This window comes from Brachyhypopomus gauderio, chromosome 8 (assembly GCF_052324685.1).
Source record: "Brachyhypopomus gauderio isolate BG-103 chromosome 8, BGAUD_0.2, whole genome shotgun sequence".
Classification (NCBI taxonomy): Eukaryota; Metazoa; Chordata; class Actinopteri; order Gymnotiformes; family Hypopomidae; genus Brachyhypopomus; species Brachyhypopomus gauderio.
Genome location: NC_135218.1, coordinates 6,609,273 through 6,753,451, shown reverse-complemented (window position 1 = coordinate 6,753,451; position 144,179 = coordinate 6,609,273). Strand labels below are relative to the sequence as shown.

The 144,179-nt window shown below is 45.1% G+C and overlaps 2 protein-coding genes across 11 annotated transcripts in view; one reads left to right on the top strand and one right to left on the bottom strand.

Annotated features, from left to right (window-relative positions):
- cntn3b (contactin 3b) overlaps positions 1-25,179 on the bottom strand; it is a 54,036-nt gene extending 28,857 nt beyond the window's left edge. Inside the window, exons 1-6 of one of the 4 annotated variants that reach the window (XM_077014078.1) lie at positions 25,038-25,179; positions 24,234-24,722; positions 18,094-18,231; positions 15,433-15,568; positions 5,693-5,868; positions 2,033-2,128 (exon numbers count right to left, since the gene is read on the bottom strand). In XM_077014078.1, coding sequence (XP_076870193.1) covers positions 2,033-2,128; positions 5,693-5,868; positions 15,433-15,568; positions 18,094-18,184 — 499 coding nt within the window. In that variant the 5' untranslated portion in view covers positions 18,185-18,231; positions 24,234-24,722; positions 25,038-25,179. The other 3 variants (XM_077014077.1, XM_077014076.1, XM_077014079.1) reach the window with 3 other exon arrangements.
- A 48,278-nt stretch (positions 25,180-73,457) lies between these two features.
- On the top strand, positions 73,458-137,978 carry chl1b (cell adhesion molecule L1-like b). 7 transcript variants are annotated; one of them, XM_077014068.1, is made up of 28 exons: positions 73,458-73,678; positions 110,695-110,895; positions 111,341-111,358; positions 112,204-112,312; positions 112,513-112,703; positions 113,306-113,428; positions 113,868-114,038; positions 115,228-115,266; positions 115,595-115,706; positions 115,994-116,175; positions 116,364-116,495; positions 116,857-116,997; positions 120,051-120,162; positions 120,509-120,675; positions 121,027-121,186; positions 121,279-121,403; positions 121,717-121,818; positions 122,160-122,357; positions 122,568-122,638; positions 123,597-123,819; positions 124,707-124,822; positions 126,162-126,366; positions 126,465-126,587; positions 128,503-128,682; positions 133,794-133,925; positions 134,763-134,835; positions 134,989-135,071; positions 137,223-137,363. In XM_077014068.1, the coding sequence occupies exons 2-27, from the start codon at positions 110,796-110,798 to the stop codon at positions 135,056-135,058; spliced, it is 3,375 nt and encodes a 1,124-aa protein (XP_076870183.1). In that variant the 5' UTR covers positions 73,458-73,678; positions 110,695-110,795; the 3' UTR covers positions 135,059-135,071; positions 137,223-137,363. The 7 variants fall into 7 exon arrangements, with proteins under 7 accessions (XP_076870183.1, XP_076870177.1, XP_076870181.1 ...); XM_077014062.1 differs by lacking the exon at positions 134,989-135,071 and having other exon boundaries at positions 137,223-137,978; XM_077014064.1 differs by lacking the exons at positions 73,458-73,678; positions 134,989-135,071 and adding an exon at positions 102,495-102,663 and having other exon boundaries at positions 137,223-137,978.
- The last annotated feature ends 6,201 nt before the right edge of the window (positions 137,979-144,179 follow it).

The following is a 144,179-nucleotide window of genomic DNA, read 5'->3' as shown; positions in this document are numbered from 1 at the left end:
TCTTTCCGAGGGAGTCACGAGCGCCGAGGTGCGCGTCTCGCTTATCGCTCATGCCACGCTCGCCGGCGGGGCCACCCCCAGACCTCCGGCTCCACGTGCGCTAGCGCCAAAAGCGGTTCGCCGCGATTAGGACAGCCAGCTGGCCGCCTCCGCCTCGAAGTAAAGTCAGCATTCGCCGACCGCCGCGGAAGCCGATGGAGTCAGAGGGAGGAAGAGCAAAGGAAATATCTCAGCAGAGACCACCTTGGCTGAAAAGGGCTCGTATTACACAACAGAAAAAGGAAGCCGAACACATCACTCTGACACATGTAATTGCATACCAGAACCAAACAAGGCACAAATGGCGAACGGCTGAGACACTTAGGTAGAGTTCTTACAAAGCGTTCGCGGTCTGCGTACCATGATTTACAACATGGCCCCTGATATAATAATCAGGTAATTGTGTAATGCCATCACCATTTCATCACCTTCAAACAAGGGCTGGAAGTACGGCCGACAGCGTACGAGTTTCCATGGGCACAGCACAGCCACAGTTATATATGACATGCATGACTTTGGAAGTGAGGAACAGAACTGGTCTTGCAAATCCCACCTACATGCAGGCAATGATTAAAATAAAACACTGTGACCCTCCACAATAATAATAATAAGAGAACAAATATAATATCCTACAAAACATAATATCCTATACATATTCTACAAAGTGTTGCTTAGGTCCATTTTGGTGGCAGAACAAGTGGTACCAGATGTCTAATATGACTATTGTTGACCATTATTAACTATCGCTGTTAGACTAGTTTACATGTCAACTACCCATATGGCAATTAAGTTTCGTTTTTCTTTTTTTTTAACAATCGATTAGATCAACCGTCTAAATCCTTGAAAGACATGTTTCATTCTGACATTCTGAGTTTTACAGCCTTGAAGAGTGAACTAGAAAGTTTTCTCCTGGCTAAGAAGGAAACCAAGCTGCCCAGAATGTGTCCAACTAAGCATTCTCCATTGCATTTTAGACATGATAATCTCACTATCGATTGCTTGCTTGAAACAGCAAATGCATTCTGCTGAGAAATATAATGCTTTCCGATTGGGTTGAAACTCCAATTCGTGAAATACATTTCCATTTGCCAAGCAGATTTGAGTCTAATTGAAAACAAAGTGACTCAAATGTAACAATAAATGAAGGCCAGGCAGGTAGTTACAGGCAGGATTTGAAGAAAAAAAATAATAAGGAGGTTTGCAGTTTTTTCTTTTTAAAAGGAATTATAGATTGTCTCCGAAATACAGTGCAGACCAATGATATAATAATTGGCAGTGCAATAAATAGTGTGTCATTTCTGCCTCACTGTTATGGTTAGTCAGTGCAAGCTTTTCTAAAGGTGACAACATGAAAACGTTCTATCAGGGGTTTTCAGTACCAACTGGGCTTCATGTCCTTTAACTAGTCAAATGATTAATCACACATTAATTATCTTCACAAATCATAATTGTCGGCTTATGAAACAAATCCCATGACTTCCAGTGTCTCATCTGTTTCTGTAACCATTGCGGCCTTGAATTGAAATGGATGTTTCACACCGTCAGTCCCTCTCACTTCACTTTGGGCCGTTGTGCCTCTCTAATTACAAAGGGTTGAAGAACAGCCCCAGTTTACGAGTTGTGGCAGCAGGCCACAGAAATCCAGGGAGACGCTGAACATTCAGAACAGAATAACTGTGCCTCAGTATTTGATGGAGCACAGCTTATGCACTGACATAAATAAAACTACATTTTTTCTGTCACTTAGGATCAGTAAAATCATGTTGTGGTTTCTCAAGCTCCCATTGGGGAACTTCTAGTACATCAGACTTCAAATTCATCCGAAGAAGCATTTTTCTTACTGGGAAATGATACACAGCTGTAATGACATGTTACTAAATAGCAGTTACCATATTGCTAAGTGGTGGCTTTGCCCTTCTCACACTCTTCTGTTCTGAAAAGCATAAGAAAATTGGTTTCTAACACAACAGCTGATTCTTGAGAGCAGGCTTACCTCCAGAATGCATAGGTGTCCCACACAGGAGAACAACGCCCTGGCCTTCCCTCACATTCACAGCACTTCTTGTCTGGGTTTTAAAGTTTTCTAGATCTACAAAGCAACATACATACACATATACATGAGACACTGCGAAACACTATAATAGTCATATTTTAACACTTGACCATGCTGGAGGCGAAGAAACTAGTGTTGTTATCAAATGAGCCCTAATCTTTGACTTGTAAACACATCACCCTCCATGTCAGTGTAGTTCACGCATTATCTTCAGGATAGGAGGAGAAGAGAAGCAGGCAGCCTGCTGGTGAAAAGCCTCCTCTCTGCTCCAGGGCCTAGGAGCTGGTAACGGGCCAACATTGCCAGTTTCCTGTCCTTAAGCGAACAGCCCACTACTGAACTCCCCAAGTGAAACATAACAAGGTCAACATGACTGTTAAGACGAGCTGGAAAGGGCAGGATGGGGTAAAGTGAGGAAGCAGCAGGACTGTGTGGAGGAGGTTGGAGCACTTGGGTGGGCTTCACCCAATGACAAACTCCCTGCTGGAGCAGAGAAACATCCCAGGTCGTCGTGAGCTTATGTCCGTTGAGCAGGACATGGTCAACCTACCGTTATGGGACGAAAGATTTAGAATCAGAGAGGCCAGGTCCTCAAGGTTGATTAATGAGCCCATGGGTGAGAATCTATATGATTTGAGGAGGAGTCAGGCCCTTCTATAGCGGCAGTTCATGTGCAAGCGTTTTGTAATGAAGGACATTAATATCAGTCCAGGAATGGAGGTGAAGGAGGTGACGTCAGGAACTGAAAGCTGGAGCCATGGGATCCTATCTGTGTGTCTTATATTGATTTCTTATGAAGGAATTAAGCGGCAGTTGAAACCAGCACATTCAGCTCTTCCATTAAAATGTACACATTATTAGTTATCTACGGTTGATCATAATGAGGTATGAGGTGAAATGAGGTAGACGGCTTGAACTGGGACAATCGGATAGTCCTCGGTCTATATGCCTCACCAGCAAAGTGCAGTTTTGATTCCTATACAATATTGATTCCTAAACAAACTGTTATAGCTTGCATGTAAAACATATCGGCTCTTTGACAAGGCTGCTGATTTATTCAACGTTGCTTAAAATAACAAAGTCTCACCTTCACAACAGGTAGTGAAAGCTGGCAGCAACAGGACCCTATTAAACCAACACTCCTCTTCCACTACCCAATGATCAATAAAGGAAATAAATGTCAAGCTAGTCCTTTTAACCATTCCCCCAAAGTGAAATTCATTATCTTACCCGTGAGGATAGTGGCAGCGTGTCTCCTAAGAGAGTCAGATGCTCTCTTTGGACAGAGAGCCAATCAATTTTAAGTCAGCACGATGTGGAGAAAGAAAGGACAGAGGACCTCAAACCATACAAGACTCTTATCTTGTCTACGAGTTGAGGTCAGGAGGAGAAGCATTAGCAAAAGTCCTGGCATGAAAAGTCATGTAGGTCCAGTCTCAAGCTGGGTCTGACGGCACTCGCCTTAATTTTCATTACTTTACCATTACAGTAATATACACTACTCACAAAAAAATTAGGGATTTGTTTAGCTTTTGGGTGAAAATTCGGGATGAACCCAAAATGCACTCTAACCTGTCCAAGTGTTCAATGTTTTTGTATACTTGCTGATCTCTAACAAAGAGCTTAATGTCAAAATTCACAACAGGTGTGAATCCATGAATCAACCAATAAATTGACCAATACATTTCCTACCTAATTTAAATTGGCATTTAAAGTCCTCCTCATCATGCTGTTCACATATTGACATCATGATACCAAGATGACATCTAACAACTGATCAACAGTACCTCAAACAGTGCCTTCAAACTGCATGTTCTCAAAGGGAAGTGGCCACTTAGATTGTCACAGAGTGTCATCAGCAGGTTGAAACAGAGATACAGAGAGACTGGAAGAGTCACAGAATGTCGTAGAAGTGAACGTCCTTTGACCGCATGCCACACAGATGACCGCTTCATTGTGAACAGTGCCCTGCAGAACCAGATGATGAATGCCACACAACTCCAGGCACATTTAAGGGAACTGAGAAGCTCCCAAGTGTCATGTCAGACCATTTGTTTACATCTGAGTGGTCTGCATGCTACCCAACAACAAGGCACATGCATCATTGTAAGGGCCTGGGAGCATTTATGCTGGACTAGGAAGAAGTGGCCCTCAGTTATGAAAATGTATGGGATCAGATGAGTTGCCATGTAAAGGCTCATAACTCTGTACCCCAGAACCTCAATGACATGAGGTCTCTTCAAGAAGAGCGGGATACCATGACTCAGGAGGCAATATGTCAACCTGTGAACAGCATGAGGTGTCATTGTTAAGCTGTATTTAATGCTCAAGGGTACATGACATGTAATTGAGACATGGACATTGTTTGCTGGGGAATACCCACCACTGTTGTCGGCATTTATTTCAACATATTGTGTGTGTGATTTCAAAATCACCTTTGCATGATTCTACTAAAATTCCATACATTCATGATTTACATGAATGAACTTTTTACATTTTCCATAAATTTCTACCAAAAGCCAAATATCCCTAACTGTGAGTAGTGTAGATTCTGAAATGTAACCTCCATCCTTGTACCTGTCATTCAATTACCCATCATGCCTATCATTCTTTACTTCTTCTGTTCAGTTCCTGTAGTCGTAGACCCAGTCTGTAATCTTAGTGTTTCCACTCTTTCTAAAGTTGACGCTCTGTAATTGGATAGTCAGTTGTAATCCATATATGATGTTACTAAAATACCTTCAAATGACTTGTATGGCATATTTTTATACCATTATTTTTGTCTGGTTCGTCAGTGAGAAGGTGAGTCTTTACACCCATTTTTAAGACACTTCATTTTACATATTCATTAAAGAAATACTGACGTGATGACCCCAGTGTCCATGATATCTTCAATGATATAGACATTAACCATAAAATGTAAGGAATAAGTATGACTAATGCATTAAGTCAAGTTGAACAAGTGTTAGACCCTTAAAGATCCTTAACTTCTGATGCAAACTGCCCTTAGGATGGAAAGGTACTGGGTCTGACAGTTGCACCAAAGAAACAAAGCATAAGCCTGCTAACCACTGTGTCTTTTTGGCACACCAATGGGTGATGGCTCCGGTAGCCGGGGGAAGCAGCACTTCTGGTCTATGACAGCATGAGTCAATACACTGTGTTCAGAGGGTCCATTAAAGCCGGAGAGTGATGGGAATTGAAGACAGAATGGGAATGAGAAATGAGATGCCAATCAAACACAGCTCCTCCCCCGTCAGCTTGCTGCATCTGACATCCACCTCAATTTTGGCTTTCTTCTGCTGACCTGAGAAATCGGATCCACTGACTTGTAGTCAGAGCAGTCCCAGAAGATGAGTGAGGAACACACAGAAGGGGCATGGGCCTCTCTCACATGCACACCTCACCTCACCTCACACACTGATCTAGAACAGCACATCCTGTGCCAGCACTCAAGTGTATCCCTGACGTGTGTGGCTTAGTACCTTGGCTATGTAGATTTGTTAATTGGCTGATGACTTGACTCTAGTGTGTTTGAGCCTGGATGAACACCAAGCAATGGGAGGGTGTAGGAATGCAATAACTGCTGCATTAACTCACAGGCAAACTGCAGACTGGCTTTGTGACTGAGGACGGTTCCATGGGCGTTGGAAGCAGAGCACTGGTAGATGCCGGCGTCCTGATCCCGGTCCAGCCCCTTAATGATCAGGCTCCCTCCTGACACACGGCGCCTCGCATCGGCACGCTGATCAATGGGCGTCCCGTTTAGAGACCATCTGCAGAGACACAAACACAATCAGACCTGGAGTCACAGGAGAGCTGCGTTCAGGAGTAATCATCACACACATCGATCTGATCAATTCACCTTTATTATGCACAGCAAATCAAAGAATGAACCTCACGCATTACACTACACAATTGTGGGAGTTTTTGTGTTTCTTTTGACATATTACAAGTAGAAACTGATGAAGAAGCAAACCAATATACCATCTTTAATAAATGGTAAATGTTTTGAAAATCGTTCCCCAATTTTTCAATAAAACAGTAGTATATAGCAATAAAATTACAAAGAATTTTTAATAATATTTTGCTGTGTGGTATTAAATGTACTTTTTCAATGACACAATAACCAAAATAATGTTTTTAAAGTTTTTATTCCATTTTTTCAATCAAATATTCAACAATGTTTTTCCACAGAGTTGGTTTAATTGAACTCAAAGGAGTGCGTTCATTCACCATGTTCATTAGTTCTTGGGGCTTGGATAACTGTGTGTTTGGAATAAGGCTTCACTTTAAGAGCAGGATTTGTTCTTGGCCTCTGACAGCACGAAGACCAAAGAGGTGTGAATGCAAGTAAAGCAGACCATTAGGCTGAAAATGAGCTAAATCAAGCAGGGATGCAGCCAGAGCACGCATGCCAGGGCTGGCACTTTGGTATGTTATTAATGCCCTAAATTCAATTACCAGCACAAATTACAAACACAAACAAAACACCATCACATTCAGCAATGCTGAAAGGTTATCCCAGATATATATATACATTTGGTGTTATCGTGAAAACAATTTTGTAGGCATGATACCGAAAAGGAAACAAAAAAATAAAAGAATTAACCTTAAAGTCTGAGTACTTCCTAGGACTGAGAAAAGCATGGGGACTGAAAAGTCCTGTCAGCTGTGTGAAGAAAAACCTCTCTTAGATGGACTGCCATTTCTAGTATTTAGAAAACTGTTGAAGTGGTCAGTACTTGCGCAAACTAAAAGAACGCAAGGGAAGCTGGAGACCACGAGTAGGTCTCAGACACAAAAGCGGACTTGTAACAGATGGTTGGAAAATGGAAAGAGTGGAGAGTGGGAGAGACTAATGGCTAAAGCTAATGGACCAGACCGCACTGCTTCATCTATGAAATATGGAAAAAAAGATAAGTTAAGGTTATCCATTATGCAAACCCCATACTGTTTCATTTCAGATTAATGCACATTACAACAAATAAACCAACAAACATGGGGGGGGGGGGGGGGGGGGTGTAAAAAAAAATAAAAAATGGAATTCATTGGTTGGCTTGTGAATGATAACTTGCAAGAAGCTGACACTGATTGGTTTTGACAGGTGTCAGGCTGAGTTTAGAACAAACCAGCATTTCTGATTGAAGGTGTCAATGTATTTTCTATGTAGGCAGCACACCACACTGTCAGGAAAGCCCTGATGATTGATGAGGGAGATACCAATCCATCATTCACCTTCCTGCCTGACACTACATATGGTTACAATCAGCTGTGACTATATATATATATATATATATATATATATATATATATATATGCAGTGATGTCAGTAATGCATTACTCTAATCTTACCACTTTTTTCAGTAACGAGTAATATAACGAGTTACTATTTATATTTTCACTTCCTTCTTGGCTCAGTTATAGTTTTGCGTCTGACCGTAGCGCTCAAACCTGTGTGTTTCAGGTTTAAAAAGTGCTAAAGTAGCCTACTTTAAAATGCTTGAAATTGTAATGGTATTTTGTTTCACAACAAGTAGCTGTCTGACTGAATAGTTCGCTTGTATTACATTTACAAATATATTTACAAATAATACCGCGCAGCGACACAAACGTAATGTCAGGAGATACATTATTTAAATGTCAGGAGATTCCATGTTTACTGTTAAAAATGCACTTCCAATAAAGTGAGTATTGGAAAAACTAATTTTGCTGCTGAATGTAACTACTAAAGTAACTTGTAACTTCTAACATAGTTACTTTTAAAATCAAGCAGGGGTGGAAAGTAACTAATTACTGTCACGGTGACGGCTCCGGACCCTTCCCTGTGGGTGTGTCGTTACGTTGTCTGCGTGTTGTTAGGTCCATGTTTGTACTTCCGTGGGCGTGGGTCGTCTGTGAGCGTGTTCATTTGTTACACCTGTGCCTTGTCTCGAGATCACGAGGGTGTGTGTTAGTCCGCTATATAATGTGCGTTCGCGCGATGTCGTGTGCTCGTCTTTGTCTTGGTTTGCACGTCGTGTGTGTGTTTATGTTACTCGTACAAATAAAAGCAAGTAACGTTGGCTACTGCAGACTGGATCCGTGTCTCATCCTTCCGCCCACTCCCAGCGTTACAATTACATTTACTCACATTACTGTAATTGAGTACTTTTTATGAGTAATTTGTAATTTTCTGAGTAGTTTTTGAAATATGTAATTTGTACTTTTACTTGAGTACATTTTGACCCAAGTAGTTTTACTTCACTACATTTGAACGCCCTCACATTACTGAGTAAAAAAATATTGATGGTGAAAAATTAAATGCGGGCACAAATTTAAACTTCTGAGTCCCAGAACTGAAGGCCAATTGCGTATCCTTGCCTTGCGCACGCCCTTTCCATTGTCTCATAATCAGGTCGTAATCTGGTGCACTTTTTTTCAAAAGGATGAGATTGTTCTATCTTTAAATCGAATAAATCAGGTTCTGTGGGATCCTGTTGTAGGGGTTATAGTTATGAGATATAACTAACCTACCTGCTTGCCTACAACCAAGGACGGAAATAGGTGCAGAAGAAGGATTTACGTGCATAAAACTTAAATATCTGACTCCAAATTATAGTTGGTAAGAATCTAAAAGAACTCACTGCCCAAATAGACCAGTACAGGTTATACAATATACCTAACCAACTTTATAAAGTACCTTTCTATAAACAATAGCCTGCTTTGTCAAAGGTTTATCATAAACATGTGTAGCAGATGGGATACTTTAGAGGGAATTGGTATTAGCATTGATTTACCTTTTAACTGATACTAATAATGAGCTCATCTGGCCCAGTATAGCTATAATCAAGGAAGACCGTGGCTACACAATTAACCAGATTTATTCAATAACCAACAAAATATAAAACAATAACATAACCATACTAGATTAAAGTAACAATAATACCTAATGGAAACAGAGATACCGACCGGTGCAGGCTGCCTCACGGAGAAGAACCCAGAAGAGGATGAGAGAGAGAGAGAAAGTCAAGAGCAAGAGCCCAAGAGAGCAAGAGCAAGAGCCCCCTGCACCCACAAACTTCTCCTTTTATATCCCCCCAGCATCTCAAAGGGACACCAGTCACAAAAACCAGGTTAACCAATGGGAATCAGGTTGCTGGTAAAGACAACAGAGTACATTTGCATACAGAGTGCATTCCATACAGGACTGCCACATTTGGGGTGAAGTCTACAAACCTTCTCAGGGAGTGATGGAACTCTTACCCTGTTAGCATAATCTCTCTCAGCACACAACAAGCTGCAAAATGAGACTAAACATGCCACACAAACACACTGATATAACTAAAATACAAATGGTCAGTTTTATCCCATTTCTATGGGAACATCTTGAGGTAACCCAACATTTGTTGCCCCCCATGGTTTTATGAACACCAAATCCTGCATCCCCCACAGGAACACATCCGGGCACTCCTACACTGTGGACATTTTATTGTGAAAAGTGGAATCCTGTGGGCACTGTATTTTGAATAGCTGGATCCTGTGAGCGTTTTAAATAGTGGAATCCTGTGCGCATGTTGTTTTATTTTGAGATGTGGGATCCTGTGGTCATTTTATATTTTATTTTGAGTTGTGGCAACCTGTGGGCATTTTATTGTGAATAGTGGGATCCGGTGGGCACTGTATTTTGAATAGTAGGATCCTGTGAGTACTTACTTTTAAATTGTGGGATACTATGAGCATTTTTTAATTTTTGATGTGGGATCCTGTGGGCATTTTATTGTGAGTAGTGTTGCATTTTAGTTTGATTTGTGGCATCTTGTGGGCACTTAATTTTGTGTGCATTTTGTTTTTTGAATAATTTGTAATTGAAATTTTTAAATTTCTTTATTCTTATCATAGTGTTGTGCGTTGGACAATAGGACTGAAAATTGTTTGCACTTTATGGTACAGGTTGTGACTGTCCTTGTGCTGTAAGGAAGTATGTTCCTGAGCCCAGCTGATCTTTTTGCAAGTGTGGATGTGCACTTAAATACGCTTTGAAATCGATTAAAACAGCTTGTGCTGTATTTGGTTCATGATTCATCCATGCATTAAATAACTGAAAGTAACTAAGTAACTTTTACTCAAATTACATTTTAAATGAAGTAATTTTGTACTTTTACTCGAGTAAATTTTGAGATGGGTAATTTTACTTTTACTCTGAGTAGATTTTAGGCAAAGTAATGATACTTTTACTCAATTACAAATTTTCAGTACTCTTTCCACCTCTGAAATCAGTAATCAGTAATCAGTAACATATATATTTAAGTACATATATATATTTAAGTATATATATATAGTACATGTATATGTATGTATGAATGTAGAGAGAGGAGTTCTTGACAACATCAGTGCAGACATCTGTCAAACACTGGCCTGAAATCCTCAAGAGCCACAAAGGAAATGTTGAATCACTCTGCACGCGCTTGCGTAAGGCCTCAGAAGCATTGTGGGTGTTAATAATCCCTCTCTTTAGAATTCAAGAAATCACAAAGACTGGGTTTTAGCATGGTGCTGTTGGAGTTACAGCTCAGAGAAAGTGAAGTGCTCATTTCAGATGGCAAAAGAAAGAAAGAAAGAACAAGCAAGAAGGGGAAAAAAATCAATATTATTCTCAATATTTTCCCTATGCCGTGGAAATCTAATGGGTGGGGAAGACGGCGTTTCTTTCTCACCCAAAGCAGCACGACTGTCGTGAGACTGAGCTCCGCCTACAAAGGGAGGGCTGTAGCTGTCTCTCACACTGATTCTCACCTCGTTATTATTTATTTTCTGTGGAGCCAATCTTGCTTCTTTAGTCGCAATTTGAGAGACAGCTGTTAAATTCACTTTAATTGGTTTAACTTAATTGAGACGTGTGCTTCCCAACCTTCGTCTGAACTCTCAGAGGAGGCTGAGTGAAGTATGGGTCTCGCACACCCTCACGCAGGCCTGAAACTGCATTAGCCTTGTCTCATTTTCAAGTGTCCTATTTTAGTTGTGCATAATTTTCTTTATGAAATCATCAAACACTGACAATTCTCAAGCATTTTTTTAAATGGAACATTTTATTAACTATTAACGCACGCGCGTGTATGTGTGTTTGTCTGTGTGTGTGTGTGTGTGTGTGTGTGTACAATTGTTTTTCTGAAACCTTGTGTATCACTGTAAACTGTTCACTTCACTGCTATAAAACTTCCCGTGTCATTCCTCCAATGGGTGGCTGTATCCTCAAACCTGGACCTTCTGCTGGAGGTTGTTGGAGTTGAGGGTGTGGTCCAGTTTTTTATGCTGGTCCTGCGATTGTGCCCTTCTGCGCTGAGATTGATGTTGTCATTGCTGGGATCTGTTGAAGCCAGCTTAAGGGTCACAGCCCCAAGTGCCTCTGTTACCACAGGACAACCTTGGTGTTGTGTGTGTGTGTGTGTGTGTGTGTGTATGTGTGTGTGTGTGTATAGACACACTGGCAGCAGAGACAAGAAGAATATTTCTATGTTGCATTTCTAAACCATTTTATAACCACTTGCTCAACTGCATGTATAACTGTCACCAGGCATAACTGTGACTACTGTATATTCAAAATGTATTACAGCCTCCCGTGCATGTTACTTTCGAACCAGCAGAGGTGATTTATCATCTGTAGAGACTGTTTGTGGTCTGTGCGGAGTTGCAGCTCCGTACGCCTGTGAGCGGTGAGAGGTAGAGCACTGGACCTTTACTGAACATAATACAGAGGGACAGGAAGCAGGCTGGGCGGGGGGGATGGGGGGATGCTCTTTTCAGCCTGAGAAAGCTTCAGTTCAGTAGAACTCTCCCTCACACACACACACACACACACACACACGCACACACACACACACACACACACACACACACACATGCAAGTGCGGCCGAACACTGCCACAGCCGAATCACTTTCTCAACAGTCAGGAGTCTGCAATATTTCGACTGGTGAATGATGGTTCACTCGTTTATTTGTTCTTTGACTTGCATTCATCTATTCATTCATTCATTCATTCATTCTTTCCTTCGTTCATGTATTTGATCACTGAAGCTTGAAGGGAGTAGAGGATGTTGCTTGAACAATGGAGAGGCCTATTTACAAGTGGTAAAAAGCTGGGCAGAAATTAACCAAAAAGCCTGAGCTATTTTCAGGTAGTACATACCGGGACAAGATGTAATCTTCAGATAATGAGTAATGGGCCTAGATGTAAATGTCCTTAGTGACGTAATCTTTTTCCAAGTAATCTCTCAAAGAAGATGCAGGATTGTTTAACTCAGTCCTCCCGTCTTTGGGTTTCAACATTATCATAAATATCAAATATCATCATGTTGATAGCCAGTGTGGCCCCACCATTGCTCACATGTCCAAAATCCAAATTGTTGCAGTGCATACGCTTCCTAATTAGCCAGCTGCACAGACAGTGCTTCGGCCAAATATAAAAAAAACAGGATGTGTTGTACAAAAGCAGCCCCAATTATCTTTCCAAAAAATGTTCGGTGACGGCCAGGGAGGGTGAACCTGTGTGCCAGGAGGGCGAACTATGTTGGGGAAGATCGTTGCGGAGCAAAGCTAACGAGCACCGGCACAAACACACACTGGGCTCGCCACACCACTTCTCTGCATTTTAAGCTGCCCCACGTCAGCCTTCTCTCGGGTGACTCTCTGATCCGCAGCCCCCTCACGCGTGGTCCGTGCCTCATTCCCGACCACTCCTGAGGTTAAAAAGCATCTTCGATTGACTCTGTTGAACTTTTGAAGTCGCCCCTCCAGCGTGAAGATAAATGGGAAAAGGGTCTTCTCTTTAACTTCCGTTTTATTGTTGACGTGTTTATTTTTTTTGGCATATGGGTGTGCTGACTGGACCAGGGATGGTACCTATCCTTTTATAAACAGCTCAGCCTCAGGGGATCGGGGGGAGTGGCATGGCGGGGGGACCGAAGCTTCGGGTTTACTCCGTACGAACCGGCCGACCTTCTGGACCATATCAATGTTGCATGAGGCTTGCCCTCTACCTCTCCTTCTTCTAGCAGGTGCCGTCATCGTGACCTGCCCTGACTGCCGGGCTGTTTCCCCCCTGAGGACTCACTCTACGGTCCGACAGTCGCTAGCCAACTTTAGCTCCAGCCCGACAAGGAGAACTGCTGACCGGACTCAGAACACACAGGACATCAAAGACAGGAATCTGCTAGCAGGACAGCCATAATTCAGTGGTCTTCAGTTGGCAGGACCAAACTGTGTTAATTAACAATCAATTACATGAATCAATTATGTGCACCATCAGTGCTGAATAAACAAGGAACTGGCTTTTGCCGTGGGATGCAGAATGAATGTTTTATGAATCAGTCTTTTATAGCCAAGGCGCCTGTCCATCACTCAACCCTGTGCTCACAGCTCTGGAGGACTTGGAAGCCATGGAAGAAACACCACCAGCAGCAGAAACAACAAAAACAGAGGGCTGGCATGGCATAACTCACTTTGAACAACTTATGCCAGCTCCGCTTGGTCTCCACCGGGCTCTGAAACTGCTCGGAGGAGAAAGTCGCAGAGAACCCTTCGGGGACTGAGCTGATTTTTTTTTGCACAGGGCTGCAAGCGGACATGTGGGTCTGAACCAGACGCCCGTCTGTGTCGGTGGGCTGCACCGAGGGTTGGGGCACTAATGCGTGGAGGGCTCGCCTGTTGCGCTGTTCAGTTTCACCACAGATGGATGATGCGTAGGGTGGTCTCAAGCCTGGCCATTCTCTAAAAATGGCAGACCTTGTTAAAAAAGGAGACAATTCTTGACACGATTGCAATGATTGTCACTTTTTATATTTCGGTGTCTGGATACTTGCTCAACCTAGTGTCAGAGTCACAGCTGGCACGGTATTGTAGGTGTAAGGCATTTCGTTTAAATCAAAAGGGATTACAGATCTTCAGAAATGAATCCTTTCAAACATTTGCTGACTTCAAAGTAAGGCATGTTGTGACATATTTCCCCTGATCCCCTTTTTATCTTCCTTTTAACTCTCAAATGAATCCTGGCTCGACCCGATGCTGGAGCTATCAGTGTTAACGCCACATCTTCAGAATGTCATAGCAAAGACAGAGCTGCATTGTATTAGATGCGTACCAGTCTAGCGACAATGTTGGAAGAGAATGACAGCGCATAACAAACAGGTCTGAGTGTTAAGTGCCATGAGCTGCAGGCTGGTCCGTAATCACCTGTTCCATGAACTAAATGCGCACCGCTAACTGCATTCTCTTCAATCTCTGCATCTTCATAAATAAACTAAAGGCTGAGAGTTCTGATTAGAGTGCAAGACTCAAGTCGCTTTACCTGTCTGAGGAGCAGCGGGATGGCTTGTTTTTTTGTTGCCCCATGTTGTTAGTGTGCTGGTTTTTAGCACCACCCCCTCCACCCAACAACCCCCCCCCCCCCACACACACACACACACACACACACACACTCCACTCCGACCAACCAACCAACCAACCCCCCCCCACCTCCATCCGCGCACACAACACACATAATGATACACCCCACTGCAGAGGCAGGGCTGGCGAAGAAAGGAAAATGCATGCGTTTAACGGAATGTCACCCACAAGGTTATTGCCCCTCCCACCCCGTAGCCCAAGCGCTTGCACGAGGATTTGCATGATGCTGACCCAAGCTCCGAAACACAATCTACCACAGAGCCAGCGCCGGCTGCTATTTCAGGCCCCACGCACCTCCGGGGACCGGGCGGGAGAGCGCCTTGGAATCCTGGACACAAATTATGCTTTCACATCCTTCCCATATTCAAAGTCATTTCTCTCCACCGTTCCTATCGCAATGGAAATGTGCAGTTCTCCCAGGGAAAGGCTAATGAATTAAGCTCGCTAATACCCCCGCCTCATGCAGAGACCTACACACACTGGGAAAAAAAGAGTCAGTCTCTTGCTCGAGCACCACTCCTGTATTTAAACTGGCAGTTTTGTAATATTGGGATTAAGCTATTTAGTGTGCACAGCAGACATGCAATAAAAAAATACAAAAAAAAAAAAAAAACGCACATCCAGGAGAACTCGTGAAAAGGCTCCAAAATTCTGGGGGAGAGCGTGACAGTACAGGAGGCTGGAGCCTTTCTACAACGGTAAACTGTTGGGACAAACAAACCGGCTTCCCCTTGGAAAATCAATGACAATCAGCAATATTAGTCTCCCATTCGATCCCCTCGAGGCAAACACTGACAATTTGCCAAGGCCAAACGCTCAGCTGGAGCACAGAAGCATGGAACAGTCACAAATGGTTTGGAAGGAGGTGTTAGCGGAGGGGGACGGGGGGGGGGGGGGGGGGGGGGGGGGGGACTCTTGCCTGTACTGGGGAGAAGGCACTCCAGACGCCTCGCACTGCAGAGCAGCGTCCTGACTCGAAGAACGAATGGGTAGAATCAGGTCAGTAGGCTCCGTCCTCCAGCTCGGTCCGTGAAAGAGGGCGTCCTCTGCATACGCTGGCAAGAACAGAGGAGGGAAAGTTTACTGCAACTACCAGGACAAATCAAGAATGTAAAAACATTATATATATATATAAACTCCAAGATCAGAGAGTCAGCTTCAATCCTGCACTCATACATCCAAAAAAAAAGTCCCAAGGGTTTTAGTTCAGTTGCTGCAAAACACATGTTTCTGTGTATCAGGAATGTTTTCAGAGGCGATCGTAATTGCTAGAATACAGCTACGTAAATGGACAAGTCGGGCTTCTCTGCCTGTGGTGATGGCAAGCCTGCTTTTAGAGTACAATTTAATGTGCTGTCTTAGAAGTTGGTTACCAAAAATAAAGTTGGGCAATAATGCACTGAATGTACTTTCTTAAAAGACCATGTTCAGTGCGCAAAGGTTTTTGACCCAACTTTCTAGATACCCCTTTTAGTGTCAGATATAATGTCAGCTGTCGGATTCTCAGAAGAACCGAGAGATCACATTTTCTAACCATTTTCTAAGCCTACCAGTATGCAATAAAACAGACCAAATTCTATAGCACCTGACAGAGAGAGTTTCAACAGCTAACCTGTGAAAAGCATCAAAAAGGCACAGATCCTCTGACTGGAAGCACAAAACATCAAACCAACTTCAAGCAAACCTATACTTCCAAAAATAAAGATTCCTCTGACTGTGAACTGCTGTTTGTATTCAGGTACATCTTGTGTCTTTTATTAAGCAGTAAACAGACAGCTTATTGGACATACATCCTTCCATAAGTGAAAGCGATTTCTACTAATTCATTCCTCACAGGTATTGGTCCCGGTGGATTACTCTGCTCCATGTCCACAATACAACCGAGACTGTGAATTACAGCGGCGAAGCAGCACAGCTAGGTCCGGGTTCGGGTCTTGTTTTTCCCCCTTAACACCAATCGAATATCATTGACGGGCTCTGGGACGGCGTCTTTCTAAGGCCAGTGTGGTGGATTTCGGGGGGGCTCATGGAGAGGCAGAGCACAGAGATGGCGTGCTGAGGTGACGTGCCTCACTGGAAAGGACAACGGCAGCGGTGGGAAGAGTCTTGAACCGGCTGCTCTATTGTTCAAGATTAGCATATCGCCTGTGAACAAGGAGGCACAATCCTCTACACCTGAACACCTGAATGGACGTTCAGTACATTACTGGGCTACATGGTGACATGTAAGATGCAGCTGCCACTCCAAGAGTAGTAATTAATGACTGGGAGCAGTGTGGAAAACGGTGACCCAGCCAAATATCAGCCAGTCTTCATCCAGACTTCATCCAGACTTCACCCAGACTTCAGCCGGTGGCAAAATCAGCTCAGAGTGTTTCTTTTCTTCAACTTCCCCGTAAGGTCTGTAAAAATCAGCGGGTCTCGCTCACACTGCACACACTCAGTACAGCAGCGCCCTGATCGTCACCAGCACTGTTCGGCAGCGTGACATCCGCTGACAAGATCTGCCGTCGTAGTTGTCAAGTCACATCTTCGAGCGTCTTTGGCTCCGCGCCGCCTTGCTGGAGTGATGTGATCGTCGTACGCTTTTGTGCCCCCCCCCCGCTTCCTCTGCCTTATGTGAGTCTGGTGAAGTTGGCAAAAACAAATTCTCAGGTTTAAATGGGCTAAATAGTGTCTGCTGGTGCGGTCCGGGCGGAGGAGAGTTGTCTCTTCGGTGCAGTCACAGCCCGGTTCCATTCAGATCGCGTTCAACACTTCTCTTTCATCACAGGGCGCAGCCAGTGCAAGAAAAAAATCAAAAGAGAAAATGATATTCACTGTAAATCCCAGGAGAGTGCCGCGGGGCATGTAGAGGTAGTGGTTTCGGTGCAGATGGTGCACAATGTTCCATCTCGTGGTTCCCGATAATCATCTCTGACAGGTTCCTAGCCATGGATGAGACTCTAGTCCTGGAGGAGCTTCAGGACCCTTTATGTAAAAGGCCCCAACACAAGCAGTTGAAGGGCAGAGGGCGTGGTTCACACACCACGTACAGCTGTACCAGAACCAGGGGGCCCATCATGAAAGCTCCAGGTGTATCACACTGGAGCAATCACACACTGCGAGTTATGATATTATCTGGGATGGCAAACAGAATAAGGGTTCTAATTTGATTTAAAGCTGACAATATTAAACAGGACTCTAAAACATGATCAGGGATCATGACTAATATTAGCTGCCTCGTTTCTGTCCCACGCTAAATATTCTTGAAAATCAGCAATATTGCTGAAAAAACATTATTTGCATATATATTTATTTTGCTATCACGGATTTTATCACAATATTATTATTGCAAACGTTGTATTATTCAATTCAAACATATTCCACTATACAAGCGAATCCAGTGACAGTCTTCATTTCAAAGGTGCAAGTGTCTTCAGAAGTAGTCCACACGTTCAGATAACTCTTCGTCTTTCTCTTACTATTAGAGGAAATGATATCTTCCATGATCGTTAGTGTCCATTTAACCTAAACTGCAAATGAAAAGCAAAGAAAACAAGTGCCAGTTTAGAATAAAATGACGAGTAAGATGTTTTACCTGCAAAGCAGCTTGTGATTGATAGCAGCACCAGCCGTTTCCATAGTAACGTCATCTTCAGTTGCCAAGGGCAAATATGACTCTCATCCATTTGCTTGTGAATGGAATTATTTTTCGCTTGAATGCAAGATGTATAATCTGTGGGAAAAGTAATTACAGAAATAATTAAAATAAGACATTTTGAACCAATTGCAACAGGTTTTTTTTTTTTTTTTTTGCTTTAAAAAACGTCAATGATTACACTTTTGTTGAAGACCACCCCTTCACTCCAGAGACTAAAGATGTTAAAAGCCACAGAAAAAACCCTCTGCTGGTACATCAGTGCAGTCGAGATTCTTTTTTTCTGCTGAAAGAGAAGGTCTCAGTTCTTCAAAAGACTTAAAGTACATTCTACTTTTCACAAAGTCAGAAAGCGCCAATTGTAATAGCAAGATGACATTTTAATTATGAACCACAGGCAGGAGCTCAAGCAGCTTTCTGGAAAGTGTTCCATAATTGGAACCTTTAACCTCTGCTGCTCAGAAATTATACACGGCACAGCCTGGAATAAGCAACGGCCGAGAAAATCGGCACCATCAAATGGTGTGGCCCTGGTCGACATGGGAAAACAAACCCAAACAAACAAGAACTTCCTTCAAAACTAGATTCACAGAGTTTGCAAATGCTGACCTGAAAGGCTGCTTCCCCTCACCTATTAATAGGAACAGCCTAGATATCTCCAAGTGTCCCCGTGTCCCCCTGTGTCCAGCTGTGTCCCCCTGTGTCCAGCTGTGGTCCCCTGTGTCCCCCTGTGTCCCATGGGCTTTCAGGTGTTATATTATGACAGGATCTTTGAGTGGATGTATAGTTGCTGGCCAGCTATGGCATGGTTTAAGAACATATAGGTGGCAAAAAGACATTATGAAGGTATTATATTGCATTATAATTTTATTTATGTTTAATTACATACATTTATAGCACACAGCACTCCATCTTTGGCATACACAACACTGGAAATAGTTTTCACTATACTAACACCGACATATTAACCTCTTGTGACTTTGGAAGACTTTGAACTTTATAGATAGAAAAAAAATACTTTTCCTTAGTGTACTAAAATTTTTTTTGTTGTTTTCCTCTTTCCTTTGTGAACTAATAATTGTCACTGCTCCAGCGCTGTGTACACCATCTTTACACGAGATGAACGGTCCTGATGTGTTTAAGATGTCAACCTCCAGGTTCAGAACTATTTGTATACACGCTCTGTTCATGGGCTGATTCGAGCAAAATTACCTCTTGCGCTCCGCGACCTCTTCTTCTCGATGCTGTAAACAGAGATTTCGAGCAGGGGTGATCCGTTATCCTTTAGACAGGTTTGCATAATCTTCAAAACAGGCCTTGACTTAGAGTGCCAGTCCTGGTGTTAGTAATTTGTGCACGTTTGTTGTAATTGAGAGGGATGGTAGATTTATCCGCCGCCTCGTATTCCACAGACATTCTTCCAGTGGACATTCTGTCGCGTTGCATTAAAAGACGTTGCATTCATTACCTACAGAAAGAACAGCCCAATCTTCCTCCCGATGGTAATGTCATTCCCAGACACCTTTTCATTTGATCTCCTATTCCTCCGCCGCTCAGGTGCGCGCGTGGCCACACCAGTCCATATTCCAAGTTTTCAGCCGGGATCCAAACGATGATCAACTTACAAAGCAGGGAGCTTCCTACCTTAAACGATCGTGGCACCCTCTAAAAGGTCCAGGCCTGTCTAAAAAGATGCCGGCGTGCATTTTAATTACAGCCGGTCTCTCATGTGTCCCGTCAGGATGGTGTGCTATTATTATCCATTGACTGTGAGGAGCAGAACTCTAAACTCAATATTGCCTTGCCAAGCATAATGAGGCCGCACAGCCTCACAGCCATGGAACGCCGCGTAATGAAATCCTGTGGAGTCCACTGACCAATCGCATTTCTCCCACAAATGATGGGACGTCTTGGTTAGCCTGGAAGTTGTTCTGGCACCTGCCCGGGGCAACAGAAGATACCCGAGGGTTCTTATAACAGCCAAATGTCTCAAGACAGAAGAAGAAAGAGGGGCACAGGATCCTTCTGTACAGGAGATGGCACCCGCACCGGTGTGTCTCGTTAAAACTGCACACCACTGCAATCAGAGACAGTAATAAAATATATAGAGAAGGCACTATTGCTGTGCTAAATGATATCATGCAACAGAATTTTAAAAATGCGTATTCTGTCCCAAGCCACATATGATGGGGCGATTTTTTATAGCTGTAATTTTCTGATGCAGGTAACAGACCACATTTTAATCCATGAAGATTAATGGCCAGATAAAAGCCTGGTGGAATATCTGCACTCATGATCCTCAGGCCAGTGAGATTTATCCAAACATTTGAATCCTTAATGTGCAGCTTTAAGCTCCAATGTCATGATAAAGGTTGTTTGTACTCTGATTTGACTGCCGTGTTTAAGAGTATGTGGTTCTTCGTAGGTCTAAGTAATAAAAGAATGAACTCATAGCTTAAAAATTGGCACTATCAATATCTTATTAGTAATAGTGGTCAACACTAAATGCTCACTGTCATGTTCGCAGTGCATTTCAAACTCTCATAATTGATTCTTTGCTTGTGTCAGGTGGTTTTGTGATGCAGCGAAGCATCATTGTAATTATTGTTTAAGTAATTGATCATCTATCATGCTCCATGGATGATCAATTGATCATGGCACATGCAGACAGGAGGACACACACACACACACACACACACTCACACACAACACTGCTAAACATGATATGAAACTTCTAGAGATCTATAATGTCAAGAAAATGGAAAATGACAAACCCACCCTATCTGTCAGATGGCAAGCAGAATACAAGTAGTGATGCCGGGGTTGAAATATCTACCCAGACGAAGACAGAACCTGTTTGGAAAGGTGCTGGTGTGCAGTACGTATTATAACTACGCCTCCAAACAAGCAAGAACAAAATAATCACCTACTCAGAACCGCAATTGAAAACATGCGAATAAAAATGTTGATTATTATTATCATTAACAACGTATCAGACACCTGTCTTAACTTAGACGCACCTGTCAGCTCCAGAGGGTCTCACTAGCTGCCAGGGAGACCATGAAGCAGGCGCATATCTCCATATAGAACACGCACAGGCGGGGGCACCAGGAATTTACAGCAAATCCACTCTGCATGCATCTGACACTCGGCCGTGATCGTGTGCCAGTGCTCTTAAAAAAAGAAGAATTGGAAGCTGTCTATAGAACGTGGCACAGATGTCCCCAGAAATCCACAGGCTGCTGAGTAAAGTGAGACAGTCTCAGCATCTATGTGCGTAATCCTGTTTTTTTTTCTTCTTGCTCTTCATCCTCTCCCGTGGTACTAAAGGTTTGTCATAAATGAATGTCGCCTGTAGAAGAAGTTCCTGTTCTTTGCACGTTGCAACACGGAATAGTTTTTTTTTTAAATCTTCTGGCAGAGGGTTGAAATGGTCCCCAGCGAGGGTTGGTCCTGTGCGGCGACCCCCACACACCTACGCTAAGACCACACTCATTCGCCACAGAGGAAAAGCCGCAGAGCACGTTCGGCATGTGAACAAAGCTGCTTCAGATGGTGATATGTCGATAACGTTTAACTGGCTGGCAAATTATAAGTTATTTATGTCCCTTGGCAGGACGAATGCCAAATCTAAAGCAAACAGCAACAGATTGCAGAGTCTTTGCCAAGATGCTTTGACAAAAGACTGCATACGATCAAAACAATCTCCACTGAAATGGTATGTCTTCCATCACTTTTGATTTTTTCCCCCACTCTATAATACATTTCACCCAAAAAAAGCTTGAACAAAACCCCAAATGAATCCAAAATGCAGAATAACAACAGATCACTTACTTTGTCCCGCGAGTCTCACACAGGAACGTGATCAAACTGCATCCTCCGCGTAATTCAACCTCTTACTAGTTTAGTGTTTTGTTTTATGTTTTTTTTATCCATACACAGCACTTCAGAGATGGCACTGCGGAAAGGAGAACGAGGGAACTTCCTGGAGGCTTACTCACTTTTGAGCACGCACAAAATGTTAGGGTGAACCACGGAGATAAGTGGTGAGGCCAGTGGAGTAAGTGCACTTAACGGAGGGGAGAAGCAGCGGCCAGCGATCGGCTCCGCAAACCCATCATCACACTGCCCATTATCCCCCAGACCTTCATACAGGTTCTAGTCATGGAGGAGGAGGGGGGAGAGGGAGAGAGAGAGGGGGGGAGAGAGAGGGAGAGAGAGAGAGAGAGAGAGAGAGAGAGAGAGAGAGGAAGAGAGAGGGAGGGAGATGGAGAGAAAGAGAGAGAGGAAGAGGGGAGAGAGAGAGAGAGAGAGAGAGAGAGGGAGGGAGAGAGAGATGGAGAGAGAGGGAGAGAGAGAGAGGGGGGGGGGGCTGTAGATTGACAAAACGGTATAGAAAGATTTGAAGGGGGAGTGAACAGAGACTCAAAAGCAGAAGCAAATTTAAATTATGCCTGAGAGACAGAGTGAAATTGACAGACAGTGGCCTTAGATCCATAAACACGCTTAATCACATAATCAAATTTTCTCTTCATCTGATGAATTCAGCCTCTGCGTTCCGCATATTTAGCAGGAGCGATGGGAGACACAGGCCTGAAGAGACCCGTCAGCTGAGAGCACCGTGTCGCTGTGCTGAAACACACTGAAAGCAGGATGCTGCTTACCGGTGTCCTCACCTCTCATTTGGCCGAGCTCGGTATCTACAGTGACTCGGGCCAAGCCTCGCAGATGCGCCTATAAATAAACATAAAGACAAGAAAGACGAACCCCTTCCCTCCTAAATAGTGCATCATGGGGGGTGCGCTGTGCGGAGAACTGAGCTCTCCAGTAGTGTCTCCCATACTTCCCTCACCATCTATCTCTCTGGTTCGCCCAGTTTCTTCTCACTGTCTCTCTCTGTTCTCATAACTCTGTGAAGCGAAGTTCACAGGAGACTCGCGCAGCTCGGCAGACGTTAAAGAAACGGCGATGACTTGTGGTGGTTTGTCTCTACCTAAACTTTCCCTTTCTTTCTTTCTTTCTTTCTTTCTTTCTTTCTTTCTTTCCTTCTTCAGCATGTTTATCATTGCTCTTTCATCTTCTATCCTTTGTCATTCTTGTCGGTTTTCTGTGCCGATTGTGCGCTAAATCAGGAGAATTATAGCACAAACACTTCATATCCAAGTTGGACATACTGAAACAACAGGGTGTCATTTTTACCGTGTGAGTCACATATATGTAGGAATGTGCGGTAAGGTGTGGGTGAAGTGTAGTGTGCGGTAAGGAGTGGGTGAAGTGTAGTGTGCAGTAAGGTGTGGGTGAAGTGTAGTGTGCGGTAAGGAGTGGGTGAAGTGTAGTGTGCAGTTAGGTGTGGGTGAAGTGTAGTGTGCGGTAAGGTATGGGTGAAGTGTAGTGTGCGGTAAGGAGTGGGTGAAGTGTAGTGTGCGGTAAAGAGTGGGTGAAGTGTAGTGTGCGGTAAGGTGTGGGTGAAGTGTTGTGTGCGGTAAGGTGTGGGTGAAGTGTGCGGTAAGGTGTGGGTGAAGTGTAGTGTGCGGTAAGGAGTGGGTGAAGTGTTGTGTGCGATAAGGAGTGGGTGAAGTGTAGTGTGCGGTAAGGTGTGGGTGAAGTGTAGAGTGCAGTAAGGAGTGGGTGAAATGTAGTGTGCGGTAAGAGAGGTGTGCGGTGTCTGCATGTCCTGGTCCGCCCAGGAGCGTGTTCAGCAGAACCGAGACATCAGGGCGTTTATACACCACACGCATCCTGCTCTCAATACTTGTCCATGCATAATAAAACGTATTCATCACCAGTACAAGCAAACGCTGAAATTAAGTTTAACGCGGCAAATAATAAATAGGGCTGGCCCACATAATTGATATTTTACAAATTCTGTGCCATATTGTATCACACTGAATCGCTCATCAATGGCACGAATTAAGACATCAATGAACCTCGACTGGGGTAAGACGCAGTTATTCACAGTAGGGAACTTATTACTGGGGTTATACGGATTATACGGGTTATAGATATGGGTTATACTGGTACTGCTTGGGCAGACGCAGGCATTATTCCGCGCTCCGAAGAAAGCCCATTTAAATACATACCGGGTTTATTAGCGGGGTCTAGGGTTTTTTCCTCTTCATCAACTTAATGAAAGCCGTAGTTGTTTTATTCCAATATCCGTGTGGGACGGATCCCGCTCGCAGGTGTCTTCTAGCGCCCAAGAGTTTTTAACACCATTTCTCCAAGGTTGTTGGAGCGCGTATTTGAAGGACTCGAGTACTGAACCACACAATCCCGAACCTGCACACAGTCCTGAGACGCAGGAAGGAGACGCGTGTATCCTTATATTCACATGGAGGTCTTGTTCCTTGCGTTATTCGAAGAGTTCCGCGATTATTCGGTGAATTACGCTAATCCGGATCCGCACGCTCCTGTCCTGCGGGCGCCGTCGTCTTGGACCAGTCACACAGGGTGAAGTGTGATCCACACGGAGTGAAGAACAGGACGAGGACCTCCCATCTAGGACTCAGATCACTCCCTTCCGTCTCTACACCATCGATGGGTGTGTGTGCGCCAGTGGACTGAAGACGCTTCGACACACACACACACACACACACACACACACACACACACACACACACACACAGGACCAAATGCGGGTTTGATGATGTGCGCACGTCCCAGTTCGGGAGTAGTTCAGTCTGATGGTGATGGTGCCCAATACCCTGGTCCTTCCTCAAGATCCACCAGGCGCCACCTTACTTAGATTCTAGACATGCACCGAATATTTCAAAACTGAGGACATTATAAAATTAATTTCGCCTATATTTGCAAATATTCGAACACAACGTTGGGACATATTCGTGAAACTAGCAGGAAACGTTCAGTATTAGTTATTTACATACCAGCTTTAGAAAACATGAGCTGCAGCGGTTATTTGATCGGTAGGCTCTTCCTCTGAATTCTTCCTCTTCCCTACGCGTTAGGACGTATCTGAGGCTAACGAGCCATAACATGCACTGAGAGGAATTAGGGGACAGTCGAAAGGATAAAGCCATTTCGTGCCATCTCAAATCCCCGCGTTACAAAACAGCACACCCTACTGGCGAATGTGAAATCTATCACATTGTTACACAATTCATCCGCCTGATCTTTAATAAAGTTATTTATTATAGGCCAGTGATCCCATATTTATCCCATATTTGGAGTACCTCTTCGGTGTATAATAATACCGCTAACCTCAAGATTTAAGAACTATCTCCTTTCTCAATCACAAAACTTTAATGAACTATTACCACTATCATGGGAAAAGTACAAGGTTTTTTTCATATCTATTTTAACATTGTGACTATTATAATACTTGTTACTGGGAATATGACTCACCACTATTGTTGAATTAGTGGAGACTGTTTTCCATTTCGAATATACAGAAATGTGTGATGGCAGCTACATAAAATGTGAGAGTTCTTTTGAGCAAGAATATTGCTTTTCCTTGTAAGAATTGTAATTGGCCTCCCTCTGTGACCCCCCCCCTCACTCCGACAGACAGACAGACACACACACACACACACACACACACACACACACACACACACACACACACACACACACACACACACACACACACACTTCATTCTAGTTATTGCTTCAACTGCTTGTTCATTCCACAAATTTCTCCACAACAGTTCCTCCATTACAATTCCCAGTCCTATCATGACTGTGCATAACAACACATAACCCAGGCACTGCCCCCCCTGAGGGGCTTCTCCAAGAACCTTTGGACAGAAGAACGTTTAAAGGTGAACAGCAAGCACGAGGATTTGTAAACGCACAGGGAATGAACGTCCAGGCGAAACCCACAACGCAGGCTCTTTGGCCTCGGTGTTCCAGGCCTCTCTGACCTCGTGTCAGAACACAGTGTACTCTGACAAACAGGGCCAAAGGTGAGGAGAGAAAGGAATGCACGGAGGAACCGGCTGAAGAAGCTTGTGATGAACAGTTCCTTACGCTTTGCCGCCTTAGCAGTGTTTACGGTGTGTCCTGAGGTAGTCATCCTTAATCTGTGGAAGATATAATTTTCCAGGTCAATGGCATGGTTGCCATCCCTGTTAATACTAAACGTACTGAAACGCTTTAGCTGGATGGTTAATGTTATCAACTGTTCCATATAGCGGGAAAGTGACTTACCTAATCTTCTGATATTTGGTTTAACGTTAAAATAGAAAAACACACAAAGACTGCAAGACCAAAATTGGGTCTATGCATAAAAAAGAAGATTATTATAATGTTTCTTTACCATGGAAATATGGATAGAAAAAAAACAACCAGTAATTAAAGAAATTATAGCTTATTTTCAGTCTATGGAAGCTGAGTCTGTGGACGGTACACGCAACACTTATACTTTGCAGATTTGAAGAAAATGTCCCCAGTTTCCTCAACACTCCTCATTATGAAACACAGCCAGATGTCTGCATCCTAGGAGGTGTGAAGGGGGGACACCTCGGTTAGCCGGTGCGGGGGGGACACCTCGGTTAGCCGGTGCGGGGGGACACCTCGGTTAGCCGGTGCGGGGGGACACCTCGGTTAGCCGGTGCGTGGGACACCTCGGTTAGCCGGTGCGGGGGGACACCGCGGTTAGCCGGTGCGGGGGGACACCTCGGTTAGCCGGTGCGTGGGACACCTCGGTTAGCCGGTGCGGGGGGACACCTCGGTTAGCCGGTGCGTGGGACACCTCGGTTAGCCGGTGCGGGGGACACCTCGGTTAGCCGGTGCGGGGGGACACCTCGGTTAGCCGGTGCGGGGGGACACCTCGGTTAGCCGGTGCGTGGGACACCTCGGTTAGCCGGTGCGGGGGGGACACCTCGGTTAGCCGGTGCGGGGGGACACCTCGGTTAGCCGGTGCGGGGGGACACCTCGGTTAGCCGGTGCGTGGGACACCTCGGTTAGCCGGTGCGGGGGGGACACCTCGGTTAGCCGGTGCGGGGGGGACACCTCGGTTAGCCGGTGCGGGGGGAACACCTCGGTTAGCCGGTGCGGGGGGACACCTCGGTTAGCCGGTGCGTGGGACACCTCGGTTAGCCGGTGCGTGGGACACCTCGGTTAGCCGGTGCGGGGGGACACCTCGGTTAGCCGGTGCGGGGGGACACCTCGGTTAGCCGGTGCGTGGGACACCTCGGTTAGCCGGTGCGGGGGGACACCTCGGTTAGCCGGTGCGGGGGGACACCTCGGTTAGCCGGTGCGGGGGGACACCTCGGTTAGCCGGTGCGGGGGGGACACCTCGGTTAGCCGGTGCGGGGGGACACCTCGGTTAGCCTCAGAGTCGCCGTAGCATTGTGGTGAGGAAGAATAGAGAATGGCATCAAATGGAACCTGATAGCTCTGGAACTACAATAGGGAGTCAGGTGAAGGAGAGATCTGTGGATCTGTATATTCAGGAGGTCAAAGGAACAGTAAGGACATCTCTTACATTTCACTTGCTGTTGTATTTCAGGTCTCTAATACCATGGCCTGTATGGATCCATGGACCTTCATAAGGTCTGTGTAAAATTTAACATGGAATTCCTGGTTGGTGGTTTTTGTTTTATCCATGGTGAGTATATGGCAGTATATGGTACTACACTTCACAACTATCCATTTTCCAATTGCACTAATATCTTTTGTGTAGTGAAGAGGTGGGAAGTCTTACCCACAGAGGGCCAGTGTACCTACAGGTTTTCAGACACAATAGTAGTTGTAGGACTTGGACCAAATATTAGACCAGTGATTAAAGAAAAGAAAATGGTGGAGCTCCTGTTTAGCTGGAAGAAAACATGACACTGTGAGCTGCCCACAACTGAACAGTGATACGACCTGTAGTCCTGACTGTTAAATACATGCTAAATGCTGAAACATCTCAGAGTACGAGAACTGAACTGCGTCTGACTAGAACTAGACATTTAACTGAACATAAATTAGTGGTTCGTAAAAAGATGAACATAAATTAGTGGTCCTATTGTCAGATGCCTTATTCTGATCTTCCGTACTGCATTTAAAATAATACATTTGTTTTGCTTACTTATTAAATGACTGTCATTGGCTAGTTTAGCCCTGACTATTTAAGGCACAGAAAGACTATTAGTTATGCAAGAATCTGAGTGCATTGCAAGCATAACAAATATATATATATTTATATATATATATATATATATATATATATATATATATATATATATATATATATTCATGACACTACGCTGTTGTGAACTCTTCATATTCTCCAAAAGAAGCAGAGCTGTTTGTTTATAATAGGCATATAATAATAATATAATAATAATATAATAATAATATAATAATAATAATAATATAATAATAATATAATACCGCAGTATAACATGAGACAGGATGAACTTGCACAAAGGGAACATTAGCAATGCACAAATCACACGAGTTTGACAAGATTTCATCCCACGCTGAATTTCGGTTAACATTTATAAATAGAACTTAAGTAGTTTGTGAGGGGTGACCTCCAGCTGATTACGCACGGTACTATAAAAAGCAATTTCACATCCTTTAAAATGTTTGTTTCTACAGTAATACTAAATCATCACCGTTCCTATATTACCTTGCATTATTCTATGATCATGTCTATCAACAACCTTTTGACATCGCATATGACAAAGAGATTAAATTATCTTCTTATTAACATGTGATGGAGAGTAGCTGGATGTTCACAGGATGTAGAATATTTATAGAATATCCGTGATATGGACATATGACAACTATTTTCACAACTCACTGAGCTCACAAGAACGCCGTGGGAATTAACTAAGCACTGCCGATTGTTACTGCGTTCAACCACACAAGCACTGCACGTAGAGTTTGAGATGCTGAGGGTGCCAGGAAGCAGCACAAACAGCAGAAGATGCCAATTGCCTCCTTTTCAGTCAGCGAGTGGCAGGCCTGAGTGAACGCTTCCTCTTACGGGGCTCCTCGTCCGGCCGCCACGCTCGGCCCACTGGTACTAATTAAGAAGAGGAAGATCAGCACTGACCCTCTTGCCAATTAGCTGCACTCCCGAGTCACAGTCTCGAAGGTTTTTCTAAGCAACAGATTTCCATGAGATGACACGGGGCTGTAGGTAGGCTCGTGTCTCCGGGTTCTGTGGATGGTGCTTCTTAAGATTATGTTTGTCAGTTAACCTTGTGCTAACCATTGAGTCTCACTACGTCTTGAGATAAATGGCTGTTGAATTTAACATGAAAATTTAATCCAAATAGCTTATGTGTTTTTACATTCTTCTGCAGTGGTCTCTTTGTAAAAGCTACAATGTCTGAGTATGGTAGCATATATCTCAGAAACGGTTAAAGCTATGATATTGCATGATATACGTGATTATCATCAAAGCCATTATGCAGAGGACAGTCTAATACACTTATATTTTTCACTAATGATTTCATCGTTTGTTGTCAAACATGCAGATTTCAGCAAGTTTCCAAAACAGGCAATGTTTATAGATATATAAAGTTTAATTGTGAAATATTCCTGTTCCAGATTCGGTTTGATTTCATGACACTTGCTTGTTTATAGTGTATTTATAGTGTGAATAATGTAGCTCGGGATGCCTAATTCCTCAAGGGGATCTCCATATCTAGTTCATATCCCTAGAGAGTCCTAGCAGCCTGCACTGACAGCCAAAGGGTCACTATTTATACTCTCAGTGATGAACCGTGTGTGTACACATCGCCAAAGCAACACTGAAAGGCTGTGGAGTTTGAGTTTATCATCTCAGCCAGGTTCTGTGGAAGAGTGGAGTAATGGTAACTCGTTCTGATGTTCAGGGTGTAGTAACGTTTGGGTTGAAATGGCAGGAGACGGACAAACTCCTGAGGTTCTGCATCTTCATCTTCTTTTTCCCATAATTCTGCCCTGCAGCCACTGAATCTTGAAGCTTCTAGAGCGAAATCTGAGAGAATTTTAGCCGCCGAAACATGAGCTAGTGCACACCGATCATGAGCGTCCTCAGCAGCACGTTGGAAAGAATCAACGGTTAATGTCTGCATACACAGCAAATTCCCAGCGTTGACTGAATTCTTGTAGTGTTTGGTTGTGTACAGCTGGACTGCGTCCAGCAGGAATCACCACAGTGTTAGTTCAGCGCTGGGGATTTGACTGCATCTGTGTTTTTGTTTGGCCTCTTTTCTGCCTTGCTGCTGGAGTGCACTGCTTGCTGGACTAACCTTAAAAACACAAGAACCATGGGGAAGTTTGAGCTCTCTGTCAGTTACGTCCTCACTCATGCTGACAGCTCTAATTACAGCTCGTGTTTGGCACCTTTTTGATACGTCTTCCTCAGCAGGCAGGGGCACTCGCTGGCAGACCTAACTCATCCAGTGCGGTTTGTTTCCCACACGTGCAGCCTTAAAACATCGATTTAGCCATTAGCGCCGGTTGCTTTCTGCTCGACACCGACCCCCTAACAGTCTGGGGCCCCTTAATCCATTGAAGCCTCCCACCGGCAGCGTGTCACGTCTGCAGCGTCATCGAGCGACGTGCTGTCTGCACCATTGCTACCTGCTGCTGAAGCTGATGCGAAGCTTCCCACCTCTGACATCACATGGGCATGTGGCCACGCGGCATTGGCTGCACCGCAAAATAAATATCGGAGCGACCAGCATGCAATCAGTGGAGACACCCTCCAGTCAGTGGAAACACCCTCCAGTTATCAGAGACACCCTCCAGTTAGCAGTGACACCCTCCAGTTAATGGTGACACCCTCCAGTCAGCAGTGACACCCTCCAGTCAGCAGTGACACCCTCCAGTCAGCAGTGACACCCTCCAGTTGGCAGTGACACCGTCCAGTCAATGGAGACACCCTCCAGTCAGCAGTGACACCCTCCAGTTAGCAGTGACACCCTCCAGTCAGCGGGGACACCCTTCAGTCAGCAGTGACATCCTCCAGTTAGCAGTGACACCCTCCAGTCAGCAGTGACACCCTTCAGTCAGCAGTGATACTCTCCAGTCAGCAGTGACACCCTCCAGTTAGCAGTGATACCCTCCAGTCAGAAGTGATACCCTCCAGTTAGCAGTGACACCCTCCAGTCAGCAGTGACACCCTCCAGTCAGCAGTGACACCCTCCAGTCAGTGGAGAAACCCTCCAGTTAGCAGTGACACCCTCCAGTCAGCAGTGACACCCTCCAGTTAGCAGTGACACCCTCCAGTTAGCAGTGACACCCTCCAGTCAGTGGAGACACCCTCCAGTCAGCAGTGATACCCTCCAGTCAGCAGTGACACCCTCCAGTTAGCAGTGACACCCTCCAGTCAGCAATGACACCCACCAGTTAGCACTGACACCCTCCAGTCAGTGGAGACACCCTCCAGTCAGCAGTGACACCCTCCAGTCAGCAGTGACACCCTCCAGTCAGTGGAGACACCCTCCAGTTAGCAATGACACCCTCCAGTCAGCAGTGACACCCTCCAGTCAGTGGAGAAACCCTCCAGTTAGCAGTGACACCCTCCAGTTGGCAGTGACACCCTCCAGTCAATGGAGACACCCTCCAGTCAGCAGTGACACCCTCCAGTTAGCAGTGACACCCTCCAGTCAGCGGGGACACCCTTCAGTCAGCAGTGACATCCTCCAGTTAGCAGTGACACCCTCCAGTCAGCAGTGACACCCTCCAGTCAGCAGTGATACTCTCCAGTCAGCAGTGACACCCTTCAGTTAGCAGTGATACCCTCCAGTCAGAAGTGATACCCTCCAGTTAGCAGTGACACCCTCCAGTCAGCAGTGACACCCTCCAGTCAGCAGTGACACCCTCCAGTCAGTGGAGAAACCCTCCAGTTAGCAGTGACACCCTCCAGTCAGCAGTGACACCCTCCAGTTAGCATTGACACCCTCCAGTCAGCAGTGACACCCTCCAGTTAGCAGTGACACCCTCCAGTCAGTGGAGACACCCTCCAGTCAGCAGTGATACCCTCCAGTCAGCAGTGACACCCTCCAGTTAGCAGTGACACCCTCCAGTCGGCAATGACACCCACCAGTTAGCACTGACACCCTCCAGTCAGTGGAGACACCCTCCAGTCAGCAGTGACACCCTCCAGTCAGCAGTGACACCCTCCAGTCAGTGGAGACACCCTCCAGTCAGCAGTGACACCCTCCAGTTAGCACTGACACCCTCCAGTCAGTGGAGACACCCTCCAGTCAGCAGTGACACCCTCCAGTCAGCAGTGACACCCTCCAGTCAGTGGAGACACCCTCCAGTTAGCAATGACACCCTCCAGTCAGCAGTGACACCCTCCAGTCAGTGGAGAAACCCTCCAGTTAGCAGTGACACCCTCCAGTCAGCAGTGACACCCTCCAGTTAGCGGTGACACCCTCCAGTCAGCAGTGACACCCTCCAGTTAGCAGACACCCTCCAGTCAGTGGAGACACCCTCCAGTTAGCAGTGACACCCTCCAGTCAACAGTGACACCCTCCAGTCAGCAGTGACACCCTCCAGTCAGTGGACACACCCTCCAGTTAGCAGTGACACCCTCCAGTCAGTGGAGAAACCCTCCAGTCAGCAGACACCCTCCAGTTAGTGCAGACACTCTCCAGTCAGCAGATGCACCCTCCTATCAACACAAACAACCCCTAGTCAAAGGAGACGTCATCCAGTCAGCAGAGACACCCTCCAGTCAGCATTGACAACATCCAGTCAGCAGTGTTATGGCTCTGTGTCCAGCACTGCACATTAGTATTTATTTATTTATCAACCCCCCCATTCCCCCACTTTTCTGGCACATGGGGTATAGTCACTCGCCTATTTATTTAAACAGCATCAATATTTCAATTGCAGGCGTGTTGCCGGAGATCACACATGTGCTCACAAAGGGACCCTCGGCTGAATATGCGGGCCTCTGATAAATATTTCAAGTGCTCCATTGCACCAACACGCCCACTGGCCTGCCATGTGTGTCTGAGCTGATCCATGCAAGAATTAAACATGTTTGCTTGCAGTATTTATTCTGTTATGAAAAAAAGCCCTGCAGACAGGACATTACATCGGGGTGATTGGTAGACAGCAGCATGCCAGAAAGCTTATTTATCCCATCTGTGATTACGGTTTTATAATTAAGAAATACACATGCGCAGACACACACAGGCCCACAAAAACGCACTCAAGTGCACACTCACACAATATGCACACAAACGTGTCCTCACACAAACTCTCTCTATCTCTCTCTCTCTCTCTCTCTCTACACACACACACACACACACACACACACACACACACAGTTCGGTACCCTTAACTCATTTAATACATGTAATCCTCCTATTCATGTACATAATCTCCTCACTACAGCTCCATGCCACACTTCCCCTCATCACAAATTCAGCGCAATTATCCATTAACACTTCAGTACTACGAATACTTTACAGTAAAACCTGAATTATCCATTAACACTTCAGTACTACGAATACTTTACAGTAAAACCTGAATTATCCATTAACACTTCAGTGCTACTAATATTTTACAGTAAAACCTGAATTATCAATTAACACTTCAGTACTACTAATACTTTACAGTAAAACCTGAATTATCCATTAACACTTCAGTACTACTAATACTTTACAGTAAAACCTGAAGCCACTGCTCAACAAAACTACCACACTCTCAATACTTTTCCAGCACATGTGTGAATTTTCTTATATTTCTTTATAAAGAGTTATAAAGAGCTTATTTATGTATGAATTACTGTTGTGTCTAAAAATAAATCTAAAATTTATCTTAGTGTTTATTTGTGATTGCACATTCTAAAGTGTTTTTAATAAATATCAATGACTGTTATTGTTAAATGGTATTTTTTAGTTCTTCAAAAATTGTAAATTGTAAAATTATATACATTGTGAGGGAAAAGGAGGTGGGGGGAAAACGGTTGAAGGAAAAGGAGTCGGACACAAATACTGAGGAGAGCAAGATTTATTAAATGGCAGTTCATACTCAGGGTCATAGAGGCAGTACAGGGTCAAATTCAATAAAGACAAAACTAAAACATAGAACAAACACAGAAACATAGAACAAACCAAATAAACTTAAGCAGACTCACGCACAACAGGGCTGTACAACAAACAAAGATCAGACAAGACTTGACAAAACACAAGGTTTAAATATACAACTAAACAGGGAAACCACCAAGACACACGTGGGACTGCTAGCGACGGGGGCGGAGTTACAGATTACTAGGAGGGGACGTAGAAAACGCCAACGCACAGAGGACAGAACTGCAACGTTCTGCAAACCTCCAAACATCATGTGGTCCTCAGATTACCCCAAGAACACAGAGTTGCTCAGAATGGCTCTACATGGCTGAGTAGCTGCATCCCAGCCTAACATCACCAAGCTCAATGCAAAGTGTGATAAAGCAGTGGTGTACAGCACCGCCACTGGTGGACCGCAGAGCTGTGGATACAGGTTCTCTGGAGAGACCAATCACACTTCTCCGTCTGGCTATAGGACTGCGAGTCTGGCTTTAGCGGTTGCCAGGAGAACGATATTTGTCTGACTGCATTATGCCAAGAGTAAAATTTGATGGAGGAAGGATGTGGGGTTGTTTAGTTTGGTGGAGGGGGGTTATGGTGTGGGGTTGTTTAGTTTGGTGGAGGGGGGTTATGGTGTAGTGGTGTTTAGTTTGGTGGAGGGGGGTTATGGTGTGGGGTTGTTTAGTTTGGTGGAGGGGGGTTATGGTGTGGGGTTGTTTAGTTTGGTGGAGGGGGGTTATGGTGTGGGGTTGTTTAGTTTGGTGGAGGGGGGGTTATGGTGTGGGGTTGTTTAGTTTGGTGGAGGGGGGGTTATGGTGTAGTGGTGTTTAGTTTGGTGGAGGGGGGGTTATGGTGTGGGGTTGTTTAGTTTGGTGGAGGGGGGGTTATGGTGTAGTGGTGTTTAGTTTGGTGGAGGGGGGGTTATGGTGTGGGGTTGTTTAATTTGGTGGAGGGGGGTTATGGTGTGGGGTTGTTTAGTTTGGTGGAGGGGGGTTATGGTGTGGGGTTGTTTAGTTTGGTGGAGGGGGGTTATGGTGTGGGGTTGTTTAGTTTGGTGGAGGGGGGGTAATGGTGTGGGGGTGTTTAGTTTGGTGGAGGGGGGTTATGGTGTGGGGTTGTTTAGTTTGGTGGAGGGGGGTTATGGTGTGGGGTTGTTTAGTTTGGTGGAGGGGGGGTTATGGTGTGGGGTTGTTTAATTTGGTGGAGGGGGGTTATGGTGTGGGGTTGTTTAGTTTGGTGGAGGGGGGTTATGGTGTAGTGGTGTTTAGTTTGGTGGAGGGGGGTTATGGTGTGGGGTTGTTTAATTTGGTGGAGGGGGGTTATGGTGTGGGGTTGTTTAGTTTGGTGGAGGGGGGTTATGGTGTAGTGGTGTTTAGTTTGGTGGAGGGGGGTTATGGTGTGGGGTTGTTTAGTTTGGTGGAGGGGGGTTATGGTGTGGGGTTGTTTAGTTTGGTGGAGGGGGGGTTATGGTGTGGGGGTGTTTAGTTTGGTGGAGGGGGGGTTATGGTGTGGGGTTGTTTCGTTTGGTGGAGGGGGGTTATGGTGTGGGGTTGTTTAGTTTGGTGGAGGGGGGGTTATGGTGTGGGGTTGTTTAATTTGGTGGAGGGGGGTTATGGTGTGGGGTTGTTTCGTTTGGTGGAGGGGGGTTATGGTGTAGTGGTGTTTAGTTTGGTGGAGGGGGTTATGGTGTGGGGTTGTTTCGTTTGGTGGAGGGGGGTTATGGTGTGGGGTTGTTTAGTTTGGTGGAGGGGGGTTATGGTGTGGGGTTGTTTAGTTTGGTGGAGGGGGGTTATGGTGTAGTGGTGTTTAGTTTGGTGGAGGGGGGATTATGGTGTGGGGTTGTTTAGTTTGGTGGAGGGGGGTTATGGTGTGGGGTTGTTTAGTTTGGTGGAGGGGGGTTATGGTGTGGGGTTGTTTAGTTTGGTGGGGGGGGGTTATGGTGTGGGGTTGTTTAGTTTGGTGGAGGGGGGTTATGGTGTGGGGTTGTTTAGTTTGGTGGAGGGGGGTTATGGTGTGGGGTTGTTTAGTTTGGTGGAGAGGGGTTATGGTGTGGGGTTGTTTAGTTTGGTGGAGGGGGGTTATGGTGTGGGGTTGTTTAGTTTGGTGGAGGGGGGGTTATGGTGTGGGGTTGTTTAGTTTGGTGGAGGGGGGTTATGGTGTGGGGTTATCTTTCAGGAGTTGGGCTTGGCCCCTTAATTCCAGTGAAATTAATGCTTTAGCATATCAAGAGGACAATTTCATGTTGCCAACTTTGGGTAACAATTTGGGCATGGTCCCTTCATGTTCCAACATAACTGCACACCAGTGCACAAAGCAAGGTCCATAAAGACATGGATGAGTGAGTCTGGTGTGGATGAACTTGACTGGCCTGCAGAGTCCTGACCTCAACCCAACAGAACACCTTTAGGATGAATTAGAGCGGAAACTGAGAGCCAGGCCTGCTTGTATGACCTCACAAATGCACTTCTTGAAGAATGGTTAAAAATTCCTATAAACACACTCCTAAACCTTGTGAACATCCTTCCCAGAAGTACTGAACAACATCATATTAAACTCTATAGATTACGAATGAAATGTCACTCAAGTTTATATGAGTGCGAATGCAGACGAATTAATACTTCTGACAATATAGTGTGTGTGTGTGTGAGTGTGTGTGAGTGTGTGTGCGTGCGTGCGTGTGTGTGCGTGTGTGTGTGTGTATGTGCATTTGTGTGTGCGTGTGTGTGTGTGTGTGTATGATTGACAGCTGTGTTTTAATACAGAACGCACCTGAGGCAGCTGAATACCTGTATTCTGTCTACTAATACACACAATCTGGATTAGTCTCTTTATTATGAGTGAATCTGGCCCACTGGCAGACTGGACCAGGGTAGCTACGCCACACAAGACACTCAGACATTCAGAGCTGCTGCAGCACTCCACACCCTCCACCCACTACACCCTCACACCCTCCACCCACTACACCACATACCTTCCACCCAATACACACTCATACCCTCCACCCACTATACACTCATACCCTCCACCCACTCATACCCTCCACCCACTACACACTCATACCCTCCACCCACTACACCCTCATACCCTCCACCCACTACACACTCATACCCTCCACCCACTATACACTCATACCCTCCACCCACTCATACCCTCCACCCACTACACCCTCATACCCTCCACCCACTACACCCTCATACCCTCCACCCACTACACACTCATACCTTCCACCCACTACACCCTCATACCCTCCACCCACTACACACTCATACCCTCCACCCACTACACACTCATACCCTCCACCCACTACACCCTCATACCCTCCACCCACTATACACTCATACCCTCCACCCACTACACCCTCATACCCTCCACCCACTACACACTCATACCCTCCACCCACTATACACTCATACCCTCCACCCACTCATACCCTCCACCCACTACACCCTCATACCCTCCACCCACTACACCCTCATACCCTCCACCCACTACACACTCATACCTTCCACCCACTACACCCTCATACCCTCCACCCACTACACACTCATACCCTCCACCCACTACACACTCATACCCTCCACCCACTACACACTCATACCCTCCACCCACTACACACTCATACCCTCCACCCACTATACACTCATACCCTCCACCCACTACACACTCATACCCTCCACCCACTACACACTCATACCCTCCACCCACTATACACTCATACCCTCCACCCACTACACACTCATACCCTCCACCCACTCATACCCTCCACCCACTACACCCTCATACCCTCCACCCACTACACCCTCATACCCTCCACCCACTACACACTCATACCCTCCACCCACTACACACTCATACCCTCCACCCACTACACACTCATACCCTCCACCCACTACACCCTCATACCCTCCACCCACTACACACTCATACCCTCCACCCACTACACACTCATACCCTCCACCCACTACACACTCATACCCTCCACCCACTACACCCTCATACCCTCCACCCACTACACACTCATACCCTCCACCCACTACACACTCATACCCTCCACCCACTACACACTCATACCCTCCACCCACTACACACTCATACCCTCCACCCACTACACACTCATACCCTCCACCCACTACACACTCATACCCTCCACCCACTACACACTCATACCCTCCACCCACTATACACTCATACCCTCCACCCACTACACACTCATACCCTCCACCCACTCATACCCTCCACCCACTACACCCTCATACCCTCCACCCACTACACCCTCATACCCTCCACCCACTACACACTCATACCCTCCACCCACTACACACTCATACCCTCCACCCACTACACACTCATACCCTCCACCCACTACACACTCATACCCTCCACCCGGTACTGACAGGTCCACTACTTCTCTTCTTCTTCCTCCATCGTTCAGTGTCTCAGGTGCATCAAGCTGTATAATCATTATTTAACTTGTCTCCTCTCCAGACTGGGCTAGATTTTACAGTTGAAATTCAATTAAAATTTATAGGTGAAATCAATCATATTAACATTCGGATAGATTAGGTTTCGACTGGGTATGTCAGTGGAACAGGCATCTATAAAGACACTGAGTGAATATTTCATGGTTTAGTTGGAGTTCGACTAGTGAACTTGTAAACAACGTTTCACATTCAGTAGATCTCTTGGCCACATGCAAAATTACATTTTTGTTCTGAAACATTAATACTTGGAAGAACTTGGAAGAAATTGCTAAATATTTTACCAGTCATATCACATATCGGTAGCCATATTCATGGTGGGGATTAAATTCTTTTATCCATGGCTATTTTTCTTTTCATGCCATGACTGGCCCCAAAGTGAGACTTTGTCTTGAACCAAAACTGACAAAACAAGGCCAATCAAAACCAATACGAGAAAGCTAAGAGACCAGGAAACAACAAAACGTGAAAGCCCCAACTGCACAAGAAAGACAACAAATGCAAAAAAAGACAGCAGCTATAAGACTCAGCTGGTGTTGTATCACAGTCTTGATGTGCAGTGTTTAATTGAGTGAACTGAACAGAAACAGGCAAAAACAGTTGAGGAATGTGGTTTGGATTACCACAGCTGTGAAGGGGAATGTTGGGAAATGAACTTCAGGGAGTGTGGAGGAGTGTCACTCGCCAGTGGTGTGCAGGTTTTATCTATGTATGTTCGGGGTTTGATGACAGCAGAGCCTTGTGGTAGTCTTGTCAAAGATACTTGTTATGACAGTGGGATTTTAGCATTTATCACTGAGCATAGAGCATTTGTTGTCCTTCATCTTCAAGTCTTCACAGATCTTTTTTCTCCTCCTGAAAACATACTTTAAAATGCTATTCGATCCTTTTTTCAGGTAGATTCATTCCATATTCATGTATTTTAAACTTTGCTGTGAAAAAAAAATAGAATTACCTTAAGAAATGCTTAGATTTCACCTTTAGTTCGACTTAAAATCCAATCCACAAAGATATCTTTCTGTCTTATGTATGTAATTACTCAGCAAACAGTCCTTGTGATTGTGTGAATTCACAAAGATCACCAGCATCAGCAGTAGACTCACAAGACCACCATGGATACAGCGATCCACATTATCATTATCATGTGATCAACAAAGGCAGGAGCTTCTGTGCATTACCCTTCTCTCAACGTTCATCTGTCAGTGGAACACCTGAACACCTGAACACCTGCGCTCCCCAGAAGAGCTCAGCTTCAGTACGCAGAAGTTCATGATGGGAGGAAGAAGAAATGCCTGAGTGGCTAGATGATAGAGAAAGAGAGAGAGAGAGAGAGAGAGAGAGAGAGGGCAGGAGAAAGGGAAGGTTGGGGGGGGATCCTCAGGCAGATGGAGCCAGAGTCTTGAGCAATAACACAATCACTCAGGTCTGGTGGCCATCAAGCCCAATATTAGCATGTCCACCCCCCCCTATGTTCTCTGTCTTCTCGCTGTAACATCAGGATATTGGACGCGAGTGACAGGACACAGGCTGTTCATCAAAGGAGTAATTGCTTGTAGATATATAATATCAAGGGTCATGGGTAGCCTTCGAAGAGTGGAGCAGACATGGACAGGTGGCACAGTCAGACAACGGCTTCCCACTTACTGACAATTGTCTGGATGATTAGGGATATATATATATATATATATATATATATATATATATATATATATATATATATATATCTGTTAGCTCCCTAAAGTCTTCCATTCCCTGGTCCTCTGTCCACATATTGCCATTCACCACAACAGTAGCAGCGGTGTCATCTGAATGAGATCCCCAGCTCTGTTGTCCTCTTTACCAGAGCACACGGCCTGTAAGTTTGGGCTTAATTAAGCTTGATCGCTGTGGAGGTCCCTGTGCGCTAGTCAACAGGGTGTGGAGATCTCTCCCTGTGCACAGCGTTCACGCATGGGAGACCTTGCAGAGGGTGATATAGCCTCTGGCATGCTAACGGCAAGCGCTTGGCGCCTCACAATCATTATGCCACCCACGTGCCCCCGCTGGCTGGTGTGGAGATGAGCTTTGCCCCTGCTGCGGCTGCTAACCGCTAGGGCAAGGGCAGGAAACTCACAGCAACAGCGGGGAACAGATATGAGTCGCTGCAGCTACAGAGGGAAAAAGCTTCGCTTCTGTGTTCCACAAGTGTAAACACTGTGAGCCGGTGTTGCAGGTACAAATGAAGCCCAGTGGAGCGTCGTCAATGGGGCGTCTTCATTATAACATATATTACATTCCTGAAATAGGGTGATGAAAACTGATGCAGTATATTACAATTACCCTGACATTTTAATGTATTGTAAATATATTTCAAATTCAATATTGATTTGAATTTTTTTCCGTAAGGCTAGACTTAATCAGGGTCTGGAAAATACATAAACCGTACATCTGATGCAATACATTGAAAGTACACTGACATTTTTATACATCGTAAATACATTTCTAAGTCGATATTAATTTGAATTTTTTTCATGAGGCTTGTCGTTATCAGTGTCTGGGAAAGACATAAACCTTCCATTAAGATTAGCCTCATTAACCAATAGGAAGAGCTTTTGGTCCTTTTGTGGATCCAGTAGTCAAATAAGTCATAACTTATGTTATCCTTTTATTTCTCCACAAAAAAGATGAAAACAAAACTCATACATACAGCAAGATGCACACACACACACACACACACACACACACACACAGTTTATAGTGCTTAATGATCGTTACAAAGCCTTTCAAAGTTTGATTGCTTTTGCAAAGTAATGTTATTTAGTATTCTGCACCCACCATGCAACAACGATCTGTGCAGAAGAGCGAGAGTCTCTGTGTCGCATCTGCTCTATACTAAGATCTACCTTAGGGGTCATTGCTTCTATAAAACCAATAGTGAGAGTTATGATTAGCTTCACTCCATCAGAACCAATGATCAAGTTTAAGTTAGTAGCAAGCTAATGTTACATTCTATAGTAATCATGTGAGTCTCATGTCCAAACTGCACCCATATTCCTTACATTACTGACCTACTCCATCCTTATAAATACTCCACCCCTATACCCTAACCCTACACCCTAACCCGTACCCTAACCCATACATCTAGCCCACCTGCAGCTGCAAGCTCCGGCTACCTTGAATGAGGCTTTTAGTGTAACAGCCTCTAAATTCTGGATCTCTCTCCCTCAAACTCTACAGGATCTCACCACTATTTTGGCCTCACAGCCACCACTTCCCTGAGTGCAGTTCTCCTCCTACAGTGTGAGATTTTCACTCTGTTTCTGAATGTAATGTGTGAATATTAGGTTCTGATTTTCTTTTTCGCTTTCCTTTTTCGTAGTGTCTCTTTGCACAGGTATTTTGTAAAGCAATCTTCAGTTTTAAGAAGGCACTGTATAAACACACGCACACACACAGACATACACACACCATATATATATATATATATATATATATATATATATATATATATATATATATATGTAACGTTCTGCGCGGGGCAGAACAGGGAGGCGGACTCAAACGCTGAGGAGAGTGAGATTTATTCAAGGAGATTCCAAAAGCAGTGTTAAACGGACAGGCATGGGTCAAACCGGGAGGGCAGCCAGAACAAGAAAGGACAACAGGCATATTCAGACAAGAAACTAACGACGAGGGGGAAAACACGGAACAGGCAGATGTAAACGGATAACAAAACGCAAAGCTCAAACTACGAACAGGTGTGACGGGTTTAAACAAAAGACCGATACGGACATGGGAGACACAGGGACTTTTATACACAGAACTAAACTAGGGACAGGTGATGACAATGACACAGGGGCGTGGTAACAAACGAGGAATCATCAAAACCAACGAGCAGGGCGGGACAAACAGGCAGGGAACACGGACATGAGGGAACCCAGAGTGACAGCTACGAGAGGGGGCGTTGCCCTACGTGACAATATGAATGATTTGATTGTACTGACACCTCAGTTGGAGCAAATAACTGACCACATTTGCAAAAATGCACCCCCCCCCCCCCAAAAAAAAAAAAAAACACAAAAAACAAGGATGTATTGTGCATATAAACTATTTAAACTATTACCAATTGAACAGTTGAATTACTGGCAAATATCAAAGGCAAATATGAAGTCAGAAGCCACAGTCAGAAGACACAGTCTGTCCCTGTCACCACACTGGACACAGTCTGTCCCTGTTATCACGCTGGACACAGTCTGTCCCTGTCACCACACTGGACACAGTCTGTCCCTGTTATCACGCTGGACACAGTCTGTCCTTGTCACCATGCTGGACACAGTCTGTCCCTGTCACCACGCTGGTCACAGTCTGTCCCTGTTATCACGCTGGACACAGTCTGTCCCTGTCACCACACTGGACACAGTCTGTCCCTGTTATCACGCTGGACACAGTCTGTCCCTGTCACCATGCTGGACACAGTCTGTCCCTGTCACCACGCTGGTCACAGTCTGTCCCTGTTATCACGCTGGACACAGTCTGTCCCTGTCACCACACTGGACACAGTCTGTCCCTGTTATCACGCTGGACACAGTCTGTCCCTGTTACCACGCTGGACACAGTCTGTCCTTGTCACCACACTGGACACAGTCTGTCCCTGTCACCATGCTGGACACAGTCTGTCCCTGTTATCACGCTGGACACAGTCTGTCCCTGTCACCACGCTGGACACAGTCTGTCCCTGTCACCATGCTGGTCACAGTCTGTCCCTGTTACCACGCTGGACACAGTCTGTCCCTGTCACCACACTGGACACAGTCTGTCCCTGTTACCACGCTGGACACAGTCTGTCCCTGTCACCACGCTGGTCACAGTCTGTCCCTGCCACCACGCAGGACACAGTCTGTCCCTGTCACCACGCTGGACACAGTCTGTCCCTGTTATCACACTGGACACAGTCTGTCACTGTCACCACGCTGGTCACAGTCTGTCCCTGTTACCACGCTGGACACAGTCTGTCCCTGTCACCACGCTGGTCACAGTCTGTCCCTGCCACCACGCAGGACACAGTCTGTCCCTGCCACCACGCAGGACACAGTCTGTCCCTGTTATCACGCTGGACACAGTCTGTCCCTGTCACCACGCTGGTCACAGTCTGTCCCTGCCACCACGCTGGACACAGTCTGTCCCTGTCACCACGCTGGTCACAGTCTGTCCCTGCCACCACGCTGGTCACAGTCTGTCCCTGCCACCACGCTGGACACAGTCTGTCCCTGCCACCACGCAGGACACAGTATGTCCCTGCCATCATCCTCATGATATTCAACTAACACCAAAGCCTAACAAAGAGAAACCATATTACTCAAAGTAGGTGTCTGGGATGCTCACGAAGGCCAATAGGAGAAGAGGAGATAGGACAATCCGTTTGTTCTATCCATTTTTAGCTATATATACTGTGGGCTTTCTCACAGTGCCTAATGACTTTGTCAAGTGCAGAAAGTCAAGTGCTACTTTGTGTTACCTAGTTTACAAGTGTTAAGAAGGCTCAAGGAATCATTATCAGTGAACATTAATTTATCCCAGCAGGTAATATAAAACATATTTGGTGACAGTCTATTTCCATAGTCCACTGGTCATAAGTAGCAGCTCCCATGTCATCAAAATGTAATTGGGCGTATTCTAGCTGGCTTCAACCCTTGACTGCTTATCCACCCTTCATTTTTTTTCTTGCAGAAGCATTGACCCTCTACATGTTTGTGGCTTGCATCTTTTTGTTTGCGACTGACTACCAAAACAAAGCACAGGGTATAAAGTTTATATTTTAGAACTAGGGCACCCACCAACTTTTCCTACGCTCCTCAATACTTTGGTGATGCACCTCTGTCTGTAAGTCAGTGAAGGGCTTGCCTGCTGCTTTTCCAGTCATTTCCTGTCAGTTCAGCCACCAAATGAGGACGGGGACAGTCAATTTGGCAAAGCCCTCCACAAAATGCTTGTAGCAGCTGACAAAGCCAATAAAGGAATGCAGTTCTGAGCCATTTCCAGGGGCTTCCAATTAACAGAAACCATTTTACTTGGGTTTGTAGCCACTCCTTCTGTGGAGAAGCCATGTGCCAGACAGGTTCCTCTCTGGGGGAGACAGGAGCACTTTTCCATCAGAGGCTTTGAACCTTCTCATGAAGGCCTCACCAAGACTGCTTCCATTGTTCACCTACAGTGGAAGAGAACATAACATACAATATGCAAATATACCATTCAAATCCACATAAATCATCCAAATATAGTAACAGGAAGTTAAGGAACTGTTCCCCAAATATTTGCTCTCCGTTAGCTGCTGCAAGATGCCAGGTGCAGTTCAAAGTACAAACAGAATCAGATTCCATTCAAACCGTCCAAAAGAGATAAAACAGTTTTTAGCTCGCCTCCCTCAACGATTGTAGGCAGTAGCTAGATCCACAGTTGAAAATCTGATGTTTAATAGGGGCATGAAAGGATTCTTCATTGTGAGGCAAGGAAAACGCATCTTTATGCATCTTGCTATTCATCTTGCTATTCAGCCACCAGGAAACTCCACCACTCCACATAGCTGGTGAATACTGGCTTTTATTCCTTGATGCTCCTCAGAAGAAATAATTGTGAACCACTGCATAACTGGAACATCATCATTTGAACAACCTAAATCACCCCCATGATTTTAAAATAGAGGAGCACATATTAGCATATAGACCTCGCCAGCACTGTTCTTGCTAAGACAACAGGAGAAAGTTGAGAGTCTAGTGAATGAGACTAATGATCACCTGAATTGGCTAAAGGTAAAATGTCAGTCGCAACCAGATAATTACAGATTCCTATACAGTGTCTCCAGTCACCTTCACCATGGTACGAACTACTGACCACACGAGCAAGACGTTCAGAATTAGCTAAATATTGATGACAGCATCATTACTTTTACTAACTTTGTGGTGCCACTAAATATATGAGGACGTCTATTCCTCTGAATCCACTTTAGAAAAATTTTAAAGAAGAAGATCAAGATGAATGATCCAGAAGAGTGATCCAGAAGATTTGAGATCTGGGTTTCACAAAGCAATGCTCCTGTGCTTCTTCTCATGAATGCACATTTGTAAGTTAGGAAATACAGGACATTCCAGCACAGAAAGGCCTTCTTCCCCCTCAAAATGTGTGGTTTAACTGTATGGTTCAAACTAGATTTGATTATACTGACCATGACAAAGGTCCTCACCTCTGGTGCTACTTCAACAGTTTGGGTCAAAACACTAATTCAGAAAGGGACAAGAAGTGAGCAATCAGGAACCATCTCACACGAAGGAGACCAAAAAACGTTATTATGATAGGGACTGACCTCAGTGGGCGATTAGAAACAGAGAACCAAGATTCTTTCAGCTTGAATCAACTGCCTTACTACAAGATCCTTCAAAACACTTAATATTTTAAAACTATTGTTTAAAGTGCAGCTCATGCTTAAAGCACCTGGGACCACAGCTTTAGAATCATGACATTTTAAACAACCAACACTCCTTTCTTTGAAATAACCTTGCCACTCACCTCTGCATGTAGCTCCATGTAACCAAAATACGTGAACCACTGGGCTAAGGACGACTGGCAATGACACGAGCGCATTAAGCTACAGGCTGGGAAGTAGAACCTACACACTGAGTAACCATAGAAACAGAGCCAATAACACCCTCTTCTGAACTGTCATTTCGTAGGTCAGGGGGGTGTTAGTGTGCTGAAGATGAGTTAGTGGGTTGAGACCAGCTTTCTTTAACATTTCCTACTCTTAGTCTCTCTCCACTGCGTTCACAGTCAAAATGACCAAGACGTTTGGAGACGTCTGAACATAACAGAACGTAACAGCATATATGAATTGTAGCTTTTTAAGTAACTTCCTTCCCATTTCTGAATGGGCTGTTGAAATCCCCTTAACTCCAGAGCTTACCAAGAAGCAGAAGGTATTTTAAAATCCGCTACTTTTCTCACACCCTTCCATGGCCTTATTGACATCCCAACTCACGGCTATTCTCATACATCTCCAATAAAACGGCACTGGCATAGCACCACAATAACTGCTGATGTTTTGTTCCAGCAAATCTTACTGTTACTTTTCTCAACTGACCATTTAATAAAACCTCAGCACCCAGGTTTACCAAAGTATCTGTTAAAATCGCTATTGGAGTATATCTTCACATATCTCCCTGGATCAATAGTTAATATAATCTAAAGTCTCACCTTCTAAATTATCATAAAGATAATTTCTTTCGTGGTAAGTGCATAATGGTTAGGAGTCTTGTGAGATAGAGCACTGTCACTTTCCCCTCTAAAGGCAGGGCAGGTCTTATCTCTAGGAACATAAACACAACTTATCATTAACACAAGGAGAACACCTTCACACATCTGGATCGGTCTCTCTCAGAGCAGGGCAGTCATTCCTGGCTCAGCAACTTGCATGAGGTGCTTTTTAATTTCTTATTATACAATAACTATGTAGAGAACATTTGTGGAGAACATGACCAACATTTCATCTAACTTTGTTATGGTTAAAGAATGATTAAGATTCAGACATATCCCAGCTGCAGTTAGGAGTGTGGTACTGATTAATATATGAGGAACATTTCCTGTGAGGAAAGAGATCTTGATGAGGGTATTGAAACGCAATGGCAGTAAAGGACGGAAATCAAAATTTTTTATGACTTGCAATAGTTCTTGATGTTTACAGCATTCTATGCAGGAAATGACTAAAGATCTTTGCCTAAAATACATCCCCTAAAAATCACCCACTAAGATTCCTAAAATGTAACCCCACTCATGCAATGTGGTTTTAACTTAGAAAAAGCTGCACCCAACGCAAATTAGAAGAGCAAAGACATTTCTTGTTCCAGCTTCACTGCCTTCATGATTTCCAACACACAGGCGTGAATTACTGATCACCCATGAGACAAGCAGAATGTTTTCATCATGCATCATCATCATCATCATCATCATCATCATCATCAAATTCTACCTATTGACAACTACCCATGTGAACAGTTAAGAGTTTAGCATGCCTGTATGAGAGGTAACCGCCCCTTCCTCTTCAGCCATACAAATGAGTGAATAAGTGAATGTGAATGAATATAATAAATCTCTTACCCTGGACTTTGGAGTAAATGCCCATGTCCTCGGTGTATATAATGAGGAAGGGGACCTTGATCCCCCTGTTGCAATTAGCCAGATCATTTTGCAGTCTAATTTGGCTTAGCTTGGAAGGGCAGGGAGAGATTCTTTCATAAAGGTCAGGGCCATTTTGTCCCCAGACACAGAAACCCTTTGATGACAATGGCTGAGTAATTCTCAGTGTGACGTTCACCATCTTGAGGCATTGCATCTTAACCTCGGTGCTGTAGCAACAGCCACAGAGGACCTAGGGATGCTTTAAGACGCATAAACAGTGTCCAAGCGTACAGGAGTGCCTTAGAATATTCATAAGCTTAACGGCGTTCAAAACTGATTCCACTGCAGGGGTCCTAACTGTGTGTCACTCTGTAATGTATATCAGCCCTCAGGCACACAAAATGAAACCTCAAGAAATCCCAGGGACCGGTTGAATGTTTAGAATATAATTCCACAGCTAAAGGAAGAAAGACCCAATGAAAATATACACTGGTAATGTGCAAAAATAGCAGAGTTTCATTTAAAATGCTCAGGAAATTGGTTCCAGTAGGAACAAGGCATTCCAAACGCACAGAACAGTGTTCCAGACTGAGCTCATTGGCTTGTGTAATCCTGTACAGAGGAAACGCGGGTTGTCTTCAGTGCTTCACTGATGCCTGGCCCGCCATAAGCCTCTTGTAAGTACAATTTCAGGACAAAACCAGGGGATTTCGTCAAGCACTTGGAGCGAAGTCTGTTGCTGCTGTCTGTGTGAGCAGGGCTGGCATTGACTCTGCCCATTGGCCAAATAATACCACTCTCAAATAGTCACGTCTGGGCCCCCATGATGGAAGATTCACAGACAAAAACCGCAAATATTTAGTGCTGGTGAACTTAAAGGAAGCGGACGCTGTTCTGAGCATGGGAATGGGGTTTGATTAGGCTGAATTTCAAGGAGCTAGCCAACGAAATGATCCTGTGTAGTTTAGTATGTGTGAAAGTCTGAAAAAAAGAGATGTGAAATAACATGCAATAAACAACAACAGCAGTCTGCTTGCAATGTACAGATAGAGCCATATGCCTGGAAATGGTAAGCCCAAAGTTTATATTATTAAAGGCATACAAACCTATTCATTTTTGCTCTTTTCATTTTCAATATTACACCTTTGGTTGATGTGAAATCAAAGCTGTTATGAATGAGTCAGAGAGGTAGGAGGAGTGTGCTGGATTCTTTCCTGAGCGAGAACAATACACTCATCAGCCCAGAGCCAAACAAACTATTAAACAGCCCAGACCAGCACGGCAGGACGCTGCGTTACACCCAGACGAGCCCAGATCTCAGGCTCTCAACTCACACCGGGGCCACAAGCTAGCGCTGGAGTGTGGGTCGTGGGTGCTACGGACTCCGTAACGGGCGGGAGGTGTCAGTGACGAAGAGGAAGATGTGTCGAGGTGGAGCCTGCGGGCGGGTGGAGATGAACCCCGGTGACCTCGGCAGCGGGTGGGCCGGGCATCGCCGTGGTGAAGGCGGTCCTGTCGAAACCTCTATGTAAACACAGAGGTATTAGCCGCTCACACAATAACATTTTCCACATTCAGGTAGGCAAACGCAGGCGTCTGATGAGGTGCCGCTTGCTTTATTTGTTCTACTGCTGCCTGTGGCAGTGAAGTCCATCACTAGCACTGAACTCAGCATGGGGAAAAACTGAACACCTGCTTCTCTTACATAATAACGGCAGTTTGGCATAGATTCAGTGAAGGTCTGCAGTGCCTCAGAGGCTTATATGATACTTAGTTTTTTTTTAAATGCTTATATATCTGTTGAGATATTTTTATTGACTTTTTTAATAATTCAAAGCATTACGTTGTTTACGTAACATCAGAAAATGGATTTGCCCTGAGAGTTTTGGCATACGCATTAGATTATAGCCTATTTCAGTAATGTTGGGGTGAACGTTTCTTAATTTTTAAATGATTTTAAAAATGATTTGTGAAGATTGCCCCGCATGATCAGTGGGTTGGTCATAGGGTCATAGCTCCTCATGTCATATGAGTGGATGACAAGGAGTTTTGATTGATTAATGGTTAAGTGGTCAATCTCTTGGTGATCACTTGGCTAAGTGATCGATTCACATCGATCATGTGAAAGTGCTCAGTCTGAAAGATCTGATTCTACCAGGCTGAGCTCAAATATTCCTTGTGAGACTGGTCTGTTGGTGGACTGCTGAATAGCCAAATGAGAAATAATTAATTATTCTGGTATTTATTGTGTAGGAGTGCATGTGTTTACTAGTATATGCATGTGTGATCATGTACACAGAAGATGGTTTGAGTATGTGTGTGTGTGTGTGTGTGTGTGTGTGTGTGTGTGTGTGTGTGTGTGTGTGTGTGTGTGTGTGTGAGTGTGCGTGTGCGTGTGCGTGTGCGTGTGAGTATGTGTGTGTGTGTGTGTGTGTGTGTGTGTGTGTGTGTGTGTGTGTTAAATAGGTTTATGGTGTTATAAAAGAAGAAAGAGGTAAAGTCCTTCTCGTGATTCATCCTCTCAGCCAAGCTCCACATCATTACATCCTGCACAATGGACTGTCTTCTATTTTCACAGCTCTTTTCTTTGAAAGACTCACCCGGTTTGGCCAAGTAACCATGCCTCTGCAACCTTAACAAGAGGGAACTCAAGGTTGTCCACCGTAGAAATTAAAAACAAATTACAAGAACACAACACAAGAAAGACAAGATTTCCTCTATTTTCTTATGCCAATAGATGTCATCGGACATCTTTGTTTAGACTACAGAGAATAACTCAAAGACAATTACCAAGGTAAAAGTTTCCCACATCGACTTCTTTTTTTGAAATTGTAGCCATATGAGTGACTAATTGGACTCTGTGCTTATGCTATGTTTATTTTTTGTGACATATTGATAGAGAGCTTCAACTGGCAAAAGAGAGCAAAGCTATAACCTCTACTGACTGTGAGAAAGACTCCCGCATGGTGGTTCAGTCAGTGGGAAGAGATGTACAGTAATGACAAAATTAATACTGCAGTCATTTTTATCATCATTATTATTAGTAGTGGTTATTACTAATATTACTTCACTGCCTCTACCGTTACCATTATTACTAATAAGTTTTTCAGGCGGTGGGGTCAGTTGATGCCTCTGTCACATTGATGAAGAAGGATGGATCTCAACAGCCTTTAATAGGGTGGGTGGATTAGCAGTGAAGACTTTATCTTTGGGTTGAAATGACACTGATACAGCATGCATAATGCAGTGTTGAGAGAAGTCCTGCAGCTGTTGAACATCACCCAGGACACAGAGACGTGGCACCAAATTAATATGAAATATGCCTTCTATTATGAATGAGACCAGGTGTGCCTCGTTAAAACTGGGCCCGCTGTCAGGAACATGGTGAGCACACACACAGACACACACACACCGCATAAGTAGCTCTTGATCAGAAGTGTGCCATCACACACTCTCCATGAGCTGGTGGTGACAGGCATTAGAGGTGACTGGAAGACCTGGGTGTGTGTGTGTGTGTGTGTGTGTGTGTGTGTGTATGTGTGTGTGTGTGTGTGTGTGTGTGTGTGTGTGCACGCATGCATATGTGGGCTCTTTTTCAGAAAGTATTTCACCCTCTCTGTTGCTGTTCAAACATCTTAAGGCCAAACACTATTTTTTTCCTGCTCTCTTCCAAAGCATCTGTCCGATTTGTTTGTTTTGACCGCCGGGCATATGTCCATCATCCCACTTCTTCTGAGTCCTGCCAGTCAATCAGCCTCGGGTTCAGATGATCGTGAAACCTCCTTCTGCTCTGCTGGAGAAGCTTGGACCAAGCCCTGTCCAGGCTGGACCTGGTGCTCCCCAACCCGATCTGGAGGTGCCAGTTTGACCTGCTACTGGGTTCCTGCCAGGTCCTTCTGCAGGGAGCCGAGGCTGAAAATAACCCTCTAATTCATCATAGGGAGCACCAGCTGGGCACAATGTGTGTGTGTGTGTGTGTGTGTGTGTGTGTGTGTGTGTGTGTGTGTGTGTGTGTGTGTGTGTGTGTGTGTGTTTGTGTGTGTGTGTCTGTGTGTGTGTCTGTGTGCACTGTGCCTTATTGGTAGCTATTTCTGACAGACCGTGAGGCTTGCTTTCACAAGCAGTCTTGAAGTCAGTAATTTAGATCATAAAGAGGACATGCCTTTATCACATACATACATGTTCTGACACTTCAAAAGACAGGAGTGTTCCAGTCTCTCGTGTGGTGTCTACAATAGCAGGAGCTCACATCGCTAGTGTTCGAGAAGTGCTGCTTTGTTATTCCCCACAAAAACAACAAAAAATGCCAATAGGAAACTAATTTTTCCCGAGAGACTACCCGCCTTTTAAATCAGGAGGAGACCTCACCTCTTCAACACAGCTTGGCTTACTTATGAGGAATAATGATTTGGCAGCTGAAAGCAAGCTGAGGTGTGTAAAGGCTAAACAGCTGTCAGTGTAGCTCCTCACACAGGGAGGAAGTTAAAACAGATAAACGAGAATATACAACTCTGTGTGTGTGTGTTTGTGGTAAGGATGGAATATAGAACCACAGTAATGGTTATTTTTGGTCCTATATTATGTCTCAGGGGTTCTTGACTGGGGTCCCAGGGAGCCACTGCCCTGCAGTTTCATATATCCCCCTGCCTCCATGCACCTGATTCAAGTCACGAAGCGCCTGATAATTAGCTTCTGAATTATGTCTTACATCTGCTGGAGCAGAGAAAATATGAAATCACAAGGCTGTGTGCCTGCAGGAACACAGCACACAGCCCCTGTGCCAGACCCATAAAGATAGCAGACCCCAGAGTAGTTTCTTCCATGTCAGATACAACCAGTTATACAACACAGAAGGGATTGATGGAGGAAAATGTGTTTTCATTCTTCTCAGGACAGCTGGGAACAACCTTAAATAGACTTTTCCTGATGAAAACACACTTGGGAGCATGAATCCCCCCCTGACATTTAGGCTTTTGTAAAGTTTCATCTCGATTTGTTAGGCATAGATGGATGCAGTTATTGCACATTGCACACAGCAAAAAATCCGTGTTTTTTTTTTTTTTACTCCATTTTATAAGATAATACATATTATATATATATATATATATATATATATATATATATATATATATATATATATTAGAATATCAAAGCAGCCCATGTCCATGTATTTTTGTACAATTTCAAATATGTAAACATGTTAAGAAACTGCATTAAGTCCAGAACATTCAATTACAGTAGTAGAATGTGACTCTTGGTTTATAGCCAAATTCTCAAACCAGCCTTTATCTTTCAGCAAAAATTCATTGGAAAACATTATCCACTCAAAAAAAAAAGTTAAAAATATATAAATAAAAAAAAAAAATCAGGTGTAGAGAATTTACATTTCTTGTAATATATTTTTCCTTTTATTGCTTTAACAAGACTTTCCCTACAGATTTTGCCAAAATGTCACTTTCTGTAAGTAGCCCTATGCATGTAGCAGATGATGACAGTTGTCATTAAGACAGCGGTATGACGATATGAGATCTAGCAGCTCGCACACACCCCATTAAGCAGCTAACATTAAGCCACCCAGTGACAGAAAGAGTGAGTGAAGTGTGAGTACAAGCTTGGGCTTATGGGAAGACGACGCTCGGCGCTGAAGTCAAGCACGGGGCGATCTTTGTCCTTGTGCTCCTGTTTGGCTCCTGTATGAGCAGCACGTGAGCCAAACATGAGCTAACAAACCCCCACCCCCCCACCCCCAGCCCGCAGAGCCGCCGGAGGTTGGGGCCACTGACATGTGTGAACGAGGTGGGCAAGTCAGTACCACGATGCCATCTCGTGTCATCCTGTTCTCCCTGCTGTCCCCGTGCCCTTCATCTGGGCACGGGGGGGGGGGGCTGCTCTCCTGACCACCTGCATCTGTGTGACCTGTGCAGTGTGTAGATGTGAGAAACTCTGACACACTTCACCATCACCAGCTGAACAAAAGCCTGTTCTGATTATGGCTGTCTGTTGAGTTTAGGATGTGTGGCAAACTACGAATGAAGCATTATCTACGAATAGCAAACAGAATAAATATGCACGAGGTGGGTAAAATAATTGAAAACACCCAACATGATATGAAGTGAGGACTATCTTGGCTATCAGCCTTCAAACTTCACAACATTAAACCTCGGAACAGTGCCAGACAAGTCCTGTGGGACAGTGGGACTCTGGTCTGTTCTTCAAGAACCAAAGTCCTCTGGTTCTTTAAGAGATAAAGGTTGTAAAAGACAATAGTCTGCACTGTGGAGCTTCCCATGAAGCTGCACTGATCCTCCGGCCTGCTGATGGTAATGGGAGGAATTTGAACACGTCCTAGTGCTCGTGAATTTGTTAATCAGTCAGTATGGGGGATTAATCATCTTGCAATATGGCAACCTCATGAGGAAACCGAAGATGCACCATTGGAAGCACATTGCGCCGAAAAACGACCTCCTATTGCGTGGCCATTATACAGCCATGCAGAGTGATCATTGTCCCTAATGACTCCCATTGCCCATAATGACTACACTAAAATGCTGATGCGTTCTCCAAATGTAAACACATCCAGATGTTGGGAAAGGATGAATGGACACGTCGAACACATCTTACATTTCTCCATTTCCTGGGAATTCTGATTTCGAGCCCCTTATACCAGGTTTTTCTTCTTTCTGCGTTGGCCTTGGGTACAAGTGGTTTGAAAGCGGTCGCCTGTTTAAAGGCTGCTATTGTGTATTGTGCCCTTCATCTCGGTCAATGCTTGGCACATTATTGCGATTTTGAAGACTGGACCATGTGAGAGAGATTGTCCAACAAGGCTGCTGTAGCTCAGACCTGGTTCTTCAGTCTGGTGGTAATGTGCACGTTTATTGAGCTCGAGGTTCGAGACTCTCAGCCTTCATTACAGTTTACGAAACCTTTGAGCTGACTGTCTAAGCCCTCTGATAGAATAATCCTTCTAATTAACACACTTCACCTGTGTAGAATAGGATTCACCTGTGTAGCTGCTTTATAGACGTGATGTGGTTTTGTCCACTCCCTGCCTTTTTGAATTATGGAGGTCTATTATTTTTTATGACTTCATTACAGAAGCAAACGTATGAGTTAGGTTAATTAAATGATTATTTTTCAATATATGCATTTAATTTGAAGCTCTGGTTATTTACAGCATTTGATAAAATGGAAGGTGAGGAAGAAAAATCTCCCCCATGCCCTTCTCTCATTGGCTGTCTTCAGTCTGTTGGGCATGGGCAGGCACGTCCCCAGCAGAGAACACTGCACCTGCACATATACCTTCAGGCTCTTCACGCTCTCTGGCTGAGGTCAGCAAAACCTTCACACAGCTGGGGCATCAACAGACACCAGCAATCCTCTGGAAAACCTTGGAGGATTCTGTGTTTAGTGAGTCTTCTTCATGCCCAAGCCATGGTGGTCTGAACATGGATATTCACTTGGACTTGCAAAAAAATCCATGTGGGCTTCTGCCTCCCGCAAAGATTGAGTTATCACATAAAAAAAAACGATTTAATGCAACTTGTCAAAAGTTTCAGACTCATATTGGTAAGCATTCACTTTAGTTATTACTCTGGCTCTGGGAGATTTTTTGTGAACAGAGTAGCATGTGAATCAGCTTAATGGTGCCTGTGTAAGACCATCTAACATAATGAGAGGTTAGATTGCTCTGAACACACTTTGCTGTTTAAAGCTAATGGCCTTGATTTAATACTAAACAGATGTCAAGGCAGAGAATGACAAGCCAAGGATCATTCGTCAAAAGCGCGTGATGAATAAATCAAATTGCTCCATTTGAAGCAGCGTTCCTTTAACACTCACCCAGGGTCCTTCCGCACCTAAAGAATGAGCAGAGGGACTCAATACCAAGCAAATCTGGAATATTACATAAGCAGATCAGGAATGCTAAGAGGAAGTGGCCATTTTGTAAGGAAAATGTATGTATACAGATTCTGAGATCCTGAGATACAGATACAGTATCCTGAGGCACGCTAAATAATCATTATCTTTTTATGTTATCACTAAGGAAACAGTCAAATCATCCTGAAACAGCACTAAGAGTGTTCTTGTTACAGTTATTTAACACAATTAGCCAGCACCCGATTCCTGTCAAACTGAGGTGCTTCTCAGGTGGGGAAAGAGGGTCCAGAGTGGGGACAGGAAATAAATCAGCACACTCAGTGCAGCAGTGCACACTGGGAAAGAGAAGACATCCACGCAGCCATCACTTTACACCAGGGCAAGTTTATTGCAACGACATATTCTCATCAGTCATTTATCAGGTTCTGACCACTGAACCATGGTTGCTGGGAAATATTTGCCTGACAGACCACTGCAGTGACAATGACATGTGTATAATCCCCCACAAAGCTGCTGGGTGTGATACATTTGTCCCAGTTCACCACAACCCTTTACATTATGCCAGTGTGAATGCAATGAATGCGGGTCTGTAAACGTACCCACTTTTAAGACATATGTGCCTAATAAAGTGGCCTGTGCTTTAAGATATTTGGTAGGTGTTTCTAATAAAGCCACTGCTGAGTGAGAGTATAGTCCATTTCATGAAAGCCGAACACTCTTGGTCTTGTCTGCTGATGCTGCAAGCCCGTGTAGACTCAGGTGTTTCCTACAACAGAACGGAGGCAGGACCTCCTCTGTTCTTGGACCAGGTTGTTATGACCCACTTCCCGACGAAGCCTCTGCTGAAATGTGGCGAGTGAGGGCCGTTCCGGTCTGTCCCGTCTGTTCCGTCTGTCCCGTCTGTCCCGTCTGTTCCATCTGTCCCGTCTGTCCTGTCTGTTCCATCTGTCCCATCTGTTCCGTCTGTCCCGTCTGTCCCGTCTGTCCCGTCTGTTCCATCTGTCTGTGCCTGTGCTAAAATGTTATTGTCGTGACAATTTGCTGTTTGATCACCCGGGTTACAGGGTGGATCTGCTCTGTCACCGTGCCAGTCAGGGTGGAGGCCACCGGCAGCTGCTCAGACACCACAGTGCTGCTGGATCACTGGATGCAACCACACACACACACTCCATCAGCCCCCTCACTCCATCCACCCCCTCACTCCATAGGCCCCCTCACTCCACCCGCCCCCTCGCTACACCAACCTCCCTCACTCTACCTGCCCCCTTACTCCACCCACCCCCACTCTACCTGCCCCCTTACTCCACCCGCCCCCCCCCCCCCCCCCACTCCAGCTGCACTCTCGTGCGCTCAGATCACACACATCTCCCTCTCCAGTCTACCCTGTGTTCTTTGTTCACCTCTCCTTTGCCGTGTTCTTCATTACACATCTGCCCCCCTCTAAAGCTCCCAGCTCCTGAGCGTTTACCTGCTAGTACTCAATGATGCGGTGGAAGGGCGTTTTAGGGTGGACCACTCTTCTTACGTGCATACGCTGTCTAACTTCTTGCCTTTTTTTTCCCGTCTCGCTGCAGTTGATAAACAAAAAGTCAATACGTGAGAAGAGAGATAAATAAATAAATGTAACACAGTTGCCCTGAAAAGTTTTGGCAGCACTGGACTTTGTGGATAATTAATGTCAAAACAGTGCAGCGGAACGGCAGGAGTGTGGCTTAGCTCTCCGCCTGACATAACCACTGAGCACCAGCAGGCTTCAGAGGGCTTCAAGTGCCGCAGGAGAGACGCAATCCAGCAGAATGCAGCAGCAGGCCCCTGCCACCGGCCCTCTAATGAGGAGAGGGACTGTCAACGGCCACCTCCCTTGCTCTCCGGTTGAGCCTTGCTCCCCCATCCCATCCCTACTCTCTCTTTCTCTCTCTCTCTTTCTGTTTCTATTCATCCCTCCAGCCCCTGCTCCCTGAAGGCCTCCCTGGGTCTTTCACACACACTGACTGTGCAGATTAATCAAACAGGCCCTTCCGTGACTCTTGCTTTCACTCGGCTTAAAACAAACCCCGTCCCGGACGAGCCCCCGTGTTGTGCCCGCTGTAATTGGAGGCTTATACCGGGGGACGGCTGGAAAGGTGATGCAGAGCAGGTGCGGGGCTGGATGTTGGTGACTGCGCTGATTTCATGTTTTGTTTGTGTGTTTTCAGGGGCCTGGGAGAACACACGGCACTGGGGATACTAAAGAGGCTGGTGTCGAGGAAAAATACCACGTTGCATATAAACTGTTGCCTGCCACTGAAGAAAACTGCTGAAAGCATGCAATATACTCCTTTGGAACCCATTTAGACATTCTTTTCAAAATGCTTTTGTGAGCTCATGCATAACACACAAACATGTTGTTCAGGATATTGATATCCTTTTACTTGAATGTGGTGCTTTGATTATAAATCTGGGGCGATTCAGCCTTCAACACTTTCTTTGAGCTTTACAATGGACAAAGTGGCAGGTCTTCATTTAGTCGTTCTGAACAGGGCAGCTTGAAACTGCACCCAGCTGCACTACATCAATTTCTTTACCCTCTTATTAGTCTTGCTTAACAGAGGACTTCCTTGGCTACTTATGTCTGAGGTATTTTGAAAAGGTCATCATATCAATATGATTTCATTTTCTGGCTGTATAGATTTTTAACGCAAGTGATTGGTTTCTTGTCTCCTTTGTTTGTAAGCACTTTTCTCATCTTAGACATATATTTCATTATCGAATCTCTTTTTTGTGGCTCTCCCATGAATAAACGGAAATTCTCATCTTTTTTACAGAAAAGACAAGGGAGTGGGAGTGCTGGATAGAGTAGCTGGATTAGTTTAGCAGAAGTGCACTTTGGGATTATCTCCCTTGATTGAGATCTCAGCCAAATTTTGCACGCAGTTAGCAGCAGTGCTACATTCGTGGCAGCGGTTTCACCTGAAGCACGTCTGGAGCTGCGTGGACTGTGATTGGTCCAGCGTTGCAGGTTAGGATGACCTTTGCGTGGGGCTTGTTAGAAGTGCTTAAAATGGTGGTGTGCTTTCTGGACTAACAAATGTTGTTAAGTGCCCAAGTTGGTCATACACAGCTTGAGTCTTTTATCTCGAAGCACATGATGTCTGGATGGGTAAAACTATAGATGTTCTCAGTTCCCAAGACAACTGGTTTCCTTCATGGTTGATAAATAGTACAGTCCATTATATTGGCTAGATAATTAATCACTTGCACACAATAAGTTATGCAGAGCATTATTTGAACTTTGGGCACAATGGACGACACTCCTACAAAACAATCATACAAAGAAAATAAAGAAACATCTTTCAAACACAAAGGAAAAAAAATCGAAGGTTACCGCCATTAATTATGGAAAACTGTGGCAGATGTAGTTGAGTTTGTTTGATATAGCACTTAAATAAATGATGAAGTTATCTCTAGAGAAGGATCTTAAACCCATTTTCATGCTAGGAAGCACTTTATAAACCACATATACTTGTTCACATTTTTCCAGCAGCGCCATAACTAAAGTAATTAAGGACAGGATCCTTTCTCAAGGGCACTAAAATGGTCCCTCTTGAGGCTGCATGGACAATTAAGGCAGCAGGCCACTGTATCTTTGGTCTACCCTGTACCAAGACAGTCAGAAATTATTCTTTATCACAGGTGGAGGAGGAGAATTGGAGGAGACTATAGGGTGAGGCACCCTATGGGCAAGGGCACATTTAGCCTAGTTAAAGTTAAAGTGTTGAAAGTGTACAGGCTCCCTCTTTTGTAGGATAGATCATGTGAAGAGTGGCTTCCCATCAAGTGTCTGGCTCTAGTATAGAGAAACTGACCACTCGTTAACATGGCTGCCTCAGTATGTTCTTAAACTCAAATTAATAGGGCAATCATTTAAGCTTTGAAAGAACGCTTTATATCTCCTTTTTGGAAAAGAAGTATTGTCAGGGAAACAGTATAGTCATGTGGGTCTTTTTTGTATTTTTGTTGTATTATTCAGAACTTGTTTTAAATAACAGCTATATCTCAACTTTGACCTTAATGAAAAGGGACAGAGAAGTGGAGAAAGGGAAAGGGATTTACAGAATTGTCCATAAATGTGAAAATAACGCCGGGTCAGTTTCCTACCACGGTATCACTAGTGACCAGATCTTATTTTGGTGTCAGACCATTAGCGATGGAGCAGTGACAGTGACACGGTAGTGGTCAGTAGTGAATGTTGGGCTGGTATGAGCATATAAGGCACAGCAGTGTTACTTGAGACTCAAAGTGTCTTTGCCATTGCTGGGTTAAGATTGGTCTGCTAGCCCAAAATATCCAGCCAGCAGTCTTTCCGTGGTTAGAAACTGACCTTTGATGAAATATTGGACGATAGCTGACTGTGTGTGGCAGCAGAAGAGTTATGATCTCTGGCTGTAGACCTACAAGTTTTGCAAGTAAATAAATATTTCTAACTTATCAGCTGGTTAGTGTATGAATGGTGATCATATGTATATGTATATCATATATATATATATATATATATATATATATATATATATATATATATATATATATATATATATATATATATGTATGTACAGATTGCCCCCATTTGATCACTGATAATAAACTCAACACCCTGACAGAATGGAATACAACAGGTGCATCTTTAATGAAAAGTTACAACACAACTTTTATATAGAACTACACTACAGAGCTCTTTTCTTTCTTTTATCTTACTTCATAATACAGCTACTATTGCCAACATGTTTCTTTTTCTTCATTGACTAGCTGCCTTGTAGATTAGAATGGGGCTACATAACTGCACTCAAGCTGTGACTCTTTCTGCAGGTGACGGGATTCTGTAGACCAGGCGTACTCAACTAAATTTGTCCGCGGTCCAATTTTGGCAGATACCTGTGACCTGAGGTCCGGTGCGGCGGGGGTGGCGAACGTAAGTTGTTGAGCGGGGGAGGGGGGGGGGGGGGGTGCGAACGGTGGAGGCGTTTATACTTTCGCGAGCGTTACTGCAGTGTTCTCCGAAATGATAGGCGTTTTGTCCGAAACGATATGTGGTAGAAACACCCCTCAAAACAGGGGAATTAACATTTACCTGACCAATTTTAATGTTGCTATATGTTTCGGGTTTGAAAAGTGCTGGAGTTTAGGTTAAAGTACTTTAAAATGCTTGAAATTGTAACTACTTGGTTTCACAACAAATAGCTGTCTGACTGAATAGTTCTCTTGTATTAGGTTAACAAATACGAGCCTCTTGTAATTCCAGGACGAAACATGAGAGAACGTGAAGACGTGAAGATTGGGCGTTTTTTAAATAAACAACCATTAAATAATGTGATAAAAAGCGAATTATTTCGAGTATATGTATAAATATTTAACGTAATTATGTTTAACATGCTGGGAAATATTGAAATGGACCTTGAAAGTGACGTACAAGTGCTTTAATTCCACCTTATAAAGGTGTATGAACCCTGAAAACGTGACTTTGTTCATTGCGCTGAAGCGCGGCGCGAAGTTACAAAATTCGGGAGGTGCACGACCTCTCGAACCGACAGCGCGCGAGGCACTCGCGCACACGCGGAGCCACAGCGATTACGTAATTTTTGCCGCGCGGACCCTCGCGCCGCTCGCGAAGCGTCAACCAGGCAGGCTTGTTGTTGAGCGGGGTGGCGAACGTAAATTGTTGAGCGGGGGTGACAAACGTAACACTCGTGACGGAGTGTTTTGTCAATAGCCCTGAAATAAATGCTACGGTTTTGTTTTGGTCCGTATCCAGTTAATCAGGAATGAGATTGGGTCCGGACAGGACTGCGTTCGGGTCCGGATCCGGACCGCGGTCCGCCAGTTGAGTACCCCTGCTGTAGACGTTCAGAAGCACATACTCCCAGCAGTATTGTGCACATACTCCCAGCAGTATTGTGCACATACTCCCAGCAGTATTGTACACACACTCCCAGCAGTATTGTGCACATACTCCCAGCAGTATTGTGCACACACTCCCAGCAGTAATGTGCACACACTGCCAGCAGTATTGTGAACATACCCCCAGCAGTATTGTGCACACACTACCAGCAGTATTGTGCACACACTACCAGCAGTATTGTGAACATACTCCCAGCAGTATTGTGCACACACTACCAGCAGTATTGTGCACATACTCCCAGCAGTATTGTACACACACTCCCAGCAGTATTGTGCCCCTGAAGGCTGTTGCCTGAACTCAAGTTTTGGCTACATGGCTGGAAATAGCAGCAACCACATTTTGTAGCTGATGGGTGGTAGTGACAAATGCGAATACGGTTATCAAGGGGTTGTGAAGGCAGCAATTGTGTCTTTAAATATCACTAAAGTGCAAAAACACACTTTGGAGATGTTAGACTTCAAATGAGAAATGACGTTGTATTAGTGCTGAGCGGTATGACCAAATTCTATATCACTGTTTTTTTTTATATTATATCGGTTTCACAGTAATTTGACGATTCCCTCCCCCAGGCATGATGTTTTAACAGCACTGATTACGAACAGAATTACTGCAGTACAGTAGTTAAGAGTACCCGATTCACTGTTAGAAAAATGTCTCCACCTAAGTATTACATGTAATACAGATTTGCATGGCCCCATATGACCAGTTTTCAAATGGTAGCACTAAAGTAGTGAATGAATAATATAGCAAGACAGTTGCAGTAAAAATGCAAAACCAGTTACACGTAATATTATACATTGCACACCAGTTTGTTAATAACAAATAGTTAGACATAAAGTAGACAGGGCTGAAAAGTCCCAAATATCTTAACTTTAAATAAATAACATAATATTTAAACAAATAAATAATAACAGTGGTCGAATACTGGAGAGACGGTATCATCTCTTAATTTGATAAAAAGTGAATTATTTCGAATCATTTCGACCATGTGTGTATTTGTATAAATATGTAACTTAAGCTGAAGGTGCTGGAAATTTTTGAAAATTGACCTTGAAAGTGACGTACAAGGGCTTGAATTCCACCTTGTAAAGGTGAATGAACCCTGCAAACATGACTAAGCGCAAAACACAGCGCTGAAGAACGGAACGCACGAAGTTACATAAATCGAGAGGCGCACGAGCTCGACGCCACCGCGATTGCATCATTTTTGCCGCGCGGACCCTCACGTCAGTCGCGACGCGTCAAGTTTATGGGTGGTGCAGCAGATTGATCTTGTTACCACCAGCCACGACAACTTTTGCTCGACAGCATTTGCAGCAAGTTTTTGGTCCACATCCGACCTTTAAAAGCTGATGTACTTCCTGACAACAGACACGGCTCCTTTCTTTGGCAAAAGTTCCTTTGTGGTTCAGAACCCTCATTTTCAGCAAGCTAGATTTGTGCTCTGTTGCATGCTTGCTTAGCGGCGCAGCAATAAAAAGCGTCACTTGAGAAACAATTAACGACCGTGCTGCATTCCGGACACGTGAAAGCTATTTAAACCGGTGTGGCAGGTATATGAAAAATTCTTATGGTAACAAAAATAAACACCGGTTTTCAGTGCGAACCGGTATACCGCCCAGCACTACGTTGTATGCCAAAGGATGGGAATCAGTGCATTGCTTTTGATTTGTTTTTGATTATTTGGTTTTGATGACTGCATGTCATCGTAACATCTCTGTTAACACCTCTCTCAGGGACATTGTACGAGAGTGTGATACAAAAGCTTTGTGAGTCCCCACATACTGACCACCACCACGAAGGCGACTAAAGTCACAAATTACCTGCCGCCCACAACCTGCCACGCCACAGTCTATGAATCAGGAATCACAAAAGCCGATGCACTCTAGCCCTCATGTTCCGTGAGTCTGGCCACAAGCACTACACACTATTAACAAGTTCAAGCATCTGTCTTACTAATAAGCCAAGTCACTGAATCGATTTGGATCTCATTAAAATCCCACAAACAGCTAAAGCATGGCTGCATTTTTGGTTTATACTATATCATTTTTGCATCATATTTACATATTCAAAGAGCAGTTTTATATGGTTTATTGTGCATTTTGCATTTCGTATGTATATATGCAGAATATTGTGTGCATTGTGTATATCTGTTGTTAGTATATTGGCCTACATGTTGGCTTAATACAGTGTTGCGTACTGTATACTAATGAGAAGATGCTTATCAGTCTTACAGTACGCATTCTGGGTGATGGGTTCAGGCCAATCTGTGCATTTTATTGTCAGAGGTTCACTGTTTTTTTCCACCATCAGGGGGCAACGCAGGGCAGAGGAAACATTCACACGCCACATAATGGGTAGACGTGCTGCTACAGCGTGTAGGGTTACATACTGCTGCGACTCCTATTATTTTTCTAGCTTCTAGAGGTTTTTTTTAGCATTATAAAAATGTTGCTAGCAAAAAGGTCTTTCCTCTAGATTGAGGAAATGGGGGATGGCATAAGGGAGTTGTTAAAGGCCAAAAAGGATATGTGAACTTGTGTTACAAGATCAGCCAGCAGAGGGCAGCCCAACCTTACATTCAACACCCAGTTTGGCGCAAGCTGCATAACGCGTCTAAACCATCCACGGATGGGTAACGCAAAAGTCCAAACCATCCACACTACTCATTAGTTGAACATAGCCGGGCACCAGATCACATTAAGCGGTTTTTAGTTTATAGAAATGGACGTTGAGCCTATGTTAGAGCTTCTCTAATCGTTTACACGCCATTTTTTAATAGCACCTTGGCAACCTGTCTTCTTTTACCTCGTGTTCAATACAGTAATCAGAAAAAAAGGCATTTAGCCTTTGATTAAAACATTGCCTGATTGAGCATGTGTTAAAATCATCCCATAGTACTAATTACGATGTCCTATATATAGAGAAATGCAGGTTTGTGTATGTGCGATAATTGCAGTGTATACAGACATTAAAATGTTTAATAAAGACTGAAATGCATATTTCTCATATATTTCTCATATATTTCTCTATTTCTCATCTATATGGTTGTACTTTTATTTCATCACATGGACTAGGCCTACTTGTAGTTTCAGAAATTAGCTATTATAAATTCATTATAGCCATTAACACGTGCTCTCTCTCCCCTTTAATTCCACAAAGACAATGGCCCATTTCTAAAGGCCAGCATGTCGTAGACGGGCAAAGGATGTTCCGGAGCAGACTACAAGTTACTCATTATACAGTCTAGACCCCCCCTCTCTCACACACACACACACACACACACACACACACACACACACACACACCAAGCAGACAGAAGCCTGATTAGGTAGAAACATGACTGCCTCATGACTGACGGCGTCAGGAAGCGAGGGTCTTGCATCCTAGAAGATATCATCAAAGTGCTGCTTTATTTGTCTTGATAAGGAGGAAAGACAGTGTCACCTGCTCCAGGGAGAGCTGCTCGTCTCGTCAAACTGCCACATACAACGTCTGCCTGTCTCCACAGCAGCTAATTAACGCAAAACAGAACCGATCAGCGCCTACTGTGTCCAAATGCACCTTTGCTTACATTCCTGGTCATACCTGGTGAGTGAAACTTGGCATGACATATTGGTCATGGTTTCGTAACATATGTCTAATACGCATACTGACTCACCTCATACCCATATCGACTCAGTGTCTGTTTGTTTATTTATTTATAATTTACTAATGAACAACAACACATTTGCAACAGCACTGCAACAGATGAAGGGTGTTGTTCTTTCGTTTAATGTCTGCTTAATAGGAAAGATCAGTCACCAACGAGGTTCCGATGGGAAGACACCCCCCCCCCCCCTCCATCTATGAGAGAAGTATAAAAGCTCTTTTATATCTGCGTTGTGCGGCTCCCTAACCAAGATGTTTACAGCAGCTTCACTTTGATTAACATCCTGAAGTAAATAGCAGGGATTTTCCTGCAACACTGCTCGCCTTTGTGCGGGCGAACAGACGTGGTCGAGCACCAGAACCAGTGGCCACTGTGTCCGGCCTGATTTATCAGGCGCTCTAGTGTGTGTGGCCACATCCCGCCCCCTCTGCCGCCTCATACACCCAGACGGGGCGCAAACACGCGTGGCCCGTCCAGATCACTGCTTGGCTCAGACATACAACAGCCATATTTACGTCTCCCAAAAAGAGGAGAGTTCGGACTCTTAAAACGCTCTGGCCTGTCGGGTCAGGAGAAGGATCGTTTACTGTCGTCTGCATTGGGGAAAAAACGATGAATTTGTTTAAGGCAAGTGTCCAAAAATAAAGGTTGGGTACTAAAGCATTCACTGGCCTACGTGTTGGACACTATCTAATGATATGCAGTTGGATAGTTAATGAACTTCCTGTATGCCACGTAGCTTCTATCACCATAGCAACTGCTGGGTGCTGCAAAGCAGTTGCAGCAATAGATGGGGGAGGAAAAGAAAACAAACATTTAGGACATTTAGAAATGAGAGGATTTAGATCTGTTTAGACCACTAAGCTTAGGGTATAACGTGGGCTGCACGGCACATATCTTCTCAGACCAGGCAATTTTCACTGCATTTTGTTGGTCCTACAATCCTTAAACAGGCTCACGCTAGACCTTTCTAGCTGTCACACTGTAAAACATGAGCCTTGTCCACATAGAACCAGTAGCTGAACAGAACTGTCCCATAGTGATAGTGTCAGATTTTCCAGAGGGAATCAGACAAAGAACTGGGAAAATCGCTTTCAACTGGTAAGCTCATCCAATCCCTCGTCTGAACAGAACTACACTGAGGCCCATTGTGTAGATACAAGGGACGGAAGCAGAGACAGGGTGTGTGTGTGTGTGTGTGTGTGTGTGTGTGTGTGTGTGTGTGTGTGTGTGTGTGTGTGTGTGTGTGTGTGTGTGTGTGTGTTATGTGTGGGGGTGCGGTGGGGAAGGTCTGTTTCATGCTGCACCACGTCGTTCTTCCCGGCGCCTGTGGCATTATGACATCGTGGCATTATGACATCATGATCTGATTATCTGCGTTTCCCGTAAGGACGAACTGCCTGCTGAGTAATGCAGACATCCGTCAGTATATTGATCACAAGCACCCGTAACCTACGCTCGAAACAAGCAAATCATGGTAAATCCAAAAACTATACTCCAACCAGGCATCGGAGCAGTAGTGCCCACAGGAGGATCTCACTTAATTACAGATTCATACGGCCACACAAGCTGATGCTCCGGACGCAAGGTCTCAGTGATAAGCACTGACATGTCATTTAAAAAGCCATTCACATAATTTCAGTTTGACTTGTCGCTTTATAAATGTCAGAGCGGCGGGATAAGGAGCCTGCGGCCCGTCGTGATGGCTGCCTGTCATTCGAAACAACTCCTTCATGTGGGGAAGTGAGATGTCTATGAGTGACAGTGGAGAGGAGAAGTGCTAACACCTAGTCACTGGTGCCCTATCCGCCGCTCTCGCCTCAGAAGGCACACAGTGTATATTCATATTCAGTGTTTTGGACGGATAATCACATAGAAAGCTGACAGTCTCTGGTCCGCTTGAAAGCTGTGTTTCCAGCTCTACTACCTGCCTCCTGTCTCACTCTCCCTCCTGTCTCACAGCGGCTTTCCCCATGCCAATCTCTCTCTCTATCGCTCTTATTCTCCCTCAGGTTTGCACCTCTCTCTCTCTCTCTCTCTCTCTCTCTCTCTCTCTCTCTCTCTCTCTCTCTCTCTCTCTCTCTCTCTCTCTCTCTTTATCTTTTTGTCCCCCTAGCCTCATTCCTTGATGTTCTTAGTTGTCAGTTAAACATTACACATTATTTTAGAGTGTAAACACCGAGGGCAAATATACTCAAGATCACCCACATTGATTTGAATCTTTTTTTCTTTTTAGTTAGCATGGAAGCTAAATTCGCATACTCGGACTCGGACACTGCTGCAATCGATTGCCTGTACTCTCCCTTAAATCACCCTCTGCTGAGTCCACAGTATAATCCTTCCCCAGAGTCCATCGTTTGGCTCATCACTAAACATTTGATCAGCCTCTGACAGCTGGAACAAGCTTCTGAACTGAAATGTGACCAAAATCCAATCTTAAGTTCCTCTAGGGAGGGCCATCATCACGTTTGAGTCAACTCTACGACTCAGGACCAAACTGCAGCAGCATGATGAGACGGCAACAGGGCCATTGTGCCAGAGTACAACCGGCATGCCTCAGGGACCCTGTTTTATTCTCAAGTATATTAATATTGTTTTTATTACTCTGAGGCTCCACATTTTCTCAACAATGAATCCTAATGTGTAAGATCAGCTGAGATAAATTGAAACATAGAAGTTCTTTTGTGCTGTGCCGAGATCTGATAGGGAGACGCGAGTCCCTTCCAGGACGTCAGGGCATGAACGGGCACTCAATTATTTGCATGATCACCAGGATTCTGCGGTAGTCGTCTACTGAGGATTGTAATTATGTTATGTTAGATTATCGCAGCGTAGCCCTAGACAGCAGCTCCGTATGTGAGGGCCAGAACGTCTCTGATGAGCAGTCTCCAGAGATGTGCATATTAACACCTCGCCCTGGCGCATACCACCAACCGCAGCCCCTTTAACAAAACACGAACAGCAATGTTTCCCATTACGATGAACCGCCGTCTGTATTTCTATCCTTTTAAAAATGTTCCACATTCCGCAGTTTGCTTTTATTCCAACCTGTCCGACGAGCCTGTCCTTCAAGCCTTTGTCGCCACAAGATAATCATTAAGAGTAAACGACTTCACAGAAGCACACGGTGAGGGCTCTAACCAGCACGGAAAGCATTCTCTAGGGACGACACATCTTGCTCCCCCTAAGGCCGTAGAAAAAGCATTTCCCTCTGCAGTCTACTGATATTAATTGCCTACCAGCCACCAGTTACAGCCCTTCCTCCACCGCGGCTCCCTCCGTCATGAGATCTTTCATCAGGATTTAGTCTGACGTGTGCACATTCTGTGATATTTGCTTGCCTCTCCTAGCAATATGTTCAGGCCCGGAACTCCTGGTGGGGGGATTATAGAGAAGCAAAGTATGGAACCATGATATTGGAATTACATGGATATCACTGGAACTCTCCAGTTAATAGGCTATCACATATCACCCAGCCACCATGGTGCGAGATATGAATGGTATGTTGGCTAAAGACAAAGCAAAACGTCTTACTGGGGGGTTTCAAGAGTGAGATAATATAAAAGGCTATACTCTTTGGACAAAAGCAACTTTTATTCTTTAATTTACATATTGTTGTTCTTTTGAGCTAATGTAAAAGGCAAATCACAGTGTTGTGAATGCGCCAAACACACTACTCTGATCTGCTTTTCTTTTGCCTGTTTGATTCTGATGGATCGGATATGTTACAAAAAACAAAAGGACGGAGGAGAGGAAAGTAAGAAGGGATCAACATTTCTTTTAAAAAAATGTCTGGTGTGTTTTCTGTCTCTACATTGTGTATTCAGACAGTGCGAGGCTTGATGACATCACCCTGGGAATAAGCATGCTCGCAGCCCGATAAATCCAAATCCCCCATGTTTCACCAACCTGAAGACATGGAGAGAGAGAGAGAGAGAGAGAGAGAGAGAGAACAATAGATCAACTTCATTTATGTGAAAATGTAGTATATTGTAGTATAATTTTTTTTGTCGTTGATTTGCTTTGCTTTGCTTGTATCATAACTAACTTTAACACTGTGTTATATCTATTTTATTGCTCTTTTATATTTGTGTTGTTCATTGTAACCTCTTATTGTTGGTTTTTAGGTAGACAATTTTTAGATCTGTCCAGGGACTAAATAGCCTTTAGGCTAATTCTGGTACTTTTTACAGTCATGTTAAATAATGTACACTGTCCCTGTCAAATAAACAAATAAATAAATAAAATAAACCCACCTGAGAATGTGTCTAATGGTAGGTGATCCCACTGCATTCCTATTGTATCCTGAATGAACATCTTCTCTCATGCGTCAGCTTCAAACTAATATACAAGTGACCTTAACATTATTTTCTTAGGGATTAGACTCATGGCTGCACTGGAACACAAGATTATAAACAAGTAACTTCATAATAATACATGGTATTGTTGCCATTGGATTGCATTTATTGCAATACTGTGATATATTGTTCTTAAAATATAAACTGCCCAGAATTTTTTTTAACCCACTATGAAAGGAGATTTGATTACAGCGAGCCTTCTAGGATGGTCTCTGTCTTTACGGTCTGGTCTTTCTCTCGTGAATCTCCTTGGGATGTGCAAGGAGGATCTCAGCAGGCAGAAAACAGTCTGCATTACGACTTCCACATCATTTGTTCTCATTATGTGGCCCTCAGCATGTCAAAGGCAAGATCTCTGCACTGCTGAGATCCCAGGGTGGGGGGTCGGTGGGGGTGGGCGGAAGGCGTTATTCTATTCAAGCTGAACTGGTGACCTTTGACACCTCTGACAGAGTTAGCTAGTGTTTGCTAAAGGAACACGGGGGCCGATGGTTCATTCCTGCACCAGCGATCTGCCTCCCTGACTTCTGAATCTAATGAGTTAAGGCTATATGCGGTTTTACGAGAAGCATTGTTTGATGAGAGAGCATACATTTTTGAACATTGTTAAACCTTCCGTTGGTAAAGAATGCATGGATCATTCATAAGGCAAAATAAAATGTGCCAGTGTTTAGCAGCACATCTATCACCAGTGGCTTTGGACTAGTGTTTGGAGCAACCAGTGATTATTAGGACAGTGACACAGTTTTAAGCAAATTTGGCTTAGTTTGAGGAGCCAGTTCAGCTTCTGGGATATAAAACAAAGAAACGATGACACAATGAGGTTCACATGCAGATGGATACTTTATTTTGAGGACTTTGCTTGGTAATTTGTGAGCTGTATGAGGATTATAATATTTATATGTAGTTTGACCCTTTCAGGGGACCAAGTGCAAAGGTACAATCTAAAATAAGCTAATATATATTTACCATACGCCTGCATGCTTGTGCATGCAGTACTCCTTAAAATGTGACATGAGTATTATAGCCAGTTTCACTTCCTATCTGTTTAAGTGGCATTTTGGTTTCAGGCTTGTCTGTAGCAGATGAAATATGTATTCAGCAGAGTTCGCATTAGATGACTGACTTGACAAGGTAAGAACATTCCAGTTTCCCACCTATACACTTCATAGATATGTCAGTATTATGTTATGTGAACGGTCTTGAGTAGCTTGCTAGCTGTTGCTAAAGTGACGTGCATTCTTGCTTCTCAACCATATGCCAGACAGTTCATTTTGTCAAACCTAATTTTTACACTCCTTACACTAGCATTCACACTTCTCCAGAACACCTGCTAAGAGACAGCACCCACAGACCCAGGATACAAATATCATTCTATAAACATTTTGTGTATAAATGAATAGTGCCACTTCACACAGTGAGCAGCCATCTATCCAAATCACTTGATTTTAGAATGTTTCTATCACACGTGTGACGAAGACCCTACGGCAGGTTCCATCGGGTGGCGGTTCTGTTGCACGTGGCTTTTGTTTATGTTACATTTTCTGTTTCACGTGTTCTCTGTTTTGCTTTATTGCACCACCCAGGTGGTGCGTGTGTCTCAGTGTCTGCACCACCTGTGTTAGTACATTATTACGCTCTTCCATTTCAAAACCTTTGTGCTGGCGTGACTGTCAGTTATTGATGGTGTTATGTTGGCTTTCTTTAGTTCTGGTTGGTGAACGTTCATGTTAGGTTTTGTGTTATTCGTTTCATTATACTCATCAGTTGGAGACATTTACTTTCTCATTTTTCCAGCAAGTAAGGTTTTTAAGTGACAGGGCAATTAAATTTACATTTAATATGTATGCATATTACATATTCATAAATGAAGCTGTTATTACCCACAAAATGTGGACATAAAGGGTATGAATTTTGACTTTATTTGCCCTCAGGGACATTCTTCTGTGATGTCCAGTAGTGGTCTGTCAACATACTGCTGTCCTTGGTATTACCTTTTCAGACTATACTTAATGACAAATGAATAAGCTGGAATAAAATAAATATGGGTGATTTTAGATATACAAAGGGCATATTTGGAGTCAGCATGCAAAAATAACTAATAAACAGATGTTTATTTTGCAGGACGCAGACACCACTGACCACTGTTATATCTGTTCCACAAAAATGGGAGGACTGTGCTATAATTCATTGACCGTTTACCCCTAAATACCTCATCTGGAGTAAATATGAAGGTCTCCACTTCACAGTATCATGTGTTCCTTCTGAAGAGATTTACCCACACTCTACTCCTGCAGGATTCTGATGGCTGGAATGGCCCGATACCCACCTGTTTGACATTCTCATAGTCACCTCTTAATCAAATGGATCATTTAAAGACTGCCTCGAGCAATGTTGTTTGCCAGCCCTTGCCTAATTGTTTTTGATAGCAATGTTGAGGCATCTGTCTTGCTCTATTCTGTTTCATGCTTGTTTTCAGACTTCTTTGGTTTTGGCTGTTGGACTCTTATAATCTGCCCCTGTCTTAGACTCTGTCTAACTCACTGATCTATTACTCAGTATGTTTTTTGACTCTTCCCTGTTTTTGGGTCTTTAGAATTTAAGTCGGCAGTGTCTGGTCTTCTTGTGACTTCACCTTTACTCTTCATATTGCTTCTGACATGCTGACCTACCAAAACAACAAAGTCTATGCCATTGTGCAAATATGAAAATTTTCACCACAGATACATAATTGATTTAATATTTAAAACGAACCTGAAAGACCGTGTGGTTACTATAGAGTACATATGGACATACTAAAATCCTGTTATCTGTTCGTAGGCAGCTGTAGTGAATCATTCATGCATAGCTGGGCAGGACCCCCCCCCCCCCTCCTTCTTTTATCACATGTCTATCTGATCGCAGGTTTCCCAGCTGAGGGGTCAGAAATCATTTTCTCTGGCTCTGGAGTAGAACCTTATGTCTGACAGGTGTCCTCAGGCTGACAATAAATCAATTTAGATCTGAGAGTTCCCTTTGAGGAGTAGGTAGCTTCATAAAAAGATCCAATTACGTTCTGTGGCTGGCAAATGTCATCTTGTAAGCCCCCTCAATAAGATTAAATTGGCCCAAATTAGATTAGTTTTGATTACCTTTGCTTGTTTGCTGTCTTGGACGTATAGGATAGAACATGGAATAAGCTACAGGCTGACTTGCATAGAGTTCAGATGGATCTCCTTTTGACTTCGGTGTATGCTGTTAAAAAGGTTTGAAAGTTGAATAATTCTGCGCAAAATAGGAATTTATCTGCTTATTTACCCCAGTAACACCAAACGGTATTGAAAAGCATTGGAATTTTAGGATCAACAGTGTCTTTTAAATGTCCTGGAACATTTGCAGAGTGCATACCAGCTCGAGAAATTACCATGATAATGCGGAGCGTAACCAAACGTGAGAGGTTGAAAGGTTACAGCGTCTTCAGGTTCACCCTCGGGCAGCGTGGAGAAGCGCGTGGAGCTGCTGTCTGAGGTGCTGAAAACCAACGAGCACCAAACATAACGCTTATAGCACTGCTGGTATGAACTAGTCACTTCATGCAAGTATTTCCCCAACATCGAAATAAAATCAAATCAATTGAATCACGCCTTAGAAGCCTAATCGACACGTGCTACTTTTTAATGTTTTTAATCTTTATGCTTAATTATCTAAATATCCAAGGATATTTAGGATGTGGTTAAGAAATAAACTGCTGTATATGCTCAGGACGTATTCCTTGTGTTCCCTTACTCATGCATCTGAACAGCCTCCTCGTCCCTACCTACCGGCAGGCTGTTTTATTCGCGGGGATAATGTCGCTGTCATAGGGGGTGTGTTAACCCGGTCACAACGTTGTGAAGTTGTGAAGGGTTTTCTCGGTTGCCATGGATTTCTAAAAGCTATTGACCGTGATTGGGTCTCTTTCACTGAGCGTCTTTGTAGAGGGAACCTATTACTTTTTTTAAGAAAGGCGATTGAATCTTGCGCGCAGCTTCACCCAGATCCACCGCGCGTGCACGGTGCGGTAACTGCGCGCTCCACCGCGCGCGTGGGACCAAAGCTTCACATCTGCGCCTCAAAGTGTTCAGGTAAAGTGCCTATTTTTCTGTTTACGACGCTGTTCATGTGTAATATTCCTTCGGCGTTTGGGAACACTTTTTTTTTAGCTGAAAACGTTTGCCGCTTTTAGCTGACAGGTGAAAATCACGGTTGTATCTGTCGCAGTTGTCTTATTTATAGTCTATTGATGCATTGATGCATGGTCGAAAAGTAGGCTGCTGTATATATCGAGACAGAGTTTATCCAAATGAACAGACACGTTGGGAGGTAGAGGCTTGCCTTAAGCTGTCATTTGTGAGTAATTTCACTGAAGACTGCACAAGAATATGTAGTAGCGCTTACTTCGCCTTCTGACATCGGTCCCACTGCTTCGCTGTCTTGCTGTGGATGGATACACAGACAGGGAGTTGAATTATTGTTGAATTAGTGAACTTGCTGGTACATATCTCTCTTGTTAAACACAATACTATCTACATAAGCTAATGGTGTATTTCAAATAGAATGACATTGCTTTTCACATTTTTTTCCCACGTAGTTCTGAGTACGCATGTCAAGGTTTTGAATTATCTTAATTTTTCATTCAACCTCACTTGTCCATCTTAAGGCATTCGACCTCATTCAGGTAGTGGAGTACCTGGTAATACACCTGAAAGATCCATTCAAGCTTGTTTTTTTTTTCTCCAGATATCCTACCGTATAATGCGTTTAGCACTATAAAACACCTGGGGCATATCGAGAGTTCTGCTCTCTAGTCACCTTGAGCAGTCTGTCCTTGAGTCTCCTTTGATGGGAACAAACCACTGCACACTTTACCGGGAGCTCGAGCGCTTCCTTTGGCTCGTGCCTCTGTGGCGGACTCACTGCAACAAAGTCTTGGAGACAGACAGTTATATGAGTAACTATTTGCACACCATTACCACTAATGCTCCGGTTTTACAATACAGAAGATTTCCGATCCGCATCTGTGGAGAAACTTGATCACCGTGGCCTTGCTCTAATGATGCTAAATTAAATTATCTCGGATAGATTGTGTCATGACAGCAAGATGAGTTACCGCAATTTAATGACCGCGATTAAAGTCGCATTAAAGGCAGGAGGCAGGCTACTGTCAGAAGACCCCGGTGCTTCTAGGCTTTGTAATTGAATCGAGTTGGGTGAAGCAATAGTTATGATTCAGAATCTCGTGTACTGATATTGTTCTTGTGCTGCACTGAGTGTGTTGGTGAAAGGGATTCGTATCTGACATTCTGTTGAACTGTGGTAGACAGAGGTCAGATTTCTTGAGTTTAATCAAATGTTAATGATTGCAGGGCCTTGAACAAGCGCTGGTAAAAATAACCCTTTTCACATGCAGATATCAAGCTCAAAGGGAGGATAAACTGATTTTGTAGTGCTTAATATAATAAAATGTATGTATTAAAATGTATTCATATTTTTTTATGAAATGTATTTTTAGCTAACCCCTGTGTACACTTCACCAGTTTAAATACCACACGGTGCTGTATAGTTTTCAGGAAAAAAAAAACATAATTTCTGTGGAATTTGTCAACTGTAGTTGGATTTTATTAGTCAGGCTCTAATGAATATGCCTAGATAGACTCTCACCACTTGAGTGAATGTGGGCCTGTGTGTGCCAAGCAGTGTCTATTCAGGCCACTGGTGCCCAATGAGGACAAATTCCTCTCAGCATCCCCCAACTAATGAAACTCATTACTCTAACGAAACTAATCACTCAGACGAAAGTAAAAGCTGTAACCCCACCAGTCCGTGGGCAAACGACAGCCCTTTCCCCCCGCGTGGACTCTTAAAGCAGCTTGTGCTAATCACGCTATGTGGACCTTTCTGTTGTCTGATCCAGAGTGACGACTCCACTCGTTCCTGGCCTGGTTCTCCCACCAGTGACGCTACTTGTTCCCCGAAAATATTGAGAGCCTCAATATTTTTATCCATTCATCACAGCCAGAGATCAAATCTGCAGGCAGCATTCATACCTCATTTCCATGTGCAACTCTCACTCCCGTCAGTCAGACGTGTTTGGAGGCAGCTGCAGCCCCGTCGAAATATGCCCCCCTCCCCCCTCAAACGAAGCCTAGTGTAAAGTCGTCTGGGGCAGAATGGCATTAACTGGTAAAGCTGACGGGTGAGGGTGGGGTGGGGTTCAGGAGGGGGTTTGGGTGGGGTTGAGGGGTGGGCAGGGTGGAGGAGTATTTGTCTAAGAAAGAAAGAGGGAAATACCAGAAGAGATCACATTACAGCATATTCTGTCTGGCACTCCACCGTGGACAAGCTCTTATGACCAGGCTGACAATAACAGCTTTCACCTGGAACAATGTAAAGTGTACCACTCAGCTTCGGTTTGGGCTCTTAGGTCCACATTTGTCTTGTGTTAGGTCCACATTTGTCTTGTGTTATTAGTTTCAAGTCCCCCTTTATCTGTGGACACTGAGTCTTGGCTTTAGTTCAGTAGTTAATGCACTTACTGAATTAAGAGATACTGAAGCCCAGTGAAACTGAACGTGCACAGGCAAAATTGGACATTTCATTTGTACTGTGTACCGGCGTAATAAAGCTTCGTCCGGCTCCTGTTTACACTGCGTGCACTCTTCCTGACGGCAGTGTCTCTAGCAGCCCCCGCCTTCTCTCCCCCTTTGCATGTGTCTCATGGCTTTTTGTGTGTGCTTTTCAAAAGGCCTTTGCTTTCTGTTTAATCTTGCCATCTCCTGTTATCATTCACGGATTCTTTTATGACGGCAGAAAAGGGTGACTTTGGGGAGAGGCTTCCGTGCATGCGTGAACGCACGCCAATGAGACCCAGCTCCAGTTGTTTGGCTGGTGGGGGGCAGGGAAGGTGAAGGGGGGGGGGGGTGACGTTACAGTGCAGGAACCGCTGGAGACCCCGTAGCTTATTAAACGGGCCATCACAATGCCGGGGCCAATGAATAGCCATAAACAATCGCAGACTGCACTGCACGGCCAATTAATCAGCGGCACCCATTGAAGGACAAACCTGAATGTGGGGTCAATGTTATCACATGTGCTCAGGGTTCCTCTGACTGGACCATCCCGGAGGAGAGGACGGAGGAGAGGAGAGCACGCCAGCTCGTCTGGACAAACCGGCTCCTATAGCCACACCAAGCGCTTAGTGTACAATAATGCGTCATCTAACAGAGGAAGGCACAAAGTGGTGGATGCATTTGTTAGACAGTGCTGGTTGAGGAGAAAAGAGACAGCGGCTTTTAATATGTACTACCATGGGCATTTCTGTTCCTCTGTAGCTTAGCGGTTTATTAGTAAAAGCTCAATGTGGTTGTGGCGCACCTTCTGGCTGGGTTCTGTTTTCCTGGCAGTGCCAGTATCAGGAGAGCCAAGATTTGCTCATTGGCAAAGAGAGCAATCAGAATCATCAGCTCAGACATATTAATCATGGCACTTTGTGGGACGCAAGCCCAAAAAAGCCTACAATGTTATGTTAGCTGACTTTTATAAACATTAGGAGATTATCCTTGATAATCTTATTAACAGGTTTGAATGTGGTAAATTTTTGAATGAGATTGGTACTTCAAATGCAACGCAGCCTATTCTAGGCCTACGCAAAGCTGACGTGATAAAATAATACGCAATAAGCTATCCACTGCTTAACCCAACCTCCCTCCACCGCCATGCCTTAGGTCATATTCCATTTTATGGAGCTTATCTTTCTCACAAATCCCTGCTGGTGTAGGCTTTAAACCTTGGATGTGTGGGGGATGTACCAGAGAAACAGGAGCAGCTTAGCTTCTGAAGTCTGCTCTGACACATTCGCACCATGAGATATGAAACAGTGGGACGCCGCGCCAGAGACGGGAAATATATGTCCCATTAACGTGCGTGAGATACGTTGACGAAAACGTTGAGATTACGTGTCTGGCAAAGTCGCCTCGGCGTGATACATAAGGCTCGCGACGTAGACGCAGTACAGGTGCCATAATTCAGCGTTGTGGTATGTTTGGAGACCTGTGGGCTGCTGAATATATGAATAAGGACAAGAGGCATAAAAATGATGGATGTTCGTGACGAGTGGTGGAATAGCAGCACATTTGAGGATGGGTGTAGGGGTCCGGGCCCAGTTGAACAGACACCCCCAGAGACAGAGTGGAGGAGACTAAAGGATGGGAGAAAAGATGAAGGAGGGTGGATGTGACAGCCATGTGGACCCAGAAGTTCGTGGCGGTGAAAGAGCCCATTGTGCCCAAGGACGTGATATGAAACATGCAGGGGTTTCCCCTTCTTTCCAGCCCCCTCTGTATCTCTACACAAGGCGACACCATTCAGAAACTTCGAGGAACGTTTAACGGAGCAGGGTTTGAGCCTTGTTGTGCCATTACCAAACACGTCCGCCTTCACCAATGTTAAACAGAGCTGATTCACACCAAAAAAATACCTAATTCTCCAGAATTTAACCATTTGATCACACACACAGTGTTGGACTTTGTACTGAAAGGCAGATTGCTACATATGTCACATTTGCCATTGCATATTGTAAACAGATACACAGTGACTCAGTGTAAACACCCAACAAAGCCCATCTGCATATCGAGCTTGCAGCTAAAGAGGATGCCAGGTGCTCTCATTCACCATGTGGCTGAACAAATTTGGTTCCGTGCTCTGCCTGATGCATCTCTGCCTCCTCTTGTTTAGCATGAGCTATGCCCTCGATAAACTGCTCCGCTTGGCTCGGCCCATAATGTCTGTTCATCGTGCAAACGGGGGGGGGACCCACGTGCAGGCCACCTCAATGGGGTCCATTCTGTTTCTCGACGCCCTTACGGTCACTTTAAGGAGGCGCGCTGGCTCGCGGCAGATGAAGCTGCACTGGTAGTGGCTTACGCTGTGGCAATTTGTAGCATGTCCTCGACTGCTCTGAATGGCAAAGGCTTGTTTATAGGCAGAGCCATGCCTGGAGCCTGACACCCATCAGTGGCTTGATGATAAGCTTTGATTAGAATGAAAGAGCGTGGAGAGCATGCTAAGTGCCTGGGTTACGTGGGCTAAATCAACAGCTTAAGCAGTTCAGCTTCGGGGCTTAAAGATGTACGTTTACAGCACTACTGCTGGCAACCAGCATAAGGAGGAGAAACACCTTTTTTTACCCATCCTGTCTTTCATGCCCCCAAATTTAGGGATGGTTTGTTCCAAAGTGCGACAGAGATGTCAAATAAACTGGTCCATTTTAACCCTGTTGATCACATCCCTTTAAAACTTCCATGTACTCGATGTCCTGGGCAAGAGGTTATTTGGAAAATCTTCAAGATATTTAATAGGGGTGGTGCAGAGATAACACCGTCTTTGTGCTTGTTCTTGGCATTCGGTGCAACGAAACTGCACCAAGAGGCCAAAGGCACATTGATAGTCCAGATCTTAATGTTCTCACCCTGCAGAAACGGCAACTGTTGTGCGGTAACTCTGCCAAACCAGTCACAGCACAGGGACAATTAATCAGTGCTGTGCTTGGGGACTTCGCCCCATGTCCGTAATTACAAATTTGACCCAGGAAACACCTGCAGAGAACCAATAACCTTCCGACCTCATTATTTTTCCGCTGCACTGTCTAAATGGAACGCAGACCCCAATTTGTTTGACGTATTGATATTTATTTGGAGAAAGGACCCCCGCTATTCCACTACCTTATTCCCACTTCAGATTTTCCAGTGTCCCAGCGTCTACAAACCTGGAATGGTTTGGTCTTAAATTACTCTCCTGAGATTTCCAAGTCCAGCGCTTTCTGCTCACAGAATCGCTGAAGGAGTCGCTGTACTGTTTCTCATAACATTCACAGTCTTTCTGTATGTATGGACCTATTGCGGTTTCAATAATTCAGGCAGCGCACCGCGCTGTTGCAACCCCAAGCATACGAACACGGTATTTTCTCACGGCTAAACCAAATCACGGCTCTGTGGTACACAGCCTTTCACACAGTATCGCTCCAATATCTCTTCCAAATATCCTCTCTCAGCGAAGGACGCATTGTTTCTTTCCATTCCATTCTAATTAACATGCTTTCAGTCTCTCTCAGCATGTTGCAGTCTCCAGGCTGCCGGTGTGTAGATTAATTAATTTCAAGATACAGGTCTTCCAGGTGAACGAACCTGGAAGGATAAACGAACTCAAGATTGGATTTTGTTTGTCTCGTGCTACCGTGTAAATACATGTGCCCCAAGGTGTTCCTGTGGTCTCCTTTTTCAACACGGGCCTCAGAAAGCTGATTTTGTGGCAGGTTGCACTTTTAGCTGACAAAACACTCTTCAGTCAGTGTATGGTTGCAAAAAAGTTACAGGGCAAGTGTTTGAGAAAATGTTTCTGCATCGCTCCTGGGAATATAAATATGAATTAAGAATGTCTGCATTTGCCATCTTTCAATCCCCCCAAACTATGAACCTCAAGTGGAAAATGAGTTTATTATAGTCTATAGCCATAAAACCCATTAAAGGAAAGGGTAAATTACAGACATTTCAGCCTGTCCATAGTCATTAATAATGCACTGCAGTTATTCTGAGAATTTTGTGTTGAAGTCATAATATGTCATATCTTGTGTGGATGTGAGTATAGAGGGATTTTGCAGTTGTTAATGGAACCCAACAAAGCTAACATTACATGATGTGTTTGCTATAGTGTCCTTTTACTGTTTTTCATCCTAATATCCTTATTTTTTCGTCCTTATACTGAATATACCATGTGTCTTACCCCTTTGCTGCTAAAGATAATCTCATTTTGTCCAGCTACAGTGTGTGGGGAACACTGACTTCATGTAGCCGACTAACTGATTTTATGGTAGAAAATAACATGAAATTACATAATGTGCATGATGTTCCTCTATAATCAGTGAATCATTGACATGCACTTCCTGTAAAAAGACAAACCATGGACACCCTAATCCTCACTGTTAGACTTCTGGACATTTACGGAAACATTAATGTGGGTTACAAAGGATGTCAGGTGCAACATATAATATAAGCCTCTTATACTCACTACACATTCTCTTTCTCTCTGTCTCTCCCTCACACACACACACACACACACACACACACACACACACACACACACACACACACACACACACACACACACACACACACTTCTGAAGGCATTCATGTCAACTGTATGTTTATCTCAAATTTAGAGAGCTTTGGTAAATGAGACTCATTTGTACTGGTCTCTGTACCGTCCCTCTGTAGCTGAGAGTTGTAAGTGTTTGACCGTGTACTGGTCTCTGTAGCTGAGAGTTGTAAGTGTTTGACCGTGTACTGGTCTCTGTAGCTGAGAGTTGTAAGTGTTTGACCGTGTACTGGTCTCTGTAGCTGAGAGTTGTAAGTGTTTGACTGTGCACTGGTCTTGATGCTGTTCCTGTGTAGCTGAGAGTTGTAAGTGTTTGACTGTGTACTGGTCTTGATGCTGTTCCTGTGTAGCTGAGAGTTGTAAGTGTTTGACTGTGTACTGGTCTTGATGCTGTTCCTGTGTAGCTGAGAGTTTGAAACATTTGTCTGCCAGTCTGACGCCTGGAAGCTTCTTGGAAGTTGCATGACTCACTCCAAAAATGGCAGCGAAATTGGTTTCACTCTTTTGACAGTTATTGTGTACTTTGACATGCAGAGGAATAATGTTGACAAAACCCTTTTTTTCTAGCATTTTTTCGCTAACGTCATTTGGACATGTTGAAAGCAACAGCTTACAGCAGCATTTAAAGTTCATATGATTCCATCCAAACATGAGCTTTGTTTTGCACGTAATGTCCATGACAGCACAACTACAACCACACTATGGGATTTATTCAACTCCAGCCACCTACAGTTTATCAATGCAGGTACGATGCTTCCTTTGTGGATACATCGTTAGCTATTGCTGGGTGATATGAACAAATCAATATATCAGTATCATGATTGAACTTTGATGCGCAGTGGAATGCAAAAACGGAAAGGAACTGATCACGCCAGTCTGAGGGAATATGGAGGATTTAATGGATAAAGTACACCAACTCAAAACCTGTGAACTTATCCAAATTAAGGACACAATAACCAGTCAACTGGTACATAGACAAAACACATATAGACAGACAAATGACCCTCAGGTGGTGAATTCCCTAATGGGCCCCGCCCACCTGCGGGATGAACATTACGCACCAATGACAGGACAGATGTGACACTGCCATTGTTATTGGTTGGCAAGGGGCCTCCGTATCGGGACATGAACATTTTACCTTGATTACAGTTACAGTAATGAACGATTTTGTCTTTTTTGCTAGTTCACTGACAAGTTTTCAAGTATTAAAGCTGGATTTTTTTTTTCTAATGAAAGAGTTCATATGTTTATATTCAAATATGATTATAACATTTGCAAATAAGTTGCTTCCTTGTTGCTGACTAGACAGGGCAGTGTCAGGAACTACACGTGCCGTAGAATACTTTTTTAAAGTACATGAACAGTGGGCAAAGTATTAATATTATTAGGTATATATTAACTATATATGTTCCATTATATAATTAAAAGCCAAAAACTGAAAAAGACCAAGATGGGCAAAATAATGTGGGTTAGAGGTTCTGAATGTCGGTTTAGATGTATTTTAGATTAATTGTGTGGCCCTATCATTAGCTACATCTCGCTATCGAACAACTTCTCACACTGGCCTCATGGACATGGCCCCTGCTCTGTGTGTTAATGTATACAGTACACCTATCCTTCGCCATTAAACACTCCCCTCTGCCCTCTAGTCACCAAATGTCACGGATCTTGAACGTGTCAAATTAAATTGTATGGCGCAGGTGTTTCTGCTCTGTTGAACGTGACCCTCGCAGGGGTCTGCCTCGGTGTGCCCGTAATTGGACAGCAAAGCTGTCTGTCATAGACACGAAGTGGCCAAACAAGATCTGACCATAGTTTCACAGGTCGTCAGCCATGACTGGCAGGCAGGTCATATTTGATTCACCACAGACCACTAAGTGCATTTTTCAGAATTGGTGTGTTTAGGGCGGTTGAAGCTGTTCTTTAGATGATTACTTCCCTTTGACTGCAGCTAAACCGGTTACCATGGGCAACCTGTATCACATGGGACCCCTGATGGAACTATTAGAGTGTGAGGTGCCTTTGGCACTAGGACAACACACACATACACAGGCACACACACACACACACACACACACAGAAGGGGGAAAAAATCTGATTTTGAATGCTTCGCTGTCTCTGTGTGTTGTTGTTAAAAGTTGTTTTTTTTTTAGTGATCAACTTGAATCACTTCACATCTAGCCCCAATCCTAGGTACACACCCACTACACACCATTACACACACAGACACACACAGACACACACCCAGCCACTGCCCCTCCAAGCACATGTTTCTCCACCCTGCCTGTGGTCAGGACGCCCTTGATTCTTGTGCAGTGTGAATTCCCGCTGTGCAACTACAGAGAAGATGAGAGAAAAATGCGAGCAGTGTTAACGCAGGCAGACGCAGTTCAGAGTACACACACTCACGGCCCCCTCCTGCTGTTGCGTGTCTAATGTCATTACCGATGCGCAGGGACCCTGTAAATAACGTCACTTGTGTTTACAGTCTCTAGGACAAAACCGGATAATACACCACCCTTCGTTTGCGGTTTGGCGTCAAACCTCCTGAGAGTTCCGTCTGCGGAGCGGCGAGGCGTCTGTTGACCTCTGACCCAGACGTCCATGGCGCTCACGCAAGCTTCTGTCCATTCATGGCACAGCCTTTGGCATTCCTCACACTGGAAGTGAACATGCTTCGCCACACCAGAGCCGGCTTTGATCCGGGGTTCTGAATAGTGGCCACACTGTTCTTCTGCACGGCTGGTAAACTTCTCTGAACACAAGCCGGTTTCGGCTGATACCCTCCTGTCCAGCAGGAGCTCCTCACGGCGCTGGAAGGCGTCCGAGGCTGCCCTCGGTGTTGCCAATTGGAAGTTCTTGTGGTGTTCCCCACTGGACGTCATAAAGAAACACGAAAAGATTACTGTAGAAGTGTTGCGTAGTTCACAGATGCACGCCAGACAAAGACCATCATTGAACAGGGCGTCGTAATCTGAGACTTCAAACTAACCCATCCACTGAACCTTAATGCAGGCTTAAAGCTTCATTACAACCACACAGAGGCCTTTTGTTGCTGTAATGGCTTCTTTCATCCTTTCTGCCGTGTAAATAATAGAAAATGGATTGGTAGCAGCCCTGCTGTCAGTGGCTGCTAGGAGTGTGTTAGCATTGGCAGTGGAGTCACGTCAGCTTGCTTTTGTGCCGTGAAGTGTGGATGGCATAGTGGGAGCTAAACCGTGGCTAGCCCAGAATGCTAACGTGAGCATTCCATCACTCACAGGGAACCAGGGAGAACTACTAGCGCTTGAACGTAGCGAGAAGCCTATTCTCCCTACACAAGCAGCGGATGATTACTTTTTAAAGCCCCTTTTGTCTCCCCCTTGTATAGGTGAGGCACGCATCTGGCTTCTGGTGATGGGGTGGGAGGGGCTGAGGGGCTCACCTGTCACTGTCAGTGAAGGACAGGTGGAGGGAGCAGATATGTTGGGCTCGCCGCTGGAGACGGATGATCGCGCTCAACGCCGCCGCCGTCAAACAATGGTCCTGTTCTTCCTCCTCTCCGACGTGCATTAAAGGGCAAACCTGGGCCGAACCGAAGCACGCGCCGCCGGCTTCTGGCAAGTGGCACCGGAGACAGCCTTTATGGGAGAAGGGGTATAAAACAGGGAGGGTGAACAGGTTTTTTGCATTTAGACAGGCTCACAGCTGCGACTACATCAATCACCATCAGTCCGCTTTCTGGAGTGCTGTGCCAAATGTGTGTTCCTAATGATTTATTGAAAATTTTGACGCATTCAGTAAGTCGTGGCGCATCAGTTAGTCACTTAAATACTTTATCTGGCTAATTAACAAGCTAAATCAATGGGTGCTAAATGAATGGGGAGAATAGTTCATCATTAAAAGTGCACTAGTCACCAGTGGGATCGAATTTGTTTTCAAGCCATTTCAAACATGGTTCGAGCTCAATGCAAAAGCTCAAGCATTCAGAAGAGAATGAAAACGGAGCGTGTGTGAGGTCCTGAGAGGTTGCTGGAGAGGGGGATGGAGGGGGGGTGGAGGGACGGAAAGCAACATGGCTACGTCACGGATACGCTACTGGGAAACGTAGCTATTTAGCCTTTTCCCGCATGCTTTGGGCTTGAATGAAGACAGACAACGCAATCAGTAACACTGCCAGCCCAAGAGTGGGGGATGTTCCTGCAGGAACTACAGGGAAGCAATACCACTCCCACCATCATTAAAAAACCACCATTATAGACCACAGGCCCCGAGACCACAATATCACCCTCTTCTTGCAACGTCTGCAGTTTCTACAGGCTCATTTGAGACGTGAGCCCAGTGAAGTATTGGCTGTGGGACATTAGCGTGAATCTCCGAGCTGCGGGTAGTGACATTGTGGAAGGAAGCCCCCCCCCTTTCTTGCTGCGTCTACGTAATCTTAACATTAACATCTTACATCTTAAAGCAACTAATTGGGGGTTTGGCCTTAGTTTACCTTAAATCTAAAGGTGGTGAAAGTGAACGTAGAGGTTTACCACTTGCCACATTATGCGTTTCAACAAGGAGGAGCAGTGGTGTGTGGGGTGGGGGGAGGGGACGCGTCTCTGTGTAACGCTGTAGCATCGCCTCACGCTCTTAATTATACACACGCATTCTCACATCCTCTTTCAGTCGGCATCCGCAGACAGATCTGAATTAAAGATGCCTTCTGCGGAGGGACGCCCACCCATGTTAACATGGAGATGCGGGGCAATACTATCTGCATTCATCAAACTGTCGCTGGGGGGGGGGGGGGGGGGGGGGCAAAAATGGAGTAAGTCGATACAATAAGGCGACAACGCACATTAATCAACTCTGTTTACAAAATGTTTCAGCAAATATCACCAGCAGAGCTCACAGGAGGTTGAGGTTGAGTACTCTTTGTGGTAGATATTGATTTTTCAAAGAAGTTTTGCATCAGTTTCAAATGGAACCTGCTGGATCTGTAGATCTAGATCTGAGTATTTGATTTAATGCTTGTTGCACATAGGTGAGAACTTTGCTGTATTACTTCCTTAGAACAATAATCCTGGCGTGTCAATACCATATTGTTCTATGGGGATAATCAATTTGAATGATCATAGCCAAGTATGCAGAACAAGGAAATGAATTTAACATTGAGATGGATATTTAATTTACACAAATTGTTTGAAGCAGGCTGCTCAATGGGCACTCATAGATTTACTGAATTCTGAGGAAACCAAATTAGTTTATTAAAACTAATTTGTGCAGTTTTAAAGTTGCCATGTCTTAGAAGCAATATTATTCATTAGGCCGAAAAAGGCTATACACTGACTGAACACACATTACCAGGCAGAATGGAGTGGTTTTTTCCCTTAACCTGACACAGATATAATTGTAGGATTATGTGGCTACACAGATCTGACTTCACTGGCATCACAACAGTGGAGAGCAACACCAGTGACACCAGTGGCTTTAGAAACAGTTCAAACTACACATCTGGCTTTTCTTGGTCTTTTCACCCTGATCATGTATGGCCCATCCACGGTACGCTGGTTCTGATAGCATTACTTGTCTCACAATTATGACTTTTTTGTTTTTAGTGGTGGTGACTCAGGTGCAAAAAATGCATCAGTGTGCGCATGTGTGATATTTTAGAGGACAGATGTATTCACGTTACAGACAGATACAGGTCACTTGCAATTACGAATGTGAACCTTCAATATTTTCAGACTGCTAAAACAGTGAAACATTCCCAAAAGAGGAATTATGTATGCAATGTCTATTCTGGGTAGTCTAGAACCAAAATAAAAAGGGGAAAGAAAATGTGTATAATTCCTCTTAAACCTGATCAGAGAGAGAACTGAGAGGAACCTTGGGCAGTTAAAAATAGTAATAGTGGTATACACAGTAGTCTGTTTCTCCTTCTTCATACTTCATGCGTCATCTTTTGTCTTTGCAAATCCACATTTATTGCTGTCACACCAGGAGACATTAATAATAATTAGACTGGGGCTCCTGGGCCCTACCTGATGCAGATGGATCCACAAGCATCCCAGTCATGTGTTCTCACGGAAGATCAAAAGGTGCCAGCGTATTTTTAATGGTATTCAAGTCTTTGATGCATCACCACCGCTTAGGTGTGGATTTATTAGAGAAGTAATGCATTTCTGAGAGTCCAGTTTGTTAATATCTCTGGTTTACGCTAACAGGAGGGGCACGACTCATTCATCTCAGTATATATATATATATATATATATATATATATATATATATATATATATATATATATATATATATATATATATATAACATTTTATGTTCCGGGGATCTACTGTATATATATATACATATACAGTAGAACCCCGGAACAGGAGCGCCTCAGTACTTCGATGCAAAACTTCAGAATCCGACCCGATGCTTGTGACTTTTGTAAACAAAATGCAGTTTGTGCTTCAGTCACATGCCGCTAGTTGGTGTTAGTTGGCGTGGTTGTTCAATAGGTTTTAAACCCTTTTGAGGCTGTGCTCCAAGCTTTTGCTGTATTTTGTTGTTTTTTGTACTGTTTTAGACAAAAAACATCAGTCCCAAGAAAGACAATAGCAGAAAAGCAGAAGAGGAAAACGATTCAAATAACAATAGAGTTCAAAAAGGCGATCATAGAGAAGTATGAAAAACGCATTTGTGTGATGGACTTAGCATTGGAATTCATTGTATATGTTGGATTATTTTGTTAAAACATTAGCTTTATACAGTATTACTTACCTATGAGTGTAATTGTTGATTATTTTGTAGGGAAATAGTTTATGGTGTAAAAAAAAAAACTGATGGTCGAGAACCAATTAATCAGTTTCTTATGGGGAAATTCGATTTGGAACTCGACCACATCAGATGTCGACGCAAGTTCCGGAACAGATTACCGTCGACTTCCGGCGTTCATCCAATTGAATGTGTCGAGCTGAAACACCTATGCATATCCACAGTAGAGCATCAGTAGTCTTCCCAACCAACATGGTTTCCACACATGTAGCCTCATACGAAAGAGAGCAAGGGGTGAAGTATTTCCTTTGTTTCTTCCTGCCTTTCCTAGACTTGGTTTTCACTGGAAATTTATATGTGCTTAAAAATGGAAGTCTCCTCTGTATTGTAAATGGTGGAGCGCTAGTGCTATAAATCTGCTAGACACTCTCAGCACTCTCCAGTCTGCTCATCCGACAGACGTTCAGCGCTGAAGAGGTGACCCTGCCAACAGAGGAACGGAATGGAACACATCCAGAACCCCAGATCAAACCCCCATGTCCAGATCAGATCAGACCGCCATGTCCAGATCAGATCAAACCCCTCATTTTAACCGGCTGTTTGATGAGGACACAATAACTCTCCTCCACGCTCACTTTGATCAATAGTCTTTCACCCAGTAACCTCATTTTGTGTCCAGTGTTCTTGTTAGTGCGAATGATGATTGATGCCCAACATAACACCCCCCTCCCCCCACAGGCACAAAGCCACACCCCCCCTCCCCAGTGTCACTACTCTAGTGGGAGAACAGTTTTCACATATGAGTTTTTACACACATTGAAAACTTTGTGCCCTGTATGCCTTTGGGGCATTATGCACATGAGCCATGAGACATCACAGCCTTTGAGGTGCCGTGATGAAGCTCTGTGTGTTTTGGGGCTGAAGCTGCGGTGCTTTGCTGACATGAGCGTTTGACTCTGGTTGGATGGCAGTAGCTGGGGGATGAAGGGTGGGGGGGGGCTGCGATATGACGCTTCACTGACCAAACTGCCCACTGTGTCCACACAGCACCGGTCTGGAGCTCCGATCAATGGGAGCCTTCGCCGACTGCCAGCCCCAGCAGACGGGGATTTCAGCTTTGTTTACTACAAAGCTCTTAAAGAGGAATTAGGATCAGATTTGCTAAGAACTACCACACTTTTGCTTGTGTGTGAAGCTAAAGGTAGATAGACCGTATTTGCATTAATACAGAAAAAAAAGAGTAGATCAAACTTTTTTTGACATTTTTTGATTTGCATAAAGGATGTCTATTTTAACTCTCACAGATACCGAGTCTAGCTGACCACCAGAGTTCACTCATCATCTTAATCAGCTTTGGTTAGCACCAAACGAGAAAGGAACAGAAATAACTTGCCTTTATATTCCTTTACTGAGGAGCTCAAAACCAGATATAAATGAAAAAGCAGCCTGCATTTCTATTCTCTTCATCTAACTGCTTTTTTCTGCACTACCATAAGAACATGTAGTCTACGAACTCCATTGCCTTGTTTCCTCTGCTTATGAACTCATCATCTGACAATTGATTGCATTTAGCCAGAGCAGACTTTAGAGCAGGGGTCCTCTGTCAGCCTCGGAGTTCCTCTTGTAATGAGAAGTCTTTAGTAAGAACTGAAAGACCTGACATTTGCATTCAGATAAACTCCCAGGAAGTGTGTTTGTGCAACCCCCTTGTTATTTTCCCCTCATAATTTTAAGATAAAGCCCCCGTTTCCACGGTGCCTCCAGCGTCCCGCCAGAGAACGCTGCTGACTGATGAACAGTGAGTGAAAAGTTCTGAAATGCATAACTCGCTTGTTTATAGTGAACCAGCCCCCCATATAAACTTCACATTAACCATCAGACGCCCCCCCACCACGACCCCCTGCCCTCTGTCCCAACTTTTAATATGAGGAAAAATGGAAGGATCTATAAATCTCACTTTTTAATGGAGCCTTTCACGGCACAGGAAGACGAACAAGTCCTCTCATTCAGCGCCTTCCAAAATGCAAATGCCCCTGGCCCTTAACACTTTTTTTTCCCTTTAGTGAGGTTCCCATGTCACAATGTGGTGGAGAGTGGCTCAGTGGCTTCTCGCATGTGCCACTTTGGAGATGAGGAAAACAGGAATGTGTCCCTGGAGCAGAAACAAAACACACGTCGGCCGGACTTTGCGAAGCGGTGCGCAGTCTCCTGACATTATCCGCTCGCCGCTGACGGTGATCAGCTTTTGTCCGCGTAAAAGCCTGCCGTGCCCGTTTCAGCCCCTCTATAACATTCCATGAAGGGCTTGTGAGAAACTGTTATGTAAGAAATTTGGTAGAAAACATTGCTTATTATTGCACGATTTATACATAATAATAATTTATGACAATAACCTCGATAAGCCAGAAGACACAGGTCCAGAGTAGGACTATTCCTCGCCTCAATTTGATATTATACTGTGAAAATACCGTGAAAGGCTGGCAGATGGTGAGAATCTGAAAAAACATTTATCGTCATAGTCCTAACTAGTGTAGGGGTCACATGCAGAAGTTGGTCTATCTGCTAAAGGAACCCTGGTTGCCAACAGCAACCTGGCATTTTGGAAGTTCAAACGTTTCCATCACAGTTTGAACGAAGCAACTCAAATGGGACTTCTGTTCCGAGTCGAGGCACTTCCTGGGAAATGCAGGTGCCGCTTTGCCGTGGAGCCTCCCACGCCCGTAGCCAGGAAGCGTGCCACCACACCCTAACGAGCGAGCGCTAGCAAAAGCGAAAGCAATTATGTCCTTATCTGGGATTCTGGGAGGCCAGAGAAGTCTCTCTCTCCACTTCAGGATGGAGTCCACAGGCTGAGTGGTTGGTCGCTGCTGGCCCAGATTCAGTCTAGCCCTCACAGCTCTTAATAAAAACGAGCTTAACAGGACACTTCCTTTAGCTTCAAAGAGCCCCATTCCTGAGCGGAATCTAATTTTCTGCATTCGCAATAGTCAGGCACTTGCCCTGATACTAGACATCGGAGCTGTGGTGTGATCAACGTTAGGCTGCAGGTTGCGGCCACACATGATGCAGTATATAAATGTGAGTCTATATTAAATATTGAATTTTATTTTTTTTTCTCCTATAACATTTCACCCACCTGATAAAAAAAAAAAACTATTGTGTAGATGTTCAAGATGGAGTGATAGCATAATACACAATGTACTGTACTGTATGTTACTTTGTCTGTATACCTTTTGTCTCGAGGCTTGAATTGTGAGACAACATAAAAAAAACTGACAGCATAGCCAGACATAGATGGGTGGGGTGTCAAATTAGGTTTTCATGTCAGTTTATTTATTTATTTATTGTTTTTAAAGAAGCAGCCTCAGCAAGAAACTGACAGCAGGTGCTTCAGTTTACCACACTTGTGAAAAATTTTCTGTGACACTTGGAACAGCGTATTTACTCCAACATGCTTCTTTTTTCCGATAAAATGTCTTTTATTCAATAAGGTGGAAGGCTTAAATCTCATTCTTTTAGCATATATGAATTTTCATGAGTGCTATCTAGGGACATAACCTATTTTCTTCTTCGATAACATCCATTTCCTCCCTTTTTTTTCCTTGTTGTGTTTTTTTCCTCCATTTTGCCATGTTTCTCTGGAGAACAAGCACCACGAGAATGTTTTTTACTGTAGCTTTTTTTTTTTTTTTTTTTTTACATATTTGCATTGTCTGATGCAGTTCAGCTCAGAAGCAGCCAGCAAAGGGTATGAGCGCCCGAGCTAACATTCTGGGCAACAGCTGTTGAGAACAAGCTTCAGTGACCTTTGAGATAGACAGCGACCTAGCGCACTGTTTGAGTATCTGGGCGGGAGTAAACAATCTGTTCCACGTACTTCTGTGAGATCTGCTCCACTCTCAGCAGGCCTCACCGGGCTTCCTTTGTTATTTTCTGAACATGTGTTCCTGCAGTGCAGAATATTGGAATATTGCTTCAGCATTGCAGGACCATTTGAAGGGGGCTCACGCTACTCTGTTTGTCTGGACCGTTTCTCATCTTTGATGTCTTTGTCAGCAGTAAGCAACAAGCACAAACTATTTGAACAGCAGCTATTGTTATAGTTCAGCTGTGTACAGCCAATAGGTAGGAGTGAAGTTAAATAAAGACATAGACTGACAAAGACCTACCAATCACTTTGGTCTGCACTTGAAAAGTCCCATTAAAAATGCTAACAATTAAAAAAGACATTCAGTCATATGTATATATCAGTATTAATATGATTTTATATATTTGATTTGATGTATTATACAATTAATCCTCCGATGTCTTCACACATAAATGCTTAACATATGTTGTTTAAAAATGATTTGACAGGTGCCATTTCCACAAATGTTAGTGTTAATGACAAGGTGACCCAACAGGAGTGTTCACTATAATTTAGTTAGTGTGTCCATGTGCAGGCCATGTGAAGTGTGATTTCAACAATCCCAGCAACAGGACAGGGACATGGGTGTCCTTCAGCCCAGCAACAGAACAGGACAGGGACATGGGTGTCCTTCAGCCCAACAGCAGAACAGAACAGGGACATGGGTGTCCTTCAGCCCAGCAACAGAACAGGACAGGGACATGGATGTCCTTCAGCCCAACAGCAGAACAGGGACATTGGTGTCCTTCAGCCCAGCAACAGAACAGGACAGGGACATGGATGTCCTTCAGCCCAACAGCAGAACAGGGACATTGGTGTCCTTCAGCCCAACACCAGGTCTCCTGAGAGCACCGTTAACTCCAGTTCAGCACAGCTCACTAGCCACGCCCATTTGACCCCCTCTTCAACCCTCTGAGATCATACATTACCCCCTATCATGACTATCATACATTATCCACGTCCAGCCCTTTCTAATTCGTTCCACACGCCATAGTTCACAGAGTTCTGTTGAATTATGGTCCTACTCTTCATGATGTTTAGTGTTAGCGTATGCTTTATAACTGAATTCTGTTTCAGTTCCTGATGGGGGAGTGGGTGTGGGTGTGGGAGTGGGTGTGGGTGTGGGTGTGGGTGTGGGTGTGGGTGTGGGTGTGGGTGTGGGGGGGGTAAAGAGTGAATTGAACCGATTAGATGGAGCAGCAACATTTGCCAAGAGGTAGATTCCAGCACAGCTTAAAAGGTAGAACAAAAGACAAAATATTCTGGTGTTGGGAGTGGGGTGGAATAGTGTTGGGGGTGTGGGTGAGGTTAAGATGATGGTGGTATTTGTGGGGCAGTAGTGTTGGGGGTGTGAGTGAGGTTAAGATGATGGTGGTAGTTGTGGGGCAGTAGTGTTGGGGGTGTGGGTGATGTTAAGATGATGGTGGTAGTTGTGGGGCAGTAGTGTTGGGGGTGTGAGTGAGGTTAAGATGATGGTGGTAGTTGTGGGGCAGTAGTGTTGGGGGTGTGGGTGATGTTAAGATGATGGTGGTAGTTGTGGGGCAGTAGTGTTGGGGGTGTGGGTGAGGTTAAGATGATGGTGGTAGTTGTGGGGCAGTAGTGTTGGGGGTGTGGGTGAGGTTAAGATGATGGTGGTAGTTGTGGGGCAGTAGTGTTGGGGGTGTGGGTGAGGTTAAGATGATGGTGGTAGTTGTGGGGCAGTAGTGTTGGGGGTGTGGGTGAGGTTAAGATGATGGTGGTAGTTGTGGGGCAGTAGTGTTGGGGGTGTGGGTGAGGTTAAGATGATGGTGGTATTTGTGGGGCAGTAGTGTTGGGGGTGTGGGTGAGGTTAAGATGATGGTGGTAGTTGTGGGGCAGTAGTGTTGGGGGTGTGGGTGAGGTTAAGATGATGGTGGTATTTGTGGGGCAGTAGTGTTGGGGGTGTGGGTGAGGTTAAGATGATGGTGGTAGTTGTGGGGCAGTAGTGTTGGGGGTGTGGGTGAGGTTAAGATGATGGTGGTATTTGTGGGGCAGTAGTGTTGGGGGTGTGGGTGAGGTTAAGATGATGGTGGTAGTTGTGGGGCAGTAGTGTTGGGGGTGTGGGTGAGGTTAAGATGATGGTGGTAGTTGTGGGGCAGTAGTGTTGGGGGTGTGGGTGAGGTTAAGATGATGGTGGTAGTTGTGGGGCAGTAGTGTTGGGGGTGTGGGTGAGGTTAAGATGATGGTGGTAGTTGTGGGGCAGTAGTGTTGGGGGTGTGGGTGAGGTTAAGATGATGGTGGTAGTTGTGGGGCAGTAGTGTTGGGGGTGTGGGTGATGTTAAGATGATGGTGATATTTGTGGGGCAGTAGTGTTGGGGGTGTGGGTGAGGTTAAGATGATGGTGGTAGTTGTGGGGCAGTAGTGTTGGGGGTGTGGGTGAGGTTAAGATGATGGTGGTATTTGTGGGGCAGTAGTGTTGGGGGTGTGGGTGAGGTTAAGATGATGGTGGTAGTTGTGGGGCAGTAGTGTTGGGGGTGTGGGTGAGGTTAAGATGATGGTGGTATTTGTGGGGCAGTAGTGTTGGGGGTGTGGGTGAGGTTAAGATGATGGTGGTATTTGTGGGGCAGTAGTGTTGGGGGTGTGGGTGAGGTTAAGATGATGGTGGTAGTTGTGGGGCAGTAGTGTTGGGGGTGTGGGTGAGGTTAAGATGATGGTGGTAGTTGTGGGGCAGTAGTGTTGGGGGTGTGGGTGAGGTTAAGATGATGGTGGTATTTGTGGGGCAGTAGTGTTGGGGGTGTGGGTGAGGTTAAGATGATGGTGGTAGTTGTGGGGCAGTAGTGTTGGGGGTGTGGGTGAGGTTAAGATGATGGTGGTATTTGTGGGGCAGTAGTGTTGGGGGTGTGGGTGAGGTTAAGATGATGGTGGTAGTTGTGGGGCAGTAGTGTTGGGGGTGTGGGTGAGGTTAAGATGATGGTGGTATTTGTGGGGCAGTAGTGTTGGGGGTGTGGGTGAGGTTAAGATGATGGTGGTAGTTGTGGGGCAGTAGTGTTGGGGGTGTGGGTGAGGTTAAGATGATGGTGGTAGTTGTGGGGCAGTAGTGTTGGGGGTGTGGGTGAGGTTAAGATGATGGTGGTAGTTGTGGGGCAGTAGTGTTGGGGGTGTGGGTGAGGTTAAGATGATGGTGGTATTTGTGGGGCAGTAGTGTTGGGGGTGTGGGTGAGGTTAAGATGATGGTGGTATTTGTGGGGCAGTAGTGTTGGGGGTGTGGGTGAGGTTAAGATGATGGTGGTATTTGTGGGGCAGTAGTGTTGGGGGTGTGGGTGAGGTTAAGATGATGGTGGTAGTTGTGGGGCAGTAGTGTTGGGGGTGTGGGTGAGGTTAAGATGATGGTGGTAGTTGTGGGGCAGTAGTGTTGGGGGTGTGAGTGAGGTTAAGATGATGGTGGTAGTTGTGGGGCAGTAGTGTTTGGGGTGTGGGTGAGGTTAAGATGATGGTGGTATTTGTGGGGCAGTAGTGTTGGGGGTGTGGGTGAGGTTAAGGATGGTGGTATTTGTGGGGCAGTAGTGTTTGGAACATGACTACTGTAGCTAGTTGAAGATTTGCTTAAATGGTGGAGATATTCCAGGTTTCTGTTTTTTTGAGAGAGCTCTCTGTACTCATCTGGCAATAACTCGATGGCACAACAAACTTTGTCGAGTTTAAATAAAAAGGCACTTTAGATGCAACTTTGACAAACGCACCACTTTAACCCATCAACCCCCCCCCCCCCCCCCCCCCTGTTTTTTTCGGCCCTCCAGAGCCCTGACAGAACTCTCAAGCCTCTAGAAAGATAATTTTCTGAATTTCTCATACGAAATCACACAAACGTGTCCTCCCTGAAACCCCTTTCAACAAGCACACACTGCCTTGCTGGAAATGTTGAAAAACTATTTCCCTTCATTGGAGACAGAACTGACTCTCCAAGCTATCCAGGTTGGCTAGCCAATATTGTGGGTTTTTTATAATAATAATTGCACAATGTTTAACAAAACGTGTAGAATTTCACTCAAAGGCATTGATGTCATACAGTTAAACAGCTAAGGTGAACTGGTTCCCTTTCTGAGCAAAACACTGTATGGATTATAAAGCTATGGGGCAGCCTGGTGTCTTTAAAAGACATAAGTGGACACTTATATGGTTATATGGTGAAGTCTCAGGGCAGCTATAAGGAAATTGCCTGCACTTTCAGTCTGCTGAATTCAGAGACACCAGATGTGCACTGCAGGTGCTGATTACATGTTGGCTTACGAGTCTGCTGGGGTCTTTGCACTGTAAAACATGGGCACTTCAGTTACAGACAGCACTTGGGAATACTTACGGTTTCCTGTACCTCTTTTAAACACAGACCGCTTTAACCATTTTAATGTTGACTTGCACCAAGGAGAAGCTCCTATAGAACTCACCAGCCAATATAGAGCATGACTTAACACATCTAATGGATATTTTATTGACATCTTTACAGTTTAAGGGTTCAGGATAATATTATGACATTTCACATTCCCGTATAATGCCTTTTAGGACAACACAGTTGTGACTGGTTATTTATGAAGGCATCAACTGGCCTCAAAGAAATCAGGCTCCTGCAGCTCTTTTGTGATAGCCCTCCAATTTAAAGTAAAGGCTTTTAATATCTCCCTTTCCAAAGGCTTCTCAGACCAAATGTCCAAGCAATCAGGTGCCTTTGCTGGTGAGGTAATTAAACACCACTATTGTACGAGGCCAGCAGGCACATTTGCATAGTAATGCAGGTTTGTAGCACACCTTATAAAATTCTGCCCGCCAACTCCATTACCTGCCATCTCCTAATTAGCTTTGGGGAAGGGAAAATTGGAGCTTTCTGAGAACAATAAGAACACATCTTTCCCACCAGTACGGATCCTTCCGGCAAATTCCCCCCCACCCCCCCCCCCCTTTAAAGTGTGGGAACAGTAGTGATTTATAAATTTACCAGAAACTAGTTATATGTTAGTTTATTTATTTCTTTACACTGGTCTATAGCACATATGTGCATGTGATGACAGTCATGTATAAAATGATGTGTAGTGAATCTATTGAACAAGGAATGCCTAATGAGTGATTTCATTTGTTTGGTGGATTTGCTGAAAGGATGTTAATAATCTTGCATTTTCTTCAGACCATAGATTGTGTAATTAGTGTCTCGGCCACACAAACACCATCCCTCGTATTTACCCTCCGTAGACCAGGTGTGGTTGTGACACGCATACCAATCATACACCTCAACTTGCCCTTCGTCTCCACAGCGACCGCAAGAAGGAGCTCGCTCACTAGAGGATGATCCTCCATATACATTTCCACCACTGGATTAGAGGTGCACTATAACCATCCCTCCTCCTGCCCGGCCTGCACAGACAGACATCAACCTCATATCTCCTTAAAAGGCACCGGATACATGCTGGGTTCTTATCTTGGGCCCAGTGCCCAGAATTAGCCCATGTTATATCTCATTAAAAGCGGGTGGGTGGGGTGGGGGCTGATAGGGATGCTTCCCAGAAACATTAATCTCTCTTGTTGGGAATCTGATTAAGCTGCACCAGAGGTGTTTGTTGCCGCCATGACTTTGCACGCTCTGCCTGGAGTGCTCTGGGATGGACCGTGTCTGCTCACAGGTGGGAAGATGATGGAGATAATCCACCCAGCAACAATGCCTGCAGGGCTGCTGCATTAAATTACTATCGAACCACTTCAATTTCAAGCCAGCATTATCCTCCCCTCCCTCTCTTCCCTTCTTTCTTGCCCTCAACGGGTTCAGCTCAAACTACTCAGACAGCGCTGAGCCGTGAGTATATGCACAGAAAGTCTGGCAACGGCTTAGGTTGCTATGCACACCCCATCCGCCTGAAAGACCGGTGTGGTTATTTTAATGGATTTGTCTTCGCGACTTTGTGTTTGTTCGCTGCTCTCCATCGGCTTGTGTACTCACTTGAACATACCCCTGGGCTGTGGGGCTTCGGCTTTGTAAAGGCCGACCCCCGAGGGAAACAGCTTATTGATTTCTGGGGTAACATGATTAAAAAAGGTTTCAACAGAACTCTTCATTTTAAACTTGTCAACAGTACAAGTGATTGAAGAAGGGGACGTCAAGGAAGCCGCAAACGCCACAGAATGTGGAATTATCATGTCGCTAATGGTGTGTTTTTGGGGTTTTTTTCACTGACCACCTTTTACCTTGACTAGCATGTATGCCCTCCAAACCAACCTGAAGCGATTTAAGCTTAGCGCCGGGTGCTTCCCCGCTGCCCATGTGCGTCCCCACCAGTCGTGCGCGTCCCCGCTAGCCGGGCGCGTCCCCGCTAGCCGGGCGCTTCCCCGCTAGTCCCTGGCAGACGCGCGTTCGCACAGGGCATTCCGCGGGGGTGCTAATCAGGAAGACTGGTCTCATGACGCTCGATGCCATCATTGCGGGGAGTTGCCATCTGTGTTGGAAGCTGCCAAAGGAACGTCTGAGCGGGAGACTGAGAGAGAGAGAGAGAGAGAGAGAGAGAGAGAGAGAGAGAGAGAGAGAGAGAGAGAGAGAGAGAGAGAGAGAGAGAGAGTTAGAGGGGGGACCTGACTCGCCCCTCCCCGCCGGTTTACACTGCCCCACGCCATACCGCGCGCCGAGCCGAATCCTCACCCTGCGATTTAACACGCTTAACATTTTGCTAAGTCAAGTAGACAACAACCTTTTCGCCACTGCAATATTTGTGCCAAGCACGCAGCAGCTATCAGTTTCCATGCTTGGACAGACTGTGCAATGAATACTGGATGCGCCTGATCCCACAGTAAATTGTGGCCTCTGTGTTGTGCTCACCTATAAACTTGCGTCTGGAGGCAATTTAGAGGCTATTAAAGTGTTACGTCTAATGGGCAAACACGTGTAAACACCCGCAGTTAAGACACGGCTATTTTAAGTAGAGGCTCTTAGGACGGAGGAGTTCAGGAAGAGGACCGATCAGATAACCGATCATTATGTCATGTGTGAGAGTTTAAGCAAGGGGCTTAGGAGGAAACAGGCAGCAAACATGCTTTGAAGCTCTGAGTAAAATCACCTGCAAAATCAGTGCACTAAATTATCCGTGAGCTAAACAAGTTGGAATGAGCCCCAAAGATTGTGCAGCCAGTCTTGAGAGTATTTGCAATTATCTGTGTTAAACACGTGTAGATAATGCTTTAAGGGTGGAAGACCTTTATTAGCAATACAACAATGCAATGCATAATGATTAAGTGCATTCTGTCAGGTGCATCATTTGTGATACATCTGTTGTATACTGTGTATCTGTATATTGTATGTGCCGTATATATTTTTTTGTTTTGTCTTTTGTTCTTTTTTAAAAAGATTTTTGCTCCATTTGTTTTTCTTAATTAAGCAAAAAAGGTCCTGCAATCAGTTTGTTTGTGCAGACTACACTTTCTATAGGGGCTGGAGCAGAACTGATTTTGAGCCTGAAATGGCATGAGAGGGTGCTTGAGCAAACTTTGGGCTACGTTTCTGGGTGGCCTCCATAGAAGAGAGACGCCAACTCCCGCCTCCCGGGTGGAGTGAGGACAAACATGTCAGGAGGGGTGAGAGACTGGTGGAGAATAAATAGGGAAGCATATGTGTGGAGTTTCAGGCATGGTCTTTCTCCTAAACTCCAATTATTCTGTAACTCCATTTAATTTTGTTTAACATCAAACAGCGAAGCACTAATACGTTTGCATACATTTTGCAGTTATCGGCTTCATGTTCAGCAAATTGTCTTATCAGGTTAGAAAAATACGTTTTGCATAAATAATGATTATTAATAATGATTACGTTTTGTTAAAAAAAACTTTGAACATTGAGAACAGGCTGCAAAAAAACGCCTTAGTCTTATCTGACTATAGTATGAAAGCACGTGTAGTAGATATAGCTCTTAAAGGATTTTGTCCTCAGAATAAACCTGCTTAGTCTTTAGTATGATACATTCTTGCAACATCCTCATTTAAAAACATTTCTGGAAAGCTCCAAAACTTTTCACAGGCAGTGTAATAAACGATTTCATGTTTGTAATGGGTGTGTATTTTCATATTTGAAATTAGAGCAGGGAAAGCTACTTCGTCCTTAGCAGCGTCCCGCTCTGGCCATTCGGATGTAACTTTGGAGGCAGCACAGATATCGAGTCGTTGGAGGCCGGATTAGTGCCGAGTCAGCAGGAGACGTTCTCTCTCAGTCTGGTGGAGCTGGTGGAGCTGGTGGAGTTGGCCGTGCCCCACCACTGACCCGCTCCCTCCCTCCCTCCCTCCCCCCGTTCCTCATCCTCCTCGGCCCGGGGAACAGCCCCCCGTCCCCCCCTCCCGGCGTACATCACCCCAACAGGATGGAGGCAGAATTTGATCAGGACCCAGGTGAGCGCGTCATGCCGGTTGTCAGAGTTGCCTGAAGGTTAGTGGCAGGTTATTTCCTGTAGGGGGGAACACCTGTGCTCCCCCAGGCCTACGTTTGGCTAGGCGAGCAAGCAGACATAGTGAATTTGGCGGGTGGTGCACTTATTCCTCAAACACTGATTGGCTGACGGAGAACCAGAGACTGATCTGCTCGGTAGGGCATCGACACGCTGAAAGGAGAAAAATGAGGCACCATTTTGAGAGGTCAGCAACAACTGACTTTCATTCCACTGAGAATTATATGCATATAGTCCATATGCTTACTTATTTATTTATTTGTATAAAATATAATTTAATGGATCTACTTTTAATGACCATTGGGGATAACAGTCAGTGTTAAAGTTGAATTCGAATTGTTTCATTCGGAGGTAATCCATCATTTACAACACATCTAATTAGAAGCAATGGCAAGTTTTAAAATTACGTTTATTAACAAAGTTAGTAGAAATGAGTGCAGAGGTTGCTTTTGGAAGCTTGAACACAAAATCGAATACCCGGGCGGGAGCTCACCGCGGACCCTGTAGAGACTAGACATGGAGAGGAGGAGATGGAGAGAAAAGAGGAGAAGAGCAAGGGAGAGACACCCCCCCACTCACACACACCCTGCCAGGCAGCCCTCAGTACAATGTCAGGTCTGTTGGGCCCGGCTGAAGCCATTGGGAGCTGGCAGCCTGTCCCTCCCCCTCTCCCTGGGTCCAGACTCCCTCTCTCGCTCCTTTGCACCCCTCTCCACCGTAAGTGCTTGTGCAAGGGTTCATAAGGCGTCCCTCTGTTTGCACGCCGGCCCAGTCCCCCGGGCACTCACTAGGAGCGCACAGGGCCCCTGGCCCGGCCCCGCAACTGGCACCACGCCGCCCCGAGAACTCAGAGTCGTCTGTTTTTCTGGACGGGGATGCTCACGCTATCAAACGGGTCACAGTGTCCCTGCCAAAAGATGTCCCCGTCCCTCCTTCAGCTGGCGGTGAATGAGCAGGACTGTGGCTTTGGCGGACGCTGGAGGTTGGCCGCTTGTTTATCGGTTGAGACGAATGGCTGGATGATCAGAGCAGTTCATCAACATGAACAAGACGTTTGATCTGCGTATTGATGGACCTACTACCAGAATATGCATCTCATTTACCAGAACATCTGTCAGTCACAGTCGGAGGGCGGAGTATGGATCAGCAAACTTAAGTGAATAATTAAGTGAATAATTGATCGGAACCTCAATGTAAAGCATCTGTTGGAATCGAAAGCCAAATATTTACATATAAAAATACTGAAAAAGTAGCCATGTGTTTCATATTACTAAGCAATTAGCTGTAGTCACAGCGGATAAAATTAATGGAACGTCCAAACGTAAAGCACAAAAGTACATTCGTTATAATTGAAGTCTAATTAAGTGTGTTTACGGTGCCTATAAGATTTAATGATACTGTGTGTAATTGATGGCACCTTGTGTAACGGTATTTCATGCAGTGAATGCCCAGCTCGTGGCCAGTGGCGGGCAGGAACGACGTCTTTGGCTCGATCCGAGCACAGCCAGATGCTGCTCTGCCTCACGTGCTTTAAAGAGCATCCAGGCTTATCCTGCCCTATAACGGCCCATATCAGCAACATTCCAGCATGAGCCTCTACTCCCATCCCCCATTTCCAATTTCCCTCTCTCGCCCCGAGACACCCAGAGACGTCCACCTCGTCCCACATACATCACCCGTCCCCACGCCTCCCCACCCCCACACGTTTGGAGGACGACTGCGGGCATGTTCTTTTGGCTTGTCGCTATGGTGCCTGGATCTGGAGATCACAAGAGCTTTGGGGCACTGGGACCCAGCTGTGCACTCCTGGACCACCACTGTGGTCCACCAACCGGTGGTAATTAGTTGAACATAAGCATGCGCTCGCTGGAAGAGTGTTTGTAAGCATTGCTGGGAACTGGGGCACAGCAAAACATCGCAGTCCTTTCAGAGGAGGCTAGCTTGTATGGAGCTAGTTAAACGCAGGCATGTACAAGCACACATCAACGCTATTACGTCTTTTTTTTTTTTGGCTGCAACATGTTCTGAATTAATTTTCTGCTGAATATTGCTGCATTCTCTCAAATACGGGAGCACTGAAGATAAGTTTTCCAATTAGGTTTGACTTAAGGGTTATGTACTTGGCCTAATAAACCATTTTATTCTTTATTCGGGAGCGCTTTGTATACACAGCAACTGGGATTAACAAGGCAACTCCTAACTGGCTAACTGGCTGTCATAATGGGACCTTGCTTTACACTGCAGTAGAAGAAATTTCAGTGGGATCTTAGGAGTCAGTGGAAGATATCTTTAGCAATTGAAAAGGTCTTGCAAATTATAAACTTCCTAATTCAACAGTCCTGTACACTCTCTCTCTCTCTCTCTCTCTCTCTCTCTCTCTCTCTCTCTCTCTCTCTCTCTCTCTCTCTCTCTCTCTCTCTCTCTCTCTCTCTCTCTCTCTCTCTCTCTCTCTCTCTCTCCCCCTCCCAGAGAAGTGAATAGCCCTTAGATTAGGCTTTGTGGGCCATGATTGTCACTCACTTAATGAGCTTCTTCAGCAAGCCAGGAGCTTTGGCAACATATGCCCCCCCTCCCCGCGGTGCGCCTCCCACATGCGGCTCCGGGCAGCACCACGGCAGATCGCTCTGTGCCGTCTTTCTCCCATCCTTGCTCTACTCCCCCCCCCCGCTACCCCCACCTTCGCCACTAGTCTTCAGCGTCGCCCGGAAGGCTCACGGCAAAGCCAGTGGGGAAGAGAGGCAAGCCCCGGGGGTCACGCCAAAACTGCCTGGGCTGAGGTCGTCCCGTTGCGACATCAGAGATTTCGGGACTCCCCATCGTTGGACTTGTGTTGGGGAGATGAGGAGGAAAGAAGGTCCGGATCTGACATGGATTTGTGCAGGACATCTTTAAGATTTGTGCAGGACATCTTTAAGATTTGTGCAGGACATCTTTAAGATTTGTGCAGGACATCTTTAAGGACTTACATTTTTCTTTCCTTTTTCTTCCTTTCCAAGATTACGGTCAGTCAATGCTGAAAATGTGTTTCTTTACTGCAGAGTGTGTTATGGTTTATGAAGGACCACTGCAGGGTGCCACACTACCTTATATAACTGTCTACATTTATCTGTCAGAGTGTGTTTTGGGGGTTTGTGTGTGTGTGTGTGTGTGTGTGTGTGTGTGTGTGTGTGCGTGCATGCGTGCTCATTTCCTCTCTGGATGGTATAAATCGGTCAGTGGAGTTCCTTTGTACCAACGTCAGTAACCTTTAAGCCCTTGAAGTCCGTGCTGACTGAAGGCTTCCTGTCGCACTGCACTTTCTCAGGTGCTGTTCCGAAAAGGAGCGGATAAAAGAAAAGAAGGCAAAGGTTTCATGTAAGCACCGGAATGAAGCAAAAGCTCAGAACATTTTCCATGACCCGACTAAACTTTTAAACAGCCTGTCTGGCGGAGCTCATCCAGATGTCCCTTTGCATCCGAGCATATGTGTCTCCCTGTGCACAGCACAAATTTAATCACAGACTCGGAGCCGAGCATCAGCTGTCACAGGTGTTGGCTTGTGGAGACACGGCTCGGGGGCTGGGCTTGGTGCTGGGGGATGTTCTTGACTTCCTGTTTTACTTCAGCACGCTCAACCTTCAACATCAGCGTTGGGAAATCAAAAGTCTCCCAACAAATTGCGAGTAAATTGGCTTTAGGTCTGACAGAGGATGCCGGTCAAACCCGGGAGGCAATTTTCATCCGTCATGCCCGTCTGTGGCCGACTTGCGTCCGGAGAGATTCCGAGAACCCGACAGACATTGTGAATGAATGTGGCGAAGGTCCTGTGCTGGTTCCCACCAAATAATCCACAGCTCCCCCTGCCACCTCAAGCCCCCACCCGCACTCCGCCTCTTTCCCTTCCCACCCTTCCTCTACGCCCAGTGTACGCCTTCCTCTACGCCCAGTGTACGCCTTCCTCTACGCCCACCCTTCCTCTACGCCCACTTCAGACCACTCAGTGTACGTCGAAGCCTAATGTGATTACTGTCCTGCAGCACTGCTTGGTCACGCGCAGACTTCAAAGAGAGCGAAAAACAGGGCAAAGGAAATGATTTCACACAATCCAGCAGATCCAACGCTCCTCATTTACACTACCTGCGGCTTAAGTGCGACGACACGTCTTACTCGTTCCTTCCCGAAATCCCTGGATTTCTCATCTCCCTCTCTCATCTCTCTCTCTCTGTCTCTCTCTCAGTTCCAACCTTAGCCCAGCTGTGATTTCTGAGCCTTTTTCATTCCCTCTGCCACAAGTGTGACCTTAGCTGTACGGGCGAATGATTAATTCCTCTGCTCTGGCTCTCCAGCCCTGATCCCAGTTTACCAGCATCTCTCTAAAACACGCCACAAGGCCCGTGTTGCTTCCCAATCCCAACGTCCGCCAGAGTGTCTGAACGACGTGGGTCAGATTCCTGCTGCTCCTTAACGTTCTCAGCGAGCCGCCACGTTTCAAGCAGATGGACACGGCCTGCTCTACCAGAGCACAGCAGACGTCTCCACGGCTTGTTAGGGAAGGAGGAACCACAGTAGATGTTCACTGAGTGCTTCGGGGTGGTTGTTGTTGGGAGCCGCTTCTGCTGCGGTTCTCCGTCTGCAGTGAACCTTTATGTGGGGAGCTCGACCCTTGACCCCTGGAGAGCCCGATCCATAAAAATCAAGAAGAGTGTGTTGTGGGTTACTGATTGGGGAAAACCTCCACCCTTGGTGGGGCTTTTAAATTGCATTTTTTCACGGACTAGGAACCTGTCGATTGCTGGTCGCTGGTTGGTGTGGTTCACTGGGGTCACGGGGTCGTTCGTCATCCTGTCATTGAGGAGCCAGGGTCAGGAACTCTACTGTTGATTTATAGCAGCCCGAGCTGTATCTGTCAACTTCGTCTTCCTCTTTCTCCCTCTCACTCTCTCTCCATCGGCTCTCTCTATCACTCTGTCTAATCTCATCATCCACCTCTATTCTACATCTCTCTCGCCATCTCTGTATGACCCGCCTCATCACAGACATCCTTCATATTCCTCTTTCTTCATCTCCTCCACCCACTCCCCGCCCCACACCCTCCTCCACCACAGAGCAGGTTCATGATCCACGCCCACACAGTCCCTCCCCTCCTCCATCTTCTCTCCATCTCCTTCACCCACCCTCCAGCAAGCACTCCATCCACAAGCCTATATTTTAACTCTGCAACCTGCTAATATACTCTGATATCGATTGAGCACATCAAGCATGCATTCCCGTCCGTGCAAGCAACTTCACCCGTGCTTTCCTCCGCTCATCCACCCACTGTCTCCACCCCTCCGCTCCCCCTCCCCCTCCCCCTGAAGACCGAGCCTCACCCCTCTCCCATCCCCCACTCCGTGCAGCCGCACCATTAATGGATGGCCAATTGAACCACTCTCTCTTCAGCACAAATTCAGGAAAAAAGAGTGAAACTCTCAATTAGGCGAGGTTATTATTTAATAACGCCCCCATTTATTTCTAATGTCTTGTATTGCTGCGAGTGGTTAGTTTGAATAAAACATAAACCAGGGCGCTCCTGTTGCAATAGTGCCAGTTTAGCCTCATGTCTGTTCAAGTCTCACTTACTGAGGTTCCAAATCAAGAAATTCGTAGCTGACAGTAGCAATGACAAGAAACTGGGGTTGTGCAGCGCTTACTGATGCTTTTTGTTTGAAAAGTGATATGAAAATACTCCACAGTAATATTCTCATACAGTCGTGGATTAATGTTGTCTTATAAACAGATGTTTGAATGATTCTTTTATAATAAGGCTGTGGTCTATTATCAAATCCAGGAGTTTAAGAGCACGAAATCAGATTAGGAAATGTACCCATTTGAAACTCACTCATTTGAAATTCACTCATTTGAAACTAACTTCATTTAAAAATATACAAAGCAAATGGATAAAGTGCAGAAAATGAAACACTATAATTTGCTGAACACAACCCTGAAGGAATTTAAATAATGATGAAGTGATTAAATCAGGGGATTTATGTGGCATGGAAAAGGAATAGGAATTCTTCAATACCTTCCAGAATATTCTCAGATACTCTGACAAGAGCAGGACTGAGCTAATCCTGCCAGCAGCCTACATAGCAAATCCAGAACTCTACATAACAGGCACTTTACTGCTGAACATGCACTTGATTGTAGTGTCTTTAACCTTCTGTGCTAAAAATCGGTGCTAAAAAGCTGTGTTATTTTACATTTTTTCCATATTGTTTGCGGAAGGTTTGCCAAATAGTGGAATGCAACAAGGTAGCACTAACCACTGATTTCCTGTGTTGGCATGCCAGATTGTGTTCCTGGTAGTGAGAGACCGCAGGGTGCCCAGACTACATCGCTGTTAGAAGCGGTGCTGGGGGACAGTAATGAGCTGAGGCGTAGTAGTGGGATGGTGAGGGGTCTTGGTGTGTGGAAAGTGGGCGTGATGGGCTATCTCCACGCCCCCCCACCCGAGAACCGAGCTTGCAGTCGTGTTCAGCATCCCACGTCCTCACCTAAACTCCTCCACACTCCGTTCTCCTGATTTATGCTCACCCGCAGGGCTAAATGAGTTCTCATGGCACGCAAGAGAAGTGAAGAAAAAAAAAGAGAGAGAGAGAGAGACTATCCATCAGCAGAGAAGGCTGCCCCAGATTCGGTCTTCCTCCTCTCCTCCTCTTCTGGCACCTGCCTTAGACTGCCTGTGCTCTGGCATTGCCAGAGCCATTGTGGGTCAGAGGTCACACTGGCCTTCCCACGCTGGGCAGCTTTTAACCTCCTGCCAGGTTTCAGCAGGCCCAGGCGAAAGCCTCCCACGACGGGCGAGAGGATTAGGGGAGCAGCCTGCAGACCCACTTCCTCTGCTCATGAGCATTCGTCAGACAGGGCGCCTGTTTCTGTATCAGATCCGCAATTTAGCACGGACTAATGAAAGTGGTTAACTTAAAAGCAGACACTGATCCTGGTATAGTGCCTCTGTGATCTGCAGTAGACCGTCGTCTCTCCCCACTGAAGAGGGCAGAGGTGGGGACTCGAGTCACATGACTTGGACTCAAGTCAGACTCGAGTCATTAATATTAAGACTTTTGACTTGACTTGAAAAAATATTCAGAGACTTAGACTTGACTTGGACTTTTACACCAATAACTTGGGACTTGAATTGGACTTTAACCTGTTTACTTGCAAAGACTTGAATTTTTTTTTACCCCAAATCTAAATTTTAAAACGCATATTAATATTTATAAAGTGCGCCCCATTAATTTCATTTCCGTCCTTCTGACGCAGACCGGTGTTACACCAGATTCTGTGACCGTCGAGTTTTGTGACCACAGGGGGCGCTATTTCACAGTTTCTGTTCAGAGGCAATCGCTTTACGAATGCTACGTAAACTACGCTGATGCACTTTCTTTACTCGTTTTGTTGGTGTCCACGAGCCAAAATATGACAGATGTTTATATTTACATTTTATCGTCTCTTAATTACATAAATGTACTTAAACAAGATTTACCATCCCCTCACCATTGCAGCCAACAAAGAAATCATGAATGGGATGTACAGGTGAGCCTTTTAACTGGGGTCACCAATTCTGACGGCAGCCATCAGAATATGTGACCCCACTGAATCTCCAGGTAACAATAGTAGCCTACACCGTGACCCCACAATAACAGAAAACAATAAAAAAATAACCCTAACCTTTTATTAGTCTATATTTAAACATTTTATCCAAATGATTAGAATAACCATTCGTAATGACAGCATCTTGCTTACGATGAAGCTTGCTATTTTCGTGTAAAATGATGTAACAAAACAATCTTGTTTAAGTACATTTATGTAATTAAGAGAAGATAAAATGTAAATGATCTGTCATCTGTTGGCTGGCGGACACCAACAAAACGAGTAAAGAAACGCATCAGCGTAGCATTCGTAAAGCGTTGGTGCCTGTAAAAAAAAAAGACTCGAAAGGACTTGAAATTCCAAGTTTCAGACTTGGGACTTGACTTGACGGTTGCCTGTCTTGACTCGAGACTTGACTTGAGTTGACTGTCTTTGCTTGAGACTTGACTCGGGACTTGAGGATAAAGACTTGGACTTACTTGAGACTTGCAAAACACTGACTTGGTCCCACCTCTGGAAGAGGGTATAAGTATGCTTAGCCTGACACCCCGTTTCAAGAATGGCAGCTGTACTACTGAGATGCTTTCATGAATGGACCCTCTCACAACATATACCATACGAGTCCTCCCCTGCCAGATGGCCACACTGTACCCTGCTAGAGGCTCAATATTAAGGAGGGGAAAAAATTCAATTTGAGGTCAAGCACTCAAGCAGAGTTCATGTGGAGACAGGACCCATCTCACTGGCCTTGGGATGCGCATTGTATCGGAAGCTATTCTGTGATCCAAACAGCTCAACGGAGCACAATCCAATTAGCCTTGTGTTGTGTCTTTTGATTGTAATCTGGCTCCTTCCACTTGCCACCGTCTGTGGGATAGAAGGTGTTGTTGGCGGAAACAGTAGTGCTTAAGGCAACATCTTGAGGTCTGAAGAGCATGCGAGAATCAGATACTATTGGAGGTCAGGGAGCAACCACAGGGGTTCCATTGAGAATACAGATCCCAACCCCCTCCTCCTCTCAGAGGCTCCCAATGACATCACACAGGTCATCAGGGGGGGTCAGAGCAACCAGCATCGACTCAACAAAAGCCCCCAGATGGAGTTAATACCATTATCAAGAAATGCAGACTTCTGGACCAGGGTTCCTGCCCATCTGTAAAACAAGAGTAGCCACACGGAGGAGAGAAGGGAATCGACTAAATCTTGTGCGTTGGTCAATTATTCAATTACTTCCTCTGCCCTTCTGCTTGACCTCAGTGTTTCCTATTGGGTTTGTTAACTGGAGGGGAAGATGAAGTAGAGGAGTGGAGAGAGTGGTGAGGCCGACGCCACTTGTGGGGTTAAAGTGAAAGAGCCATCAGAGCGTGGCTATCTCATAGTGCGGCTCCCTGCTGCTAAAATAAAGAGCTTAGCACCAGGAGAGCCTTGTCAACGAAATTCCTCCTTTTGACTTTAATTAGGTTGGAAGAAGGAAGAAGCCATTTCTGGGGTTTTTTTTTTGGTATTTTTCATTTTATGGAAGGATGGAGATGTTGTGTGGACTCAGGCGTTCTGTTCGCTAGGGGCTGGGGCTGTTCTTGTCCTCTTTCTCTTCTTCATCTCCTTCCTCCCCTGTTAGCCCCCCCACACGCTCTTGCAACTTTCACAAATGGTTTTTATGTTGTCATCAATCTTTCTTTTCCTTCTGGATCTTTAGCTAATTACAGCCAAAGAGAAATAGTCTACTAAGCTGGCCCACATTTTGAAGAAATAAGCATCTGATGCCGTAGAGTCTCTACAGAAAGGAAAAGACTGTAGCTAGCTAGGGGAGCTAGTTAGTGCTAGTCACTCAGATCATGCTAACTGGCACCACTAACTATGAACTGTGGCTAGCTGTGCCAACTAATAATGCATTCGCTTGTTAACTGATACCATTAGCATTACCGACCGGGATCATGATTTTGGTTGTAATAATGCTTTGTAAATGCAAGCAGTTATAATTCAATGTACATTTGAGGTAGTTCTACAGAATGTTTAACATAATTTTTACCATTTCATACCTACTAAATGTATGATGCTGTAATCTGTTAGAGCAGTTTCTTCCAGAGTATGCTGGTTGAAAGCAAATCATATGAAGACACCAACCAGAACACGAGTTCATACTCTGCCTGACTTAACCCAGGCCTGCTGCCGTTCAGATAATAAAAGGTCTCAGAGTCTTCTGAACATTCACTGCGTTCGAATCCACCCACAGAATGGAAAACACGTAGAAGAGACCTGTGACAAAAGCAGAGGGCAGCAACAGTGCCCCAGTCTCAAACCCAGGTCTTTCAGGGGCTAATGTGTGTTCGGACCACCAGACCAGAGAACCAGCTCTCTGGCCCACAGCCAGAACACCCACTTTACCTTCTTGAGTGATGGCCCACTTCACAAGGCCTTAATGTCAGAAGAAAACAAACCAAAACACAAAACATGACATTTAACCATGGCTCTGTTTCCAGCCGAGCCGGTACGGGGTGAGTTTGTGTATCTCCTCGAATCCTGAGGCAGGCGAACACTGGAAGCAAGTGGGCTCGGCCTCCTGCCATCGCGCTGGCTATTGTACCCAGCTAATCAGAATCTGTCTCTGTTATTGTGCCATGAATTCATAATTAGGAATAATTTCTGCAACATCTGTTGCACATTATCATAGCCACAGGAGACACCAGCTTATTTATTTTTTATGCCTTTTTGTGTTTGGCATTATGAAATGGAAGACAGGGAAATGTGTGCCTAGCTCTCACACAAATAATAAACAGACACAATGTGTCTGTGTGTGTGTGTATGTGTGTGTGTGTCTGGGGAGTGTGCTATAGAATGCTTTAATATGGAGATTCCCCTTGTTTTAAGCAGAGAGGAGCGTGGGTAGGAACTGCTGATGTAGGTGTGCGCTGGCCTTGATACATGGTGTGTTCATTTTTAAGCGTGTGTGCGTGTGTGTGTGTGTACACACTCAGAGCTGTGTGCAAGCTTGCGTTTGTAAGTGTTCTCCTGAAGACTTACTGTGAGCTATTGGAGAGGGGACCTATTTTAGGATATTATGTCTATTATCTCCTAGGTAGGTGCATTTTGAGCATGACAGAAAGAGAATATGGCTGTACCTAAGCCCAGGTGCCTAGGTGTACCTTTGGTAGCATAAGGCACTAAATGACTGAGCAGCTGATGTGTGGGTGCTAACTGGAGGATGGTGTGTGTGTGTGTGTGTGTGTGTGTGTGTGTGTGTGTGTGTGTGTGTGTGTATGTGTGTGTCCTGTAGGTGACGAGTCCTCTGTTCCTGCAGAAGAGTGAGATGCACTGAGATCTGGCTAACGCCAGCCTTCCCTTTTACTCCACGCAATTCTGAGGGTGTGGTCAGTGATGTGGTTACCGTGGAGAATGGGCGTCACCTTCCCTTTGTGGGTGTCTCTACTTACAAGTTGTAGGTACCTCAGCAATGCACTGGACATTCCATTGGAGGGTAAGTTTTGATTAATATACGATATCAAACCTGGCTCCCTAATGCAGTTTCCTGTTATATGTGTTTATTCCTTAATGCTGTAAAGTGTACAGTTTAACCGTCTATCCTACCTCCAAACTGCACTAATTGCACAATTTAATGGACATATTTACATGTGTTCACATGCTTTATGCAGGTTTCATTTATTATATGGTTGTGTTTCCTTGGAAACCTGATGCTGTTTTTTTTTTCTTCTATTAAATTATTCACAGTATATCTTTAGAGCCTGTAGAATATCGTTGCTGGGGTGCAATGCCGTTTTTGTCAATCTGGGACCGACCGAATTATTGAATTATTTATCTGCAAATCCACGAAGCACAAGCTTCTGATCAGACGAATCCCAGCATTGCATATTTATCTCTTTGTTTGTTTGTGTTTCCATGCGGCCCTGGATTTTCTCATCTAGTTTTAAATCACATAAACAGTAAGTTTACGCCGCCACCCCCAGCGTAGCTCCAGTGACCACCCCTCTCACTCTCTTCATCTCACGCCAGCGTGGTCTGCTGATCGATCACATGTCCACATGTACAGGGCATGTCCTCATGTGGAACGTCACCCATTACTTAGACAAATTTCATTCGATTCCAGAGGACTGAGATCTAGTCAGTCTGTGACCGGAGCATTCACCGGATTCAAAGACTGATCCATCGCTCATCTGGCCTGTGTGGTTATGGGTGATGAATTTGGTTTGGCTGGTTTCACTGCTTTAGCGTTTGTGCCTGTGTTTTGGGTGGGCCTAGTAACCAACACATATTAAGACTTCCAATTGCTAGAAGGCAACAAATGCTTGCCTATAAATGCCCTTGATTTGACGAATAATTGCAATGCTCATCTGGGGAAATAAAGCACGTCACACATGTTGTATAAGTTACTGATTCTATGACTTAGATTGTCATCACCCTTAAATGACCGCAGTAGCACTTTGATGGGGACAATCACAGTTCATTAGAATTATTGTACACTTCTGTCTGTAATAACCAGCTGGCTGTTTGCGTGACCCTAGGCCATGGTAGGACCATTGATTGTGATTATAGTTCAGCTGATTGGTTGATTTTTATTTGGCATGAAATTGCATTTACCCTTTCGCACAGCATGGTGAGTTGATTTGACTCGAGGACTTGTGAGAAGTGTTTACTGTGAACGAGGGACTGAGGTCTCGCCGGGTCCCTCGGCCGCCCGCCCCCGACACTGTTAACATGTCTAATGAAGTCTGAAGCTCTGCACAGTTCTCTCGTCCTGCAGCAAAGTGTCTGTGCTGTCTTTACCCAGTGGAGCAGCTGCCCTCCATAACGGAGCAGTCTCCCGCCTCTCTGATCGCGTTCCCCTTTGATGAGAACTTCGCCGTGAAGTGCGAGGCCACGGGCAACCCCCAACCTGAGTAAGCACTCCACCTACCGACACACACACACACACACACACACACTGGTGCACGTGGAAAAAAAATACCTGTTCAGCATTTCAAGGCACAAATCGAAGCCTCATTTGAGTATCTGATATCTGTAGAGATACGAGTGCCTGAAACATCGGCCTGCCTGCGCTGCACATGTTCTTAGAGAATCATGTTTCTCTGTTTTTGAGATTTAAATGGACAAAGAACGGGCAAGACTTTGATCCGTATCAGGATCTGAGGCTGGTGACTGAAGAAAACTCCGGGACATTTGTGATTCCAAACAACGGGAACCTCACTGAATTTCAGGGTACATACCGCTGTTATGCCTTCAACAAGCTTGGAACGGCCATGTCGGAGGAAATCGAATTCATCGTTCCCAGTGAGTAAAGTATAAGCCTTTGGTTTCGGTATTCCATTACAATTCTTTCATTGTGATTTAGAGACCAGAATCCTTTGAAACGACAACCTCGGCCCTCAGCGGGGGTGTCCGTTGTACTCGCCCGCCACAAAACCCACGGGTATTGCTCTCTCTTTCTCCTCTCCGCCTGTGTGTGTGTGTGTGTGTGTGTGTGTGTGTGTGTGTGTGTGTGTGTGTGTGTGTGTGTGTGTGTGTGTGGACCTTGAGGATGGAGCCAGTGAAAAATGGACTTGCTACTCTCTCCATCATATTCCCAGATACATTCCTCACAGTGCTCTAAAACCCACCACATAAATCTTCCCACGATGGAACCAGGCCAGAGGGGGCACCGGTGACAAAACATGGCCGCTTTTCAGTCACTCAGCACAGTTTGACATGCGGTGGTGCAGCAGTAATGGTGTGTGTTATTACAGTGCTTTGGGACCCAGCCTGAGAAAGTGCTGTAAATCAACTCAATCTCATTGGCCCTTTGAAGAGCACCAGGCCACTTACTGCCCCCTGCTGGAAGATAATATTACACCCAGGGATCTCAGGCCTTGCTGTGTTTTTTTGCTGTTTTCCAGATGTTCCAAAGTTTCCAAAAGAGAAAATTGAGCCTCTCAAGGTAGAGGAGGGTGAGCCAGTTATCCTGGAATGCAACCCACCCAAAGGAATTCCACCTCTACAGATCTACTGGATGACCATTGGTGAGTTAGTAAGCAAGACATGAGTACAAATCTAAAAATCATTCCACATTGTAGTTAAGTGGATTTTCAACAAGTGCTTTAGACAGTATCATTTCTCTCCTAGCAAACTTGTCACTTTATCGATCATTTAAAAGCTATTGGCTTAAAGCTGCTTCACGGAACGGCACTCATTAGAGTTTATTCGAGTTGAGGGCACTTACTCTGTTGCACTGTTTATTGAGGAATCCTCTTAACCATCTCCTTTCTCCTGGCCCTTATCACAAGAAACCAGCAAGAAACATAAAAACGACGCCTCATGTGTGTGGCTATGTGCTGGTGTGTGATGCGGATGTAGAACTGTAATCATTGTGAGTTGCTGATGCCAGTCTCCGACCCGCTGATGCCAGTCTCCGACCCGCTGATGCCAGTCCCTGACCCGCTCCCTCTGATGCCCTTGAAGGTTTGCGGCACATCGAGCAGGATGAGCGCGTCTCGGTGGGCCTCAACGGGAACCTGTACTTCTCCAACGCCGTGCGCACCGACAGCCGTCGTGACTACTGCTGCTTCGCGGCCTTCCCCCGCATCCGGACCATCGTGCAGAAGACCGCCATGTCCGTCCTCGTGACCAACAGTACGTCACCTAGTACTCCTCCGGTTCAGAACAGCCACACTCGGCGCAGTGGCGTCTGAAGGTCGTTCGGGTTTGCCCGGGGGCGAACGCCTGGCTGGATCACAGGGTTGACTCATGGTCATGTCTTCTTGAAACATCTTGGAAATGTCATCCATTCTGTGTCTGTGGGCACTAATGACTGTGGTTCTCAATTGTGCTGGTTGTGCATCAATTGACATTAAAGTCACAATCAGGAATTGCATATATATCAATCAATCATCAGTTATTTATATAGCACCTTACACAACCTGAGTTGGCCAAAGCGCTGTACATAATAGAAATCAATAATCAATTTGTATGATCTTAACGATAACATCTGTGTGCAGTTGGTAATGATACAACTTGCAAATAATTAGATGTTGAAACTCATCCTAAATAGGTGTGTTTTAAGTTTGGCTTTAAATATTGGTAGATCAGTGATGGAACATAGAACAGTAGGCAAGGCATTCCACAATTTAGGACCTGCTACCGCAAAAGATCTATCACCCCACTGCTTACACCTAGACCGTGGTACCTCCAGTAGATATTGTCCACCTGAACGAAGATCTCTGCCAGGCTGATGTAACTTTAAAATGTCACATATGTAGGGAAGTGCAAGTCTATGAACTACACAGAAAACAAACAGCAGGATTTTAAACTGAATTCTAAATTCATAATATGATCATGCTTGTGAGTGTTAGTAAGAAACCGGGCAGCTGCATTCTGAACCAGTTGCAGGCGGTGGAGCGATGCTTGACCTAGTCCAATATACAGTGCATATATGGTAGTGAAATTCCTGTTGTTTTTCCAATTTTCCAAAACATTGAGTTATTAGACACATTATTAGACAACATACTGTATCTTACTTTGAAGCTATATATGTGATAGGGTATATCGTTAATGTTTGCAAATGCTAGAATTGAAACCGCTGGATGGTTAACTCACAATGGCACCTAGTACCTGCAGGTGTAACAGTGTGAGGTCGAGCACATGATGTTTGAAAATCCCTATGAATACACCACAGATTTCTGCTACAGCAAATCCCTGATTGTAGCTTGAACCACAGCTGCTAGCTGCTTTATGTAACGTGTGACTCATCACCTTTATGTTTGGCGTTATTATTTGTGCACCCACATGTTTTCCATCTGTTTTCCCATTTTTCCCATTCTAGCCAAGTCAGTAAGTGGTACTGGTAGCAGCAGGGGCACCGGTGAGTGGCTATGACTGGCTGTGTCTATAAAGCAGCATGCATCCCTATCAGCAACACAAACAAACATGCCAAATTCATTCACATCCAAGGGGTCCTGCACAATCACATCTGTACTGTGCTGTAAAATGCGACCTGTCCTAAGGCATCAGTTCGTTGCAGATCCAAAGAATTACCCCCCCCCCCCCCCCCCCCCCATCTAATGCCATATGCCACATTTAAACGTATGTGTAATAAAGCCCTCATGAGACTAACAGAGTGCATCAACCACAAATGTTCTGCTAAACAGAAGCTTAGCATGTCGTCATATGGCCCCTCTTATTCTTCCCAGCGAACTCCATTTTGAAGAGGAAGCCCAGCCTAATGTCGCCCCCTGGTGATCAAACGTACACATACCTCGTGAGAGGGCAGGAGATGCTGTTAGAATGCATTGCCGAAGGCTTGTAAGTAACGATCTCTGAGGGGTTTTTTCCAGTTGAATTAATTAGTTCATTTATGTTTATATATCTGGTCATATGTTTGTAGATCTGATAATAACCAGCAACAGCAATATTATTATTATTAATTATTAATAATAATAACAGTAATAATTTATTAGATATCTAGTTTGAGTCAAATCCAGTGCAGTGATGTCACAATCAAATCTCACTGTCAGATTTACATACAAAAGTGATTTTTTTTTTCTTTTAATGCGACTGAGTCAAGATTTGTAAGCTGTTTATTTCCCTAGCCCGACACCGACGGTTGAGTGGAGCCGGGTGGCACACAGCCTTCCCGGGCGGGCTGCAGTGGAGAATCATGGGAAGGTCCTCACCATAGAGGAGGTGCAACAGGAGGATGAAGGGACATACCTGTGCAGGGCCACCAACGCCCACGGAGAGGCGGAGCACTATTTCCACGTGACGGTAGAGGGTGAGACACTGAAATCATGGGGAACAGCACCATCTACTGGTCACACTGCGCACACAGTATCATTTTCTTCATTATCGTATAAGTAGTTAAAATCACGGATGTCATTTTTAAATGCTGAAGAATGGACAAATTTTTATTTCCATAATTATTTAAGCTTTTTTTTATTTTGTTTTTTACTTTTTACATAGAACCACCTAAATGGGAAGAAGAACCGAAGAGCCAGTTGAACATGATTGGTGCTGACGTCACTGTTAGATGTGTGGCATCAGGCAACCCAGCACCCACCGTGGCTTGGATGGTGAATGGTCACCCCCTCAGTGGTACGACGTTCCCCCTTCACCTCCAAATGTATTCATACACCTCCAAATGTATTCATACACCCAATAACCATCATCTCCGTACCAATTTGAGGTGGCTGTGTCTGCACAACATCTAATGATGTGAGATGAACATTTTATTTCTTTTCCCATTTCCCCTCAGATTACATCTAATTAGACTGACAAGAATGCGTTCATAAAATGCTTGTAGGTTTGGTAGGAATCTGTGCCTATTGTGTAAGAATATTGTGATTCTTACAGAGGCGTTTGGGGCTCAGTATGGATCCAGTGTGGGAGTGCACTGTGTTGAGTGCACTGTGTTGAGTGCACTGCTGAGTGTTGAGTGGTCCGTTGTCTGTTTCAGCTGTTCCAGCAGGCAGCAGGAAAGTGTACGATGACCGAATCGTCATCCACAACGCCCAAGCCCACGACAGCGCCGTCTACCAATGTGAGGCCTCCAACCGGCACGGTACCATCCTGGCCAACGCCAACATCATGATAATGAGTGAGTGCATCGCCCGCCCCACTGCAGAGTCGCCACTCTGTGGAGCTTTGTTGCTCATGTTACTTCCACGATCGCAGCAACCAATGTGCAACTGAACATGCAATAAATAGAATCTTGCAGCTGTAATTGGAACTAAAAAGGTGTTATTTTTATAGCTGCATCTTTTCTTGCTCTTTCCTACTCACGATATACATCATTAGCATAAAAAACTTACATTGCTATGACAACCCCTCTGTTGTTCATGACGACTGAATATATTAAACAATAGTGCCAACGGCTGAAAACACACTCTCTGCTGCGATCTCGCACAACGCCGCGCCTCTCTCTCTCTCTCTCTCTCTCTCTCTCTCAGGTGTGTCAGGCGCATTATAACACAGCCTCATCTGTTCACACAAACAACGTAGCAGAAATATGTCGGAAGGAAATCAAAATGATAGCACAAGAAAGCACAAAAACACGACAGATGGATCCCAGAATGACTTGGACGGGTTTACCGTAACACAAACTTAATAGCCGTGACTGCGCAAGAGTGAAAAGGCGCGATGGGGGCCTCTTCTGAATACTCAAAAATTCACCGAAATTCATGAGGAAATCGTTTAGTCCATTCCAAGTCATGACTGTAACGTGCGTCCCACAGGATCGGCGTGGGCAAGACTCAAGTGTAGGAGAGCAACAGGTTTATTAAGAAAGTCAAAGAACCTAACAATAACTGAAACTCAAAATACTAACTCAATCCAGACTATTGATGAAATATAACTAAAATGAAACAATATTTTGTTAAACAGAAATGAGAAACCAGACATGTAGAACCATGCAACACCAGAGACAACAATAAAAACAGCAAGAATTGGAAAACATGGTGGCTGGACAACAGAGACTACACAGAGACTACATAGAGACTACACAGAGACTACACAGAGACTACACAGACAACATAGAGACAACATAGAGACTACACAAAGACTACACAGAGACTACATAGAGACTACACAGAGACTACATAGAGACTACATAACTTACAAACTACAAGCAGCACAGAAACTTAGAACAAACCGAACACTAATCATAATAACCAACTAACACATAACGGAAAACACTGCAGCATGGAACATAAGAAACAGACATGCTTACAAATCAAAAGGTGACAAGATTAAAACAAGCACAGAACAAACCAGATTCTGAAGACTAAACAGAACAGAACCACAGACAGGTAACTACACAGCAAGACAAAAAAAAGGAAATAAAACCAGAAAATAAAATCCGTGGGAAACATAACAATGACGGTATTTCAGTGGAACCAGACGTTTGATTGTTGTATGCCACATTGCTATAATTTTAACTTGGGATAATCTTATGACCTTTATTCACAAATGGCATGAGAGGACAGTTGATGTCTTTATTGCTGTTCCCTGCTGCATCAAATACATCAGAAGGCCCCAGGGGACGGATATGTTCCAGAGCTTAATGATGTCTTTATATGATTACAACTCGCTTTGATGGTTGGGTGCAGGGATCATGAACTGCAGTAGTTGTATTAAAGGCCCTCTGCCCTGCCTTGCAAGACTGGAGCTTTCCTATATTGAAATTACAGTCACTCCAGAATGCACATGAATCCACATTAGAATGGGGGAATCAAGCCATTTGGTTGGTTGAATGAGGTACTGTCATCAGAACTAGACTGGACATTAGCAGCTTTTCGTGAAATGCTGAGGATGTCAAGAATCATTCTGACGAACAGGCAGAACATGCAGTCGAAAGTCATTCTGACGAACAGGGTTAGGGTGCGGCCAAGCAAATTGCAGCCGATTTACAATGCGACCAGTTCGAGTGCCAATGCTGTCTGAGAGAACCAGAAAGACTCCAGTGGGCAAAAGAGCACACAAAACGTCCACTCAGCAGTGGAAAAATGTCACTTGTTCAGATAAATGGAGATTTTCTGAAGGTGGGGGTTCAGAATTTGGTACAGGCAGCAATCAATGACACTTTCCAGTGAGGCCTCTACAGTTCAGGCGGGTGGAGGTGATGTAATGGTGTGGGGAATACCTGCGGACGGACGTTTGGACAGTGGGGCGTACTAAACCTCGGGCCGAAGAAGAACTCTTCAACAAGAACATTCCCCAAGGGTCGAATTGTCATGGATGCCAGGAACTGTGAGCTTTCCTTGCTTAACTGGACTTCACGTTCCCCAGATATTAGATTCTAGAGACCATCTCTGGCCCTGGTCCGGCTATTCAGAGCAGGTCAATACCACCATGCAATTTGTGGAAGCTGCAAGAAGCTATCCTATCTGCATGAGTCAGCACTACTACAGAACCATCTCAGTGCCTAGTGGAATCTATGCAACAATGAATTACTGCCGTCCTGAAGGCCAGAGTGTGCACGCATGCAAGCGAGATTGTAAATACTAGTGTGTCGTGTGTATTTTGGTTCTCTTGTATCTGGGAGTATTTCACATGTGTGTGGTGTGTGTGTTTGTAAGTAAACAATGTTTTAAAAAATGGCCTAAAGAGGTTTTTATAGAAATTCATTCAATGGATTCACTTCACTGAGTGTAAATGGAAAGCACCATAAAACATCATAAAGAATAAATGTCTGGTTCTTTGTTGGTGCAGACCCAGACATACGGAGAGCGTTGATATCACCAGCAAGGTTGCGTTTCGGGCCGTGAGAGGGCGAACGCACAGTCACGGCGAGACACACACCCACCAGCCCTGTAGGACTCTTCCGTTTCATGAAGGCCCCATACAGTGTCCTGCTCCCTCTTGTGGGAGTGAGACTCTTTTATATGCTAACACCTTCATCCGTCCCTCTCCCATTCACACACAGCACGCCAGACATCTGCTGCTTTCGTCTGACCAGATAAAACAGCAAGTTCTGTCTCAGCCGTCCGAACACCAGGACGGGGAGTGAAGGACAACATCGTCGCTGTCCCCAGAGCGGAAACGCTGACCCCCGCTGGGTTGCGTGTTCCTGGGGTCAGGGGTCGGATCTGGGCACTGGAACCAATAAGGCGGAGTGAGTTTTTATAATGGTTCTGTTTCTCTTGCCCTCAGACTTGCCACCGCTGATCCTGACCAAGGACGGCATCCGCTACTTGGCCGTGGAGCAGAGCCAGGTGGCCATGCGCTGTGAGGTCTTCAGCTCCCCGCCCTCAACCGTCACCTGGTGAGAGGGGGTCACGTGGTCATACGAGGTTCACGTGTTCGTGTGTTTCACACGTGTGTGCTATGCATGTGTCGGCAGGAGGCATCCCGTGTGCCACATGTGCCTCGTTCTGGCAAAAACGTACTTCACAGACCCGTGCGTGGGTGTGCTGGTCTTCATGGGTGTGCTGGTCTTCATGAGTGTGCTGGTCTTCATGGGTGTGCTGGTCTTCATGAGTGTGCTGGTCTTCATGGGTGTGCTGGTCTTCATGAGTGTGCTGGTCTTCATGGGTGTGCTGGTCTTCATGAGTGTGCTGGTCTTCATGGGTGTGCTGGTCTTCACCTGGCCCGTGTTCCCTCTCTTTCAGGAGCAGGGTGGACAGCGCGGGGTCCGTGGAAGGAGGACGCTTCACCGCGCACGTCGACGGCACGCTGGAGATCCGCAACGTGGGGAGAGAGGACGAGGGCGAGTTCTCCTGCTTCGCACAAAACACAGAGGGCAAGTCCGCCATTACCGCCACGCTGGAGGTCAAAGGTGAGGGACAGTCTGCTCCGACCTCAATCTCGATTGGCTGCCCACTCTGGAACAAGCAACTCCTTAAAGTGAATTAGATCAGAATCTGCCAAAAGGAGTTCATTTGCATTATGTTAATGAGTTCCTACTAGCTGTCACACATTGTAAGAAGAGTGCATGCAACTGAGCATTTCAATCATTCCATTTCAGTTCATTAACTGTATCTGGTGAATGACCCAAAGCAAATGCATTGTTTTGTATTTATTGATCTCTGGAATGTGCAGCGAATGTAATTGAGCTGTTTAATGGACATTCTGAGGTGATAGGAAGTTAGCTATGATGTGCTAACACAGTGATTCCTGTGTCCCTCAGCTCCCACAAGAATAGTGGATCCTCCTCTAGACCTCCGCATTCTGGTTGGGACCACGGCCCGGTTCTCCTGCCACGCTGAGGTGGACCCATCCTTCAGTCAGGACTATGAGCTCATCTGGGAGAAGGACGGTGTCGCCCTCAACGAGAGCGAGATGGCGGGGTGAGAGGCCGAGAACTTCACTCCATCAGCAGCAGGCTTGACTTTTACCGGATTGGCACCCAGTCAACGTGCTTGTTCCTGGTTGTCTGTAGGTATTTTGTGGACAACGGGATGCTTCAAGTGGTCAACGTGAGCTTCCAGCACCAGGGCGTTTTCACGTGCAGGGCCAGGACTCTGGTGGACCACGACACTGCTGAGGCCCGGCTTACAGTTCTGGGTGAGAAAGAACTGAAGAGATTAACAGTGAAATGTTTCAGACTCAATAACGCAGCTCTGTGGACAAATGTCGCTCCAAACAAGACTTAATGTATAAGCAGTCCTCTCTAAATCTGTCTTTCTTTTGCAAATCGTTTTTTATAGTGAAGTATTTTCTCAGTGCTGGAATGTGCAAACCCTAGCAGACACCCCGCCCCCCCCATCACCCCAGCTGCTGTTCCGTCACGACATCCCTCGTTATCCGAGGCCCGGCGGACAATTCCGGCGTGTTTACGCGCTCGCTCAAAGTGACGTTCATGTGCTTGTTGCCTCAGACGTGCCGGAGGCCCCTGTGGACGTGGCGCTGGCCGAACGCAGAGACAGGACTGTGAAGCTGAAATGGATCCCTGGAGATGACCATAACAGCACCACCACTGGTAACTGGGCCCCACGGCATATCACCACACGCACACACATACACAAATACGGATGCTGTTTATTCAGCAAAACAGATTTGCAAACTACAACTTTGGGATTTGAAAGTAGGATCTCCTCGTTAACCACACAGAACTGAACATATTTTACTCATTAAAGAATTTGTATTGTCCATATGTTTTTTATGTGCTTCACAATAGTTTTGTTTAAATTAAAGCGTTTAGCTACACAAAATAATGTGTACGCTCTACTTAAACACTTCTTTGTGTGTTTAATATGCTTTGGCTCACTCGGTTTAGAATATCATTGCTTTTTTGTGTCCATTTGTACATTTTTGAATCAGAGTTCATCATCGAGGGCGAGGAGAGCCAGTGGGAACCCGGCAGGTGGAAGGAGCTGCTACGAGTACCTGGCAACCACCACTCGTCCTTATTGAAGCTCCACGGCAACGTGGACTACAGCCTCCGCGTCTCGGCCGTCAACGAGGTGGGGAAGGGTCGTCCCAGCAAAGCCAGCGAGAGATACAGGACCCCGGCCTCAGGTGTGCTCCGTCTCCGAGAGCAGTCAGGCCTAAGCAATCGCTCACTGAACTTTAAAACATTCAAACCTGCAATATAATTGATTTCCCCACTCGTTGAACCTTTGCTCCCTAATGTGTATATTTCACAGCTCATTTTGTCTCCCTCAACCCCTCCCTCTCCCACTAACAATTTCACTGCCAACAAAATCCATATTTCTGCTCTTTCAACAGCGCCTGACAAAAACCCCGAAAATATCAAGATCGAAGGTCATTTGCCACATGAAATGGATATCAACTGGGAGGTAGGCGCTCGACTGTTCTGGTCTAACAGTCTTTTGAGAGTATCTTAACTTTCAAAGTACTGGAGGGGGATGCGCTGATAACGAATCCCCTTTCAAATATAGAATTCCATTACCCTCGCCGAGGGAGAGAATGAACACGTTCCTTTTTTTTTTAGCTCCAATTATCGATAAGAATTTCCCCCCAGAAAAAAAAGGTTTACATAGAGAAAATGTATTTTCTGCCATCGCAAATTCGGAAGCTTCACAAAGGCCCTTTTGTGAACCAGACCCCAACGAGCAGAGGTCCCAGTCCAGCCTCGGATCAAAAAGCACCAGGGGCTAACAGGACATAAGTAATGAATTATGATTTTTGTTTGAAAAGATGAATCTCTTCCATTCTCTGGGTTATTACTAGGCTCTCCGGCTATGGTGATTGATCTGCGTGTCTTAGAATTATGAGGTCTCATATTAATGGTGTCCTTTTGTAGATAATTGTATCTCCTTCAATCTCCTTCTGCCAGCTCATTGTTAGATGTTTCGAGGCTTGGCTCTAGGTTTCTGTTGAGTCCTTGTTAGCTGTTGTACCTCTGAACAGACGAGAAGCCAGCGGTTAAGTGATTTTAGGTCTGGAATGGTTCTGTAGCTTAATTGGAGGCTGGGGGTTATTAGCCTGTTGAAGTGAACATGCTTCAGTGTTTGAACACATCGTTACGGTCACGGCCATGTTGTTTCAACTAAACCGCCACTATCCTACACTTTGGGGGTGGAATGTCAGTCACTAGGGAAGCCCTTACATGCACACATGACTTGGGTTCCTAACCTATTTATTGTTGCTGTTCAGACCATCTGTGAGGTCAGATATACAGGCGAACACATAGGATAAGCAGTTAGCATACCCAAGCACCATCACCTACTGTGACCCCCTCCCCCTGAAAACTTGTTGACGTGTATAACAGTTCAAACCCCTTGGCCTTTCCAGCCATTGCCCCCCATTGAACACAACGGGCCCGGTCTGGAGTACAGGGTCAGCTACCGTCTGCACGGCACCGGAGAGGACTGGCACACACACATGGTGAAGAGGCACTCGTTCGTGGTGAAGAACACTCCTACATTCGTCCCCTACGAGGTCAGGATCCAGGCCAGGAACCACGCAGGCTGGGCGCCGGAGCCCCGCACCGTGATTGGCTACTCGGGGGAAGACTGTAAGTGGACAGGTGACCCACGCGTACCTCTGCGTGCGCCTCCGGGCAGGCAGCATTCCGTAAACAATCCACTCCCCGTATGCTACGCACGTGAACACAGTGTCAACAAGCCTAGGGGTGTGGCGACCCGCTGATAAAATACCGTCTCCGCCTCACACAATTATCGGCGCGCCTGGCCCGCTACGGAGATCCGTTTCGCCTTATTGTGGTTATTAAACAGTACACAGGGGGACGATTTCCCCACGCCGAGGCTCGGTGCCCCTTCCGCAGACTGACAAATGAAATGCTGTCGTGGCTGTGAGCTATTTACATTTTCAGCTCTAATTATTCGTCTCGCCTTCAGTTTTCTTGTGCAGCTGCCCCCCCCCGACGGTATCTCAGGTCGCTTGTTCTCTGTGTAGTAGGATTAGCCTATGCTCACATGCATTCCCCTTTTTATCTCTCTCTCTCACTGTCTGTCTCTCTGCTAGCTCTCCCTGTCTCACTCTCTGTCTTTCTCTTAGTGTTCGCTTAGTTTTTTGGTCACTACAATGAGTCTGAAACATTTTCCCATCTCTCAGTAATACTAGTCTCTATTAGGTCAGCGAAATGGACTCCTTAGATGTAGAATAGTAAATAGTGTTTCATGGAATACAGAAATACTTTCAGTGTTTAGACAATGGGATGTGGTTACTTAAAAAAAAAACTAAAAAGACACAAACCACTATTACTGGTGGCAGCAAATACTACATTTACTTTTGAAATGACACCACAGTTGTGTGTCTGCGTGAGGAGCCCAGCTGGAGTCTAAGCTTTCCGCGTCATTATCCCGACGCAAGCGTCCCCTGCAGCTCCAGGAAGCTTATATGGTGTCTTTAGATCTGGTGTGTGTGTGTGTGTGTCTGCAGTTCCATCAGCTGCCCCAGACGACGTGGCGGTGGAGGTGATGAACAACACTCTGGTGAAGGTCAGCTGGAGCCATGTTCACAAGGACAAGCTTCATGGCCATCTGGGAGGCTACACGGTAATCCCTCACACGCATCCTTCAGCCATTTAGTCCGCGGTTAGATGGCCGGAGTCCCCCCCGTGCAGGCCTCAGGCTGCAACCTGTCCCACCCCGGCTTGACCTCGGGCCACGATCCAAAATACTCACCAGCTACGCCATCCCGGCTGCAGGCCAGAATGATCTTGACACCAGGTCAGGACGATCTCGACACCGGGACTTTTGATAAGACAAGATAAGATAAGACTTTTATTATCCCGCCTCGGAGAAATGTGTACATTACAACAGCTCAAGTACACGTAAGGATGAAGTAAAATAAAAATATAATAAAATAAAAAACACTATACACATATAAATCAAAACACTATATACATTTATAGCCAGTAATTTGCAGTTTGTACAGAGCATACACAGTATGCTTTATGCACATTACTGCAAGCAGATATTTTAAACCAACAAAAACACTGGCACTGTTGTATAGAAATGTAAGTCTATTATCATGATTTTTGAGAAACTAACAATGAATGCTGTAGTCAATAAATGTTTATTAGAAGTATACTTCTATTTGCTCTCCTACTTTCTTACTACCCAACTGATCCTCTATCCACGTCTAATCTGCACACTCCCTCCACACCTGAAATAACTGAGCTCTTTTCTAATTGGCTAACAGAGGTTTTTTCTAATTGGCTAACGAGCCACCCAATCACATTTTAGAACAACGGCAGAAGGATATAGGGGTGGGCAATCTTAGGAAACATCTTCCAATTGGTCGAAACAAGATAGCTAGTTACCAGGTAGCCATGTATTAATTATTAGTTATTGGTTATATAGTACAGGAATTCAAATAAGAACAGTCCTACCAATTAAACATATAAAAACATAAGTGTGATGTATTGGCATGTTGAGACTATATCATAAGACATTTTATCAGATTGCTCACCGTGTCTTGCTCACCGTGTCACTGTGCTATTGTCATAAAACCAGTGTTCTCATTGGTTATCCAGCCATCCAATCAGAAAAGGCCTCTGTCATTTTTGATTGCCTGAGCTTGTGGAACATTGTAGCACTGTAGGTGTGGAGTGATGGCTCAGATTAGAGCTTTACAGACAGGAAGCATACAGGAGCTCCGTGTTCATGATGGTAGTGTTACTGAGGGCATCTTTTATTGAGTACAACATTCATTGTTGCTGTCTCAAAAATAACCATTCCTCACAGCATAATAGATTTCGATATAACACTGCCTTTACATATCTGCTAAAATGCCCACTCCCGTGACACAAAATGGCATGCCTGGTGTTTGTTTCATGTCCTGTTTCCTGCTTACTGAACTCTGTCCGGCTGTGTGTTGCTGTTTTGCCAGATGAACTGGTGGCATCTGCGCAGTCTTCTGGACACAAAGAAGACGCACGGGGACAAGCACACGGTGGTGTTTCCCGGGGACAGGAACCACGCTCACATACCGGGCCTTCGACCCTTCTCTGAGTACAGCCTCAGCGTCAGCGCCTTCAATGGACGCGGCAACGGGCCAGACAGCCACCCGCTCACTTTCAAAACTCCAGAGGGAGGTAGGACACGTGGACATATCGTGATTCATTCCTTAAAATGTCAAAAATGAGCAAATTGTGTATTGAAATAAAAGTGAAATTCCCCCTTTCCCCTCTAGTTCCAGACCAAGCTGAAATGTTCAGGGCTACTGATATTCAGAAGCATGCGGTCATGCTTACCTGGTCGCCCCCAGTGGAGGCCAACGGTGTCCTCATCGGCTACATCCTGCAGTACCAGCTAAGTATGTCCCTGCTGCCTCTCTCAGCACCCAGCTGCTGTCCTGCCTCGTTTCCTCAGCATAGTTGTTCCTGCATGTCACCACTAGGGGGTATTGTTGTGCCACCTACCTGCAAGGGTTGTCTGCTCTGTGGAGAGAGACGTCTGCCTGATATAAGTCTCCCCAACCCCAGATGTGGTGTAGGTTATGGGAACGTGTTAGATTGTGTGTGTGTGTGTGTGTGTGTGTGTGTGTGTGTGTGTGTGTGTGTGTGTGTGTGTGTGTGTGTGCGCGCATGTGCAACATCGATAGTTATGTGATAGCACACTCAAGGATACATTTGTGGTGTGTGATGACTGTAAAGGTAAAGAAACCAGAAACAGGACATGATGTCAGCCAGAGCTGTACAGATCAGGAGAACACAAGAATACAATCTGAGTTCGACTTCCATCCTGACATGAAGATCACCACTTGGCATCAATTGAAATCATTGGGTAGCACATATGAAACACAGGAGATCTGTAGGTTAGCATCGAGACAAAGCCGTTTTTATTCACCCTGGCATGTCACAGCATCTAATAGCATAATCAACTCAAAACACACTCGTTTTGTCAAGGTGTCTGATCCCAGACACTTCACCTGGTCTCCAGGACATCCCGCTTACAAATCAGTAGATGTTTTTCAGTGGTTGGCCCGCAATAGCGTATTCGGGCCAGGACCATTTCTCTCCCCCTTTCTGGCCACAGACCAGTGATTCTGGCACAAGCGTATTACTCATCGCCCTTCTGGCCTTCAAGCTGGAATAAAGATGAAGATGGTTATAATACGCATGGCCTGGGAGGGTTTGTTAGCTAATTGTGTTTGATGATGCAGCTGATCGCTGTGGCTAAGTGCCATGCCACATATTAAAAGGAGGGCCATTTTTATCAGGGGAGTGCGAAAGAGTCCCCCGGTCGCCCTTTGAAGTCGGCTTTTTGAAGTCCTCTCGAAGGAAGCGGCGTGTAAAACGCCGGCGATAATGCGGCCAGCTGTCTGCCCGCAGCACGAGATGCCGCCCGGAATTGGACGGCGCCGGCACACAGATGTCTCGCGGCCGAGCCTGACCGCTTTTATGAAGTCAGTATTTCAAGCTCAGAACGGAACGTCAGCGAGGATATTTACAGATAATGTTTAACACCTTGGGCAGAAGCGAACCTCGTAAGCTACAGTGTAGCTGCCTTTCGGGCTGGGCTGGGCGGTAGAACTTCTCTGATACCTTCACGATGCATTCAGCTCAGCACAAATCGATAGGGGTTCAAACACAGTTCTATTTGCCATGTTTTACATGCACAAGTGTCCAATTATATTTTATCATTTAGTACACTGGTGTACATAAGCAAGTCATCTTATTATTCATTAGTTTATGAAAGTTCATGTATTTGATGCAACTCCCTCCTTATGTTGGCCAAGGAATACTTTATTTATTTGCATTCCTGTAAGACTAGAACTTCATAGGTTACTGGTTTCCAATATTCAGACATATCGTACTCATATAATCATCAAACCCTCCAAAAGCCGAATCAGTAGAGAACGGACACTAGGGGGCGCTAGGGGGCAAAGCAGTCCCAATTAGGGCAGTCATGGCCTGGCGGTTAGGGAACTGATCTTGTGACCGGAGGGTCGTGGGTTCGACTCCCACACAGGCCATGACTGAGGTGCCCTTGAGCAAGGCACCTAACCCCAACTGCTCCCTGGGTGCTGGGCTAGGGCTGCCCACCGCTCTGCACGTGCCGTGTGATCCACAGCCCCCTAGTAATCACTAGTGTGTGTGTGTGTGTGTTCTGACTGCACAGATGGGTTAAAAGCGGAGGACAAATTTCGATTGGGGTGTAAAAATCACAATTGACAAAAATATGGCACATTTAATTTTTTATTCCACTTCCCTATCTTCCTCTTCCAGTCAACAGCACCGAGGACGTGGGACCCCTCTTGTCGGTGAACATCGACAGCGCCGCCACCAGCCAGTGGCTCCTGCAGGACCTGGAGGCAGTGAGCCGCTACAGGTTCTACCTACACTGCTGCACCCGGGCAGGTTGTGGGCCAGCGGCCAGCGAGGAGGCCACCACCGGGCCAGAAGCACGTGAGTGAACGCCACCACCACCTCCACCCAAAGCACACCCCACGGACGGTGGTTTAGAGTCCTGCGGGTGGTGCCAGGGGTCTAGGGGGCCTGGGATCCAGGGGTCTGGGCATAACCAGTGGATAACCAGTGTCGCTATGCATTCTGGGATTGCGGACGAATGCAAACAGACATCACTTCGACCTCCCCCCCCGTCCTGCCAAGCCTTTTATATGCCACTCTAAGCAGTTCTTTACGACTAAACGATGTCATAGCAGTGCGAGAGCAGCTCATTTGTCATTGTCGAAGAAGCCGCAAGTGCTTATTGATTCAGGAGGAGGGCGAAAACTTTAGAAAAGGGAAAAAAAAATAACATGTCACCTTTGGGACAGGAAATGGTGGATAGTCATAGTTTCGAAGATGATAGTGAGGTGATAATCAATTATACGTGCCGGGGTAGGTGCAGCGTGGAAGTGTTTCACATACTTAACATCTACAAAACAATAAAAGAAAAAAGATGATTGATAAAGTGCAGTTTATTGTTTTTACTTGACTGCAGATTCACACGGCTCCAGCAAAGATCCCATCAATGCCAGGATCCTGCGTTGTCGATATTAATGTGCTGCACAGTAATGGAAATCACGCAGGAAAATGAATCGCCTCTTAGATATGGAGTTTGATATCTTTCATCCCCTTTATCAAAAACAGACCATTAAAAGTGCTGTGCGCTGCCCTGTCGAGTGGCCAAAATGATGGAGAAATGGGAATATCCATCTTGCGGTGTGTGGATAAAACCCGCAGTCCAGCGGTGTTGCAGCAAAGTCGTTTGAACATCCAGGAGCTTGTCCCGCTGCGTTCACTGCACGGGTGCCTCTCTTTCCCAGAATTCACAGTGCGTTTGTGGGAGACTGGCTGTCTGCTTTCAGTGTCTGCCATTTTTTGCATGTCTATTTTATGCCCTTTGTTTTCCTCACCAGCTTCTAGAGACGTCCCTGTTTTCAGAATCAGCACAAAGCGCTCTACTTCCAGTAGCCGTAGACGTGGTGAAAACAGTAGTGCCTCAGAGTTTTAGGCAGTTTGTTAGTTTGTTTGTTTTTCCATAATCGTGTAACATTATAGCAAGCGGAGTAGTTTGGGCTTTGGTGCACTTGCTTGTCATGGTAGTAGTTCAGTGCAAGCCCAGTTGGATAATCATAGATGCTGTCATATTGCTTCTCTTCAGATATGGCTGTTTCTGTTGTAGATGAGAGAAGATATTAAATTAACACATCATCTGCTACTGCGTTTAGCAACTATCACGGTGTTGTTTATGTAAAACTGTGCTTGACAGTACTTAGTGGTTTCTTAAATAGAATCCAAACTGAATTTGCTTCATGTTCAGTAGTGGTATTCAGTGGGACTCCGTTCTAACAGTAGTACTGATCATTTGGTTGATTAACAACTCATACGTAATGAGAACCTTTGCTATGTAGATTTAGTGGAGAAACTCAAGATCTTGTCTTTCTTTTCAGGGCACCCCAGAACTCGTTCTTCTCCAAGAACATCTACAGTTTCCTTTGTGGCTAATACCACACTTTCTTCTATAGGTACAAACATACGAGTCCATATCGGAAACTGGTTGTATACAATCAAAAAGTATTTGACTATACCAATCTAACAGAACCTATACATCGCCATGAGCCAGATGATACTATGTAGACGATTACAACGCATATTATAATTATGCAATGAATGTTAATGGACCTATGAGTAGTGACTACCAGAACCTCCTTCTTAAGGGTTGACGAACCCTCCAAACCGAGAAGCCACATTATGTTATGAGACCAACGATCATATGTGATGCCTCAGATGGCCAAGCTCTGTCAAGCAGGTGGAAAACCTTTTGCAGCAACACAAACAGCTAGAAGGAGCTCAGACAGCACCCCAGTCATCCTCTCAGCTGGAGGTAGGGATGCACGACCGAGAGAGAGAGAGAGAGAGAGAGAGAGAGTGTGTAAAGAAACAAGCTAAAGGAGAGGGACAGGACGAGTGGGAGAGGAAGGGAGAGAGAAAGGGAGGAATAGGATGAGGCAGAGAGGGAAAGGAAGAGGAGCAGAGAGGTGTGAGAAACACGCTAAGGGAGATGAGGGGGAGAGAAAGAGAGGCTGAGGGAGAGAGAGAAAGAAGTAGAGGATGGAGAGAGAGGAGAGGAACAGGTGAAAGGAGAAGATGAGGTGGCAGAGAGATGGGGCTGAGGGAGACAGAAAGAGAGGGAGAGGGAGAGAAAGAGACAGAGAGAGAGAGAGGGACAGGGAAACAGACAGAGAGAAAGAGAGAGACAGAGAGAGAGAGAAAGAGGGGGGACGGGGAAAGGGAGAGGCAGCAGAGAGACACACCTGCCACTGTTTGAGGGGAAAAGGAGGAGCTGTTGAAAGTCGTGGATCGGAGCGCCGTGAGAGCTTTGCCCTGGATGTTTGGGCTTCGGGCCCCACAGGACACGTCCATACATGGGGGGCCTCTCCTCCCCTACCGCACTGGCAGATGCTTCCTGTAGCATTTAATCCCCCTCTATGCAGGCGGGTGACAAAGCCCCAGCCAGCAGTGCTCGATATTTATAGCTCCTCCCCACCTCCATCCCCGACCCCGTGTTTTCTCTCCTTGTGGCAGGAATGCGTCATAGCGAGCTGCCAATTTTACGCTTCTGGCGCAGTACCGGGGAGAAAAGAAACACGTCTGCAATTAGAGGGTGACATTTTCAAACCTCGCGGTGGACAGGGTGGGCAGCGGTGGCCTCGGTCGCAGACACATTGGAGAAAGGCTCACCTAAGGAAAAGGTAGAAAGGCCATGATTAGCACGTCTGGCCTCGAGGACTGATGCTCCGTGATTGAGATGTACATTAACCAAGGCTGGCGGCCCCAGACACGTTGCCTAATTGGAAAACCTGAAAGCGGTGAAAACAATTAGCTTAGTGTTCTCCCTTAGACTAAGGTCTGTGTTACGTTTAACCATAAGCCTTCCTTTGCTTTGCTGTCACCATTTTCTCTTTTATGTTTTACTTGATTTGTTTTTTTTTTTGTTTCATGTGTTCGTTCCTGTCACATGGTTGCCTAACATCATTATGGTGTTAGGGCTCAGTGTGACTTCCTGAACCTAACACCAGCAAGCTATCAGTTGATATCTCTGATCTCCTTTGCTACACACAACCAAACAGACAGACTTCTTCTCTGCCCCAGTTCATCAATTAGTCATTTAGCAGCAGGAAGCTAAAAATGTCCAGCAGGTTTGCCAGCGCAGTAGAGGAGAAGGTGGTCCAGACTTGCTTCACCATTATAGTGTCATTTTTCCCCTTAGCAAATTCATTTCAAAAACAGTCGCTCTTTATTTCTGTTCCAGGGGCTAGTTTAGCATCTTAATGTACTCGACAGTGTTCCATGGCATGAAATTTTTGAATTGGAAAGTGATGCTCCAGTTATGTTAATAGGCGATATTTTATTCAGGTCAGATTTTTGATAAGGCCATATGCTGAAATGGAGATGAGGCAAATGAAAACAGAGTCCTCCAGCAGCGAACCTCTCCTAACGAACAGAGTTGTTGCGCAAACAGACCCGCCTCATCCTGCACTAACCCTTCGTTTATTTTTTTGTTTTTTTTTTGTTTGTTTGTTGGGGTGTTTTTTGCTTTAATACTTTTCAATCTTTTTTTTCCCGTGTTTGTGCCTCGGTTAGCTACAACTTCACAAATGTTAGCCGGACTCCGGCGAAGGAGGACACGGATTCAGAGTTGTATGTTGCATATATGAACAACCATAAGCCATAAGCTTACAAAGTTATTCAGGTAAACTAACTTCAAAGTCAAAGTAGCTTAAGGTAGCTGGTGACGGTGTGGCTGGTCGATGGAGAAAGGCCTTAATCCTTTAAGACCTAGCCTATTGTTGGTGATTCACTAGATGTCTTCGCAATTTAATTACTTTAGAGTTAAAAATATGTAGATGTGCCCAACTGGCTGGCACAGGGTTAAAAAGCAATATGATGGATACATTCACAAAATAAATGGTTAGAGCAGTGGGGAACCGTCAGGGCCCTCTACGCCCTCTCAGAGGGCCTAAAATATTCTTAAAACATTATATATATATAATATATATATATATATATATATATATATAATTATCCAATTTTATTTTATCTACTTACAGTTTTACAATCGACATCTAAACAATTACAAAAATTAAAGCAAATAAATTATTCCATTTTACCATACCAGTAATACCAGTTTCAAATGACAGTAAAATTGACCAATCATATCTTCCTTCTTAGTGGGCGGGCTTAACTGTATGATAATTTCCGCCCGCTGTGGCGACGCTAGCTGTCGTTAGCCTACCGGCGCTAGATAGTTTCGATTCAGTCCTTTGACATCCTCGTTTACATATTTCGCTTCCGAGAACCACGGAGCTGTAAACCTTATTTTGTTTGGAAACTTATTTTGCTTAACAAGTTATCTAGTACAAATGTTATTGTTTATTGCGTTTTTAAAGCTATACTGTCGTCTCGATTTTTTCTTTATTCTTTAATGCAGTTTATTAGGAGAGAAAAAAAAATTGGGGGGGGGGGGGGTGTAGCGGGCCCAGGTTTACTTGTAAAAAGTAAAACCTTGTACGCACTTCCTGTACTGTAGGTAAAGGTAGCTGTCAGATATCCAAGGTGTTTGACTCCTCTAAGACTTTCCCAGTTGTGGAACAGAGTATACTATTTGGCTACAATTGGTTGATAGTTCTTGCATTTTTGAAGGTGTCTGGACCAGGGCCAAAAGTGAGGGGAGAGAGGTCTCCACTTAAGACTCTTAGCTGTCCATATTGTCCAATCCATAAGTTGTGGTCCTTGAACTAACTTATCGTGCGTGAGCTGTCCATCTGCCTCTATCTGATCTGTCACCGACTCGATGCAAAGGAATTATGCTTAAACAGCGCCTTCCTTTGATTAATTAGACAAGCGGCCTGGCCGTTTAATATTCATTTGGCTGCATTTCCATTCCCGCCGCTGGTCCCCGGTCAGCCGTTCACCGCCCGACAGGCCTTGTCGATGTGGGCCGTCAATCTGCTGTCCCCGGTGAGGAAGGTCAGCCTGCGCTTTGTGAACTGACGTCTCGTATCTCGCAGGTCTGGCCAGCATCCACGGCAGCATCTCCAACCAGGGCTGGTTCATCGGGCTGATGTGTTCGGTAGCCCTCCTCACTCTGGTGATGCTTGTGGCCTGCTTCGTGAACAGGAACAAAGGAGGGAAGTATTCTGGTGAGGGTACACACACACACACACACACACACACACACACACACACACACACACACACATACAACACCCCCCCAATCCTCCTCGTACCCCAGCCCAGCCACCCCTGTGCTCTCCTTCGACCTGTTTGTGTTCGCTCAGAACCATGTAGCCCACTGGGCATAACAGACTGCTGGGGTGGGCAATTTGTGGAGAAACAGAAATAAGAAAAAAGAGAAAGAAAGGAAGAAGTACAAAAAATAAAAAAAACAGCAAGTATATGGATAAAATACATGGAAACAACACCATTAAAATCACAGGATGACTGCTTTCTCTCCTATATTTATACGCACCGGTGTGGAGAGCGGCCGTTTGTATTAAATGTGTCTAACGCGTTCTATTTAGAGAATACAAATAGAGTCACGGGCTCACAATGGGAACAGAGTGCAAAATGCTTGCATATAGCAGACGAGAACAACCATAGCGTGCCTGAGAATAAAATGATGCAGAGGGCGTGAGAGCACTGCATTAGCACCGCACCGTCTCCTCCTGGACGACTCCCAGAACGCCTTTCTAACCACCTCCTGCACGAGGAGCTGCGCTTTAGCTAATCAGCTGCTAATAGATACCAGAACGCTTCGTAATAAACAGAGGAGCATCCAAAGCACATGGCTCCTAATTTGGGATAATTATTAGCCAGATCTCTCTGTTGCCATTATAATGCACCATTGCACTATTAATGACTAGAAGGTAGCAATCTATCCACATATATCCATTTTTTAATTTATTGGCTCATTTCCTTTAAGAGTGTAACTGTGTTAATGATATTAAAGGATCCCCCCACCCTTATCCCCTCTTCAGTGAAAGAGAAAGAAGACCTTCATCCTGATGTGGAGTCCCAAGGCATGAATGATGACACCTTCTGCGAATACAGGTAGACAAATTCTAAGTCCATCCTGCCTCGACCAATCACAGCATTCCTGTCATATCCTGGCAAAATAATCAATACTGCACCCTGTGCCTCTATACTGTATCGTAACTATCTTCTTCTTTTTTGTATTGTGCTTTTCTTGTCATGGTTCAAAAGAGATCCTTATATACATGAGCAAAACATGGAGCAACACGGCAGCCCGAGCTCTGGAGGCGTTACGAGCTGAGTAACGACCACACGTACGTGCTAAACAACAGCGGCAAGCCCCACCCGCCCCTGTGGTCAGGCATCGGCGGCCCTGACACAGAGCTGTTATTTCGCAGTGCTTTGTGGGTAGCTAGCATGCTGTGGTAGGAATTAGGAGTAATTGCATCACTGTTAAATTGAAACGCTTTTGTTTCTGGGGATAGAATGGAGAGTCTGCCCAACACTCAATGGTTGATGACTGGTGATGGAGGGGGGGGGGGGGGGGGGCTTGGGGGAGGGGCACAAACTGGTTTAATTGAAAGGCACTTATCTCCAGGGCAACGATATCCGTGTTCGTTTCATTAATCTTTCAGAGATCCAATTCATAACAGCGTTTCAAGGGCTCTCTCTATGTAGACACAAACATGGAAAGGCAATCACTTGAAACAGTAGATTATCTAAGACCTGGGTGAGATAAATGAGGATGGTGGATAAGCCAAGCGGCAGTCACGAATCCGCTCGTGCTCTTGAGTTGCGTACAGGAAACTGGAGAGCACAGTCCTGAGAGGATGCATAACTAGTCTCGTGGGGTGGGGGTTGGGTCGAACGGGCCTGGAATGCACACGCATCACAAACTTCGCACGCGGGGCACCACACTGAGAATGCGCTGTGCGGAGCACTTCCACAAATCTTAATCTTAATGTTTCTCCCTACACAAATCAAACTAAAGTGGGCCTCCTGTAAAGTCGAAGGCAGGTGTTGCTTGTAAGCTCACACACACCTGCAGCTTCCCATAGGCAGAGGTAGGAATAAGGAATACGAATCATTCATTTGCAGTCTAAAAAAGGAAACTCGTATGTTTTTTTTTTTCTTTTTTTTTTTACTTTTCGAAATCATCCACTCGGCTTCAAATGCACTCTCTTGGGTAATTTTGAAATGAATGGAAGTGAATGAGTCAAACTGAACAGTCAGCCAGAGGGTGAAGCAATTTCATGCAAACTTTACCTATGCATTAATAATAGTCCTTGAAAAATTTGCCAGAGCATTCCGAGTAAAATGTTAATTCATCAAGGATTGCACATGACTGAAGACCTTAAAGGAAATGGTCACCCCAAAATGCCAATGTGTGCAGCAGTTGTTGCAATTTAGTGAGTTGGTCAGGTAGTGAGGGCCCCTTACGTGCCATTTTGTTATGCTAAGTGACCTAAGTGACTATTAGCTTTCATTCACCATAACTTGAGTCCAGTACTTAGACACAGACATGGACTTAAAAAGCCTGAGACTCGGATTTGGAGCTGATCATTGGACACATTACAGGCAATATGCGGTTCCAAGATAAATATGTAGTTCAACTGTACATTGTAAATGCTCTGTGGCTTATGTGAATTCACAGTACGAGTTAAGACACAGTATATATGTAAAAATGCAGCAATATGTTAGATTTTATGCATTTCATAACAACATCTGAAAATATACATTTTGCTATAAAATGAAGTTAAGCCGTGTGATAGAAACCGAATAGCAGTTTGCCAGCACTTAACTCGTCTTGACTCAGAAAATTGTCAAGAAGCTATTTTATAATAAAATGCAGAAAAGCACAGTCATAGTCTTCAGTGCAGTTATTTTAAAATCCTTCACAGAACACCTTTATGTGAATAAAATTATTATGCTGCTTAAAAGTAGCAGCAATAAGTAATAAGATGATAAGTAATAAGATGACTAGTACATTTGTGAAAGGAATGCAGGTGTGAGAAATGTAATGACCCAGCCTATACAGGAGAGATGAGAGCACAGGCATGCCTGTGGCTTTTTGGTTTTTAGCAATGGAAGGTAACCACAGATTTCCATAAAATGTTCCAAGCTGGTTTGAACCGGATTACATGGAATAAATAGATCATACTTTAGAAACTTTTAGAGATGTGTAAACTCATACTGAAGATGAATTCAGTCCTGCTACCACACCGGGCATGTGGGAGCTAAAGTATGTCTTTCGCGAAGTCAGAAAAAAAGTGTGTTATCCACAAAACTTGGACTTAGACTTGGACTGAGACTTGAATGCCGATGCCTCGGACTCGAGGCTTGATTAGAACTGGACCTGCTGTCGTCCTGAGCGTTTTGGGGCGTATCGTTCCTTTAACCGTGAGAACATCGCAGGCATGGCTGTGCGTTACATTCGTTCCATTTGTCCTTTCTCTTTGACCCAGTGACAACGACGAGAAGCCCCTGAGAGGCAGCCAACACACACTGACCGGGGACATGAAAGGAGGGGACAGCGGGGACAGCATGGTGGACTACGGTGACGAAGACGCACATTTCAATGAAGACGGGTCCTTCATCGGAGAGTATGCAGGACGCAAGGAGAGGTCCTCCGTAGAGATCAAAGGAACCAGTCAGAGCACAGCATAATGGACAGATTCTATTGGACATTGCTTACATAATTTGGCAGAAAGGAGACACAAAAAAGGACAAAAAAAACTAAAAAAATTTGACATAAATCCACCTGAAACATTTTAAAAGGGTTTGGAGCGTTAATGTGTTTATTGTCAATCACACTGTCAAACTTATTTTATATGGTTTAGTTTCACACATATTATAACAGATCAATCATTCCAGCTGTATATACTTTTATCACATGTTTCTGTTGTTTTTGTTTGTTTGTTGTGGAGTCAACCTCTGAACTGTCGACACTCTTTCTGTCTTTCTGTTAATGCAGTTTGTGTTCGTAATGCTGTTGGTGGAGGGAGTAAAGGCTCCTGTCTTCATTTGTTCGATGCAGTGAGGTCTCTGTTTTCACAACTGTCTCTGTTGGTAATCACGTAAGTTTTCTGTGAGGGTATGAGCCTTGTGGTTTTGTATTTTTCTTTTTGTTTGTTTTTTTTTGTCTTCTCTTTTCATTTACGGCAAATATTATTGACATTTTATATTTGGATATGCGTTCATTAAATGTGGTTTAATATGTGTTCAAGAAGTCGTTCATTAATTTATTTCTCATATTTTTGGAGAAGGTTGCTGATTAGCAGATGAAATGGAGGCTGAATTATTATGCAATTACGCTTGCATATTATTGTATGGTAAACATATACAAGTTTTGTAGCAGTTCACGATACATGAACCATTTTAATAGCATCCTACAGTAACATCCAGTTACCTCATGCTCCCATTTTAATTGGATTGTAGCATCACAACATCACGTGTGTTCTCTACCCCCACCACTATACACGTGTGTTCTCTACCCCACCACTATACACGTGTGCTGTCTACCCCACCACTGTATACGTGTGTTCTCTACCCCCACCACTGTACACGTGTGTTCTCTACCCCACCACTATACACATGTGTTCTCTACCCCACCACTGTACACGTGTGTTCTCTACCCCCACCACTATACACATGTGTTCTCTACCCCACCACTATACACGTGTGTTCTCTACCCCACCACTATACACGTGTGTTCTCTACCCCACCACTATACATGTGTGTTCTCTACCCCACCACTATACACGTGTGTTCTACACCCCACCACTATACATGTGTGTTCTCTACCCCACCACTATACACATGTGTTCTCTACCCCCACCACTATACACATGTGTTCTCTACCCCACCACTATACACGTGTGTTCTCTACCCCACCACTATACACGTGTGTTCTCTACCCCACCACTATACATGTGTTCTCTACCCCACCACTATACACGTGTGTTCTCTACCCCACCACTATACACGTGTGTTCTACACCCCACCACTATACACGTGTGTTCTCTACCTCACCACTATACACGTGTGTTCTCTACCCCCACCACTATACATGTGTGTTCTCTACCCCACCACTATACACGTGTGTTCTCTACCCCCACCACTATACACGTGTGTTCTCTACCCCCACCACTATACACGTGTGTTCTCTACCCCACCACTATACACGTGTGTTCTCTACCCCACCACTATACACGTGTGCTGTCTACCCCACCACTGTACACGTGTGTTCTCTACCCCACCACTGTACACGTGTGTTCTCTACCCCCACCACTATACACGTGTGTTCTCTACCCCACCACTATACACATGTGTTCTCCACCCCACCACTATACACGTGTGTTCTCTACCCCCACCACTATACACGTGTGTTCTACACCCCACCACTATACACGTGTGTTCTCTACCCCACCACTGTACACGTGTGTTCTCTACCCCACCACTGTACACGTGTGTTCTCTACCCTACCACTATACACGTGTGTTCTCTACCCCACCACTGTACACGTGTGTTCTCTACCCCCACCACTATACACGTGTGTTCTCTACCCCACCACTATACACGTGTGTTCTCTACCCCACCACTATACACGTGTGCTGTCTACCCCACCACTATACACGTGTGTTCTCTACCCCCACCACTATACACGTGTGTTCTCTACCCCACCACTGTACACGTGTGTTCTCTACCCCCACCACTATACACGTGTGTTCTCTACCCCCACCACTATACACGTGTGTTCTCTACCCCACCACTATACACATGTGTTCTCCACCCCACCACTATACACGTGTGTTCTCTACCCCCACCACTATACACGTGTGCTGTCTACCCCACCACTGTACACGTGTGTTCTCTACCCCACCACTGTACACGTGTGTTCTCTACCCTACCACTATACACGTGTGTTCTCTACCCCACCACTGTACACGTGTGTTCTCTACCCCCACCACTATACACGTGTGTTCTCTACCCCACCACTATACACGTGTGTTCTCTACCCCACCACTATACACGTGTGCTGTCTACCCCACCACTATACACGTGTGTTCTCTACCCCACCACTATACACGTGTGTTCTCTACCCCACCACTATACACGTGTGTTCTCTACCCCACCACTGTACTCATTTGCTCCCTACTGCCACCACTGTACACGTGTGTTCCCTACCCTCATATCTCTACCTCTATACACGTGTGCTTCCCACCTCCACCTCTCTACACGTGTGATCTTTTCCCCCACCACTGTACACGTCATCTTTACCCCATTGTCAACAGTGAATCAGCGGTGGCACGGTTGTTCTATCAATTCCTATTCTGGGCAACACACTATTTTTAAGGAAGGCAAAATAACTCAAATGTCATCTGTTAAGCCACTGAACTCTTATTACTGTAAATCTTTCTAATTATAAACAATATACTTAACTTTGGATGCACACATGTATGCTTTGACTTCTAACAATGTCTTTGAACTGATTTGGACTGTTCTAAGCTGAACCATCTTAGTAAAATTTCAATGGCACCAGGTTGCTTTTCTGTATAGACGTTTGCTGTTTGTGTTTGCATGTTTATGGATGTTGAATGTCTTTTGAGTACCAATCTGACATTAAATTTTATTACTTTTCTTCATTTTGAGTTTGATGACTCATAGCCATGACCATTGCTTTGCCACTTCACTTCCAATCACCTTAAAGAATGGTGGATATCTTTTAAAATCCCATTTCCTTCCAACTTTAGTCATGCCAAATCCCACCCACCAGTTACCCAGCTCTCCTCTGTCATACAGCAGCTAGCAGCCACAGAGGCTGTGGTGAGCTTGTGTTTCCTTCCAGACACGCAAAGCCAAAACTTCACATCTTCTCAAGTTGCAGCCCATACATTCAGAGAAAAGTGTGGTCTGCCCTCAACAAGTGTGAGCACATAGACAATCATGATTGGCTAATATCGCTGTGAATGACAGACGCTAGCAATGTCATCCCTCCCACTCAGGGCCCGGTTTTGCTGTGGCTTTGTATATCATTGTCCTCCAGATTTATTAGGGTAAACCCCTAAAGAAAAGGCCAAAAATGCCAGTGAGTGAGAGCTTATAGTTTATAGTCTGTGGGTACAGTGGGCTGTAATGTTACTTGGTCTGATAGATCCTCATTACTGCAGTGACATGCAGATGGTAAGGTCAGAAACAGCTTATGGAACAGGTCACCTACCTTGCTTGTAACACCACGAATGTTGTCTTGGCAGACTTTGGGATCCCTTATATCGGATTGTTTGAATGCCATGGCCTAAATGTTGTTTGCTGACCGTGCGCTTCCCTTTATAGGCACAATTTGCACATCCTATAATGGTTACTTCCAGCATAATAACATACCATCTCATAAAGAAAGTCATCATCAACTGGTTCCATAACCATGGCAATGACTCCGGTGCACACCAATGGCCTTCTAGTCACCAGATCTAAATCCAATATTAGACCTTAGGGAGGTGTTAAAACATTAAAACATGGGGGGGTGGGGTGGGGGGTTGCACAGCATGAATGTACAGCGGAAAACCTTCAGCAGTTACCTGATGCAATCAGGTCAACACTGCCCAGAATCTCCAAGGAATGTTTCCATTATCTTGTGGTATTCAGGCAACAAAGACGCAGGGCTATTCTGAGAGCAAATGGGAGCCTTGTGCGGTATTACTATGATATTATAAAGTGGTGGTTTAGTGTAGAACCCTGACCTCAGCCAATTTTAACAGAATTTATTTCATGCCCTGCCATGCTAATATTAACAATCAATAGGCAAAGGGTTAGGACCCCACATGCTTTTAAGAGTGGCCTTCTGTCCTGCCCTGAGTGTAGCAGGAAGGAGTCTTTTGCACGAGGGTTTGTGTAATGAATGGCTGCACAAGGGCCATCCTTGAGTGTACAAATGCCAGAAGTTCATTACTGTACAGGAAACAAATGGAAGAGGCTGTATGCAGTACATCATGAAGATTGACTGGACCGTGCGTTTGCTTCGCTGGCCTGCGCTACACATTCCCACAGGTCTCCCATAGGTTTTCCCAAGAGCACCCTGCACTCTGTACACCACTCATCTTTAAATTACACTGTAAGAAAGTGTCACACTCTTTCATGTAGAAAGAGCTAGCGCCGTTCAGAACGAGACAGCACAATATGCAAAAGACAGGACGACCGCTGTGAGAGGAAACAGCCCCGTGACATGGAGCATTCAGACAAAAGACTCTACCTGCAGCTCATCCGCGCAGTACACAGAACAATATCAATAATGCAACTCTTTTATCTCCACAGGCCAAGCGCAGGCATAAACAAATGGATTCAATGCTAAGAAGAACGGCAGTCCATTACAAGGAACCCGGCCTCTATGAAGTGAGAGGAATGCCAAGTCGCTCTGTCTCGAGGCGTGAGGGTCGCCCCATTTCCTGGGAAGCGATTGTGAAATGATGGCGATTTATTTTGGATTCGTTCTGCCATAAAACTGCTCTTGGAGCTTTATCGCGCCGCCCTCCTGAACGCAGGAGTTACACTTAATTATGAAGTAAACATCCTCCTCCTCGCCAACGCCAAGTTCTACCCTGCAGAGACCTTTTCCCTTTTGCCCGCTTCCAGCGCTTGGCCCGTTTGAGGTGCCACGTCGGGCCCGGCGCAGAGACATACATGAGCGCGAAGGTTATTAGGCATGTGGGCAAAATTTCAGCCTCCTCCACACTACTTCTGGGACATCTGAGGGAATGATCTCAGCATATCGCAAGTCTGCAGCAAATGATTTGGTCCCCAAGTCTCCGGAGCTGTCAGCTATTCACTTTGTATGAAGGCTTCATTCATCACTACTTTCTTTTTTTCCCCGTTTCCCGTGTGAAGCAACTTTTAGCAGGGGGGAGTGAGACAGAGAGACAGACAGACAGACAGAGAGAGAGACGGGGTGAGCGAGGAGGGAAAACTTTCAGCATTTACTTCCTGTTAAAACATGTCGACAGTTAAGGATTTTGTGGGTGTAGAGTACATGACTCTTGCACTGTTCTACACAAGCAATTACTATACAAATACCGGGCACTGCATATTTTATATTACCAGAGGCAAAGGGCTTTGGAAATGTTAGGATGATGACACTTATGTTGCATGTGCTGTAATATTTTTAAAGCATACTATAGAGTAAATGGGGAATCTTAAATATACAGTATTATAACACATTCAGAAACAGATCTCTTTATGCTCTAAAACATTTTGGGAATATCTTTTTTCCTTAAGCTTATTTTAAATGCTAATAATAGCAAATGTCTTCACGGTGGATAGAAAAATAAGATGTTCTGGGTGTTAATACTCAGATCATCCTCAGTATCCTGACTGCGGTACACTCCGTAGGCGTTCTGAAAATGGGGTCTTATGAACACAGAGACAATTCATTCCTGTGCAGTTTCCCCATCTAATGTGCTGGAGTACCAAGCCAAAACTGAACAAATTGTGTCGCTGTCCAAATACTTACGGCCTGCACTACATGTGCTCGACATCATTCTCCAGGACTGGCATGAAGTATGCTGCGTTTTGTGCCTAGCCTATAGGCGCAGGCACCTCAGCCCACAGCTTCTGAAACAGCCCAGATGTGTCGTATTGTGTCTCCAGTTAAATCCTGCAGCAGGACAGTGGTGCTGTGTGCCAGTGCTCTGGGCTGTCGGTGTTCCACCATTTTACATACAGCAACAATACCGTAAGGGGAGTGGCCTCTCTGACTCAGACACTCTAAACGCTCAGCATCTCCCTTCTCGTGCTCAGTAACCTCACGACAAGATAATTTACTGTACTCTACTAATAATTCCTGAGTGGCATTACATTTTATTCAGATGGTCGGCAGGCAGATTTCTCAGACGGAGGCTGTCATTTGCAAGCAAAGACCCTTGGCGGCTAAACACGCTCGAAATCATAAGTCATAAGTCAGTGAAGTCATTGTTCAGGTAATGCACATGCGACGCTTTAAAGAAGGCGCAATGTTTTAAATTAGCCATAGGGTTCACGGGCCGAGCTCCATCACGTTGGTTGCCGTGGCTACGCATCTGCAGTTCTGACAGCGTGCTGCCCCTGGCACGTCACCCAACCTGACACGCGCTGCCGTTTGTGGAGCTCAGGTGAGTCCGTAAAGTAGGTCACAGCTTGGAACATGGGGGTAAGAAGAGGCGGTGTGTGTCTCCAGAGATGCCATCCAGATGGAGTGGGTGTATGCTGTTCATATTAGATTAGCATCCAACATTCAGAGACCCAGACTACCACCGAGGCAGGATACACCGAGGTAGTGCTCACACCAGGACAGTGGGCTGCTTAAGATTCCTGTCAGCAGACCCTGGCCAAGGCTCCTCACTCCCCTAAATGCTACGCCTCTGAAATATGACACCAATACGGAGGTTATGGTCAGC

What these genes read in the sequence shown, in the direction of transcription:
- chl1b (XM_077014062.1), top strand. Translation starts at nt 110,796, where the DNA reads ATGTGGTTACCGTGGAGAATGGGCGTCACCTTCCCTTTGTGGGTGTCT. An exon ending in CGCCACGCTGGAGGTCAAAG is followed by an intron (nt 120,676 to 121,026) that starts GTGAGGGACAGT and finishes TGTGTCCCTCAG; the next exon opens with CTCCCACAAGAATAGTGGAT. An exon ending in TGGCTACTCGGGGGAAGACT is followed by an intron (nt 123,820 to 124,706) that starts GTAAGTGGACAG and finishes GTGTGTCTGCAG; the next exon opens with TTCCATCAGCTGCCCCAGAC.